This window comes from Amia ocellicauda, chromosome 9 (genome assembly GCF_036373705.1).
Source record: "Amia ocellicauda isolate fAmiCal2 chromosome 9, fAmiCal2.hap1, whole genome shotgun sequence".
NCBI lineage: Eukaryota > Metazoa > Chordata > Actinopteri > Amiiformes > Amiidae > Amia > Amia ocellicauda.
Genome location: NC_089858.1, coordinates 11461514 through 11583470, shown reverse-complemented (window position 1 = coordinate 11583470; position 121957 = coordinate 11461514). Strand labels below are relative to the sequence as shown.

Below are 121957 nucleotides of genomic sequence, written 5' to 3'. Positions count from 1 at the left end.
AAACTTTCCTGTCTGCCTCTGAGTCGGAGGACATCCTATATCCTACATATATATTTCCATATGGTTTGAATTATTTATTTAGATGGCTATAATAAAACGAAAGTTAAACAACATGCAGTTTCGTAGAAAATAACTAAAACAATATTACTTTGTATCGGGCTGTAGATGTTATATTTACGTGGCCTATCTGTGATAACGTCAAGGTGTGCAGCCCAACAAACTGTCCAGCACCGAAAAAAAAAGAAAACTTTTCATCAATGAAATGTCATTCAAGCAAAAATAACTGTCCAAGTCCCGCCTTTAACCCGCCCTACAACTACCAATCCGCTCTTTGTGGTTGGTTTGTTTCCGTGTAAATCGGACAGTTATCGTCTCTAATTGGACTAACAGTACATCAATGAACTGTCATTCTCGCCCCAGCTCCTCCCTGAAGCACAACGTGTTTCAGTACTCTCCAAGTCCCGCCTTGAACCCGCCCTACAACTACCACGCTTTTCTGAATTGGTGTATTCCCATGTCAATCAGACCATTCTCGTCTACCATTGGACCAACCGAACATCAATCAAACAGTGCGACGCTTTCCATTGGGCTCTTACGCTTACGCCCTTTCACTTCCGCTGTCAAGGTAAACCAGTGAGAGCTGCAGATGGAACCAAGAGGAAGTGGGGTTTCATGGAGTTTATTAATATATGTGCTAACAGGACAACTGTTACAGTAGTACAATAAACCATTGTAATTTGGGGATATGCTGAGCTGATACCGCGTCTCCCAGCTTTCTCCCTTCATCGGATAAGGCATGCATTACGGTATGTGAAAAAATGTTATTATAAGCTGCTATCCCAATGCCATCTTGGGCAAGGCCTACATAATGATATGGCTAGCTATACTTCACACACAGTAGCAAAAGCCGAAGTAAATATTTATACTTGTGTATCTATCTATCTATCTATCTATCTATCTATCTATAAATATATTTGTGTTTATTTAATTGGGATGAAGGCAGAACCAGACCCCGATCACACATCAGAGGAGATCGATGTATCTTTTTTTTCCTTTTCTTCCGAGGATCAGCTGATGCATTTGGAGGTGTTATTATTCATCAACTTTAATTCAATTGCAACGCCGTCTCGCATTGCACAGGAGTTGTGAGTTACATATATAACTGACCTGTAAAAGAAAACAAACAAAACCCCACGCACATTCATTGCTATGTCATGTCCCATTTGCCCAACTCGCTGCAGTCTATCAGAGCACATACTTCATCATAGTTTTTTTCGGTGCTGCAATATTTCCACCGCAGTGTTTTACTTGTAAACACGATCATGTTACACATGCAAACAGGCTCATTGTAAAACTCGTTTGTAACCGATGCATTGGTGCGTGTTGCTCTGTAGTTGGATAGTAGTAGGCAGTTCATCATAAACATGTTTACGGAAGTGCAGGGGTGCATTACCTACTGTAGGTTGTCAGTAGATCGATACTAGTACCCTCCACCCCCACAAAAAGACTAACAACTAGGAATCAGTTTCTACTGGGTCATCGACTAATAACATACAGAACCTGATGACGTAGAGGTCAAAGTGCATGTTTACTTGGAATCCAATCACGTGGATTACCCATAGGCTTTTTGACAGTCCTTGCAGCATACACATGATGACTGCACTTTTGAAATCTCCCCTCTATACTTATATACCAGAACTACGGCAGTGTCACATTTTGTTAACATACAATGGAAATAAGTCATGGGAGAGATGCTAAGCCCATCTGTGTGTTTTAGATCCTGCCATTTCCGTCTGATCATTTTCAGAGGAGCCCTGTTTGGGATGATTTCACTAATTACAGGAAGGAGTGGGGGTGGAGTCTGTGCAATTGACCACTTTAAACTTATTCTGTGTTTTTTTACCTTTGCAGTTAACCTTTTACTGTTAGGCTGTGCCTCATATACACTCACCTAAAGGATTATTAGGAACACCATACTAATACTGTGTTTGACCCCCTTTCGCCTTCAGAACTGCCTTAATTCTACGTGGCATTGATTCAACAAGGTGCTGAAAGCATTCTTTAGAAATGTTGGCCCATATTGATAGGATAGCATCTTGCAGTTGATGGAGATTTGTGGGATGCACATCCAGGGCACGAAGCTCCCGTTCCACCACATCCCAAAGATGCTCTATTGGGTTGAGATCTGGTGACTGTGGGGGCCAGTTTAGTACAGTGAACTCATTGTCATGTTCAAGAAACCAATTTGAAATGATTCGACCTTTGTAACATGGTGCATTATCCTGCTGGAAGTAGCCATCAGAGGATGGGTACATGGTGGTCATAAAGGGATGGACATGGTCAGAAACAATGCTCAGGTAGGCCGTGGAATTTAAACAATGCCCAATTGGCACTAAGGGGCCTAAAGTGTGCCAAGAAAACATCCCCCACACCATTACACCACCACCACCAGCCTGCACAGTGGTAACAAGGCATGATGGATCCATGTTCTCATTCTGTTTACGCCAAATTCTGACTCTACCATCTGAATGTCTCAACAGAAATCGAGACTCATCAGACCAGGCAACATTTTTCCAGTCTTCAACTGTCCAATTTTGGTGAGCTTGTGGACCACACCCCTAAATGCATTGAAGCAACTGTCATGTGATTGGTTGGTTAGATAATTGCATTAATGAGAAATTGAACAGGTGTTCCTAATAATCCTTTAGGTGAGTGTACATTTCCTTCACTTTCATAGGAGGTCTGTGTTATTTAATTGATTTACTTATTTTATTAGTTTCTTACCCTCCCCCTCTCTATTGGAAGATTACTAGTAACAACTGCTGTATTGTGGGTATTCTATATTGTGGTGGAGCAGCACTTCCTTTATGCCAACACAGGCAGTGCTCAAAGAAATCGGAAACCTGCAAGTCTAAAGCATTGATTACCCCACCTAATAATATAAATGCAAGTCAGTTAGGGGGCTAAGCCTGCATAATGAGTAAGAGGTACATGTGCTGGACAGATATTTGGTGATGGTGATTAAACAAAGGAATCAACAATGGATTCAGATTAACTGTGCCTCAGTTTAACTTCTTAAAGTTTACAGACATACATCTTGTTTCAGATTCTTCCAGGACACCTTGTCGAGTAAAGTCTGGGGAAAGTTGCATTGTGGGTCCTCGTGCTGTGTCTAGAGAATGGATTGTTCCAGTTCTCCGCATTTCCATCACTTAGGCTACCATTAGTGGTTGACAACATATGTTTCATCCTAAAGCTAAACATAATAATAATCAACCTTTGTACAAGAATCCCAAAATGTACTTATTTTCCTATTGTATTTCAAATGAATGGCAGACTTAAAAATGGCCTCTAGTGTTATGACGTGCATACAAATGTGGCATTTAATTCCTACAATGCACTTGTAATGCATATTTTAAATAAATTGTTCTCTTCATTATGCTACACACCTTCCCAGTACATACAATCACAGAGAATGCAAAAGTATTTTCTGCAGGCATGTTACACTTTTTGAAATGACCAGAATACTGTTTGGGCATCACACAACTGTGCCTGTTTAAATGTGTGCATTTACTGCACTGTAACAGACAGAATATGGCTCTTAAATGACAAATTAGGAAAGAATGCATAATTGTGCACCACAGTTAAAAAAATGTTTTGCTCTTTGTTCATTCTGAGTCAGTGTGGAGAGAGAGAGAGCTGTAGGCCTATATTTGATGGATCAGATGGATTGGTATACAAACATTATAAACTACATCAAAGGACTTGCATTTCCCTGTGGCATAATAGTATTTAAGAATAAAGTGTAATCTGCTTTAAAAGTGTTAAAACTATGTTATTGTAATGTTTAAAAAGATTCTTCAATTGTTTAGAATGCATTCAGTTTTTCCTTCTGGAAGTGTTTTTCTTAAGAATAAGGTATTTGTTTTTAATTATTTTCCGTATGCTTTGTAGTAGCAGCTTTAATCAACTGCATCAAAACTGCTTCTAAATCTCCTTGCAATAGCTTATTTTACCAGGGTCACCATGTTTATAACTCCTGTTGCCTATATGCCAGTAGAAAAAAAAACTTGATAAAACCTCAGACACATTTTGGAAAGGGGAAGGAGAGATGGGGCTTGTCTGTCTCTCTCAGAGCCTGTGGTTACAGATGCAGTATTGAAAGGAAATTGTTCTAAGCTTGGTAATTATGACAGTGATTAAGTGGCTTACTCGACAGGTTCATCTTTAATTTGGAATCAAACCTAAACATCATGCCAATATAGGATACGAACAAAAACCCTTTGTTGTCTGAGGCGTTCAGTCTCTTTTAAGTGCGTCTCTTTAGTTAGCCAGCTTTGAATCTGTTTGGAAAGAGTGTGGTGCACAGGGTAAAAAAGCGTGTGATTTGAAATGAAATCCCGCTTCTATGAAGGAATCAAACGGCGGCGCTGAAAGTTTTCCTTTTTTCCCCACATCACTACTAATAAAATGAAGTCTTTTGAAGGCAGCTCCGACTGTCAAGCACATCCATACTATACTGGAATGTAAAAAGACAACACTTTGTCATCTGTTTAAATTGATATTGTACTTTTCGCAGTGACAGCTGAAAAGACCCACAGGTGCCGTATAAAGCAGTGACTGTGTTGTCATATTTCATTTAGGCATCCCTCTGCAAAGCCATAATTACCTAATTAGCTTGTTAATTAGAAGATTAGCATTTCTCTATACTGATAGAATGCTTTGCGCCGCCGTGATGGTTTTGAATCTATGTTTTTAAGTTATGAAGTTTCAAGTGCGTTTTCTTAATACCTCTCTCCCGAGACAGCTCCCTCAGGGGGGTAGGCTGATGTGGTAAATTTAGCAACAGAAAAACATGCAATCAGATGCTGTTCTTCCCTTCCCTCTTTACAAGTAGACTTTAATGTGCTCAGATTGGACGTATCATCTGGTTGTCAGTGTGAAGGGTTTCTCCAGGACAGTCCAGCCCCCCCCAAACCATCACCAGATCATTCACTTTGGAATCTACATGTGTGCGTAAAACCTTCGCACGGACGCACACCCTTCCTTTTAAATATATGGGTGCTTGAATGTGAGAGTGTCAAGCGCAGTGTGAAAGCAGAGCAGAATTCAAAGTTAACGATGAAAGTGTTGGTTCATCTGAAAAAAAATGCCCAATCTCTGAGGGTTGCTGTCCCGGCTGCAGCTGGAAAAGCCTGGGCTATGGGAGCCTGTTTATCATGCTTTCCGTGTCGACATAAGGGCGCTCTCTCGTGCAGCCGGCACGGGGTCACTGTCGGCCGTCCTGCACTCCGATGACCTGCCTCTTGTGGTAGTGTATTAACAGAGGCTGTCGTCGCCGGCCTGGGACGGAGCGCTGCGGGGCCATGGTGAGAGCACTGCAGGCCAGAAACAATTCAGTGTTTTGACGCCCAGGAGCCGGCTGGCTGTTTTATGAGGCACATCCAGTGTTTATTTCCTCCCTGCTGCGCTGAGGGGCCTCTTAACTGTAATGCTGCTATCCGAGGAGGAGGGCAACAGGACCAGGTCAATGTTGTTTTGTTTGTATCGGCTATCGGATTGGGCTGTGTTCACAGAAATGAGGCCCAAGTTAGTTTTGCTACCCTTAATGAAAATAGAGATGATGACGATTTATTATTTAAAAACAGTAATAATCTTTGTCCATTAGCTGCAGTTATTTCTTTGTTTTTTGGATTTTGAATGGATTTTATCACTCTCTCCTCTGAGCCATCTTTTATCCTGGCTTGCTATAATACTGTTTAGTATCAATAGAGACGTTTTCTTCCGAGTATCAATAGGGATGTCTTTGCTCTGGCCTGGTGTTGTCGTTGCCTGTTTGTGAGCCAGAGTATCTCCTGTTACTGATTAAGGCAAGAGGAAATGAGCTGTAGCGTCACCGACTTACTAACCAGGTTACAACCAATATGTTTTATTTATTTATTTGTTTATTTATTTTCTGTGTGGTCTGTCATCATTAAGTCTTAATAGTACATGGCATGAAGGATGAGATGTGACATGCTTATATTCCATCTGGCACGTAGGCCTATTTCTGTCTGTATTCAAGTGTACAGTGGTGCTAAGTCACATGGTAGATTGGACGTGATCTGTAGCCACTGTAAATTGTATATGTTGCGCAGGGAAGAAGAACAAAACCTCACACTTTCTATTGACATAATCGTTGACTAGTTTTTTTTCCATTAATATCTTCCACCTTAACATTAAAGAGATTGAGGCACTTCATTTTTTATGCATTTAATTATTATGTACATTGTGTAGTTGCACGGCAAGCCAAGGAGGTTTTGGCCAAGATTTAAGGTAACTTGACCCAGGATTTGTCATTTTAAGGGGACCCCAACCGATAGTCCAAATGGAGGGCTTTAGTGCCTCAGAGACATGTTTGGGTATGGTTTGGCACTATACTACTATATTGTAGGTAAAAAAAAAAATAATAATAATAATAATAAAACGCATCTGCTGTTACATGTTGTTAACTCCCTCGGTAGTCGTTAACTCATTTCAAGTACAATAATAGTGTGGGAGGTAAATTAACAAACCATTAACAATGTTATAAACACACAATTAGCATGTCGACATTTATATGACACATTGATGGGGCAGCAATAATTTTTGATTGGGAGTTTGCAGACCTTTTTAGAGCCCTTCAGGCTGACGTGCTGTTTGAACAGGTCCTGAGTGGAGAGGCCCGGCGTAACGGCAACACACCAGGGTGATTTAATGGGGCATTGGAGATGAGTTATCCCCCTGGACTGGGGGTTAAAGGAAGGGGGACTGTGATGGTTTAAAGCCCTTCCCTGTTTAGCCAATCTGACTGCTGTGGAGCACGAGAGGCCTACCGACATGCATTGGAAAATAAAAATAGAGCTACTTGTAGCAGTCATGTAAATAAGACGTCACAGATGATATTTGCCAAATCTGTGGTGCAAATCTAAATAGATACCACATGTTTAGTATTGCATGGTTATCATTTTCAAATGCAGCTGAACTGATTTTCCACAAGAACACGCTGAGCAAACAACGGGCAAGTAGCAATGATTTTGTGGTCCCGAAGAAAGCGGAAAACAAACAAAATCACTTACAGCTGCTTGCAGTGCATTGTGGGACGTGCAAGGGTGTTTGACGATTTCCGCTTTCTTCCCTGTTGGCTTAACAGGTGGGCACACATGGTACAACATGGAGAAGAGAAAATAATCCAGAAGAGAAGAAGAAGAGGCAGAGCACGACGCAGAAGAAGTAGCAGCTGATCGCTAGAGATAGAGAGTGTGGAGAGAGTGTGGAGAGAGTGTGGAGAGAGTGTGGAGAGAGTGTGGAGAGAGTGTGAGAGAGAGCGAGAGAGAGAGTGAGGTGGAGAGAGAGTGAGAGAATGGCTTACTTGGATAACCCTGCCATCATCCTGGCACACATTCGTCAATCCCACGTGACCAGTGATGACACTGGTATGTGCGAGATGGTGCTGATTGACCATGACGTGGACCTGGAGAAGTGCCAGCTGGCTGCCGTGCCCGGGAGTGGCAGTGGGGCGGCCATGCAGGGTGACAGTGGGGGGGAGAGTCAGGGCTGTGACCTCTCTCAGTCCGTCGACATTACCTCAAGCTGGGACTTCGGGATCCGGAGACGATCAAACACAGGTAAGGTCTCAGTGGCTTTCTAGTGTGTGGTTGAGTGCTCAAAATCATCGAATCTGGGAAAAGGACCTGCAAGAAACATAGTCTGATTATTAAAAAAAAAAATGAATAAATACATAAATGAATGAAAACAATCCTTGTCAGTGTTGTACAGAGCCCTGGTAAAGTATATGGACACTGGGCACCTGTGGTATTGTCCAATGTTCCCCCAGCCCTCACACCCATCTGTGATATCTTCAACCCGCTTCCTACCTGGTGTTGGCCAGTTTCCAGAGACAGCTGTCCTGGTATCTGTTTGGTTTTGTGCTTGGTGTTGTGTCAAGTTGGCACCTTTGAACATGGCAGGGCTCTGTATTAACACTGAGAACACATTTTTTATTTAATTATTTTTTATACGTTTCTGCTTTTGGGAGTCCAGTTTGTTTTTGTTGTTGTGGTGACCGGAAAAGCATTAGTCGGTAGATAAAAATCAAGGGTGCTTTAGGTTGATTAAACAAATGGATTGCTGCGTTGCAGTGCACTTGTTCTGTGTTTTTGTTATATGAACAATACGAATCAAGTTAACTCTTTCACTCATAGAAACAGCCGTTCTGGGATTGACTTTGTGAGCTGTAAATATTGTCAGAGAAAAATCCTATTCAAAACATTCCTGTGTTGGAATTAAAAGAAGAACCTGAAAGGGCCTAATATGGATCACTCTCAATAAAGCTAATGAAAACTGGGGGAACGAGGATGTTATTTATTACTAAAATGCTGCCCTTTTAAGTGTTATTATATATTTTAATTACATATGATTATATTGTTATAATAATAATAATTATTATTATTATAATTACATTATAATTATATTATGTTTTTAATGCTGAAATCTGGAATAAATCTGTAATCTGGAATAAACTGTGAGATATCATGCAACCTCAAGGATTCATAGACTGGTGAGAAAGTTAGTGGAAGCCCTTTGACTTCCTGCTTTGGTGTCTTTATGAGTGGAAGGGGATGTGTGCTTGCTAAACTGCTCTTCACGAGGCATTGCAGTAGTACAGGTTGTTTTCCAGTCAGGTCCACTTTATAGTTTATAAATGTATTTTATGAATTGTTTCTCCCCCAACATGCACACATGCACCCATTGTCACAGACACACAGACGGTCAGGCCCTCTACACCTTTCCATTACCTGTTTGGACCTGAGTGTGTCAAAAATCCTGCACAGTGTAATGCACTTCAGTGGGCTGGGTTTTGAGAATAAAAAAAAAAAAAGGGGGAGAACCATAGGTAAGAAAAATAATTAAATAAATATTTGGTTTCCAAGGGATGGCTGTAGGAATTTCCTCCTTAGTAGGTGCGCTTCTGTCTGGGATGAGGTTGGTGGACTTAAATTTCTTCTTCCTCCTCTTCTTATTGAAGAAATACAGCAAACACAAGGAAACTGTCTAAGAAATACAAAAAGTGATTGTCTCTCCAGGATGTCAAGACAGAGGCCAAAGATCAGCCAATAAGCATGAGGGGAAGGTGACAGGTACGCTGCCATTGTACACCATGATGAATCACACAAAACACGTCTTCCCAGGAACCCAGCTCACACAGATCCTTCTAGACTGCATTTCTGTTTATCCTCTGGTCGCTGATCTAACCTTACTTTAAATGGAATTGCCCCCAAGAATTGTGTATAATGTGTTTGATGCCAGGCCCTCTACTGTGTGTAGGATAAAACATAGAGCTCTGTCATTTTGTTTTACTAAGCTTCAACTGAAAGACGTAGATTAGGGTCTTTGAAGGACAATCTCTAGAGGTTTACCTTAACAAAGCTTTTAATTACAAAGAGCATGTTTATGTAACACTCGTTAGTTGCCTGTTTCCTCTCTAATTTCGGGGACATGAAAAAGCCTCCATCTTGTTTTACAGCAGTGTGAACCATTTCTGTTTTTTGAGCTGCAGGCTTTTCACAAGCCAGTGCTGGATATTACAAGCTTGTTACCTGATTGTGAAGAAACAGACCAATGAAGATAAATTAATATTAAATGTTTTTTTCCCTCCTTCATCTGTGCAATTTGTTCCAAGAGCCTACAGCTTGTATAAAGAATAATAATACCAATTGGAATAAGGTCATTTATTTTTCTCTAATGCACTACTTTTAATAATTTTAAGCTAAATGCTGTGTTAGTTTGTCAAAGTCACGATATAGGTCTGTGCTTGGACCCTCAAAGTTACCTGGCATTCAGAAGTGATTTTTCAAATAATAGCTAGAGTTTCTTTTCATACCTACAGTTTGAAATTAGCATGAATTTATCAAAAGGGGGCAAAGAAAAAGATAATTAGAACAAAGTGCAAACTCTCTATTGGTACAGACTGCACAGATGATTGCAAAAAATAATTATGTGACATACTACCTTTAAGGACTGACCCAACAGCAATCTGAAACTATATTTTAGTATCTCTATTTAATAATTTAATTGCATTATAAAAACTGTCAAATTGACAGCTACTAAAGGAATAACAATTACTTAGCGTAACAATTAAGTGAAGTTCAGAATCTTTATCCTGTCAGATGGAAATCTGTATTTTAGGCCTTCAGACAACCTGATTAAATCCTTCAGTGTCGTCTAAACCTTTTTACAAAAAATGACCAGTTACCTGAAGGGTATGCTTTGACCAGGTTAGCAGTAAGAATGGAGAGATTCATTCCTGGAGACTCCAGGACAATTCTGGAAAGTGGACAATCCCACTGTGCGCACACATCCTGAAAATGAAATCCTGAAAATGTCTGTACGGGGACATTGCTAAACTACAGTTTCCTGATGTTTTACCCCCCAAATAAATGTTTTTTTTTTTGTTTTTTTTAGATTCTCTTAAATAAAAGTCTCACATGTCTGTTGCACGAATTATATATCATGCAGAGGTCACTGCAGTTTACAGCTAAATCACTGGAGCCAGTGCAACCTCCACTCAGGTGCTGGGGAATGGTCCTATTGACATAATGCCAGATATGACACAATAATTCAGCAAACAGCGATGGTCATTTGATAAATAGTACCATAAATTGTTGACAAAACCATTTGTGATGTATTATGTTACTCACAGGTTGTACTACTTATCAAGTCAAGTAATCTCGCAGTGGTATCCATTAATCAGGTGGCTGTGGGCCCCTGCTTTTAGGCTGGCATAAAATACCTGGTTAATAGAAATGCAGGATGTGAAAGAACTTGGCTCGCCCTGGGTCAGAGTGCACTGTGTGGTGTAAAGGAAGCTCAAACGTGAGCAGGAGTAAATCATCACTGGGATTGCAGGTTTTCTACAACTATGTACGTGTCTGTTGTACCAGTATGAGTCCTCTGACTGACGGAGGCCCTGTTTGAAGCCCACAGCAGGGCTCGGTATGTGTTGGGCAACGTTTTGTGTCAATGTTGTCTATGGATCCTTATGGCATTGTCTCGGGCCAGAAAGTGCAGGACAGGAAAACCTTAAACTTTACACTTGAAATTGAGGAGTTTTCAGAAACCCTTTCAAGTCTTCAGTTTATAATTTCAGCTTCTGGATTCTGTTTGGAAGTCTGGTGCTGTTTTAATGACTGTATTTATCTGCATTCTAACCAAGTTCTCTCACAGCATCAAAACTTACTCGAGTTTCACTTTTTCTCGCCTGGATGTTCAATGGTGACTTTCTACACATTAGTGCATTCGCTCATTAGAGTGCAACATAGGGATTATAAAAGTAAATGTACTATGTGCGTTTTATTCCTTCCCCCAATACATGTTTTTATTTTTTTAAATCAAGTAACATTTTGCTTAATTTATGTAATAAATAAATAAGGTAAGCAGTTATTATTTATATTATTATTATTTATAGTGGTTTGTTTCTTTCCAAATTTATGTACTTTCTTTTACCTAATATGGTAAGTTAGTCAGATGCCTCGATGAAAGATTAGTGTCTTCCCCCTTTATTTAAAAGTGTTTATCCCATAACTTGCATTTTTATTTCGGGATGTGAAAATTCATTTGAGTCTCTTGAACATTAGCATTTCTCTGAGACCATTAATAATGATTTATACTTTGAAAATCCTATTCATCACAAAGAGGTTTACATTTTAATATTCTTCCCTGTGTTAATATTGTTTTTATGATATCTTGAAATGGTTTATGATTTTTAATGTCATTTATAAATCATGTTTTTACAAAAAAGATTATATATATATATAAATAAATGGCACAGAGAATGATGTGAACGTAGGGATTTGATTTTCTGTGTACTTTGTTACAGGTCCCAGTATAGTACCCCCTTCACATCTCATTCATTACCAAAAATACAAAGATGAAACTTTGAGTGGACATGAGTATCTGATCATTTAAAGTTATGTAGGCTACTCTGAATGGAGAAAGGGTGAGCAAAATTGGTTGAACTAGAGTATTTGAAAATCTGTATTTAAATTACATTGAAATTAGCCGCCCCTTTGTTGAGAGAAACATTTCAAGACTGTTGTAGATTGATTATTTGTTTTTCATACTATTTTGCTGGTCTTCAAAAACAAAAATAAAAACATTTTGGTGAATGGAAGACAATGAGCTACCTTCAGAGACAGATCTGCTTGGGGAGGTCTGTTTTTTTTTTTCTTCTTTCTTTTTATCTGTGTCACATCTACACAACAGTGATTATGAGACGGGAGGTAATTACAGAATTTCATGTTTCACGTTATATGCTCACTACATATATTTATATGTATATATAAACACAATCTACTGTAACATGTTTTTTAAAAAAAAATGTATGGGTACATTATGTTGTACCTTTTGGAGGTCAGGTGACATTTCAACCTTGATGCTTAAGGGTGTCTGGAATTTCCTTACTGGGATTTATAGCATGTTCAGTTACCTGTTTGAACAAAGAGGACCATCATGCCTGGTGTTTGTTGCTCTGAAGGAACCTGAAGGAGTATGTATGCATGTGTGTATGGGAGGGACTGTCAGGAAAGTGAGTTGATGAGTGTCAAAATCCCCCAGGAACAATTCCCAGCAGAAATCACACTTTACAATATGTTGTTTACAATTATTATCCAGAATGGTAATCCGTACATGACAAACAATGTTAAAAAAATATGTACAGTACATACCTGCAATGTAAAAAGACGTGTTGTGATGTAACCTGATGTCCTTTGTTAAATCCTTTTTTTTCGGTTTACTTTTCTTTGATTTTTAAATTCTTATTTTTATTTCCTTTAAAGCTCAAAGGCTTGAAAGGCTTAGAAAAGAGCGGCAGAACCAGATCAAATGCAAAAACGTTCAGTGGAAAGAAAGGAACTCCTCGCAATCAGGTACACAAATTTGGGTTTTTGTTAATTTGTCTTTACAAAGATAGGAATACATAGACTTTGCTTTCTCGTCACTTCAGTAAGGGACAATATAGATTAGAACCATCAGGACTGTACCTTCATGCCTTTCTATTTATTTATTTATGGTGTGTATTATGTGGTACATTTGGGACAATTTTGCGTTAAAAAAATAAAAAAAAGTTACACCCAGCTTTATATAGCACTCAGTGCCCCATATCCTGACAATCAAACTCCAGCTATGATATAAACAACATTAACTAGGAATTACAGTGACCTTAATACCTGTGTTGGGCTTCAAAGGCATCACTTTTTACGCAAGAGAGGTTTTGAAGTGCTTCAAGGCATGGCATAGTATGACATAATATTTACCCTCCTGTAAAAGGTCTGGGTTTGAATGTCCCTTTCTATATATGTGACCCTTGAGTAACAGATTTTTCAATTTACATATGGAACCTGCATCTGAAAAAGAGGGTTTATTGACACCCCACGAGGTTTTTAATGTTTTTGATTGTTCGGTCTTCCCACGATGCAGCTGAAGACCTGGGCTCGCTGTTTGAGAAGAAGGACTTCAAGGACAAGACGAGGAGTAGTGGGAAGCAGTCGACTCTCTCCCTGCGCCTGGAGCAGTGTCCACAGCAGCTCAACAACCCTTTCAATGAGTACTCCAAGTTTGATGGCAAGGTGGGGAACAGTGTTAAAACCTGACTTTAATGATGCATTTACCTGGCATCTGTCCTGAATATTAAGTTTGCTGCTGCTTCTGCTTTCTTTTATTCTTCTGCTGCTTCTTCAAATAATATTTGTTATGAAGAATGTGATTAGGTGTCCTCTCCCATGCTAATGAGTATCCTGTTAAATAGTATTTGAGTCTTTAAGATTGATTAAAGGGCTTATCCACACAGTAATAAGTCTAACTTCAGGGTATAGTTATTTCAGACTTGAAGAGGAAATGGTTCACCAAATACTTTGCAGTGAATTCTGCCTGCATTAATTACATAAACCCCTTTCTTCTTGTTAAAGGGTATTAAAAATAAAAATAAAATAGTTTGAAGGCAAGTGAATTTTGCTTCCAGCATTCTGAGTCTTAGCCAAAACATCCTATTCTCTCTCTCTCTCTCTCTCTCTCTCTCTCTCTAAAAGCATTGGGAGGAAAAAGAAAAAAGCAGCATAATTCCTTACCTACCGATATCATTATTATAATTTTTTTTATGTGTAGCGAATTAAGGAAAATTGCTGATTTGAGAGCTTTGCAGGTCTCCTGTGAGTGCATCTTTAAAACGCGGTAATTAAGCCCAGCTGTCACTCTCCGGCAGAGAGGCGAGGCAGGCTGCGTGGAGTGGGGCAGGCTGCGTGGAGAGGGGCGGGGGGGGGTGGTGGAGGGTGGTTTGATGTCTCGCTGAGAGAGAGGAGGAAAATCTGGAAAGCTGGCCTTAAAATCCCCGGGCCTTCCCCCCCACACACACACACACGCACACGCACAAACACACACAACAACATTATTTCCACCGTCTCTGTGCACACGAGCACAAAAAGGATAGGGTTTAAATTTAATTTGAATTGTTTTTATAAGCACCTGATTTCTTGCCTATGTGGTTTTTATATATGTATGCAGCCTGACATGCAAAAATAATACAATATTGAGGTCGGGTGCTAAAGTGGGTTGAGGACGTATTAATATACCTCTCTATGCATGGATTGCAGTCACTGGTCGTATTTATTGGTTGGTCTCCACCTATCCACCTACACACACTACTAAAGGCTATGGGACCAATACACAGGTATGACTTACACTCATACCATAGGCTTAGACATGAGCGAATATTCACAGTCTGGTCTCAAGTGTCGCTTAACCTTAATCTATAACAAGAAAAATAAAATAAACAACGAATAAGGAATGTAATGTATATTATTTCCTCCCCCCCAAATTGAAAAACATCATAACGAATCACTTACCAAGCTCTTAAAACGTAGCAGCATGTCTGTATGTTTAGGTGCGGGCAGTTCACACTTACACCACCCTAGTTTTGTCCATTGCTAGTGTAATGATATTTTCAGATTTGGAGGATGTTTTGATAGGGTTTAATGGCTTTTTTCCCCCCCTCTAATGCAAAAGAAAATATGGCAAGATTTATACAGATGACCTTTTCCCTTCATCTGCACTGGGGAAGTAAAAAAAAAAAGAAAGAAAAAAAGTGAATAACTGCCGTGTGCAAACAAAAAGTAATGAGCATTCGGTCTAAATTAAATACAGGCACAGAAAGCTGGAAATGAAATAACACAGGCAGCTGATTGCTCTTGAACTAGTGACCTGACCTCAGAAATGGGATTGCACTGGTTAGGTGGTATTCTCTGTAATTTACCTGCTCTGCGTTAATGTCTATAGGGGGTAGAGGCTCAGTGGCATGGTTGCTTGGGTCACTGCCCTTGTCCACTCTCACCTCTTGGACTTCAGGTTAAAACACACTGCTCGCGTTACAAGGAGGAATAACTTGGGCTGATTCTCATTTTAAGTTCACCTCACAAAGCATCATATGTGTGGTCTGTGGTTATTTGCAGGCACGTTGTAGGGAGCGGGGTCACAGGCTGAAACTTAGCTTTTTGCTTCCCAGATGGGTGGTCAGTCTATCATTACTTACGTCCCAGTTTCCTCAGTTTGTTTTCAGATCCTGTGTGTCGTTTGAGTCCTATTTCATGTTTGGGAGCTTGATTTATACGTTTTTCTGATTAGAGTGCAAATCTCTCTGTAATGTCACAGTCTGCAATGCTGATTTGTGTCATTGGGCAGGATTAAGTCAATAAAGTTCACGCTGAGAATCTTTTCTTGGAAGCATTAGCAGTATTAAATCAAATCATTCTTACACTCCGTGGAATTAAAACAAAGATTTGCCCTGCGAACTGAGCTTCTCGCACTTCTTGTTTTGCTGTGTCGTTGGGGTGGTCACATTCTCGCTGTATTAAAACAAAACTCCTGTAAGGGGGGTCGAAGAGCAACCTTTTTCCTCCTTGATTCCAATTAAAAACTGATTTAATACAGCGAGCATTGAAACGACCACGTTCAGAGCTGCAGTTTTCTCTCATTCACAGCTTCTCGCTTTGGTGGCATGCGAACATGATTTAATCCCACCCTTTGTCTCAGCTTGCCTTGTCAATTGGGATTAGTGATATGGTTCTGCCGAGGCACGTGTTAAAAGCCTGTATCTGGTGTGTAGGGTGAGGCCTTCATCTTAGCCATCTTTTTTCACATCCATTTCTGTGCCACTTTCTAACTGTGGATAAGATTCCTCAGGTTGAATGGCTGCCCGCAGTGGTTTTCAGTAGGCTTCAGTCATTGTCTAGGTAGGTCAACTGCCAACACCTGTGGGTTACTGAGCCCCTCTAGGACTCTCCAGGACTAGCTGCCATTAGCGTGAACTGAAAGTAACAAGCAGAGACTTTCATGAGCTTTGTCACTAAAGTGTAAAATTGAATCGGTCGCTCACCGGTGTCTAAAAGATGCTGAATTGGAGAGAGAGAGAATGGGAATGGGATGGCTCATGCAACACATTCATTCAGTGCTCACTGCCTGCCGGTTTTGAAATGTACAGATGACATGAATTTCTTGGCAGCAGATACAAACTGCATTTCTATTATTTTTCGTTTTTTGATGGTTTAGACACAGTTGTAATAAGGATGCTGTAATAGAATTGTGGTTTTGTAGGGTTTTGGGGTGGGGGGAGGGTAGTGGTGAGGATGAGGGTGGGGGGAATTTATGACTGCTAATTGCTTTGCTGTTAATTTTCATAAGTGTTGAAAGAAGCAGTTCCTTAAATTAAACTTTGTTTTAAAATGTTATCTAGGGAAATATTCAGCCATATCAGACCTGCCGTCAAAATTAATATGAATGCTGTGGCAATTAACGCTTACTGGATAATCGCTTTCAGCAGCATTCTGGGACGCCTTGTCCTTAACTATGCTTCCTGCATATGGCTGCTGTTTAAGACAGTGTAATTACTTGATATGAGGATGAATGTGTTTCAAGCATATGCATCTTTAGAACATCTTTTATGAAAGCCGGAATAATTGAAGTTTTTTTTTTTGTTCTTGTTCCATCTGTGGAATGCCTTTCCGTGCTTCGTTATTGAGGGGCATTGCTCAGAACCTGTGGCAATTCTTTATAACGAGATGTCGTGATTATTATTATTTGCACTCTTTTATCTATTATCTTTAGTATCTAGCTGTTGTTTTAAATGCGTGCAGGGTCGTTACCCTAGATAATAATTGATTATGATGCATAAAAGTTGAAATATATATTTTTCTTATATATATATTTATATATAATATATTTGCATATTAATATATTATGTTTAGTACATTATTATGTATCACTAAAAAGCTTCCCATTAACAATTTTGTATGCTTGTGAATTGAGTTTTCCCGCTTAAGAAGTATTAATCTGGTACTAATTATAATTTTACACTTTTGAGGAAGGCTCCAGTGAAACGTAATACATGTAATATGTTAATGTTTGAAGCATTCCATAGCTCTGTTTTAGATTTCTAAATTGATTTAGATTTCTGTTGGTGGTGAAAGTGTGGTGTTTTGTGATGAAATTTGGAGTCTTAGCCCTGAACTTCTGTCTGTGCAGGGGACAGTTACTCTGTTCATATCAGTGTGGGAAGTATTAGATTGTAAATGAGAGGTTTTGGCTTTAGGGGCTGTCACTGGCATATGGTGTATCCAGATAACAACAGGCCAGAAACAAAGCTACTCGAGTATTAGATGTAGGAGATAAAAGTTTTATGAATTTTCAGATTTGTTAATCATGATGAGAAAAAAATATATATTTCCTTCTTTATGGAATTTATGGTCTTTTTAGGGCAGCTGTTGTTCCCCAGCATCACTCTTGGGGACAAACTGAAAAGCCCAGGCTTTCGCCACATCGTGACTATGTGCTGGGAGGAGAGAGAGGGTCGTGTTATGCCATATGGGAGCCCTCTCAGGAAAGAAATCAACCAAATAAGCGGGAATAGAAACATCCTCCACAGCAATGCAAATCCTCCATGCTATATATATATGTATTTTGTAGGACTTTGCAAAGTGCGATTTAGAGAAAAGAGCATGGTACAAAAATAGTGAGCTGAATAAATGTCACGATGAATTATTCCTCGCTTTCGAAAGAATTTGTTGGAAAGTCCAGAGGTCGCTCGGCTGCACTGCTGTCTGTGATACAGTGTCTTAAAACCTCAGCTGACGCGACCTGACGGCTGAATCTCAGCAAATATTTTTCTTATTTCCACTGAATTCTTTATTTATATCGTAAGGGTCAAATACAAGGCTTTTAACCATGGAAGATAGATACATTTCTGTGTAAATTGAAATACTAAGGTAAAAATAAAATACGTGAAAACCATTTAAATGTATTAATGCATCTGTATTTATATGTATTTCTTTTCTCGGAATCCTCTTCAAGGGTTTAGTATGTTTTTTAGCATACTGGGGAAGTGGCCTCTTTGAATCGGCATAGCAGGGACAATGCTCTGAAAGGTTATGTCTACGGCAAACCATAAGTTCGAAGATGAGATCTTAATGTGGTTTGTCCTGTATGTTTTTAGCTGCAATTCATTTTAATTGTGTGTATGAAGTTAAAAAGTATTAGTGTCAGATAAAGATTCATTGCTGCGGTTTGATTTAAGGCTGGGGTAATAGGAAGCAGGCATGTGTTCTGGCAGATGTTTACATAAGGCTGAGTTGTTTTTGACAGCAGTTAAAAAGTACAGTTGTGGTAATCAAATTGTGGTGCGCCAAGTCAGATACAAGAACCAGATCGAATTAAACTGGATTTAAGATTTATGTAGGTAGCAGCCAGTGATACAAATCTCACCAGCTCATTGTTTTGTTTATATTTTTTTTCTTTCCATTGCATTCACATATAGCAATGCTCTTTTTTCTTTTTTTTATGTTTGTTTTGTTATTTTAATTTTCTCTGAATGTTTTAATTTCCATCCCAGCTAAAGGCTTGTTTTCCTTCTTGGTTACTAAGCATGGTTTCTGAATTAAAAGCATTTAATAATCTGATTTATCTAATGTAGGTTGTTGTTTCATTTAGAAGGCTCAATTCTGCCTTATGCAATCATATGTGACTAGTATCATGTTTTTGGCCACTTACCATTTTTTAACTGACCGATTCTTTGAAAACGTTTCTGGACAGGAAAAAACGACAGTACTGTGGATTGACAGTAAGGTCCTTTAATTTTTATACCTTTTATGAGTTGTATGTTTTAAAGCTATGTAAACAATATTATTTAAATTGTGGTCTGTATTTTTCATGTCATCAGATCTCTTTTTTGGTAGGCTCAATATGCTGCTTTGTGTGTCAAACTCTTTCTTTCTTTCTTTCTTTCTTTCTTTCTGTGTTTCTCTCTAGTAAATGCACATGAAAATATTCCTCTGGGCATTTACATTTTCGTTCTGCATACTGTAGATGTATCAAAGATTGTTGCAAACTGTTCTGCTTACCCCAGGTGCAAATCCGTGACTGCCCCTTTATTACAGAGGCTGTCCCTGTGGGTATGTAATCGACGCTGGTTACCTTTAAAATCTTCTCTGTGAAGTGACTGGTGTATTTTTACCACTGAAGCACGGTGGAACAACAACCCAGGATTTAATCCTCAACCTGCTGTTATATAGATTAAAAACCACTATGCAGGCCACAGTGAATCAATACCCTTTTTCATCCTAAAATGTTATATTTCCGTATTGAATGCTATCCTTTCCTTGTAAAAGATGTGATTCCTAAGACCTTGATATTTGACAGTATTAAACATTTTGTTCCTCTTTCCTATCCTAAAATAGAATGTTTTCTGTTAATTTAAAAAGGCTTTTGCCATGCAAACACAAGAGCAGATGGAAAGAGGCTTTGCTGCTCTCCTTTTATTAAATGTCTTTCTTTATTTGTTTATTTTAAATGTATCAATATTATCTGGTGGTTTCAGGCCCTATAGCTTGGCTCCCAAGCTGTGGTGTAAATGAAAGGACTCTGGGTATTTCAGGAAGAGATGAAAATAATTCAGGTTTGGCCTGGTTCCTTTGACAATGAGGTGATTGTAAAAAGTTGATTTTGCTCAAGGTGGTGGGGGGCTAGGGGGGAATATCATTAAGAATTTTTCTGCGTGATTGCGGTTCTAAAAAGCGGATGACTGATAACAGAGGCACATCTGACATGCTGTTCAATTGTTTAAAAATAATGCTCATCATATCCAATTTTGATATGGGGAGAGAAATGGTCGTGGGATATAAATGTGATCTTCAAAGGCAGGTTTCTTTAGAAGGAGAAACGGATATTATCTGTGCGAAAGGAGACAGCATAAATAGGTCTGTTGACCATGAATAATTTTTGTCAATTTTGCTACTCCTGCATATCCTTCATTAAGCGTTCAGCATTAAATTAAACTAGAACCAGTTTCCAATAGTAATTAACTTGAGTATATCGGGAGGCCATTATTCACATTAAAGTAACCTTTTAATAGCTCAGCCTTTAACTCCACTGCAGGTAATGACTTTAAAGAGCGCTTATTAAAAGAGAAATGGTAATGAGCTTTAATAAAGCAGAACAACTTTGAAATTAAGAACCATTTTCTATGGAAAAGGATGTAGGGGTCTGACTCTTGCTATTCCATTAATGGGCCTAATAATTCTTTATCAAGTCTCTTATGTGTACATGAAGTTAACATTAACAGTGATTGAGAACAGATAATTGTGAAAGGAAAATGAATTTTGCCACGTTCGGAGCCACATAGAGAGAAGGGGAGAGAGAGAGGGAGGGAGAGAATTTCTTTACAAAGAACTCCACTAAATACACTAACAGAGGAATTTAATAACATGAATCGAGTGACCTACAGCACCAAAGTATATTATTTGAATTTTCAGAAAATCACAGACAGTCGTGCTGAATAGCTATAATAAAGAAAACCGTTGGCAGACAGCTTGCTTGCAGCACACAAGTACTGCTTTGTGTATTTAGGAAAGCTTAAGAGAAGTGAAAATGAAATGAAATGAAAACACAAGAGCCGTGGCCAGAAGTGTAGCATCACCCTTAGTATTATCTGGAAAGGCAATATAAAGCTTTGGCTTTGATGTAGGTCAGGTCTGAGACAATTGTATGTAATATTTTGCCCTTTATTCTGCTGTCCTTTAGTACTATATCTATACATCTTTTTTATTTTTTTTGCCTTTGTTAAGTGTTACTTTAGCATAAGAATTATATTTATTCATATTCTTTGAAACGTCTTTTAGATCTCCCCAATTTAGCAATACATATACAATTAAACTACTTGTCTGTGGTGCACTAAAATAACAATTTGTTTTTGCCGAACAGCTGCTACTACATGGTTCTGCTCGTGTTAATTAGAAAAAATGAAAAAAGCCAGATAAAATCAATTCTACAATGTGACGCTGAAACTAAAATTGTTGGGTTTCGACATCTAAATGCATCAGAAAAAATACCTTATCTTTGTTAATTTCAGACGTTCGTTTCTTCAGCTAATGCAAACAATGAACATATTGTTTTGTATTTTTAATCTTGAATAAAGCTGTCTGCCAAATTATTATGATTATTATAATAAATAATCATAATATTGTGTGAGCTAGAATGATACGTTAAGTACTGTAAATGTCTTGCAGCATCTAACAAAATATTTGTCATTTTGGATCACTTTTTTCAGCTCAGACTTGCACAGAAGCGGCAAAGTTTATGACATCGGCACCAGAAAACCAAAGTAAAACTATTCAGTTAAACCTTTTGAGTGGATTAAATCTGTTCACCCACACTTGTATTTAAATGACGGCTTTTCTAGCATCCACAGTGATACAAGGCGAGCGTCAAGGTTTCCCCTTCAAATGCTTAATAAAAACCTAAATGAGCTTTTCTGTGCGGTAGTTTAAATTAGGTCTCCCAGGCTTTCATAATTCCACAGACATTTCCATGATGGGCAATTACAGTGCATGGCCCTTTGCTAGTACGTAACCTGTTATTCTAAACGTGTTGTCTAGTCGACAGGTATACCAACTTGTCTGCCTTAAAACTTCCACATTGTACTGTTATTTTTATTTATTTTCTCCCCCATGTTTTTGCGTGACGATTGACAGTGGGACTTCTAAACGGTTTGGAACAATTCTAACTTGAGAGAGCGAGAGATATATATATATCCCGTACACGCATACACACGGCTTGTTGTCTTGGGCCTCTAATTTGGCTGTCCTTTGGCGGTGTATGCACTTAAGGAAACTTGTAATTTTCCCGAAGGAGCTGACAGTGACAGAATTAAAGATGAAGGTACCCCCCGAAAAGCCAGTTCATTACAAATTAACAGTGGTCCTAGCAAAACAGTGGGCCAAGGCGTGTCAAGTAGCTCTATGGATAAAGAAACCCGGCATTTCAAACTGTCACTTCCAGGAGCTGAAGCCGCTCTTGGAACAAATTAATCACATATTGTCAGTGCAAAAGTTGCATCAAATTAACACATCGGGCTCTAGCGTGTCCATCTGATGGAGAATTTACCTGCTTATTACAGCAAGCAGCCAGCACTCTCTTTAATGCACAGATGCAATTAAGCTGCTTGGGGAAGTGCAATGTTATAAATGTCTTTGCATGCTTTCGTAAGTTTTTTTTTTTTTTTTTTTTTTTTTTCTCCTTCTCTCCCCTCTTTGCAATTCTATTTATTGTGCATCAATTTGTGTGGGTCTGTCTTTGTCTGTCTGCCTTGCTATCTTTCAGGCTTTGGACCGGTGTTTATAAATGTTTTGAATGTTTACTAGCTTCCTATATGATAATTATGAAGGATTGAAACCCTACCATAATTAATCCCTTAACTTTCATTTCATTATTTTTTTTTTGTGGTAAAGCAATACTGTTTTATTTTGTATTGCAAGATTTTTTACAATTGTGCTCATGCCTTCATGGCTGTTATTATTGGGATAGGGAGACATTTGCCAGTGTGGCAAAAAAAAAAAAAAATGAAATAAATGTTCCAGAACAATCTTTGGTTGGATGATTGGGAAAATCTGCAATATGTAATACAGCAACTGCATGGCATACCTTGAAAGATGTTTTTTAATATGGTGTTGATCTTAAAATGTCAATGTAAAGCACCTTGGTGGCCTGTTTTATAGAGCTGTTTGCCTAAGGAATGTTGAGCAATCCAGCTGTTTTCAGACATTTAGTTTTGAATGGTGAATTTAACAAGTGGCCTTCAGCATCTGGAAAATGTGTGTAGATGCGCAAGGACATGTATGGTTACTGTGCTTACCGTTACTGTCAGGAAATAAAGCCAGGAAATGTATGTTCTGGGAAAGATTATTATAATGAAGATCACACTGCAGAGTATTCAAAAGAAGCACCCCATACCAGTTTGAAAAGTGCATAAATATTCTGTGAGCTTCAATGGCTTTGAGCCAAGTTGTGACCGTGCAAGAAAATCAAACTGCTGCGTTTGCAAAATGAGCTCCTGAAAGCTTTGTTGTTGTTGTTGTTGTTGTTGTTGTTGTTGTTGTTGTCGTCCTCGTCATTATCTTTTCTGGGAATTGTGGTCTTGGAAAGCCGATTAAACATTCAGTGTGCTTTGAAGATTCCTGTGGCAATTAATGAAAAAGCTCTCTTTTCACAATGTGTGGAATGTAAACAAAACCGTAATATTGTAAAAGCTTGGTTTGGAGAGGCTTTCTCTCTGAAATGCAGTATACGATGCCGGACCGGACTTCAAAGGCCCCTTCTATTGATGCCATAGTCCGTTTTGTAGGTTCTTTCACTGTTCTGGGTTTCATACCTGTGGGTCTTATGTTTGTGTTGACTGTTGTCCACAGTGGTCGCAACACTTTAACAAAACCTTAGGCAAGACAGCAGTGCTCTTATTGTGTGAGGAATCGCCTAGCAGCCAAGGGGGTGTTGATTTTTGGAGAGTTCCACACCTCTCTCTCTCTGTGCAGGACAGGGCACTGGAGACCAATGCTAGCCAGCTCTATGAATGGCTCTTGCTTGTTTGAGACACTGAAAGAAGACTCGAGGGCCTCTGGGTTCCTGTGGCCTAGGGAATGAACGCTGCCCGCAGCCTTTAATGTAAAACCCCTCATGTTAAGTTTTGCCTCTAAAGTTTTCCTTGAGTTAAAGGCTAGTTTTCACAGAGAATATATGACTGTTTAAGGTATTTTAATATTTAAGGTGTTTTATGCAACCAGCCGCTTGGGTAATGTAACTTCAAGCTACACACTGTGTTCTTAGTAGGATGCCTAGATCATGTTTTATTTCAACACAGTCATGACGGCTGCTAGGGAGGCGAGGACTATTTTGTTCTCAGGCCCTGAAATAAATCATGCAAATGGGGGCAAATATAGGGGAAGGAATAGAGAGAGCACAAACATGCGACGGCTCCGTGAATTTTTGACATGTCAGTCAGATTGTTTCGTGAGGATGTTCCCAATCCCTATTTTTTTATATATATATGATGAGTTTCATTCACTATTCTTCTTTTTTTCTTTCTTTCTTTTTCTTTCTTTCTTTTTTCTTTTTCTTTCCTTCCTTCCTTCCTTCCCCCCCAATTCTCCGCATTTGCCTCCTTTGTTGGGAGGGGGGGGAGACGAAGCGAGAGATAGAGAATAATTAAATCGAACATCTTCTCGGAGCAGCTGGAGTTGAATTCCAGCTGACACCAGCACCTTTGCATGCCGCTGCCTGCCTGGGGGCGACGGCACACCCCCCCCCACCACCACCCCTGGCCACCGACCGGTTAGTGCCGAAGAGGTGATCGGCTTCTCCCTGCTTCGGCAAACTGCCTCCCCTGTCCTCCATGCGCCTCAGACGGAGGTAGCCGAGCCCCGCGATCGCGTTTGCAGACTAATTAAGGGGATGATTTGTGAAACGCCGGCTATTTATTTAATTAATCACCAACACAAAGCCATAAAACCCATCATTTCAAAAATTCTTGTTAGTTTGCCATGTGCTTAATAGATTATGGCACATTAAAGAAGTGACATGGTGATGTATTTTAAAATATTGCGCCTGAAAGCTGGCAAACTTCCCGATTTTTCTTTTCTTTTTTTTTTTTCCTTTTTTTTTTTTAGGCCTGTCACTCTGTTCGTAGGGGTATCGTCAACAGTAATACAGAACTACACACGATCCCTAGTGTTTATCCTAGCTTTTATATTTTATTTTAACTATGTTCTCATTTGAGGGGTAAATATACAAATCAAAATACATTGACATGCAATATCTATATGGTATGTGTATATATATATGACAATAGAGATCTACCATATTATCATTCTCGGCAGTGTGCCCTTCTTAAAACATTTGCCTGAAATATCTAAAAACTAAATGTACTTCCACAGCATTGGAAATGAGGAACAATGGGTTTTTAATTATTATTATTATTATTATTATTATTATTATTATTGTATTTTTATGTAAAATTAAAAGGTACTTGCAGTTTGTTCTATCAAAAGGCAACATTCAGTGAAAATCGGACAGTTTTACACTACATAATTTACAATTAAGTTAATAGAAGTATGCATTAAAAACACATTACAAGGCTGAATTGGCAAAGAAATTCCCTGTGTATGCTTTTTGCACTTAAGTGTAATCATTGGCACTTTAATGCCTTATGATTTGATCCCAGTGTTTTTGTAAGGGAGGTGGGTCAACGAAGGCTGAAACATAACAATCATTCTCTTAACAAAAAAAAAAAAGTGCATGTGTGTATATATATATATATGTATATGTGTGTGTGTATGTATATATATATATATATATATATATATATATATATTATATATATTTGTGACTGAGTGTGAAACCTTAGCCAGTGCAATTTGGTTTCTTGGCGATCAAGATTAATTTAGCATTGGGAGTGATGAATGGGATGCCTTGCATTGCCTAGATGCATCAGTGTCACTCTGGTTACTTCTAAGATATTTTTCATGTAAGTTAAACGTTTCGAAGATTAAGTGCAGTATTAGTCATTGTTTTTGGAAAAGGCCTTTGCGCTAATTTACAGAGAAGCGACTGTCTCGGAGGTAGGACTTTCATTAGCCCTGGCACCACAGAGAAGCAATAAAACCTCGTTGCGATGGATACAAAATGCTAAATATGCCTTTTCCTATAATACATGCTTACAATATTTTAGTTATTGTTCTGCAAAATCAGTATTGTATTAGAACCTCTTCAACCAGGCATGCAGAGAGGTTTAATTTGTGTTTTTGAAATACTAAAACTACAATGTTGTTAGCTGCTCTTCTTTCCCTAAAGTATGTTCTGATGCAGCCTAGTAATATGACATGAATGATGCTCTTTTATTTTGGTGGGCTTAATAGATAAGTGTTTGGAATATACTGTGTGCTAATATAAATGTACATCTCTTTAAAAAAAAAAAAAGCTATTTATTTGTAAATTTAAGAATGCATTAAGTTTGTATAGCTTCTAGCGATGTAGTTTGTGTAGTGTATGGTGCAGGAGATATTACCTGTTCTGCTATAATAGAGGAGTATTATTATTCCCACAGAAATGATAAAAAAAAAAAAAAAAAAAAATGCCAGGAGCTAGCATTGAAAGTAGGCTAACTCTGCATGCTGGCAAACTGTGAGCTTCTGAGTTAAAATACGCCTTTTTTATATAAATAAATAAGTACACTCACTCTCCCTCCCCTCTTAAGAAAATAAAATAAAGAAATGCAAAGATATCAAATCAAACATGTTTGAATTACCCACAAAGTTTTAAAGCTTTTCTTCTTCATTCATCCCCCTGATGAGTTACATACTGTACCTGTACATCTGAGTAGACACCTGTCCCTTCTTAAGAGGGATACCACTGATTTTAATGTAGGAAGTTACGGTTTCTCTGTCTTGGGACAAACAAACCATAAAACCAAAACCACACCCACAACCACAACGCAAGAGAAAAGAAACCCAGGCTGCTGTGCTGCTACAGTAGTAGTTAGTGGACCTGTGTTTTAGCCGAGCACTTCCCATAACTCACTTCTTTGCGCGCCGGTTCATTTTCAAACAATTTAGTTTGTCTGTGACATTTGAAAATCCCAGTAATGTGGGCTCATTTATGCGCTTTGTTTTTGTTGTTGTTTGTTTGTTTTGTGGCTGGGGTTATTGATTTCACCCCCTTTTTTTATTTGTTGTCGTTGGAGCTTTCATCTTGTTTCTTTTCTCCCATCTACTTTGCTGCCAGTGTTACACAGTCTACAGTGCTGGCGGATTAGGTTGTTGTTGCCTCCCTGCATTACAGAGTAAATAAATTCTCGGCTCTGGAGGTCTGGCATTGTCTTGCAGGCTGTATAATTAAGCGGTACATTAGAAGGAGGGTTGGAATAAAACATGAGTATGTAAATGCAGCCTGGAGCTGATGTTGTAGTGATTATTACAATGCAGATAAAGCATTTCTCATAACTGCCTGTGTCTACTGGAGCCTCCAAAAACATCTGGACCTTTTAATTGAAAAATAGCATGGTGCTCTGCAGTGGTGGTGCTCACGCTAAGTGAAGTCAACAATTAAGACAAAAATATAATTGATAAAATTGCATTACTTTATTATTTGCGTTCCAGTCAGATGAAATGTTGTATGCAACATTATTCACGGGCCGAAGGAAATGGCCAGCCGTCCTTGGTTACCCAGTGTTATTAAAAAAAAAAACAATAAATACATCATTTAAAAAATTACTGCTTTCAAAGAGAGGCACGACGTACGCATAAATAACTATTATGTGCTAGAGCTATCTCAAATTGCCCTTTGTTTTGGGTTTTAAATGCATTCAATATATATTTCTGGGTGGTTCAACGCCACTTTTTCTTTTGTGCTCGTGTAGTTGTGGCTGCAGTGGTGGCACCGCTTTCAGAGGGAGGGAAAAATGTTAATTTGGTGTAATTTAGCTGGTCTGATATTATTTACAGTCGCGTATGGTGTTAAATATTTTATATGAAGAGACGGATGAAATTTTGATATGGCGCCTGAAGGTGGTGGAAGGTGGTGTTTGCTGTGGAAGCAATACCTTCAGCCCACAGAGAGTGAATGCAGGGGAAAGGCTCACTGCTCATTACTGAGTATAGTGAACACTAAGCTGTACTAAAGATTTAATCAATGGTCATTTCAAGTACAAAAAACTTTTCCCTCTTTTTCTTAATAATCATCATCATAGTAATTATTATTTATTATTATTATCATCATCATCAGTTGTAAATGGTATTTTATCACACCTTACAGGAAAGTATTATACTTTTATATTAAACGTTAATAATGGAATGGCCTAATCGGCAAATAACTACATGACCTTTCATTTATATCCAACAAATGGAATAATAAGGCAAAATTAAAAGATGTTCATAAATATAGATGAAAGTTTTTGTTTAGTTTTTTTTAACCAGAAAGCTATCTAGTTAGTGGATTTCCAATTAAACGGGCGTACAGAAAAAACATCTGTTGTGAAGGAAAAGCATTTTGCATTACAGCCATTACTCCTGAGCTCGTGCCCTATAGGTATTCATTCATACTTACCGACTAGTTCCCTGGTTTGGTCGACCACGAATTCAGTAGTTCGTCTGCGGTTGTAGCGCGAGGTTGAGTAATGTTATGGGAGCAATGTCACTAATGATCAAGGCTTAATGATCGTATGACGGGAGGCAAGGCAATAGATCGTCATGTGGGAAGTTAAAGAGGTGTTGTAATGATCTGCAAACAGACACAGCCACAGGGTTCTAATTCTCTTAGTTTTCCAGCGCCATTAACAGCCCTTTGCAGCGGGAGCCTGCGCTCACAGTTTCATATTATTTTAATGTTGATACACACAGTCAACACATGGATGAGCCTTATTGTATGTATATTTCATTGTGTTACCTCTTAAGTTAAGGGTTCAGCAGTGTAAGCCTCAGGGAACGTTATTTCGCAGGCATGCATCCACCAGAGAAAGGATCAAGTGATAATCGTTTGGCTGTATGGCAGTGTTTTAGCAACGCGTGTCCTATATACCGGCATCCCCAGTGACCACGCTTCTGTAGCACTCAGCAATCGGATGACCTCTATTTTTTAGATGCTCTGTCAAACTTCTTTTTTGGGGGGGACTTTTCCTTTTTCAGTTTTCTCTTTGTAAGCTTATGTTTGTCTCCTGGCCCCACAGGCATCTGTTTTCTGTGTACAAAGGTGATGTTGAAAATTGGTGTGGTGAGGTGCATTTTGTATTTTATTCAGTTTCCAACATTAGAGTGACGAGGCTTTGAACCAGTTAATTTGTGGCTTTGCTTTAATTACATCATTAAACCAGTCCTATCAGTTGTGTCCATCCATCAACTGGCCAAGTGGGCTACAGGCCAACAGAAAGTACCTGTGAAATGTTGTGTAGAGCTTATGGTGTCACTTCATGTGGTTCATCCCTGGTTTACTTTTTATGTGACCTGGGACTTGTAAGTAGAAAAGCCTTATCAGGATGTAAGGGGTGAAAAAAACATCACAGACACAGATGCGACTAACGGAGTTGAAGTGACCTGCGGTGTTATTTAATGCTGCGTTTTCAGAACCATGCTATTTGCTATAAGTTATAATTACATGCCACCTTGTTCTTTACAACTGAGGATCTCTCGCAAGCACTTAAGGGCACTACTTGAGCCGAATCAATAACCAAGCACCGAAGCATCGCGATGGAGTGGGGCTGCCATTTGGTGCCAACACATCGTGCAGCATCTCACCCATCAAAAGCATGCACCTGAAAGGGGAACAGCAAGGGGTGGCTCCTGGGTGGTGTCTTAAGTGTTTTTGCCTACCCTTGATTACGTAGGCCCTGAATTTCTATGGTGTGTAATAGTTTTCTTTAGTAACTCAAAAGGCCTTCTCTCTTGGCACGGATTCAGCCCGATAGATAATGATATTACCCTCTGTGATTTACAGCTATGTTTCCTGTCTCGGCTGCCAAGGGAACCTTCGCACCCCATCAGTGTATTTAATTGTGCCTGGACTGGGTTCAAGATCCCCAATATTATTTTATTTTATTTAAGGAAAAATTGAAAAAAGAAAAGAAAAAAGGAGAGTAAAAAAAAGCTTGAAGCACTTTCGTAATTTAAGAGAGTGTTAATGACTCAATGGTAACCTTTCTCAGAAATACATCAACCAGTAATGGAGAAGAGGATCCCTTTTCCAATAGGCTTCATTAAAAACTTTCTATTAAAACTATACATGACGCCATGTACTGCGGAAATTAATAGAGTTTGAGAATGTGTAATTCATCCTTATGGTGTTAAAATCCTCCTGGAACATTTTAACTGCATTGATTTTATTGTATAAATATGATTTAATAAGACAGGGGTCCTTAAAAGTGCGTCTGAACAATAAAAATGCTCCGCTGAAATCAATTGGCACTGATGTTGCATCATTAGTATAGAATTTGGCATTAACATTATAGATCACCTCACAATCTGAATTATTTATGTACTGAATCGGCTCTTGATGTGTCTGCTTTACATTAAAGGGGGGCAAAAACAAACCCATTTAGCTTTTCACCTCTTTTTTTGTGTGTGTGTGACACAAGGAATAACAAGACTGTATTCTCCAGTCTGCGTTTTTTTATTCTTTGTAGAAATAGGTTTACTCTCTTTACAGTCACTTTGCTGCAGGAGTTGCTAAGTGCTCTACCCGTTGTTTCCAGCAGCGCCGTGCCAGTGTTGGCCTATGGCAGTGATGCTCATTCCTGTTCCCGGAGAGTCACAGCCCTGCAGGTTTTAGATGCAGCTAGAAAACAAGTAGGCCTGTCAATAATGAATTAAATTAATTCTGGACTGAAAAACAAAAACAACCTTTGCCTCTCGAGGACCCAGAGTGGATATCTGTATTTTAAGATACAGATTCATTAATTCGGCTAATCTGGCAGTTGCATCTGCCCGTGTAGATAGGCAAAGCTCCCTCTGAAAGCTTACCTGTGCTTTACGAAGCTAAATGATTCATTTAATGCAACTATTAAAAATGAAAAGATAGAGAAAGCTGGGTGAGATTACTTCTAGAGCAAGCAGAAGAAATTAGGAGGACACAATTGACACCACCTTATTTATTTCTTCTATTTAATGTTCTGTTTAGTCTTATTTTGTTTCTCGGGCATCTACCAAGGAAGCCGTGATCCAGGATTGTGCCAGGCGTCAATGCCAAAGACCCAGTGTACACTTCTTAATTAGCAGGTCCTCTTCAATGCTGTGACAAGGTACCTGTCACAGTCATGACAGAGTACTGGAAACGCTTTTGTTTTGTGAGCGCTTGGTTGCCGAGCAGAACTTTTGTTTTAGATGCGATTCCATGCTTGTTTAACAAATTTACCTTCATGTCCAGTGCTAACAAATTGGGCTTTCAGAGCAGTAATGTGTTTCACTGAAGTTTATCAGGGAGCTAGTTAGCATTGAAGAGATTTCCTTCAGAAATGTTGCAGCAGAAACGTTAGTACCATAGCCACATATTTCATTCTTCCTCACTTGTTTATAATGTCTGTCTAGCTGGTATAATTTTTATTTCTGTTGTGACAAGGTAATGAGCACCTCTCTCTTACTCCCCAGAAATACAGTAGGTGGTTCATAAACACAGTTGGCCCTGTTTGCATGCTTGTGGGCCGTGTTTCTAAGAAACGTGCTAATCAGCTGCACTCACTGTACATACATGGTAATTATGGTAAAAGTCGCGAACCCGTGCTTTTTCCGACGACGACATAGATAATATTTTGAGCGAGATTCTGCACTTATTGCAGCAAAACATGGATGAATTGACAACACCTTAGAAAGGTAGCAATTATGTATTGCAAGTGGCTCTCTACACATTCACAGCATAAAATAAGGAACTCACACTCACTTCAGTATGTCATCTAGCTCAGTTCAGTATGTTGATGTGGGAGGCACAGCTTCTGAAATTGCTCCCCTTCTAGAAAATGTAATACTAATATTTTGGCAAAATGCAGTAATTAGGGATATTTGGATGCCATACAATTTGTAATGCATTTGATAAGACTAGTTCCTGTTGATTTGAGCAATGCATTGGATTTGAATAGAGCTACAGAAGAAAGATGGTGCACATTTTGGATTTGAAAAAAAGCAGAAGTAAACCTAATTTTGTAACACACCCTGTTGGACTACTTTCCCTATAGCCCAATCTAGCCGACCTTAGATTATTGCTAATCCAGCATCAACTGAACCAGGCCAATCCTATATTTAAATGGAGAAGTTAATTTATAGGCCCTTATAACCTATATTGGATTCCCAAAAGTGGTATTATCTGCATTGGGGATTTCTTTATTTAGATGTCCCATGCTATCGCAGAGCTCACGATACAGCTGCTTCAATAGGCATTGTCATGCTTATTCAAAGCAGTGCATTACATTAAAGTGGTAAAGTGGAGCTATCAGATGAGATGAAAAACTATAATCAAAATGTTAAGACTGACCAATACAGAGATAGGAACTGCTACAGACTTCCAGACAACATCTATAAGGCTATACAAGGAGTAAAAATATCCTGAAAAAATTCTTATGTGCTCCTTCTTGTTTAAAATGTTTCATATGTGGTGACAGCGATACAGAAGAATCAGAAGTACAATAATCGTTTCGATGACAGGGAATCGATTCAATGAAACAGATAGCTTCCGAATGCCTTCAGAAGGCCAACCCTACTACAGAGTTTGTGTCTGTAAACCACCTCTCACTACCCTCGATCTATTGGTGCAAGGCTGCTCTCCAGGTTCATAACAAAATGGGGAAGGTGTTGATTCCAATGAAATCCATTTTCCCTTACTCACTCTTTCTATTCTGATCATCCTGTCCCGTTCTCCGTTTGTTTGCAGGGCCATGTAGGTACAACAGCAACCAAAAAAATTGAAGTCTACCTCTCGATGCAGTCTGCGCAGGAGAAGCTGCACCCTATGACCGTGGTGACCATGGCCAACGCCAGAGTGCACGACCTCATCGGCCTCATCTGCTGGCAATACACCGGCGAGGGCCGGGAGCCCAAGCTCAAGTAAGGCCCTGAACTGCTCTTTGTTCTGCCTGTTCCCTACTCTCTTCTCTTTCCCTCCCTCTCCCTCTCTTAAGCCTATAATACATTTTAGCAATTTCAGAATGACCCCCCCAAAACCCCCCAAAAAAGGGCTTATGCTTGCATGCTTAACACAGAAGTTATGGTAAAACAGTCAATGAAACATACAAGCAAGAAAGTATCATAAACATGTATTTGTTTATTAATTCAATGACAAAAGATAAGTGCATTTGTCATGATTTCAGTTGACTGGGGGTCGAGAGAGAAAATAAAAGGATTGTTTGTGAACCTGTGTTAAGAGTGATTCGTTTCCGTGTTGATGGGTGGCTGGTCTGGCCTGTCCCCGGTCACAGGTGTCTGGGGCGTCAGTGAGGATTTCCTCCTAGCCCCCAGCGCTCGGCCACAGGGCCGCCCCTGCGCCCTGCGCTGCTCTCCCAGGGTCCTGGCTGGTGCGGGAGGCCAAATGGCAAATGGTTGAGTCGAAGTGTGGTCCCTTTGTCATAAATCACAGGGAGCTGCAGAATGGGCTTCTCCTCAAAACCCTGCTGCTGGCGGAACCCATTGCCATCCATCACAAACGAAAAGGAGAAAAAAAAAAATACCCCCAATAATCTGTATGTATGTATTAATTTCTTTCTGCTCTGCCACACATCCCCCCATATTTTTGCCAACCTGTACCTTTATTCTTCCCGTGTATCTTCAAGTAGCTCTTATTGTGGGAGAGCTGACATTCATCACTCACTCTCTCTGCTTCTGCACTACTTTTAAAACCTGCTACCTTGGATTTCCTATCACACTTATTGTGACTTGCCATTATTATTATTAATATTATGACTATTATAATTGTTATTATTATTTAGACGAACAGCTCATTAACAGCATGCTCTCAATTCATGTACCCCCTCTTTTTAACATTGTCATTAATCTCCGGTTTCCTTCTGAACCATCCTGCACAACAATTGTTTGTTGTTTTTTGTTTTTCATCAGCACTTCCTTCAGCTTGTTGTCTGGCGCTAACACAAACCCATCACTGCACTGTAGTAGTGGCAGGGACAGCAGACGAGAGGCGGAAACTGTAATTAGAGCAGTATGATTTTGGAAAATTGAGATTTATTTTGAAGCTGGATCAAAAAAATAAATAAAGGGAAATAAAAGAAAAAACAAACAAAACATATTGTACACCCTTCCCCGCCTCCCCAAATGTTTTGAGGCAGGACATGAAGTGCATAGCAATGAAGAGAGTGTGTCTGTTCCCTGGAGGGCCATCTCAAGTGGGGGATAGTTGGTGCTCACTATAAATGAGGTAACCTTTATCCTGCACCTAAAACGACTGCTGTTTTTCATTTCCCCCATAGAGAGCTGACGGGCATGGCTGAAATAGAACTGATGAATAAGAGAATGAAAGACTGGGAGGATTGCAATGTCCCCCCACCCCTATACACACACACAAACAAATAACTGCTCCGCAGCTCCACATCCCAAAAAATAAAATCGACTAAATCTGTAGCACACTTGCGGTGCTTGGCCTTCACTTCACAGAATCCCGAGGTTGGAATAACAGGCTGCAAACTTATTGGCAGGTGGCTAAATAAGTAGCGCCTCGCACAGCTGCCTGGTGTAAATGCTGAAAAAGACAGGATATGTCGTCCAGCCCTCACACAATGAATCCGGTCATATAATACTGGGAGAACAGAATGGAGCTCCTGTGCGCGATGGCATGTGTGATTATGAACCTGTAGATTGGTTCAGGTTAAACTGCTCTTATGTACATTCTCCCAGTTCACTACTTAAAGACTGAAAGATTTGCCGCTACATTAATTGTACTTGAAGAGGCAATATGTGGATCTCCGAAGACTGGGCCTTAGTAGTACTATAATAGCAAGAGCACAGCACTGCACAGCTACACACACTCACTTCCCTGTCCATCATCTGTTTCTCATTGCAGAGTTTCACTCCAGGTAGAGTGGGACATGGGGAACATCTGCTTTCAGTTCACTTCATGTAAATCTGACAGGTCCATGTGGCTGATATTAATGTTCTTTACAGAAGTCCCAGCCACAAATTTTGAGTCAGGGTGGGGTTGTGGTGGTGGTGGTTGTTTAGGGGGGGTGGTGGATTTGCAGGATGGCCGGGTTGGTTTTTCTAACCCCCTGTGAAAAAACTTTAATTTGGCATGCTCGAAGGTTCAAAGTGAAAGGAGATCAGCACGTTGAACTACAGCCAACGAGTAATGGAAGCTGAGCAAAATCTACATCCCTGTTGTTAATAATGCCGTGGCACAAGGAACGCATACCAGTTGTATGAGTGTAAAGGAGGTGACAAAGGTTATCTTAATGTAATTGGCCACCCTGAGCACTCTCGCACAGTATTAAACCTGCCTCCTGATGCGCACAGGAGAGGAAATGGACTTTGCGGTTGTTACCTTCTCTCAAAATGCAAATGTGGAGGGGGAAAGAAAGTTAGGAAAGGCCTACAGAGATATGAATCAAATATGAATGTGCAAAGACTGGAGAGAAAAACAAAAAAAACACCCACACACAACCATTGCATTGGACAGGAAATGTACTATGTGAATCTGTGTACGTAGATGAATTGAATGGAGTCTGAGCGCATGCCAAAGCAAGCTTTCACCAGTTCAGAGCCAGACAGGGACGCGGACCATGGGCTACTGCTCCACGCTACAGCTGCTCTTCCGCCCTGCTTTCTGAGCGCGTGTAGAAGACGAGGGGCACTTTTCTTGGCACTGAGCTCAGCGATCGCTCTCTGGGGAAGGTGTGCGTGTGTACGAGGGGGATCCGGGGGGGGGGGGGGAATTGATGCACCTTCTTCCCTGCCAATATCATGGCATGGCTGGCTGCTCTGATTCAGGCATTAGCGGGACGTGGCTGGAGGGAGCCTGTAGCCCTGCCAGCCCCTGTCTCCCTGCAGGGGTGGACGTGGAGGACTGCTGCCGGAGTAGGTGCTGTTGTTCTTGGCCAGCCTCTCTCCGTCAGAGGGCTATACGGCCGTGGCTCTATGAATCAGCTGGTGAGCAGGACGGCGGCTCGCGGCTCCCCGCTCCCAACAGCTAGTTTTAAAATCCTGCGATAAATCAGCAGGTGACGCAAGGAGAAATCATGTGTAGATTTATCGTCAGTGAGCCTTGTAAACAAATATTGAAATAAGCCCTAATGCACATGGAGCAATAAGCTTTTAAAAGTGTTTTTGTGCAGTTTGTCATTCTTTTTTTTTTTTTTTTAAGGTTGAGGATTTTTCTTTGGCTGGTCAGGAGAGTGAGTAATAAAAAATGTTTTAATAGACAAAACAGAAGGTCATAAAAATGTTTTTTTCTTCCCTTAAATTAAATGACGTTTAAAATGTCTGTGTGTACATTTATAAAGCTGAAAGTGTTATTTAGAGAGCAAGGCTATAAGGGCAGGTGAATACAATATTATTGAAAGTGTATAGGAAGGCTTGGTTATATTTGTGTCTGGAAACGTAAAAGATGTGTTTGCTGCTAATTGTTATCTATTTTTTAAAATGTCTTATGTCTTACACGTATTGAGCATGAGTAGCACCTTTAGTGGCACTACAAATTTGAAGAAATTTATAGTGACAAATGCGATGAGATGAATTCCCTTTATGCCACTGTTTCAGTAAATTTACAGTTTACATTAATATTAATGCATCATTATTACCTGCTTCATTTAATAAATAACTACAGTTGTGACAGTCTCTGTATAGATTACCTGGATTGAACGCTTAAAAAAACCCAAAATGAAAACAAAAAAAAGTCCTATTAAAAAAGGTTTGTGAATTAATTGGGAAAATTGCAAATCAGGTAGTCAGCCAAATAATTCATTGTCACATCCAATCAATAAACTTTGTAAATCAACTCACTTAATTTATAAATGATCTATACAGATCAAACGACCAATTAAACAATTAGCATACATTTCGCAATTAATTAATTTAACCATTAATCATGTAATTAAAGTTCAAAATTTAAACCACTGAGTTTGGAAACAATCTGACACATTAGCATTTAGGCAATACGTCATGCGGTGGAAGCACAGGGTGACGCTGGTAGATTTACTATGCTAAAAAGCTATGCAATTAGCCGAGAGGATCTGGGGTCTAGGGTTGAACACATGCTCTTGGTTTCCAGTTTTTTAAAGGAGAGAATAAGGAGCTCTGGGAAGGCAATGAATTGCGTTGCCAGGTACATGGTTCGACTTTTGGTGAAGACCTCCGAAAGGACTCCGTACTTATGTCTGCATGCTGCAAAGAACTTGGTTCCCGGTTGAAACTCCCAAGCAGAAAGTGTTTGCGAAGCATTTTAAGTGTGTGTGTGAATTTAGAATTTTGTTATAACTTTTTACTTTTAGAATTAAAGTATGCTGACACTTTACACTGCCTTGGGTGTTCGAGGGTTATGTTAAAGACCAAAAAGGCAATTAAAACATGTCAAAGGAGAAAATGCATTTTTGTTTTATACTTGGATTACTATATAATGGGTCTCTCTCCCAATAGCTGGGTATCAGAGGTAACTGTAGCTTTGGAAGCTGTATCACTTATACAGTATTGGCAGGGGGTGAGAGCAAGGGGGTGGCACTAACACACCCACCCCTGGATTGAAATATAATGCATTTAACGTGTTGGAATGACATAGAAATTAAAAATACAACCAAGTATCAACTAGACTATACAGCAGCTGAGAAATATACCCATACATTGAATTATACATGAAAGCACAGGTGTGAACAGGTAGTGGATTAAGCTTCTGTATTGGAAACAGGTTAGGGATTAGGGCTACAGCCTACCAGATGGTCTCAGACAAAACTACACTGATGTGTGTAGCCGAGCCAGAATTCCTGTAGCACTGGAAACACACTTAAAAGAACCACCTCTTCTCTCACACCAAGGGCAAGAGCAGCCAACAACCGGATCTAAAGGGAGCTGATGTTTTGTTTTCTTTTTTGTTGTTCATTTTTTATTTCTTTTTATTACTTCTTTTTGTTCCCCTCCAAGTTTCCCCAGACACAAACCGGTTCTGTGAAGCACAACAGTACAGCTTAATGAGCATTTTTTGTTTTGTGTTTTTTGCTTTGTTTGTTTTAAGTTTTAATTACAGGCATAAAGTGCTCTGTTTTTCCTGTTGTATTTACTTCATCATTCAAGATGGTTTTCCTCTCTCATTCATGCGCTTGGAGACAGGGTGGGAAGGCAGCCAGGGGATACTGTTGGCAGATAAAAAAAAAACGTGGGAGGCTGATTGTCTCCACCCCCATCCCCCCTTTTTTCTCTCCCAGTTTTAATTTATTTCCTTTTTGTATTCCACCAAACCACCACAAGGATGGAAAAGAAAAGGCCATTGCCCCTTAGCTACTGGGAGTGCCAGGGAAAGCAGCTAAGTTGTGGGAGTGTTAATTAATTAGGGAGAACCTTGAGATGGTGCGTTTTTTGTTCTTTTTTAGTTGGTGCTGACCGCAGCCCCTGGTGCCGCTTGCCCAATCAGTCTGGCCCTCCTTGGTAGGAGGTGGCGGCTGTCCACTCTCCAGGAACACAGAAGCACTGACCACTGGGGCAGACTTTCCCCTCTGTCCACCTGTCTCTACTCCTCCTCTCATGTTCCTCTCTCTCTTTCTCTCTCTCTCGCCTCGCAGTGAAAATGTCAACGCGTACTGCCTTCACATCGCCGAGGATGACGGTGAGGTTGATACGGACTTTCCGCCTCTCGACTCCAACGAACCCATTCACAAGTTTGGCTTCAGCACCCTGGCACTGGTGGAGAAGTACTCCTCGCCCGGGCTGGCAGCAAAACAGTCCCTCTTTGTGCGAATGTAAGTGCCCCCAGGCAACCAGTTTATTTATTTATTTATTTATTTATTTAGTCGTTTGTTTGTCTTTTTATTTTTTAACCGCAAGGCTCTTAAAGTGCCAAGGCAGCTAAACGCCTTGACGTAAAACAAACAAACAAACAAACAAAAATCACATGCAATATTTCTGCAAGGACAATGCAAGAGAGAGCTTGCTGTTTATTCCCCCTTGAGCTATTGTAACAGCTTATTGCTTGTTCAATTGGAGGGAGTTCTGAAGCTGGGGAAAACTAGTTAAGAAAAATAAAATTCTGCTTAGTGTGACACACACATGCAGATTTAAAATGCTAATAAATAACCTCAAGTGATAGCAGAAATGGCTTTGAGTCAGTGAGTGGTCTTTGTGACTAAATTAGGCCATACATTTTGGCATCAGCTTTGAATTTAAAATTTGGTCCACAGCCTCTAAAAAGCATTATCTTATTGACAGGCTGGTGCGGTGAACAGAAGATATACTGGGCACTTACAGCCCAGCTGAGCAAAAGCAGATTGCTTTACAATGCTAACTTTTTTTTGTTCCAGTGGTAGAATAGTCCTATTCATGAAGAAGTCCCTCGCCACAAATGCACAGAAATCTTAGTCAGTTTAAACTAGGGCAGTGTGCGCCCATGTCTGCACATGGTCAACTCATGCTGTATAATTCAAAGGTGTCGGGGCTTTTTTTTAGTATTGTTGAAGGAAATGATTATTATTTATATTGAATTGAATTTCCATTCATGGGAAGAAAGTAAAAACTTTTGATTAATTACTGAAACTCAGAAACAGGGGAGGTGGAGTTGTATAAATGTTATTCATTTACTTACTTATTTGATCTTTCTCAACTTTCTCACTTTTTTTTTGGTGTTAAGTTCCAGCCAGTGACAGGGATAACTCTTCACCCCTCCCAGAGTTTAGCCATCAAATAGCTGCTTCTTCAGCTGTCCCCAGCAGCTCCTTGTGAATTAAGAGTATCAGTCTCGGAAGCCTTTTTATTGCATGCCGCTCATTTATTATAAGCATTTTAATGAAAAGTTTATAAAGCCATTAAAAACAGTGGCTTCTAGTACAGAGATCTGGATGTAATTACAAAAGGGGTTATTTTTTTTCCACCTTTTGTCTCAAGTGCTGAAATGTTTTTTTAGAGATGGTGTATGGGAATGTATATTGCATGTCTCTTTGTAACTACCACTATTGCAATATAAATATTAATATGATGTTGATTTTTTTTTTTTTTTTTTTTTCCGCTCTACTACCCAAGTTCACAAAATTAGGCATCTGATTCTGGGTCAGCAAAAAAAGATTTTCCCGCATATTGTTCATTATAATTGTACATGAACTGCTCATAATGCCAAAAGACACAAGTGGGCTAATTCACTCTATAGCTTGGAAACCCCAAAACAAAACAAATCTGTCCAGAAAAATTGTTCCAACAAAATAAAAATGGAGGAAATTACTTAATGCAGTAGTAAAGAATTTATTCTAATTATCGTACACTAATTATACATATTCATAATTCTGCTGAAGTGAAAATTGAATTGCAAGTTGAGTAGGTTATTTTGGCCGGCTGAAACTGTAACTTGCTTTGCAGCTGCGAAAGATAAATGTTTGTCATTGCTATTACACGTTGCCAGAAACCTGCCATTTTTACAGATGGTTCCACTCTGTACTTCATGTCCATAGTTCCCTGCAGGTTTATTTTCAGGTTTTCATATAGATGCCGAGTTTCAGCGTGGGTATCAGCAGCGGCGACGATAAGAGAAAAGTGCGAGCTCACAGTAGCTGGTAGGGAGCGTGTTCGTTAATGAGACGCGTTTATTATATGTCCGGTGTGGTGAAATGTTTTCTTTTCTTTTCATTAAGATAAGAAGCTGTTGTTTTAATTGGGGTGCTGGCCTGTTTTGTTGGATACAACCAGGCCTGCTTTGGCCTTTTGAGACAAGGATATGAAAAGCAGTGTTTGGGGCTCTGGTGTTGCTGGACTCTAGCTCCAGATGATTAGATCTTCATTGAAAGCAGATGATTTACACGCCTGCATCACGCGAGCTGGATTTCTACCTGACACTGACGGAGGAGTTCAAAGACATTTGAAGCAGGCCCTACTAACCCCATGGCGAAGAGGGGAGGGCTCTGTAGAGAGAGTCTTGCTTTCATCTGAATAACAAACTGAGAGCAATCGCTCTGGTCCGGTAGCACAAAAAATGACAAGAGATGTTGTGGCTCTTCTTTTAAATTTAATAAGAGTTACTTCGTACCTCTAGAGACAATGTAAGTGAATGCAATTGCAAACCAATAAACAGAAATAGTGGCAGATGACAGCAGGGCCTGACTTTCAATCAGACTAACTGCGCTGTTGAAGAGTTTTAGCTTGAGAAATTTAAAAAGCGAATATTTTCACATTTCTGTGCTCACAATGACAAACTGTCTTTGAAATGCTACTTGTAAACCCTCTAAACTTTATTTTACAAATGAGAATTAATAAGGAGTTGGAAGCTTTTATTATGATTGTTGTTGTTGTAATCACAGTGTAAGCGAGACACAATGTTTTGGGTAATTCAGCATACTTTCACTTCTTGTGCAATTAAAACAATATAAAGAGGAAATTATTAAAAGCCCAGGAATGCAGATGAGCAAATCATGATTAATATATGTATCTATGTATCCATCTATCTATCTATACACATACATACATACATACATACATACATACATACATATATATATATATATATATATATATATATATATATATATACACACACACACACACACACACACACACACACACACACACACACACAGACATAGAAATGAGAAATGTGTCTGTCATTAGCTGCTACTGCAAGAAAGGAAATCTTGGGCAGTTTTCCCTCCATAAACATTCATCACTTCAGCAGAGATTATTAAAATCCAGATGTCTGTCATAAGCAAATATATATGTATATATGTTGGATTACAGTTTAAATTTCAAAAATCTGACTTGGTTTCCTTTTTGGCAAAAGAACCTGTCTGAAAATGAGTGTCTTTTTTTATTTTTCTCTCTCCTGCTTTTTATACAGGAATCTTGATTTTTATTTAAGACTTTAAACAGTGACAAAAGCAGAACTATCAAGGATAATAGATAAGTATAGATGAACAGTGTCAGGTAAAGTGCTGTGAAAGACATTTAATGTATTTTATATCTGTGTTTCTGAAGTGTCCAGGAATGCTTGAATCACTCAGTGTCAAACAAATACTGCGTAATGAGAGTAGCCTCCTCACATCTTAAGACACATACGTCTTCCTGCTGTCACTCAGGATAACACAAAGGAAAATGCTTTCAAGTCTTTTAAACTACTCCTGCTATGATATTAATGCACTTTAAATCTTGAATCGGCTGTGCAGGATTATTGCATTTCATTTCTGTTTGGGGGGGCGCTGAGAATCGCTGGTGTTATTGGATCATTTTCAAATGTTCAAAAGACAAAATAATTATCTGAAGGATCTGCATTTCTTTTTCTAACCTGCCTTGATTGTTATCATAATAGGAAACGGCTGAGCAAAGCCAAAGAAGTTAGAGCTAACAGTTCTATCATAATTCCTATTCTTTGACGTTTCCTTCTGAGCATCTGGCTCCAAGGAAATTTGATACCAATTTTTGAGTGGCTGGGCACCCCACAAATAGTGTAATTGAAATGCTTGGTTTCTTCATGGCAAATCTTTTGGCATGCTTTCTGGTGGTAAAAACTGAAAAAGCCTGTCTGATCTGCAGTGCCATGTTTTTTTTTTTATTATTATTTTAATCCCCCCCTGTTTCTCTCCATACTCTGCTCATTCTTCTCCTGTTTACTGAAACCATTTCCAGATCCACCAGTGCGGTGGGCTGCACTGACAGCTGAGAGTCTGGTCTGGGAGTCCGTTTTTCCGCAGGACATGTTCTGAGGAAAAGCTGTTTGGGAAACTTTGCACAGCGTAGCCTATGCCAATGCAAACTGTTAGCCACTTGAGTTTGTGAGCAATGCCCAGCAGCAGCGGGTAGATCCAACTCGTGGCATGTTTTCTGATGCCTATAGCTACGTGCGAGCCTCCTTTCGGTTGTCACAACTGGTAAACAATTGACTTTGAGCAGGGAGAGAGATCTAATTATCCCCCACCTGTGCCCAGCTGCAAAGGGAGGGTCGAGATGAAGCCATTAGCTGTCTTTCCACTGGCACCACCAAGAGTTCAGATACATCTGTGTCTTATTTTCTTTTCTGGCACAATCAGTCGAGCGAGCTAAGCAGGCATGACCGAATTTGGCAAGTTCCAAGGACTTTGGCAAAGTTACACAAGGAGAAGGCTGAGAGACGGGGCGAGGGAAAGAGAAAGAAAGGAAGAGAGAAAGAGAAGGAGAGAGAAGGGTCGTGTTTGTTTCTCCATGTCCATTACTTTAGGAGGTGTTACTGGGGTAACGTTTGCATCTCAATAGAAAATGGTTGGACAGAGCACTGGGAAGATTGAGAAAAATAACGGAAGGGGGTGGGGGGAAAAAAACAAACCAAACAGTGCTGAAATATTTTAGCGTTTGTCACAATACATCAAAACAGATTGTGCCGCTCATGAAAATGCTGTTCGTCAGACAGCGACTGATGCCGGGGCTGCTGCACCAGGAGAAGCTCCAGTCCCACAGCATATTTTTCGTAATTAGAAACCAGGATCATTTTTACTTTGCCGTGGCAGCTCACAGCGTATCAGGAAATGCACTTTGCAGCAGTCCAACTGTTAAGGATCCTGTCAAGTGTTTCCTGCTTGATCTGAATCTACAAAAGCCTTCTCGACAAAAGCGCGAAGGGTGCACTGCACCAGTCTGAACGCAGCGAGCATGAGTGGAAAATAAAGAAATAAATATGTTAACGCCAAGCTGAGTGAAAATGTAACATTTTCCACCCAAATCCCATTAACGCTACCTAAAGGGAAAAGGATGATATATGTACTTTCCCCTAAGAGTACCTCAGCAAATTCTCTTTTTAATTAGATGAACCCAGAAGACGTAATTAAATTAAGATTTTTAAAAATCACTTTGAATTTTAGCAGTAAAGTGTCAGCTACGATGTTGTTATTATTACTATTAATAATAATAAGGATAACATTCAAAAGTCCAAATGCTAAATAAAGCTGTATATATTTGACTAGATCTTAAAGTAATACATGTATAATACTGACCACTCTTGGTGTGTAATAACACATAGAAAGCCCCACACAGCCTCCATTCAGCAGTTTCAGTTTTGATTAAGGTGGAGGCCACTTGATGACTGTGCAGTCTGTCACTCATTCTGTAACAATGACCAGATATGAACTGGGGCTTTTTTTATTTTTTGTTTGTAAATGACATTGGCCCTCAGTCCACCTGTTCAAGTGCTGGTTCATTAAATCCTCCATAAAAGCCCCTTGGTGAATTCTCCCAATTCCAAAGACGACGTAGCCGAGGACGAGAACACTAAAGGTTAAATGGTGTCCTGGACTGCCATTGTTAATTTGCTCAAGGCATATCTTGTATTGTATATAGATATTTCAACATATTTGGTCTGTCTTTTTCAAGTGCATTGTGTATATTTGTGTTTTTGTGTCTGGGTGAGTTGAAAATCACGGTGGGTTTTATTGGGTGTGTGGGGTAGGATCTTGTTATTTATTTATATCTATCTATTTATCTATCTCTTTATAAAAAAGAAATATATATATGTATAGGTAGATATTTATATATAGATATGGATATATAGATATAGGTATAGATACATACATGCATTTATACATAGGCATGCATTTAGATTGTTTCTGTTTATTTATTTATAAATTTTTTACCTTGAGCGTTTGTTTTCTTTTTACTCCCTTGAACCTTGCCACCCTGTCTCTGACACTCCGGCTGTAAAGCAAGATGGAGAGGCAGGCTGGCTCAGAATGATCACTATCATTAACATTCACGGGGGGTTCACTTATCATTCCTGACTGCAGGGACATGGCAGCCATTATGAGACGTCCGCAGGTGTAGCACGATGATACATATTGCATTGTGCCACAATGGATTTATGTATTCGGTAACAAAAGAAAAGTCTAATGAAAAAATACAGAAGGCAATCCTTTATTCCTGCTTCTTCTCAAATCTCCCAGTAATGCCCGGCAATGAGAAGTGCCAGGGAATTCCTTTACTTGCTGTTACCTTGTCACTCAGGTGCCTTTTATGGAGAAGCACATTAACAGCACTGGGTCTTACTGCTGTCCCTGCCTGATTTTCCTCTCAAAGCTTTTTGAACTGTGTCGAGAGCAGGGACTTACACACCTGAACTTCCCAGACACCTTAAGCTGTAGAAGGGCAGCTTAGTATAAGGCACAGCCAGGGATGTAGCTTATTCTTGCATATTGTTTGGTGGAGCTATGTGAAAGAAAGAAAAAAACGAATATTAGCACGGTGTTTCCTTGGGGGAGTTAATCGGCACCCCGAGTGAAGCAATGAACTGGTGAAGGACTGCACGCTCCCAGAAGTGCTGTCGATTTAAGCATCAAGTTTGCAGGAAGAAATGACAGAAACCGACTCCCTGGCAAAGAAAGGCGAGGAAACTCTGCACTCACTGGTGTTATTTCTGGTATTTGTTGTTCTAAATGAAATGCAAAACTCATTCTCACTCAAATAGTCTTTTTCCCTGGATTTGCTTGACGAATAATACATAGGGAATCTCAGTACAGTGCGTCCCTAGCAAACATTTTAACCCCTCCTAGTAAACTGTAATCAGAATACGTGAAAAACTACCCCAAGTGTACAATCCTTTCCCATCACCTAAGAATGTATTTTTGCATTCGTAAAACAGTCTATATGTACATATAATATCACAATTGTTTAAATATTGTGTGTATCATTCTTACCATTCCATGTAGGACTTTGTTTTTATTCTGATTACCCAACCCAACCCAACCCTCATGGTCTGAAGGCACTCCAGAAACTCAAGCCTTAAACTTATTTGATTCAACGGTCACAGCAAACAATAGCTTCCATTATAAATACAATCCCTGTGAAACCATTACAAAACGTAGTTTATTTTATTTACTTACTTACCCATTTCAACATTAACCAACAATTTGAAACACTAGTAACCTAATTCTCTAAACAAGCTATGGAATTCGTGTTGCTCCTTCGTGGCCTGCTGTATAAATAGACTCTGTAATGGGCTGGAGTGAGGAGTCATCATTTATCTCCACTCACGAGCAGAGACTGGGATCAGGTCTTTCCTCTTTTGCTAATGATGCTCTTGTTTTGTTACGTTTTTAGTTTAAGGTTTGCAGAATTCCAGGCTAATGGGCCCGATTTATCAAGGGCTTTGTGCCACAGTCCAGTTTGCACTTTAATGCGGGAGGGAAAGACAGAGATGAAACGGGGTTGGGCAGGAAAGGAGAGGCAAATGGTTTATTTTAAAAATGGGAAGGTGTATGGAAAAAGATATCCTGATGTCAATCCCCAGAGAGACATTCTCTGATTGACGGTTCACCTGGATCATTGAGTATTCCTCCAGCGTTCAGTTCTGTTGCTCTACAGCCTTTTTGAAATTACAGTTGGATGAAGAAAAAACAAAACAACAACAATAAAACGGCGCAAGCAAGAAGGAATATGAAATCAAACCATTCGGAACAGTACTCATGCACCAACAGGGCTCCGTGAATGTAGTGACCTACAGATCCGACCTTTAGACAGTTAATTATTTAGTCATGAAACTTGTCGCCCCTTGATGGCAAATGTTGTGCTGCCCGGTTTGTGATTGAGGTCTTTTGCGTGGCCGGAGCAGGAATCTGAACTGCTATAGAGTGGACATCTGTATGCATTGGCTGTTCAGTCCAATTGTATTTTGTATTTTTCTTTTCTTTTATAAAAATTAATTCTCCGTTGACATTTTGATTCTCTACCAGCGGCTACTCAGTAAGCAGGAGGGGTAAGCGCCTTACTGCTAGTCATCTGAAATGCAGTGCGTAGGAAATGCAGAGGGAGCAAGCAGCCTTATTCATGTTAAATATTTTTTGCGGGCGGAGGCATCTTCCAGAGCAATTTGGGCAGTCTGATTTATCTGGAGTGGGATTCTCCACTTTTCCATTTTTAAAAATGTATTTTGTTTGCACTAGAATGCCCAGCAACTAATAATAATCAGTTTTTGCGATAATTTATATTAAAGAGCTTTGTGAAGCTCTTTTTAATTATGATTGCTAATCGGGTTTGAAGAGTCTGCCTGTGCCAGAGAGGACTGGCACTCAGCAACGAGTTTGTGCAAACAGTGCTGGGGAAAAAAATCAAAATAACAAAATAAATTGCAACCCAAGGCCCCTGGTTATGCCACGCCAGTGTGCGGCAGATTACATTTTGGCCCACAACCAAAAATCCTGCATTTTAACCACTGATTCTCCCGTTTGCCTTAGGAGGTACTCCGGCTGGCGGGTCTCATTGTGCTTTGCCATCCTGCTACAGCACTTAAAACACATTTTAGCTGAGGAAAACAGCTGGCAGTTTGGCTCCGGATACAATCTTGAACAGGCAAAGCCAATCCGGATGAGGGGAAATAAAAAGGATAACAAAAAGTTTTTGATTTAATAATAGCAGTATGTATGTATGTATGTTACCTATCTGTCTACCTATGTATCTGCCTGTCTATCTATCTCTATGCCAGTTGGTCTATATATCTATCTATCTTTCTGTCTAGTTATCCTGGAAAAAAGTGTAACTCTAGCTTTTAAGCTGAATTTGCTCTTGTGCAAGCTTTATGAAGCTGTTTTGCCTTCATCTATTCATTCATTTTATGTATGTATGTATGTATGTGTGTATTTATTTATTTATTTAAAATTGACAGCATATGTTTTTGGTGTAGTTCTCTGTAGACAGAGATGTATTTTAGCTTTCAGGATTAAAGAAGCAGAAAAGACATCTGGCAGTAGCACACAAGTGTGGTGGAGTACGTTGGAGGCAATCACTGTTTTCTGTGTGATTAAAGTGAATAGAAGAATATATAAGGAATTAAATAATAAATGGCAGTGTGGAGCAGTAAGCTGGACGAATGGAGAAAATGCTCATAACATTGATAAAAGTCCAGAAAGCATGCACACGGTGTTCTCATGAGAGAGCACAATCTACCTCTTTAAACAGGGTTTTCTCTTGCAGAAAGTCGAAGATGATTTTTAGCTTCCATGTATAGTGTGCTTAGTTTTATTTATTTTTCAGATTGGTCAGATTCTACCACTGCTTATAAAGGTCATCCTTCTTTGGGAAAACCGGTTTCAGTACACTGACGACCACACCGGAAACGCTGTTCTCACAGCCATGTGTTTTAGTTGCCCAGCAAGATTTTCCAGTAAGGTTATGCATAAATGTGTTTACAACATGTTGAAGGTTACTTCTCTATTACATTTTCTTCTCTTCTGTTCAGTTTCCATTATGCATTTGATCAAAAAGCTGCTTAGATTATGCCGCATAGATTATTATACCACTTAATAAACCATTAATCAAAAAAAAAAAAAAACACAATGAAAGGGGAATTCATGATTTATTTTTCACTGGATCTCCTTACTGTTATTTGTAACTGGTAACCTAGCCCGATGTTTTAAAAGAATTTTAATTTAAAGTAGTGCAATCTTTTATTTATCTCTTTTAGTATCTTTAGAGCTTTCTAGAAGAACCCTGGTTTCTTCTCCTTTTTTTCATCTCCTCTTAGGGTTTTTGTAGCAGAATAAACTTTCAAACACCATTCTGGGCCCTGTTCCAGCTCCTCAGGTAAAGAATGGCCTATGTGCAGCTGCCATTGCCTGACACAGGAGCCAGTGAAGCTACTTTGACAGGCCTTGGGCAGTTACTTGCTAAGAAGGAATTGACCAAGTTAAAATGGACTCCCTGGCTGACTAGCAGGGTGAATTTAGGCTACTTGGCTGTGAAGTGAAAGCTGAAGTGAAAGCTGGCACTGCTGGCGTCAAAAGTGCTCGGGCAGCGCAGTGGTCAGACCCACAAATGAAACTGTACAATAGGGGCAGCGATAGGAATCCCTCCAGCAAAGGAAGTTTTATTTTGTTTTTGTGGCGCTTGCTTAGCCTTTTCCAGGAGAGCAGTGTATGTGAGCATACATTAATATTTCAGTTTCTGTCTTTTGCTCTCTAGAATAAAGCAAATTCATTTGGTGAGTGTGTGTTTAATGTGTCTTTGTTAATGGATCTCAAGCACAGTTGCTTTCGGTCAAACTCCGGTTCTGTTTAAATAATGTCTAAATTAAATGTCAGTGTGGAAGAAAGATCTCTTCGAAATACGCCTTTGTGAGGAGTGAGCTGGGGACTGACATTGTGGGAGAAGGCAGAGTCTTGACTGAGCACTGATAAATACAGCACATCATCAGAGGGATGAACGTGACAGAGAGACAGAGAGGGGCAGAGCGCGGCGATGCCACCGTGCCGATTGGCCTCGGTCTTTGTTGCAGTTTGACATCACCGCGACTCGGGAGCCCCTTCTGATCCTTCTGTTTTTCAATCTCATGCTTCACACACACTGCCTCTCCATCATTGCTTCTTATTTACCCGGCAAATCCCCCGTCGCAGCTCAGGTCTGAGTGGGCTCTACCTGCCTGCCTCTTCCCAGATCTGTGCAACGTGGTCAATGAGAAATCCCTCGGCCACCCCTCGGCAGTTTGCCATTCTGGGTGGAATCAGTGGGCTGCAGATTTGTGGCTTGGTTTTGACCTGGTTTTAATCAACAATGCATATGCAATGTTTTTAATTCTTATTTTGTATATTTGGGGGAAACTAGCATATTTTGGCTTAACTCACCTGACCAAAATGTGGACAGTATTGTCACAAGATGCCACAGTTTTGCCATGTGAGCAGTATAGTTTGTAAAAGCCTTTACTGGGACAGATTTTACATCTTTCATCATGGTAGACTTCTGTTTCTGTTTTTTCTTTGACAGAAAATATTCCTGCATTCTTCAAATCCACATATACAAAAAGCCTTTGTGAATACAATCTACAAACACTTATTAAATAAATCATACTCTAAACAGCCTTCTAGCTGCTCCAAATGAGCAACGAGAGTGCGGCTGAATGGGAACCATACGGATCTTTCCTTACATCTGACATCCAGAGGAATGCTAACCCAAGCCTCTGAGATAACAAATAGTGTCTGGCTGGCCCTGACTCAAAAGATGGTCCAGTTTAATCTTTGAATTTACTCTTGAATATGATGGGTTTTGAATGGTGTTTTGTAGTGTGATTTCTATAGACTGAATATATATTTATATATTTTCTCAGCAATGCTGCCCATGGCTTCTCCCTGATTCCTGTGGACAGTTTGAAAGTGACCATGAAGGAAATCCTGCAGAAAGCGCTTAAGAAGAGGAAAGGATCACAGAAGGGATCAGGTGAGCAATTGTTCTTGTACTATTTTTCTACTCTTAGCAGAAACTTACAGGAATGGGGGGCCTTGCCCAAGCCTATCCTGGGCTGCAGTGGTGGGGGTGCAATGTTCCAGCAAGAACATTGTACGAGAGCAGTGAGAAGAACCCGGATGTTTAAAGTTTAATTCCCTTCATTTCGGCCAGATATGTATTATTAATACTGAAACATGGTCTCCATCAAACATATCTCCTCCATATGGTTTTTGAGTGCAGTGCATCGTTTTTCTTTTGTAAAGATTATTGCCCATTACTAAATCCCACTTTAGGAACCTACATAGAAGGAATTATAATCTGCAAGGATATACAGTGATCTTTTCCTGTCTCTTTTGCTCTACATTTACACTTGCAAATTAATGAATGTAGTGACTTTTAAAGTTAATGCAGAGCCTGAGCCATTAACAAAGATCACAATTCAAAGGTAGATTTATCCAAACCAGACCAAGTGAAGTTTAAGGAGAGCCATGGTGGCCTTTAAGAGGCAGTATCTAGTGTACAGTTTGTCACAATTTCATTACCTGTAAGATGATAAAAAGCTGAAGTTTTAATAAAAATTCGAGCAGATAACAGTAGAGGACACTGAGGAGCTGTCTCTGTTCCAAACTCAAGATAAGGGGGTTTTAAAGAGAAGAAGGGCAAAATGAACTGGAAAGACATTATATGTGACAATATGTGTGTCTGTTCCTTTACATATTTACATACACACAAACAATGAAATCAGAAAAAAAAGTGCATTGAAAGTATGATTAAGAAAAAAAGAAATATATAGTGATAATAATAATAATAATAATAATAATAATAATAATAATAAAACAGGAGAAACCAGTATGCAGCGATGAAGCCCTGCAAGCATCTCCCAGCAATTTGGCCAGCTGCCAAAAAACATTGCTCACCCTCAGCTGTGGCGGCACGGTCCAGATGTGCCAACGGCACGTTTTGGATTTTGCCAGCTGACTGCACCGTTTGATAACCCGCTCTCTGGATGCCCATCACCGGCCGCAGAGATAGAATTAAATGATGATGATCTTCCCACAAGTTGGGAGAGGAAACAACGCATATAAATCTTGATTTCATCTCAGCGTGAGAAGTCTTTATCCATCATCACTCTTAATGAACAAGTCATTAGCTGCGATGAATGGCGCTCTGGGTTCCCTTTCACCACTGCTGCTTTTGTTCGCTTTTTAGGGGCGACTTTTACGCCCTTTCTGGGGGTCAAATTCATTTCCCCAGATGTGGGGGTAACCTCTTTATTCCTTAGGTCATTCTGTGACTGTGCTCGTGTCCTATGCAGGCACAGAAAAAACATCCTCCTGTTTTTGTTGTCTGTTTTTTCTCCTTTGCTTGATTGTCAGTTTTTCCCTGAAGCTTTATAAACCTTGTCATCTAGAAACCCATGTTAACAGACTCAGTGCCCGCCTATTAAGATAATTTTTATGTGTATAGTCTCCCACTTGCTTCAAGATTGTAATGTAAATAGAAGCTGTTTTTTTTTTCTCTCTCTCTCCATATAGTGCTTAGAACTATTGTACACAGAAGAAGTGGTGTATTGTTTCCATATATTTAAAAAAATCCACTTGAAGATAATTGGTTTTCATAGTCAAAGCCATCCTGTCATGATATTTTAGCTTTCACAGAGTAGTTATTATGGGTTTGGTATTCTGCTCCTTAAGAAAATGTTTGTTTGCAATCAGTGCAAAACCCAACTTTCATGTTTCATAGACTGAGCTACTGGATAAAGTACATTTCTGTTCTATGGAACATGCAGATGCAAATGCCCATGTTTGTTTATTTATGTATTTATTTATTTAGTACATTATCAATGACATTATAGTTTTCAGACACTTTGCACTAGGGGGAGGGGGGGTAATTCAGGGCATCTTAAAATCTGAACAATTTTACACAGTCTGCGTGCAAAGAAGGCATTTGTTTTTTTTGCTGAAAGACACACACACACACACACACACACACACACACACACACACACACACACACAAAGACCTAGAGCTTCTATTTTAAAACATAAACCTCTTCTTGAGTGTCTTTTATTATGAATCTTGGTTTAACTAAAAGCTTCTTAAAGAATTTAATAGCATGTATACCCCCAGGCTACCAAATGCAGATTCTCATCCACCTGCATAAAATTTGAATGAAACAGTTGCAAGACCCTTTCTGCTCTGTGAATTGATGCATGCCGAATGCATTGCACAAGCTGATTTCTTCAGAAAGTCTTCAAAAACTAATGTAAAGTATAACTTACTCTCAGTAAGGGTATGTATATGTATGTGTGTTTGTATATAAAATCAGAAGAGCAGACTAGTAGTCATATTGTAGTTTGTTAGTCACAGCTGACATGTGTTTGTTGATTGCTGAAGGCATCGCGACTTTGTCTGGAATACCTTCTTCAGGTTATTTACTTCATCCTGTTCATAAAAAAAAATACCTCTAACGGTTTAGTTCAGGTGTTACTGTATGTTAATATTTATGCAGTCCCTCGGGTATTTACAAAGGTCTAGCTTGTGAATATTCTGTGACACAATCAAGCTGTGTGACAGCAGCACACTCATGAAAACGACTCCTGAAGTCATTGCTATCTCATTTTGGTAGCTAGTGAACAACAGCTAAATTCCAATGGGCTATTGGAAATTCATGAAGCGACTGCGTAAACAATCGAATCCTTTCAACAAAGAACAGTATATGTGCATTCTGAGTAGTTTTGACATTTTCCATCTTTTAAAATTTAATTTCCATCAGCAAATATCCTGTGTTTGCAATATTTGAACATTAATAAATATAATTAAATCAAACTCAATAAGGTTGGCGCTTTAAACAAAAGTGCATGTCACACAAAAGCTTTCAGAGCATCCAGGGACTCAATGTGGAAAAAATGTAAAATGGATAGCATTTCGAAAAAAAAAAGAAAAGAAAACAAATCTACTTACTCCAAAGCATTTGGTAAAACATTTCTTGCCAATTAAAACAAATGAAAATGTGAATATGAGCAACAACTAAAAAATAAATTACTTTGTGCTTCAAAAGGAGTATAAATGGAAAGTAAACGGGGATTGTTTCGGCTCCTCCCGGTGACCAGGGGTGTGGTTTTCCCCTGGCTCTTGTGCGGTAGTTGTCCCTTTGTTTATGTGCAGAAAGGACAAACACCCATTACCGCACGTGTCAACTTCATAAACAATGGCGGCTCCACTGCGGACATCAGTGGGGGGTTAATAGAAGCACTGCATCACTGTTGGCTGCACGGCCAGCGCGCAGCACTTGAAAGAAACTCACCTGAGCGGAAGAGAGAAAGATGGAGAGGGACTTATACTCAAGAGTCTCTCTTCTCTGGGAAGACAAAACCGACTCGGGGGGTTGGGCAAAATTCATCAAGGCCGGTAATGAAGAGGGGTTGGTTGTCTGACCACAACTCTTACAGGGGGGCAAAAAAACGAACAAACTGGAAAATAGTACACATTTGTACCAGTAATATAGTTCACAATTATATTCTGTTCATTAAAGAAGTGCAAATACTCCAGTGAACATCACGTCAGTGTATTCAGGTACAGTGGGGAGGAGACATCATCTGCCACAACTTCTTAGTCCCTTTCCACAGGGGGAATCATCCTTTTTGGTGGAAATCTGTTACAATCGTGACAGACGCACACCCCGAATACAAGCATCTGTCTCATAAAGTTTTCATGGTGCCCCATATTAGTACCGGGCTGAAGAATGTTTAACTGGACTAAATACCCACAGAGGTGCATCCCGGAAGATTATGTATGTATGTATGTATTTATTTATTTATTTTATTTTAATTCCCTGACTTTCTCAGTATTTATTCAGTGGAGGCTTTTTTATTTTCTAGTTTTTTTTTAAATACCTGAGTTCGAGGCCTAGAAATTATTAAACACAGTAACATTTGGGTTGACTTCGAGATCCTGGCACAGACCAATTCCATGGTTTAGGTGAAGCGAACAGATATATGTGCCAATGACTGGTCTCTCCCCATCTCTTATCTAGCATCATCAGATCCCCGCACTTTTTTTTTTTTTTTTTTTCAGGGAATTAAAAAAAAAAAAAAAAGAGACCGCAATCCTATTTACGGTATTCATTCTATAAAATGATTCCAATGTCAGTCTCTCGTGACCAGTAATGTGATATCGCCCGAGGCAGTGTTTTCAATTACTTGAACACACAAGAGCGGCTGTGCTGCTCTCTCTGTGGAAAGAGTTGGAGGATGACTTGGGAGATGGTATGCTCTCTATGAAGGCACACACGCACACACGCACACACGCACGCACGCACACACACACACACACACACACACACACACACACACACACACACACACACACACAAGAACTGATTGCAATGTTGTGTATTTCAATTTTGTGTTTTTAATTATTGATTTTATTCTTCCAGTATACGTGCCTTCTTTGTAATAAAAAATTATATTCTATGTTTCTTAAGACTCATTCACCGGGCTAAAAATATAGAGCTGCTATAAAAACCTGTTTTATTCACATTAAAATTAAACGCACTTTGGCTGAGCATATAAAATAAATAATAAACACTACAAATAAATTAATAAATTATAGGTTATGAAGGTAGTTATCTAATGCTGTTACCTTCTTCACGTCACTTAGCATGCAGAGTGAAGCCTTGGTATGGAATCTTATTTTGGTGGGGTGCAGAAAAATGTACAAAATAAAGTTGGCCATCCCTGAGGTGTTTTATTTTTTCTGCGCATCTGTGTTTCACCTTCACTTGTTTTCCTGGACTCACCACTGACCTTCCCTGTTAAAGTGGAGAGCCAAAGTCAGCCCCTTTCTTGAGTCACGCCTCATGCCAGGGAATGTTAAATGTGTCTTTGGGGAATTCCCTGGCTTCGGGAACACAGCTGGGAATAACTTTCTGGCCAGGTCACCTTTCTGTGTAGAAGGAGAAAAGCAATTTTACAAAAACACGACAGATAATATGATCTGTAAAAGGAGTTGGCCAATCCTATATAATTTGATTTTATCGGGAACAGTAGAGCATTCGCTTTCCCTTACTTGCGTATATATATTCGCACCCGCTGGACCTTCGAAGTCCAATCAAGGCGGTCTGTCAGAGGTCAGCGTTTGACCTTTTGCACCTTCCTTTACCAGTGGCGAGACTGTGACAAGTCGCCTGTGTTTACAGCCAATCAGATGCAAAGGTTTGGAACCACTGTAAAACCTCTTATTTACTGCAGTCTAATCTCCATTAAATCCTCACAGTGGTACAGTGGGTGACCTTGTCTGCACTGCACCTCAGACGTACGTTTACCCAATGACTGCGTTGTGGAGCCATGTTGCTGGTACTTCGTTGTGTCTCAGATATAAAGAGGCATAGAGATCATCCACAGTGCTTCCTGCTTCTTCTATGTATATATTGTGTGGCTTTGTGAAATATGCCGCTGAGTTTCTATTATGGGTCTTTCTTAGTAACCATAAAACTGTTGCCTCTAATCCCAGACTTGAGAATGCTGGGGAAAATGGATACAAAAGATGGTGTTAGTGAAGACTGGGGATGTCCAACCACTGTGGCCATTTCAGAAGTACATCTTGGCAAGACTTTTCAATGCTTACTATTTGGAATTTCCATGATTGGTCCCCTAATTTAATTTGAATTCCACTTAATTTTACTTTTTCTAATGGTTTCCAGTTCCTAAAAGTGGCAGATTAAAAAACTGATCCCAATACTGAAAGCCATTGAAAAGGTCTAGATAAGCAAACTATTAGTTTAGATAATTGGGTAACAGGGAGGTGAATGACAAAGGAAAACTAGAAGGCAATGGCACTGGTCTACATTGTTTTTCATCTGAGCTTGTCTGGGCTGAAGAAGATTGTGTATTCATCACCCTGAAATATAGTTACGGACACTGAAACCCTGGGCCTGGAGTTGAACACAATATTGTCTGTGGAAAGTATGTAGCAGTACTGTGACTGTTTAACAGAAAATCAGAGAGCAGGGTGCAAAATAATAAAGAAAGATAGAAGAAAAAAAAAAAAAGACATACACACAGAGACATACTCACACACGGTATCTTATTTTTATGGTCCTAGCAGCCGGTGGAAGTGCGATCAATACTGTCTCTTGCATTACACGGCAGGCAAGATTACATCTTTGCTGGTGGAAAAAACACAGTCCTGACTGGTAAACAGCCAACCGCTCACAAAAGGCTGGGTCTCCAAGGCCTGAAGAGATGGCCCTTAAAAGTTCTGGAGGAGGCCTTCCTGGCTCTGGTTTAGCCGGGCTACTGTCCTGTTGAGCAGTACGCCTTCTCCGCGTTGCACACAATCACCTTGATTTGAAGTCAGGGTCCATGGCTAGCCAGAAATAAACACAGAGATTAAAAACTAACAGGAAACTTGATTCACTGAGCTGGCTTAACTGCTTTAACTGGACCTTTCAGAGTAGGCAAAGAATTAAATGCATTAAGACTTCAGACAACCTTTTGAAATGCAATTATAGAAAAGGATAACAACAAAGAAGAACGCAAAGATGATAGTTGCGATCATTTTGTTGCACCTATTCCGAGACGTGAGCTTAATTTTCCACAACCAGTCAGGATTCGAGAACTTGCAGGTTTGGGTGGTTGGGTGCTTTTTTTTTTTTGTAAAGAATGATGATGACTAATACCGTTGATTTAAATGAAAACAGCTGTGCTGGAATAACATTAGGGCCCCCTTCATGCTGTCAAGATTTCATTTTTTTTTCCCTTTTAAATTGTGTGTGTGTTTGTGTTTAAGTTGTGTGAAGTTTCGGTAGAAAATGGTTTCAGGAATCGTCTGCAAATCTCACTTGAGCGGATTAGCTGGAGCCTAGAGGAAGCCAGAAAGTAACTGAAACCATTTCCCAGTAACAAAATTGCTTAGATATGACAGGGTCTATGACATCAATATTATTTTAAAGCTCTTTCCCTCCCCCACTTTTTTCTCTGTATCTGCCACTCTCTCCCGCTACGCCTCTGTGGTGCAAGTGTTAGAAATTATCTAATTTGACTTAATCTTCATAATTGATCATTTAACTAAAGAAAATAAATACTGGTTTTATTTAATCTTCTGTGTAGCAGCCCGTTCTCTGTGTGTGAGTGTGTGTGAATAGTTCTTTTAAAATCGCATATGTAGCCCAGAGGCGGCTGACGAATGTTTCAGCGCCATTGAGAGCGGTGATTATGGGAGGTGATGTTGCCGGTTGCAGAAGATCCCCTTTATGTTTTCAAACCTGTCTCTTTAGCACAGATTTTAGATGAGAGTTGGCTGGCTTGCACCATAAAAGTAGATGAATATATTCCCAGAGGAATAAGAAAGGTTAGCCACGGGGGCTCCGACTAAGGTAATGGAAGGCAAAAACTATTTTAAATCCTTTGTACTGCCATTCGCAATCGCTGTAAAAGTACCAGAGCGATAACCATTGTTTATAGATTGCTGTCATTTCGTTTCTTTTTTTCCTTTTTCTTTTCCGTTTTCTTCTTTCGCCAGAGCGGTGGTCGTTATTGGAATTGCTGCTCTTCCAGTCTAAAAGTGCTGTTGGTAATAATGATGATGGCAAAATGATAATTCTTAAAATAACAGAGGGTTCAGTCTACAAGTCAGCCATAAAATAATAGTGTTTACAGAAAGCAGGATGTTAACCCCCGAACAGTGAGAATACTGATGTGTATCTTTGTTTTCAATCTCTTATTACAAACACTCAGCTTAAGACCAATCTCTTCTGGTCTCTTCCTGTAAGCCACAGAGTTTGCATTTTAAAGTCAATTGTCAAGTTCTGTGGTTAAGCTCTGGAATGTGGGAGCATCTTAAAATTGAGTGAAAGCTGAGGGTATATTTCTTCCCAAATAATTGTTGCTTTTTGCAATGCAGAGCAGCAGCAGCAGTTTAAATACAAGCTTTGGGCAAAAGTAATGTCAGGCATTTACACTAAATAAATAAAGTGATCAGTAGATGAACAGCTACATCAAATCTTCCCCAAAATGTGTAGTTGTTTGTTTGTGTTCAGTTGTTTTTGTGTTTCTTTTTTGTTGAAGACTGCTTGACTGTGAAGACTGACTTTTCAGGAATCTGTACACAAGGGGGGATAAGGAATTATCTGTTTCATTTGTAAAACAAGTTGCTTCATCAACATGCAAAGCAAGCAGATATTTTAGGTGTGTTTTCACTAGGGGCCTTTTATGGATTCCCCCAGTGCACTTATGCGTTTTTGACAGCTTTGTCTGTAAACAGGTGTCTCCTAATTCTGCTCCATGCCTCCCTGGTTTTGCGGCTGTAGAGAGAAGCCTGCCTCGCCTCTCTCTTTCTCTGCATCTCTCTGTGGCTGAAACACTGGCAGATGTCGCTGTGTTTTCCCCATTCTGTCTGGCGTATCATCTGCTGCACAGCTTAAGGCTTTCCTGTTGGAATATGCAAGTCAGACGCGACTGGGAGGAAGAGAGAGAGAGAGAGAGAGAGAGAGTGAGAGTGTTACCTGATTTCATTGTCAAGTCCCACACAGATGTTTGCAGCTGTTGACTTTTTATAAAAATTCTGTAAACACCCTCCTCAGCCCCTCTGCCTTTTTATTGAAGGGAAGGGAGTCTGGAGTATTTACTTACTTTCTGTTAGTTTGATAGCTAGCTTAATATTTTGTTTTGGATGTAGTTTTAGGTTTGTTTCATCTTTAACTTTCTAAAATTGTGCCTGGTTTTTGGTTTTGTTTGGTCACCATGTTTTGTCAGCCTGTCTCCAAACTACATTTAAATTGTGCTGTTCAGCACAGAAACCGATGTTGCCTTATACTGAAATGTGTAACAAACTAAACAAAGAAAATAAAAAAAGGAAAGATAATTTTCTTCAGTGGCAAGAGTTGGAACTTATGAAATACAAACTCAAATAGAAAGCTGATTTTCAGATATTATATTATTTTCCGTTTTCCATTTGCAAACAGTTAATACATGTGGGTCCACACCAGTGCTGAGATCACACTGCAACTCCCCCCCCCCAACCCCCCCAAGGCTGCCAGACCCCATTCCCTCTGAAGGCCCAGACCCTGTCACTCTGCCGTGAGGTGAAATTGGTTTGAACCGCAGTGGTTTTACTGCACTGGTCTAGGTGTCAAAAAACCCGTGACATCCCTGGAATAGCTGTCACTCTGGATTTAGAGCCGGCGCTGAGCAGATGAGTTCTTAACCTCTAGGCTGGACTTGGACTTTCAGGAGGATGCAGGGCTGAGGCCTGTCAGCATTGCCTCTCGCAGAGCTGCAGAAACTGCATGGCGACTGGCTTTTTTATTATTATTATTATTATGATGATTAGTATTATGAATATCATTATTGTAACATGATTGTTATTTACTTCTTCACTGTGTTCTGTGTAAAAGAGGGAGCACTAGACTGATCCACAGAGTCCTGTCCTCATCAGCCCCCTGCTTCTGAAATACCCAAAGATGGATCCCTGCCTGAGATGGATGGACTTGGACGTAGATGGTCAGAGTTCTGAATATCCTTGCTACAAATGAACAAAGAAACAAACAAAACAAAACCATTCCTTTCATAACCTGAAACGAACCCTATTTTTCCCTACCTAAAACCTTTTAATCTCCTCGTCCCTTTTTCTTTTTTCTTTCTCTCTATCGAAGAGTAAAATTATAACAGATGTGGGAAGCCATAGAGTGGCAGGTACATTGTTTCCTTCCTGTCAAAATATTTATTCCTGATCTTTTTGTTATGTGTAATGGAGGCCTATGAGACTAGGCAATCCCATCTGTTTGTTTACCCGGTGTAAACACAAACGGCAATTTTTTTACCATTCTTTCTTTTTTAAAAGCCATTTAAAAAAAAAAAAAAGAAGGCAGTAGTATGCGAGGATGCTTCTGAAATCAGTGGTTGGCATCCTAGGTCAAGAAGGGTTACAGCATCTACTAGTTACATCCAATGGTTTCCACCTCAAATCTCAGTTACTTCACTGATCCAAGTTCTTGCTAAATTGAACCATTGTAATGTTGTTTGTAGGTTGTAAGCAGCTGGTGAGCTAAAGAGACCAACACAACCTGCAGTACCTGTGGCCTTGCATTACATGAAAGTCATTTTAGCCTCAGAGGGGTCCCATTCCTTTTCCTTATCAACTGAATCCACCCCCCACGGGAGAGTCCATTTAAAGAATCCAGTCATTTCCGGTTTGAAAATATTGACAAACCATTGTGCACAAAATTTGTTGCCTTGCATCTTAAAATTGGAGTAATAGTGGACAAACTGTGGCATCCCTTGGCGTACAGACGGGAGGTGCAAAGGTAGCAATTTCAAAACTACCTCTAACTCCCTCTGTAATAAATTAAATTAGTTTGGGTGTATGTCTGTATATATATCATAATAGTCTTCTATACATTCATTTGTGTAAAATAACAACAGTTAGAGTTAGGCTACTTCCTACTATAGATAAAGTCCACTTCATACGAAAGAGAGAGGGATGATGCATTGAGATTTCATCACAGAGCAATGTTCCCATGACTGCCCAGTTTCAGATCTGAGGCATTATAGGCTATAATGATATACCTTTGAAATCCATATTGATATCTTTCTGATCAAGGAAAAAAAGAAAAGAGAATAAAGAACAGAAAAACCTAATCGCACAAAATTGCATTCCGCAGCACTTGGTTTCTTGGCGGTGGCTATCCTAACTTAGTTGATCTCAGGTGATCGCTTCAATTTAGTTACGTTTTTTATCCATTAAGTGAGAGCTGAATGATGGTGATTTGGTTGAGGCCCAGTGTCTGTAGAAAATTGGGTCGTTGATAAAAACCCTGTTATCAAAGGGGGCTACTTTCTCATTTACATTTAGATGAGTATTGATTATTTATTTACTCAGTGGAGTGGGATTCTTTTCCAATCTTATCTCTCTCGTCTGCGCTTGTCACCTGAAAAAAAGAGATAGAGTTCTTGACACCGCACTAAGATAACAGCATTTTGTAGAACAGATAAAACTTAGAATGGTGCTTTTTTTTTCTCTCCCTCTTCCTCTTGGTTTTGACAGAAAGAGAAAGTTTTCAAAATTAAAACTGATGGCTTGTGTGTTGAAAAGCTCCTGCAAAAAGGCTCTCAATTTGCCCTGGTAACAAGGAAAATTGGCTGTCCAGTAATGGTCAGAGGCCTAGTGGAGAGCAGATTTGTCTAAATTGTCTAAATTGTATTGGAAATGGTCTATTTTTATCATTTAATGAAAGTGACTTTCTGTGAGTACCCTGTAATAAACAGCAGTAGATAATGTTTTCATAGCACTGGGTCTGTATCCTAGGGAGGCCTAAGGCTTGCTTTGCAAAAATTGCATGATATTTCTTGATGAGTCTTGATAAGTGTCTTCGTACACCTATGCATTATCTGCAAATGATATGGTGGAGACAAAGAGGAAAATGTAACCATTCTGGACATTTTACTTTAAGACCAGGTGAAAGCAAATGCATTACTGCAAAAAATATAATAATTTATGTGTGTGTGTGTGTGTGTGTGTGTGTGTGTGTGTGTGTGTGAAAACTAGAAAAATGTATGAATCTGTGACTAAATGCTTTCTCAATATTTTGGAAGAAATAGTTTTTTTTTTTTTTTTTTTTTTTTCAGTTAGGAAATCCTCTTCAGGCTGTTTGACTTGGGTATTATATTGAACAAAATTGCCCTTTTTAAAAAATAATCCATAACAGAAGGTGGTTCTTAGTTCAGGTTTGTGTAGGGTCATGGTTGTGGAAGGAAGGGGTTCCACTTGGTATGGACCTTCACTGACTGGTCAGGTGTGCTTCCTGTCTACTGGGCCTGACACTCCGGCCACAGAGGATGGGTGTGTTGTGATGAAATTAATCTTTATTTCCCTACTGTCTCTTTAGCAAAATGTTGGGTATTTATATGAAAACAAAAAGGTCATGTGTCTTCATCACCTCACCCACAAATGTCAGTGGGAACAAAGTGCAATCAGAAGACAAAATTCTTGGGTTTTGAAGCTTGATCATTACCTTACTTTTTTTTTTTTTTTTTTCCTCTCCTCCTCCCTTTGGACCAGAATAAATTCACCCAAGTTGTTCAGCACAATAACAATAATTACTGTAATTTGATGCCAGATCTGTCTGAATACTGCTTGATAGCTTAATAGCACTGCCCCCCCCCCTACCCTCCTCTGTCTCTCCCTCTCTCACATCCCTGGTTTTAATTTTCTCTTCTGTGGGCAGAATGAAAAATCAGAGCGAGAGAAGGGAGCTGTAGTGTAGACCCTGTGCTCATACTTCAGAGAAAAGAGAAGCTGTCAATCATCCTTCAGGTGCTCTTAAAAAAACATAATAATAATCCTGAATTAACAATGAGGAAAAAAAATATATTAAAAAAAAAATATATATATATATATATATGAATGTGTAAATAAATAGAGCAACTTGGGAGCTTTTCCCATGGTGCACAGTGATGCGTTTATGTGTTAAGAAAAGTGTGCAAACTCTGAGAACTGCAAATAAGGCTGGGGGCCTGTAGGGTGGAAAATGTGCGGTGGACTGGGCCCTCGTGGTAAAAGAGCCCCCCCCAGGTAGACCCTGCCACTTCTCCTCAGGTCTTTGATGGAGAAGAGGGCATCTCCAGAGGTAGCCCCTGTTAGTTTTGCTTTTCTTATGAGGAGATAGGGGAAACCAGTCTCCCGTAGTGTATTCTGACACCCCCCATTCTACCTCCCTGCCCCCCCCCCCACTTTCTGCAATGGTCTCGACTTCTACCCTTTATTTTTTGATTGTGATTATTTAAAATTCCAGTGTTCAGCTCTGTCAAATTGCTGTAAATCCTTATCCCTTGCCAGGTTTATTTGTTGGCACTGAGGCCCTGTATTTCATATTTCATTTCATATTTTGATTCAAGCAAAAAACTTTTGTTCAGCCCTTGTTACATATTCCCACTTCTTCAGTTGTCACAGCTATCATTCTGTTTTGGTCCTCAGGCAGGCAAATTACAATGACAATTTCAATACATACTTTGAATGCCCCCCCCTTCAGTTGCCTGCCATGACATGCTTTATAATGCATTTATAGGCATATTATTACATACATTACCAGGTATTTATTACATGAGCTCAGCAATGTAGAATGCAATTTTCAGCAAAGTGCTGGCTGCTATTATTCAACTTTAAATATTTTGCCAATATCTGTATTTCATTCCCATTGCTCAAACCTGATCAAACGTGTTTTTATTTGGTCTTTGCACAAACCTGGCTGCTTTCAGACAGTTACTCAGAACCTCTGCGACCTTGTGGTTTTAAAATGCTTACGTGCTTCTCTTGGGATATCCAGCAGAAAAAAGAAAAAAAAAACGAAAGCAAAGTATGCGTGTTCCCAGCACATCATACAGCCAAGATCACCAGGAATAGCCTCGGCAATGACAGTGAAAACCCCACCGTACGCTCAGAAGGTGACTTACGTCTCCGCTCAAGAACAGGATCCCATTTTTCTTTGTTAGCCAGTCAGTCATTAGCCTAGTTACACATCTGGATCCCCACAGCCATTTAAAGGGCAAGGACTGTTCCTTCAAAAGCGGTAATTAGCCCAACTGGAAAGGAACATCTTGGTTTTCGATCTCCCCTAATGCACTGGGACAAGGTCTTTTGAAATGCAAACTTGACAAGGAGACATGGGGAGCAATCCCAGCCCCTTTGCATCTCTTCTGCAGTTGTAATTTCTACTTTCTGTTCCGCTCCTCTGATCATTGTGCACAAGACTTCTCAATAAGAAACTGGCTGCATCACTGCCAAACCCCTTCGAGAAGGTGGGACTGATCAGACGGCACACAAACATATTTAAGTTGTTTTAGCCGTTAAGGTTAGATTGTTGGGAGTCTTTGACTTCGTGGTGCCTTCATTTCTTAATCCTTATCCTAAAGATGCCGTTTCATAAATTGCCCTCAAGCATTTGCCAGGCACTAGGCTACACTGTCTGCAAGACATGAACCTATTTATAGGTCTTTTGATGCCATAGGAGGGTATATAATTTGCAATGCGAAAGCTTGTTGCAGATATTCCACATCCAGGGAGGATTTTTTGTTTTTAAAGGATGATGCTTTTAAACTGGCAAATGCACACGCAATCTCTGAGGTCAAATCCTCAACCGAGCAATGCTGTGTTCCCATGGAGCCTTCGAGACTGAAGAATGTAAAGGTCATTTTCTGTGTTTGTGAATTAGTTACACTGTTTGCTCTCTGATACAGTATATTTGCACGGGATATAGAAAATCTGCTTCTGAGGCTTCCATGTTTTTAAGTAGCAATTTTACTCCCCCAACCCCCACCTCCCCTTCCAGTATTCATGTTTAGACTCATGTGCCCTGCACCAAGGTCTCCCCTATGCATGTCATGACTTTGAAGGCTCCCCTTAACACAGTATCCATTAAAATGTTGTAATTTTGTGTTGCTTGAATTTCACCAGTTTTACACAGATTAAAATGCATTAACCCATGTATAGGAATCACCCTGGGGGTCGATAGCATTTTCCTTCCTTCCCTGCGTAGAGGTCGTGTACTTTTGCAGACTCCTGTGACATTTTGGAAAACTATTTGCAAAAGGGTAAACATTGCCCAAAGTCTTTGCCCTACTTAAAGTGACAACTTTATTATTATTATTTTTTCATGTTCATTTTTTTGTGCTTGTGTTTTTTCTTCCCATATGAGTATGGAGTGCGCAGAAAAAAAAAGCTGTGTCTTCCCCTATAAAGTGCCTTTAATGGTCTGTCTTGGAATGGCAAAATTCAGATGTGTGTGCACTGCTGGCTGCAATGATGTCTACAGTCTGCACTATCATTTCAACATAATATGTATTGATTTATAAGGACAGTTTGGATTAAATTATATATCCAGAAATAATGCAATGTTCCTAGACCTGGTCTCCAGAGTTCTTTGCTAATTCAGTCTCTTGGGGTCACTGCTACTTCAATAAAAACATTGTTGCTTATGGCACACAGCAAAACCAAGCAAATTACATCTGTTTTCCTGTATAGTGTTGCATTCTTCCAGTTGATTTTATTTATTTAAAAAGAAAAAAAAAATCACACGGAAACTGGTGTATTTTTTGGTTTGTTTGGTTTTCGTCATATTTCCCATTTACAACCAATCATCGGTCCAGTTTTGTAGTACCATTCCAAAAATTGAAATAATTACTGCAGAATGATCTCAGAGGTCTGTCAGCTTGTCTAATCAAAATATAGAAGCAAAGCCGAGTGCATTTTTTATGTATTTTCTGCAACAATTCATATCTTTTCAGGGTTTAAATAGCAGTCAACAGTTAAAAACATTTGCAAACCTCTGAATGTCAGACCTTCTTGTTTATAAGTTTAGGCACCCCACACTCACCCCAACTGCCACACTCTTATCAACAGTACTGTTGTGATCCAAGTAGCACCCTCTTTACAGATCTGCACTAATATACATTGTATTTTAAACCTGTGCACATGAAGGGTTGACATTAAAATAAGTGAGAACACATCTGTGTGTTAAATAAAAAGTGTAAAAGCATTGTAGATATTAAAATACATGACCAGTATCCCAAGCCAATAGTTTTACTAGCCTTGGTTAAGGTTAATGTGACATTTATTTTAAATTGGTTTGTTACTATTTGTATATATGGATATCTATCTATTCTATGAAACTGTAACTTTGAAAATATAGGCTACCTGGAAGCATGTTTGTTTGTTTTTTATTTTTATTTTTTACTTGTAAAAAGTACTGGGGACCTATTCTTGTGTACTCTCTTGGCAATTGCTCAGAGGCACGTTTTATTTTATGCTTTCCTTAAGTAATAATAATGTCTTTCCTCATCCGGTGTACTTTGATAGATCTGTGACAAACACGACCCCAGTTAGGAACTGAAGCATGGCAGAATAAAGAAAAATAAAATAAACTAATTTCTTAAATCTAGCAGAGCTTTTTTTCTTTTTCTTTTTATTTTCCCATTCCCCCATTTATTTCTTTATTTCTTTATTTATTTTTGTTCTCCTTCTTCAGAGATATAATTATGTCTGGATTCTTTCAGAGCCAGAGAGGTCGCTGAAAATGTTTCCCATTTCCATTGAGATGAGTACAGCCTTTTAAAACGTAGTGAATCTAATTGGGCTTCCAGTTACAGGCCTCTAATACGAGCTCTGGCTTGACCTTGACATGCACAAAGGGGAGCTCAATAGAATCCAGGAACATTCATAAACGGCTGAATCTTGCCTTTTGTTATGTTTGATCAAAAAGAGCAGTCAGACAGGGTAGGCTTGTGTGCGGAAAAGTGCTACGCTGACTCTCCTGTTGCCCTTGGTCATGATGAGAGTACAACGAGCCCAGAGCCCAGCACAGCTTTCTGCTTTCAGAAAGACTTCAATTCAAGCATTTTGTTTCTTCTTCTTTCCTTTGCATCTTCAAGTGTGTTCCTTAATAACCTTTGCTCATGAGCTTTTTTCCTCTTTTGTTGTTGTATTGTTTTGCCTGCTCCTCTTATGGATAGTTTGGGTACTAATGGCTTCTTTTGCACAGGTTTAGCTATTCAGTCACCAGTAGGGGAGTTTTTGTTGATGGGGCACCATATTGGTTGCCTAAATGGAACGTTTCTTAAATTTGATGAAGGGAACAATGTCTAGCTCATTCTTTGCATGGCATGGATTTAGACTTTAATACTGTCAGTATTCAAGGTATTGGGAAGAGGGTCATTTGGAGCTTCTGACTGCACTCTGATGTCGACAATCCCTCTAGAAAAATTGGCCCAGCTACTTCCATGGGCTATATTGAGCCCTCCAATCTCTGGCCCAGATGAAGCACTTAACAAACAAGTATACATTTACATACCAGTTAGGTATGGCTAAACTCTGATCGTGACTCTGCATTAAATTCTCATTAGCTCTAATTAAATCAGAGGTGTCTCATGGAAGAAAACAAAATATCAATTAACGTGATTAGTGGTAAAAAAATAAATGCTTAAATGTTAATCAATTTCAAAATAGTTCAATAGCTCTGTGCTGTCGTTTGTTTAGCAGACTTGCAGCTTCTATGAGGTTATGTTTGATAGTGTTTTCTTAGTTGCTGCTGTTTTTCCAATATGTGGACCTTCGGTGTAACAACACTACTGAAAAAATACTTTCAAGCGTTGTCGGTCTTCGTTTCTGTTCTTTTCCTTTATTCTGCTCAATTACTGGCATATATGGCCAGCACAGGGACATATTAGTGCTTAAGTAAAACATTACCAAATTAATGAAGCACGGCGAAATTAGTGTTTTTACAAGCTGTGCATGGCTAATACTCACTTAAACTGTGTGCTAAAACCAAAACCACAAGAAAAATCTTGAAATGTATTAAGTGTTTCAAGAAGTTTCCAAATCTGGGAAAGGACTCGGGCAAAAGTTCCAGGAATTGAAGCGAGATCCAGCTGTTTTCCCCCCCTCACAATCCAGATGTTTTGCGGGATTGTAGAAGTCACCCAGAGTGTCTGGTTTGTGCACTCAGCACAGGAGGGGGGAGTAGGTTAGGGCTCTTCCGAGTCCCCAGGCTCACTGTCACGCTGTGTCTGTTTCAGGTCCGCAGTATCGCCTGGAGAAGCAGAGCGAGCCCAACGTGGCCGTGGATTTAGAATGTAGCCTGGAGAGTCAAAGCACTTTAGAGTTCTGCCTGGTCAGAGAAAACAGTAAGTATTGGCAGAAGGGTATGCAAAATAAAAGCAGCATTTACACACATCTATGTATGTATTTATTTAAGCTGTGTGTTTCTTAATTATTGAATTAACTGCAGCAGAAAAAAGCCAGATTCCCAACCTGAGTCCCTATGACCCACGTGTCGTCTTAGCCATTGTTCCAGCCAGGTTCTCTGTTACTTCAATTAACCTTTAGTAAGCAAATAGATTGGTAATCAGGCCTTTTTAATCCTTTTTCAGTTCTGAAACTGTACCAATCTATAACTGACTTTATTTTGGGCAATGTTATAGAAGTTGGAACTATTATTATTATTATTTGTATTATTATGATTTCTCTGACCCCTTTTTTGAAGCTTATGCAAGTTCAGCAAGGAGCTGTAAAATATATCATTTCTTTCCTTCTTTTTTTAATCCTTTCAAGGCTCCCGAGGTGAGGAGAGCTCCGAGGAGGACCCCCCCATTGACATCACCACAGTGCAGGACATGCTCAGTAGCCACCACTACAAGTCCTTCAAGATCAGCATGATCCACAAGCTTCGTTTCACCACCGATGTGCAGCTAGGTAAATATCCTGTGTAAATGAGCCATTAAACAGCCTTGCCGTGTTTTCCTTGGCAAGTAGTTGCATTGACATTAAAATGTGGAAACAGATTTTAGATTTTAAACAAACTTTTTTATATACATTTACATACATGTATATATATTTAACTCATCACTTTTGTTATTAAAATAATTAAATATTACCTATTTTGTAAGACTGGGAAGTATTAGTTTTTGTTTCCTGTTGAGTGTTTTTTGATTTGTACTTTATTTATTTATTTTTACTTAAGCCATATTTCATTTTCAATTAATCACTTACTGTTTATGTCAGTTTTAAGTTTTTGAAGCATACTACTGAGGCCATGTCATAAACAAAAAACAACAGCAACGTTTAGGGCTGTCGAGGATTCAGTCTGCAGGGCATGTCTGGGTCAGTAGGTATATTCCTGAAAATCACTACAGTCTGCCTGTTCACACCAACTTGTCAGATAAACACAGCGTTTCAAGTCTGCGCTGGGAAAGTGAAATCAGGGCTGATTTGACAGTGTCAGCTCAGGGAAGAGGTGAGGTTTATGTCAGTGGGCTTATAGAAAATGCCCAAAAGAGTTTGTAATATGAGGCTGAAAGTATAAATAAATATATGGATGAAGATTTGTATTATTATTATAATCAGCAATGTTTGAATACACTAGTGTGTGCTTGGAGCATCACCTGTGATAATTGAGTCTGTGCTGAGTATTAGCTGTCGTTTCTAAAGGGGGCATTTCCACATGATGGAGATAGACTCTGACACCGTCTTCCAATGGCAGTAGAGTTGGAAAGCCGGTCATCAGATGTCAGTGGCCACAGATGACAGTGAGTGAGCTATGCCCGAGATACCTCCCGTAAATCAATGATGTGAAGAAAACCAAAAAAAAAGGGAGATAATATTAAGTTTGTTTGACAAACCTTTGAGCAGTCCTGTCTCCTTACGGATAGTTACCCCTGACTGCCCAGAGGGGAGTCTTGTGAGCTCAAGGTCTCTTTTTTTTTTTTTTTTTTTGGCTTAGCCTGAGTTTTTGAAGTTGTCCTACTTGCAGTAACATTGGACGGCTGCAGCTGCCTGAGGAGATGAAAACAAATCTCCTGTGCTTTGAATCCGAAAGGAAAGATAGATGGAGAGAGAGGGAGAAAACAAATATATATATCAATACAACAAAATAACAATGTTTGGGGGAATGACGAGCAGCACATTCACCTTAGACACCAGAGCCCACTGCCAATCTTGTAATGTGAGGCGTTTCAGAAGCAGGGATGTCACTCTCCCTTATTTTAACTATGTATGAGCCCTTGTCTCTGAAATGAACACAGATGATAAAAGTTGAAAACTGTCTCAACCTATTTGGATGAAGGGGCTCAGTCTCTGTATCCATTTCTCATGTGTAGGAATGTTTGACTGTTCTGAACTGTCTCATTGAAGGAGGATTTATATCGCGGCAAACGGAGGTTGGCCAGTGTTAGGCAGTGTGTTCTGGTGCTTGACAGTTTGTGTGATAGTTCGCTTCCAGTGAAGTTTGACTCAGTGTATCTGGAAGCTGTCAGAAGTGAAAGCTTGAAAAGGTCATGACAGATCAGTAAAGATAAATGGTGAATTGGGAGGACAGCTGTTAGGGGAAAGCAAATGGTTCAACATGTTCGAGAGTAGAAGGGCTGACCCCTTGTCCTGAGATACTGGGGCTGTGCTGCGTCCTTAAAAAAAGAAAAAGAAAAAAGAAAACAACGCCCAGTAAGGTTTTACAGATGAATTAAGGAGTTTCCCAGTCCCTCTCTGAGACTCCCTTTTCATAACAGGGCAGCCCAACAGCTCTCCATTCAGAAAACGAGTGTAATATCCTAATTGAAGCAAATTGTAAAAAATGGCAGTGGAATTAATACAATTCTGCTGTTTAATAAAGCTTGTTAACTGCGTTGCGGAAAATAAATGTGAGGAATTAACGTTATGCTTATTGGAAACGTGTCGTTTCTTATTAAAGGGGGAACAGCTCACTCACTCCTGCTTTTTGCCGCCGACCGAGCAGAAGAGAAACCGCTAATAGCTTCTGAAAGCAGAAATCGAACACTAACACAGTGCTGTTCATAAGAGGAGGCTATATGCTCTCTTCATTCGGTATTATAATAAAGACGTGATGCAGGACGATCTCTTTCTGGAGAGCATGTGGTCAGAGATATTAACATGCAGTGTTTCAGTTTAGTTTGTTCTATTGTATATTGTTTTAACTGAGACTGGATACTGGAACAGAAACAGAATTGACATGATAATTCACTAATAACTTCTCAGACAGTGCTGGTCCTGTATTCTACAGTATCTGGACTTGGGCCATGAGTTCAGTCCCAGGTGGGGGACACTGCTGTTGTCAAAGGTACTCTACCTACACTGCTCCAGTAAAAACCCAGCTGGATAACTGGGTAATTGTATGAACAAATAATGTGATATATTGTAACAGTTGTAAGGTGCCCTGGATAACGGCATATGCTAAGACATGTAATGATAATAATGTGTAGAAGTCAGACAATAGAGAAAATCAGATTTCAAAAAGTCTGAAATAGAATTTAACCTACTTATAAGAGTTAGCTCCTCCTCTCTTTTGAGTATGAATTATGATCTCAGGCCTTCACAGCCTCACTGTCTTACTTTTCAAAGGGCTAGTGATGTGTGCTTAAGCTATAGAGTTATTTCTGCCTCTATTTCTGCTAATTAACTTTGTCACAATATTAGGCAATTTTAAAAGAGGCAGTTGATAATTCCAGTAAACGTGAAATGCCCATTTCCCTTTCTGCCTCTGGACAGTCCCCGGTGGAACTTGTGGTTTTGTTTCATCAAGAGCTGGTTTGTTTTACCTCTCTCTGGCTGAAGACAGATAAGAAGTAGAGATGTATGTCAGCTGTTTTGAGTGACACCTCTCAAGTTTGCCAGGCACGGGACTGATTTTTGTCAGAATGTGTCTCTCTGATGGACACTATCGGAAGGCCTGCTCCTTTGAGAGGCAATTGATGTGTTGCAAAAAAAAAGAGTAGAGTAGATCAATTCTTCTGTGCGTGTGGGATTACAAAGCACAGCAAGCACATGCAGATTCCTAGAATATGTATAAACAGACACTTCACTAGAACATTACAGGGGAAATTTACTCATCCACATTTTTGGTAACGTAATATATATATGAGTCCATAAATACCATACAAGTGTCCAGGTTTTCATGCAGATTTAGGCAGGCTTAAGAATAATCAAATACACATAAACACATTTAAATATATATAATATATAAATGTACATGAATGTCCAATAAACACAGTATTTTAAATTTAAATTTTCATAGTCATTTCTGACAGCAAAAGGTGCAATGATAAAGTAAGATCAGTTTCCAGTGCTTTTTTATTACTTTGTGTGCAGTTTGTTAGTGATTTGCGGTGTTGTTTTTTACAGTTATTTACTGGACACAATAATAAAAGAATCAGCTTAATTGATGTGGTTTTTTGTTGTTGTTGTTTTTTTCAAAGCACAACATTAAATATCCTTTCTTTATTGTCGCGTGTAACGGGCCTCGGGGTTAAGTGTAGCGTCAAGCAAGTTTTCAGAACACGCCCCATAATTTAGACCAAGCAGTAACACCTACTATGTATTTAAGTGCGCTATATCAACGGGCTGTGCAGTGACGAGCATTTGCAGGGATAATGTCAGAGCATTTTATTCGATTTTAGGGTCAAAAATATTTCCACTGTCAACAAGCAGACAGGGAGGAAGAAGTCAAAATTCAACCTTTATTTTTTGGCAGAAATAATCTAAAAGACTAGCAATGATAACTACGGCCAAAGATGACTAGTCTGAGGTTGTAGGCACTAAAGATTAATAGCAAGACACTTTCCAAAGCAGGCAACTTTATGTTTTAGTTGTGCAATTCTAATTCAGTGTCTAGGAAAAGAGTCAGACAGTCTTTTCCTTGCACCTTATTAGGCAAACAGTAAAACTTTATGTCCGATTTTGATTAAAACATCTCAACAAGCCCCCATTATTTAAAGACTAAGGGTTTTAGAATATAAATTAAATAAGCTGGCATGTTTTTCCTTTAAAAACAAAATGTGTTCATTTGTTTTCCATTTAATCTCTGGGAATGGAAATGTTACAGCATGTCCTTTAGAGTTAATATGTAAAATGATTGCTCCATGTGCTATTTAAAACATAAAATGTTAAGATAAATTGAAATAAGCACTCAGTGCAGTGAAAGTATATTACAGACCAGAATAATCTGACTTGCCTTTGGTCATTTAGATTTTACCTTTGCTTTTTAATCATGGCTTAGAACTAGCAGTGAACATAAACATATATATTTTGACTACATTAAATCAAACTTAATTATTTTGTTTCTTAGTTTGTTTTTAAATCTTTTTTATGTGTATACACATTCTCCATTGTTCATATTTTGGTTTACACTGTAATATTTTGAAGTGTAGCCATATATGTCGCAGAACATTAAAAAGGCACAAAATGATTCATGTTGAATATCGTCATATCCATTTACACATCTATTTAAGTGCAGAGCAGGACTGATGCTGTTCTTTAACTGTTGTCAGATTTTTTTTTTTTTTTTTTACAGTTTACAACCCTGACAGACGCTCCTGTACTCAGTACCTCATCAATGCTTCTGCACTAATATATGACTGAGCTATGATTTATGTCACATCTTCAAAATTAAGCTGCATAAATCATTCTTATTTATTCGCCAGGTGATAAAGATGCTGTCAAATAATGTCATTTGAGCATAATTTTAATAGAGGAAACGAAAATTGTTATCAGGAAAATGCAGGCCAAGTTCATCAATTAAAGCAAATTTTGCTCAAAGTACTTTACTAGGAAACTGTCCTCCAGCAATAGATTTTCAGAGTTACTGAACAAAGTAATGGTTTCGCATCAACAGTGGCTTTTCAAATATTGACCCACCTTAAAAAAAAAAAAAAGTTGGACACACAAAATGCTAATACAGATCCACTGGACCCGGCATGGGCAACTCCAGACCTCAGTAACCTCAAGAACACAACAGATCTCAATAAATCACACAATAGGAGTAATATTATAGATACCAGGTAGGTAATCCAGGTCTTGGAGTGCCACAGAAACGTCTGTTTTTTGTCTTCCCCACAATCCTTAATTAATTAATTGATTAGGTGCTAGGCTTAATTTGTCACCATTTGTGGCAGGTATTTAGTAATTGATGACTGAAAGACACAGTGAAAACCTGCAGGATTGTGGCACTCCGGGACCCCAGGTTGCCTACCCCAGCTCTAGATAATAATAGCCTTTGTCCGTGCCTGTGTTAGTGTTTTGACCTGGTTTTGTCTGTTGTGTTGTGTTGTGTTGTGGAGGCTGGTTTGGAGTTCGTATTGCCTGCCACGGTTTCTTCCAGTTACAACTACAGTGACTCAGCTTCAACGCTTTATATGGAAGGTGACATGACCAGCACTGTGCTGGTCTCTCTCTTGTTTGTGCGTAGATATGGGGTTTTGCTTGGACTTACTGCAGCATTGATGCAACATGTAAGTTGAGGTCACAAATGTGGTTTTATTTGCCCTTATAGCATAGATTTAAAAAAACTATGAAGGATCTCGGTCTCTGTCTTGCTCTGGGGGTGCTTCAGTTCATCTCAGATCCTACTTGTTTTATTGTATGTATAGAAATATATATATACTGGCAAGGCATTCCTATTCTGTGAATTTTTTTGCTTGAAACGTCAGAAGGGTTTTTTGTTGACGTCCCAGTACCTTTTTGAAGAGACCGTGCTCTCTCGCTGCAGGAAATTGGTAGTGACATGCCCAGCTCTGGCTGTGGGCTCAGTGATGTGGAGATGCTCGCATGTTGTCTCAGTGTAGCACTTTACCCAGGAGTTTGTCTGTGAAATGGACATCTCCAATCGAACTGGCACAGTCGCAAACGCTCCGCTCCTTCAGACTGTCACAATGCTTAATTGAATTCCAGCCCCAGCCACCCAGCCAGACACTGACAGTAATGGCATCATCAGCAATCCAAATGTCACAGATTTGATGTCATCTAGATCACTTTTAATATTTGGTTATAGCCTTGCTCTCCCCTGTCACAATGCAGGAAAATTGTCTCATATAATTAATAAATTAGTAAATAAAGAAATAAGAGTTTTAAGCTGCTTGCTTTTCCAACAAATGTACCTGTTTTCCTGTAAACAGAATCAGGCACTTGTGCACAAGTTAGTGACTAATCTGCAGATCATACACATGCCAGCTGGATTAAAGCTTGTGTGTGTGTGTGTGTAGCCTAGTAAATGGTATAATCACATATCCATATATAAATATATGTTCATTTAATGTAAATACTGTTAAACCTTTACAAATCTGTAGGCAAGAAAGCTCCAGATGATGGCAGCTTCTGCTGGTAAATACATTTATTTGTTTTATGTTTGGTAGCAGAAATGTGTTGCATTAGGACTACGTCCAGTTTACACCAAGTTTACTGTCTCTTCTCCACTCAGTGCCTTCAGTGTCTACTTATTCTTGCAACAAACGGAGTGAAGTGGGGCATGAAATGACGTGTTCCCTCCTCAAGCTGGGAGCTTTGTGAAGGATGAAAGTGTTTCACCTGAGTCACAGTGGAACTGGAAATCGGGTTATATATAGCATTTTGCAGAGAAGTAATAGAAGTGTAATCAGTATTTTTTCACCATTTAAAATAGAACTAATTTTAGGTTTAAATTACTTTGAGCCTGTGCTTAAGATTGCACAGAAGTTTGCAAAGTGTATTAAACTGACATGCAAATTAATCCATCTAAATCTTTGAGCCCTAACAAATGCCGTGGAACCCTAAATGAAAACCTGAGCCGATACAGATCCACTGAATCCATTGAACCATTGTACTGCATAGACAAAGCAGGGGTGCTAGTAGTTTGAAAATGGCTGCAGACTTAACTTACCTTGAAGAGTCCCTGAAGATGGCAGAAAAATGGGGGGGTGGAGATGGAGAGAGAGATGAAAGCGTTAAAAATCTTCACCATCCTTGGAGCGAGCGCCAAGGAAAAAGAATGAGGTTCGAGGAATGTTGTAAAGATAAAAAGAGGAGAAAAAAATAGGGGGAGAGTGAGAGAGAATAGAAGTTGAATATATATTTCACATGATAAGAGAAAGATGAAGCGGGGGGAAAAAGATTCTATTACAGCTGAGACAGTTACAAAACTGGTGCTGTGTGAAGTAGCCTCTGTTGAAAAGATTGATGCAACGAGGACTGACCTTGGCTTGGAGCAGGAGTCGGTGATGTATGTATGAGCATCTCCCTGCTAAATGGACCCAGATTTGTAGCACTAATATACATGGAAGCCCAGTACCAAACTCAGGATGGCAATAAATCAACAGCCACTTTGGGTGTCATTTCTGGTTTATATTCTACTATTGTTCTATCGCTTTAATTCATGTCACTATCATCTGTTCATCTGGAACAGTTTTATATAATTTTCCAGCGGAGTTACCTGACAAATCCCATCAAATTAACAAGGTACATTAACAATATTGACTGGCTCCCTGGCTTCTGCAGCCATTAGACCATAGAATGAAATTTAGAAGCAGGTCCCCAGTCAAGGGGGCCATGTTAAGACACTTTTTTTTTTTTTTTAAATCCTTCTTTCTTTTACATTGCAGAAATGGATCACTAATCCTTAAAAAAAAAAAAAAATACTGTCAGATTGTATTCCAAGATTTTGTTTTTGAAAAGCTTTGATGTACCTGTTGGGTATTCCTCGTTTCCCGTGCAAGATTATGCCACCTGCAGTTTTGGGCCATGTGGAATTTACTGCAGATCGATGCGCAGTGTGCATTACGCCCTGTACTGTCTCCTTCAGCGCACCCCCCTGTTCCCTGATCTGTCTATAAAGGTGATAGATTTATAATACAGTTTTGTCACTATGATAGGGTGTGCGGCTCAGGGGTGAGGAGGTCATGTTAAAAGCTTTGAGAAAGACTGTGTTTTTACTTTGTTTACTTCCCTTTAGAAGGATGTGTGTCGGAGTCATCCTGAAATAGTGTCCATCTATAAGAGAGAGAGGGGGATTTGAACTTGTTCTTGTATACATATATCTTCATTACCACCTTCAGTTTCGGTTAAGTCCAGAGCTGCATCGGTGCGTCCCTAAAATCATGGATGCACACGCACACATGCACACTTCCAGAGACACGGACCGAAAATAATGCTTATTTATGCACTGGTTGCTGCTACATAGGTCTGTCTTTGTTTTTCCCAAAAGCGTCTGAATCTCTATCCGCACAATTAAAAATGATGACTTGATTGCAGTAGAGCTTTTATTTATTTGTATTATTATTTTTTTTAACTATATAAATATTTGTACAATTGAAAAATGCCAACCCCTTAGACAGTACGGTGATGAGGCAGGGTTAATGGGAAGGGGCCAGTGGTCTCCAGTGTGAGATCTGTCAGGCTCTGTCTGAAACGGCAAGCCCTCCGTCACAATAATAACCCGTCTCTAATGCAGCACCTTCAATAAAGCTCTCACACAGCCACTCATTGGGCTTCACAAACGGCAAATTGGATGGCACAGTTTGAAGCACCATTAATGACAAATTATGGTACAGAAACACCATTAATGACAAAGCTACAATCATTACAATGATACACTAAATTGATTAAACAACTGATTTTACTTGTAATTGACTACAGGGATGTCTTATATACAAATGGTCTCCAAGCGCATCTCATCGCTTCATATTAATGCCAGCTCTGTCTGTGTTTGAGAGGAGAAATGTACATATAGGCTTGTACTATACATTACATATGTATTACATAAACATCATATGCGTCCTGCAAAAAAAATTGTCACTTAGGAGAAAGCAACAGAAGTGCTACATTGATACACACATTTCTTAAAAGATGTCTCCAGACATCTGCTGAAATTATGTCACAATATTTAATAAAAGCGACTACAGTGCCTTTGTGTTCTTCGTAGTGTAGGATTTAATATTCTTATGTGAAGACTAATGATGGAAAGGCTGGTTTCCTTGCAAGGCTTTCAACTTTGTGGGATTCCACTTGTCATTGCCGATGCCTGCCCAAATGGATCTTAGAGGGGAAGGCAGGGGCAGGGGGGTTGGAAACAAGGTTAGTTTTACACTTTGATACATGCTTCCTATTTTAATTCATTCAATTTTGTTAAAGGTGAATAATGCAGCTGGATATGGAATGAAGCAAGTGCTCTCTGCTCTGTCTCTCGCTTGCATTTCATTTCTCTCGTCCCTTTTGACAAAGGGCTAAGGGAAGCCAAGAGTTGGGGCAGGGTTAAAAATTGAGCACGTTCATATTGTAAGATAGTATTATACCTTTATTGATGATGTTTTTCATTCCAGAGCATACTTACAACCTTTTTTTGTGCTTTAATAGAATATAGGCTATCCATTATGATTAAAACTCGGGTCCAGAGAGCTGCGCAGTTTGGCTCCCAGTCTCCAGACGCCATTTCATTACACTGCTGTTCATATTTCTATAAAAAAAGGATTTAATTACTACATGTGATGTGTTACAGCTTTATAATAATATGATGTATATATGGACTATGAATGTGGCTTTCGTAGAATAGCAGTTGTTCCTGAAATGGTAGGGCTCACTCTTGATTATATATCTTAAGTATATGTGAATTAATACATGCATATTTTGTTGCCTGTGAATATCCTCATGGGTGTTGGCATTTACACGGATCTATCCGAGTTTAAATTCTGAGATTTTCTTATTACACCCATGTAATGGTCTTCACTTTGCTGTGCTGGTTACCACTTAAACTGAGAACTTGAAACTTTCTTTCATCAACAATAAGTGACTCGCCAAGCCCCCTTTACCCCAGCTGTGCTATAAATTTCCTCTCTCCCTCATTTCCACTGGCCCAGGCTTTGTGACCCTAACCCCAGATACATTTCCATCCATTGCATGTTTCATAAAAAGATGGATCGGCCCCATACATCCAGGCTACTTGACGTTAGCTCTCAACTCTCCCCAGTCCTGCACTCATAATGTCATGACACCAACACGGCCTCACTTCTCAGGCTAATCACAAATAATCTTAATAAGCTAATGGCTCTTCCTGACTACACTACTTCCCGACTACTAGCCCCTTCTTTTATTGCTGTAAGCCCTCACGTCTCTTAACTTGCAGAGCAAAGACTTCAGTCCAGGGATATGAGAGACCATAACACAAAGAAAAACATTTTCGCAACCTGTCTGAAAGGAGATAAAAGGGCATTGTGTGTATGTGTGTGGGTATTGTTTTTATTTTGAATTATGTGTTTTTGCACTCCACTTGTTTACGTGCAATAAAGTATGTCACACAGTTGACCTAAAATCACTTACACAGCCAACCTGCTCTCTGCCCCATCCACCCCCACCCCCACCACCACCACCTCTGCCTCCCTTCCCCTGTTTCTCAAATGCACAGGTATCTCTGGGGAGAAAGTGGAGATAGACCCTGTAACTAATCAGAAGGCCAGCACCAAATTCTGGATTAGACAGAAACCCATTTCAATCGATTCTGACCTTCTCTGCGCCTGTGACCTTGTGGAAGAGAAGAGTCCAAGTGAGTAACTCTTATTTATTTCCTGTGTTGCGGGGCGGGTGCTTGTGGCAGGGGGCTTGGGCAACAGGGTGGAGAAATTCTGATGATGTGTTCTGATGTATTTTTTAAACACAGATGAAACAGCAATAAAATGCACCTTTTCTGCTGCAAATCGCTTTGTGTCGGAATTGCCTCGATTTTGTCTTTTTGTCCGTTTTGGCTGAAATATCTCTAAAGCTGAAATATGTATGCCAATGCAGACTATATGGTTTGCATTTGTGTCACCTTAATATCCCATCTGAAGCTATATTGTGTGTGTGCCCCCGCGCGCACATATCACATTTAACCTGAAATCATTTTTTGCACCGCCTGTAATAAACCAATGATAAGTCTCTTTTCTTCAAGCGCTGCTTCAATTTTAGTGTAGCATGGAAGTTATTTAATCAGTGTTACAGTCTTCTATTCACAGTATATTACCAATTCCGCCTGTGATCTTTATCAGTGCAGTGATGTATGTATGAAGCAGATGTTCCGGGGGGGGGGGGAGAGAAAAAAAAATCTGAGGCCATGAATGAATGAATTATTAGAAGCCAGGAATGGGAGAAATAGATATGGAATTGTGAGCCCTGTAATATGTTTGGTCTCTGCACCTTATCTCGGCAAACAAAAGTGTACCTTATCTGGGTTGCTTGGGACTGCGTAAACATTGAACAACTTGAGACCTTTTTTCTCTCATGCTTACTCCCTTCTCCACGTCGTAGAGAATGAGTGAGATGTTCAGTAATAAATACCTTAAAAACTAAATAATACTAATGTTTTTAATTAGACATTGTAACACAGAAATGTTACATCGCAATTATATATATAGCCACACACAGACCTCTTGTACAACAGCAACACCTGCTGTTTAAGTCTGTTCTTCAAGCTGCTGTATAAAAGGACATTTGGGAAGATGTATGGTTGTATGTATGTATTTATATATGTATTTATTTATTTGTCCTGATCTCACCTGTTTTTTAATCATTTGAGCTCATTTTCAGTTTTGCCAGCGCCTCATTCGGACAGATGATGCACACATCTGTGAGCTGAAGAGTATTGTGGCATGTCGGATAATAAGGGAGGATGTTGCCATCGCATCAGTATAATGTTATCTTTTCATAACTCCCCGAGCATCTTATATGACGGTGTGACATTTCCATTTTACTTGAGTTTAATCTTGATCTTCTAAATAAAACCCGTAGCCTGCAGGCCTTACCCAGTGTGACCTAGTCCTATTTTAATCAAAGGAAATTAAATAACTGCGCATTACCGCTGCACTGGTTTTGACAGCTGGCATGACAAGTGGATTGGATGGCAAAGTCCCTGAAGAAAGAGAGAGAGAATGCAAGGGGGGAAAAAAATTATCTGCCTTCTTATTTATTATTATTATTTTTTTAATTTTCAAACCGGTTCTTGGGCACAGGAATATGCAACAGCTGACACACATTTCCTAACAATCCAGGAAACAGATTTACACATTTCAGTCTTGCCTGGATTTCCTTTTTTTGTTTGTTTATTTATTTGTCTAATTGTTTTTTTGTGCATTTATCTATCTATATATCAGGTTGGTGGTCTCTACATTTTTTAACTCAGGGGCCCCAATCTTTTGGTACCTGGCAATCACGGTGTTCCCATCGCACGTGGTACACATTGTGTGGTTTTAATCGAGTATGTCATATGTGCCTGTGGGTACACCCATGGATGCATTCGTATGAATATTCATTAAAGAAAATGATTCCTTTTTGTAATAAGGCTCCAAGTTTCTCCAGCTGCATTTGGCTTTTTTTTTTTTTTTTTAAGGAGAATTGGGGAAGGAGGTGTCAGGCGTGCGTGTAAAGCCAAACATTGTGTGTGTGTGTAGTTCAGTTTTAAAGCATGCTGTGTTGTGAAACGGGATGTTTGATGCCCGAGCGTCAGGTCAGGAAATATCCAGGTAACCCTCGGCAGTCGCTTTTTTTTTTTTTTATATATAATATAATAGCATGCGTTGCTCCCTGCAACCCAGATCTCCTCCAAGATCTCATTCCTTTGTTGCACTGGGGCTGAACACTATGTTAACCTAGTAATTGGCATTGGGCCTTCCCCATTATACGGCTTTCTATCGAGCGGTTCTACATGACTAGTTAAAGAAGATGGCATGAAGATTAATGAAGGCGAGCTAATACAGAAGGGGGTACCTTTCTAACACTTCCACTGAGGAGATATTAGAGCTCAACTAGAGCTTGGCCTTTTTTTTTCCCCTCTCTCTTTTTTTCCCTCTCTCCTTTAACCTACGACCTTTGGACCTTCCTTTTTTTGTTGCGAGCTGCCACTGAGGCTTCGGCTTTGATTGATGTCACTACACAAGTCAGTCTTTTCCCTTTGAATTGGGGGGGGGGCGGGTGCTGCACGAAAATAGCTTTTCCAGCACAATTCACGCCGTTTGCTAGTGATAGGAGAGTTGATGGCAGAAATCCTTTTATGTAGTTTTCATTTAAAACCAAAGGTAGCTGACATGTGCTAATTCGGCGGCGGCCTCGCCTCGACTCAGTCGGTGCTTTCTGCCTCTTTTTATGACGGCTTTTATTTAATTAATGCTCGTGGCCCAGACTCTTCTTATTGATCACGTCAGGATGGAAGTTTAGAAAGGAGAGGGGTGGGACAACAAACACAAAACCACAAACACGCAGCACAACAATGCAAAGAAAACAATGGCTTGGCTGGTATGCTCGGGATAATCAGGCGGTGTGCAGTATGACTCTTTAAGACGCCTTGTCTCTTGTCGAAGGAGAAAAAAGTACTCTGACCAGACAGGACATTGCAATATTGTCACACTTAAGATGCTGCAATATTTATAATGTTTAACTTTTAATGCGGTCGAATGAGCACATTTTATGCCTTCATAACTACACATAATGAATATATTATTGAAGAGGAATATATGAGGTTGCCTGATTTGAAAGGTTTTTTTTTTATTTAGTTTTTTCTTTTAAACATGAGTTTTAACCAGTTCTGTTGAAATGCTCTGTGAACAGAGAATAAATACCAATGAATGCAGTGCACTCATTATGCATACACATTAGATTAAGCTGTATAGATTGCAATAGCACATAGCCAAACTATAAACTGGATCAGAGACCCTGTGTATTTTTATGACAGACACGTAGAAAAATAAGGGTTTCTGATTTACCCACCCCTCTCGCATTGGTCCGAGGAGTCGCCATCTGGTTCCAGAGGGAGTCACTGAAGCTCAGCCGAAAGCACATACAAGTGAGAAAGGCACCAGGATAAACAGTACAACCCTTACTAAAACTAGTCTGTCCTGTTCATAACTTTTTACAGACTATTATTTAACATTCAACATCCTGCTTTTTAATTCTAATTCATAACGGGAAGGTGCATAACTGTGTCCAATTCTTTATATATATATATATATATATATATATATATAATGTTTTATTAATTTTGATAAAGTCGGATAAATGATCTGTCTTGCAAGGGTTAATCATCTAATCCCCTCTTGTGCACAGAATGTGTTTCTCCAAAATAGTCCTTAACATTTTTATTTTAAGGGTATATATTTGTTTTATTATTAATGAAACACAACGTTAAAATCACATGCAGGGAAAATGCAACACAAACTTTTTTTTTTCCGTGTTGCCTCTTTTTAATCATAAATGAAATTGTGACACATAAGGGCGCCCAATCATATGGTACATATTGCCTCATCCTTTTAACAAATACGTTTCATAGCCCTATTAAAAGGGGTCTTCATCTGTCCTGTCAAAGGCAGTCTACCGGGGTTTTTTAGTTTAATTACACTATCCAATTAAAAAACTCTTCGCCGCATTTTGATTCGCCTCTCCTTGGGTTTGAGTGGATATGACATTTACAAGGCTCGCCTTTCAAGCAGACAATAGCGTGATTGATGAGGTGCAGACGCTATGAAGGAGGCGATTGCCATGTGGAAGCAGTGCTTAGTGCACTTTGATTTATTTATCATCTGTTTCTAAAACAAGGCTGCCTGGGCCCGCTGCCTTGTGCCGACACCGTGCCGATGGTGGCTGGGAGGTGGGCTGAGGCTTATTTTACATAGAGGGATGCTAAAAGCAACTGGGGGTAGAAGGGTGGAGGAGACGATAAAATAAATAAAATAAAAATGATTCCATGTGCAAGCAAAACTGAGGAGCAGCAGAGCCATCCCATATTAAATTCAACCACCTTGACAGAGGAGATAATACAGAAACAAAACAGCAGCCACTAAACGGAGCAGACACAAACACCCGCCTCTCTTGTAGCTGGGCCTTGTGGGTCATGCCAGGCCTGCTGCAGACAGTCAGAGGGAAGGATGTTATTGTGAAGCAGATTTTTTTGTTAGGATTTGTTTGGTTTTTTCCACCTAAAACAAAGTGATATTCTTACAAATATGAATGAGACTCCATGGTGTTTCTGTGAAGCATTTTGTCAAAAACAGTTTCTCTTTTTTTCAAAACAAAGTTTTATCTGACAATTCTCTTAGGGATGTAGACAATTATTACAAATGTGCCGGACAGGACCTGGGCAAGCAGGGAGTTGGGGATGACCGTTAATGTCCAGTAATGGTCTGCAATTTATCTATAACGAGTCTGTCATGGGGCCATCACCCTGGGTCCTCAAGAGTGCAGAAATCCCCCCACCCACAGATCACAGTCTGACCTTTTGAAGATGCTTGAAAGTTATGCTCAAGATGGGGTTCAAAAACAGGGGCTGGCTGACTGCGCTACATCGGTATCAGTCTGGCCGTTTTGTTTCTTTGTCTTGTTAATTTTTTTTGCGGTCATTCAACGACGGTAGAGAAACATTCAAACAAACTTTTTTATATTTTACCTTTATATGATATTATTATATACAGTGTTGTTTCCCCATGTCAGTCAATTCAAAGAGCTCAACAAAGTGTTGTTACTGTAGGCCCATTAAGCCCTTAGTACTTTGTTTTTATGTATATTTATGTGCATCTTGAAATCCACAAAGTCCGCATTCAAACTGCTTGGCATACCTAACAGTTTATTGATATGTCATGCTTTCCGTTGTTCTCATTTATTATTTACTTCTTTGTCGGTTGTCCTTGGCTGTTCAGGCCAGACAGAAGCAAGCCAACTCTTGGATTCCAACATCAGCTCCCTCATCATATTAACAGAGATAATTAAAACACTTCCAGAAATGACCTGCACTGAGCATGTCTGTAAACAAGTGTTTGTAAGTTTCAGAGTAGCATCCGAGTGCCCCCCCGTGATACGGCATGTCTCGGCAGAGTTTGACCGGTAGAGTGCCTGCACCAGGGCAATGCTACAAGAGTCCCAGCTTGTGCAATATCAGCACCGTGTTTGTGTAAGCGAGTGCTCAGTGACTATCTGGAACAATATAAACACTTAAAAGCTCTTTACTTTTAAAATTTTTAAATGGTTGGGGTTGTCGCTGTCTGCATGAATGAATAGTGGGAAGGAGGAAGAGAAACTTTGAGGGGGGAGGAAACCATATCAAGCAGAAGGGAAAGAGTAAGAAAGTATGCCACCCTCTGGGGCAGTCTGAAGTGAAACCCACCTGAAGTGAAAAGTGATGATTTTATGATTATTATTATGTTACATATATACGTGTATTATCCCCATTTGATGTATTTATTTATTTAAAACGTTGACTCTCTGTATGTTCATTCATGACATTGATTCAAATAATATTTAAGCAAAGTTAGGGATTAAATGGCATAAATTATATTAAAAAAAAAATAACTACATAAACCTCTTACCTTAATGCTGAGCATACAAAGAAGAAATGCAACCTAGCTTCTTATTATTTATTTTTTTAAAGAAGAAGAAACTCTACTGTGCATCCCAAGACGGTTTCAGTTTCATTAATATTTATAAAGAGTCTAATAAGATGTATTTTACTCACTGGATGAATTATAGACTTTCTAAACATAGAGCCACCAGTTCCTCCCCGGCTCTGTCTTTTGAAATTAATTTATTTAGTACGTTTTTGTTTGTTAGTTTTGTGCGATCATGAAATCCATATTCTGAAACACTCAGATAATGGAGTCAATGCGGGTGAATAACATAATTTCTAATTAATAAACATAATAAGGCATTTTAATTCATGTAATCATTGGTAGTGACTAGTACTATTTTGTTCTCTCCAGACTTTCCTTTTGTGTGTGTTTGTAGTTTGTGAACTTTCTCTATAAATATGGAGGACAGTCATGGTGCGCCACAATCCAAAAAATTAGTGTCTCGATATCGAACTGGCTTAGTCTCATGAGTCCTGTGCCAAACACAACTTCATTAATTAACCCAGAGTCTCTCTCTCTCAGCGACATGGCTGCAAACTTTATTAAAGTGCATGGTAACTTTACACTTCACTGGAGACTTCTATTAATTACCAGAAAAGCGTCAAAATCTGCAGGTGCCCCCCCCACCCCTTGCGCTCTTGCTCTCTCTCGCTCTCTCTCTTTCACGTGCTTCACATTAATTTACTTTTGTATTTTGTTTTCCATCAGGAGATGAAATTGTAAGAGACTAATGATTCTTATGGTTTTAGAAGAGCAGTACAATCCATTATTTACATAGTAATATTATAATCTTTATTTCTGGGTGTGTTTGTTTGTGTATGTATGTATGAAATATTGAAATTAATTAAACATCAACCTGGAACGTACAGTAGTTGTCCAATGCCAAGATATCAAAGGTTTAATTGTGGGTATTCTTGCCAATTTAATGCACATGCAAATTCTTCGGCTTTTTATACTGACAGAGAAGATCATATTTTTCTATTATGATGTTATGTTGTGATTATGTTATGTTATGTAGATAGCAAACCCAGATATGTTCAGAAGTGGAATTCTGCAAAACGTTCCGTATAAGGAAAGAAGAAGAAATTCAATTTGAAAACAATAATGTGACAAAAAGTGGACTTCTACGTCCTTTGGCATTAACTAGAGTAGTATGCCCATAATAGAAAATGGTCTTTATAATGGGGGTGTTCGTACAGTAATAGGAGGATACATAAAAGCCTTGTCAGAGCTAATGAAAGAGTGCTCTGTACTCCACATGCTTTTTACCAACATGAGATATCAAGTGGGTTGCACTGACGGGTTTTCATAATTTAAAATTTTATTTTCTTTGTGCCCCTTTTATTTTTTTCAATCCATTTGTCATGCTTCGCCGCATCATCAGAATTGTCTGCAGTTTGGAAATAGTGGGGGGGGGGGTGGGTCGGTACACTGATAGTGGGGGTTTTTCTTTTTCTCTCTCTGTGTTCTTGAGCAATAATGGTAACATCTTGATTGGAACATATTGAAAAGCACAGCTGCATTGAGGCCCAGTGGAGCATGAACACTGAATGTACTACCTGCAAATGCCTAATCAGGATCCATTGATGAACTTCCCCCTCTGGTTTCATTTCTTTTTTTCTTTTCTTTTTTTTTTCATATTCCACAGCTTGCAATTGCTGGGCAAATGATCTGAATCAAGTACGCACTGTACTTAATGCCTTGTGAACTGGACTGGAAGAAAGCACAATGGAGTTCTTTATTCTGAGATCTAAACCGCAGGATGATTTGTGTTGACTTGAGTCTGATTTTCGTACCGTTAGTCAAGGGGTGCATTTACCTTGGAGGGAGAAGTGACAACTGCAACTTCGCCAGTCGAGTTTTCTCATTGAGAGAACAGTTATTATGCAATAACCATTCTTGTCTTTATTTTAAGAAATAGTTCATCCGTCTTTCAGTTATCATCAATAGCCTCTTCATCCAGTACAGGGTCATGGTGTATTGTATTTAATGCTGTATTTTCCTGTCCTAGTTATGGGGATCAGGTTATTTTTGGTAGAAAGTGTGAGTTTTGTTTAAGTAAACAATGCGGTACCAGGTAACCAGGAGTTAATGAGCGAGGTACTGAAAGAGTAGATCTACAACATTGGTTAGTTAACAGACTGCGATTAATTGTCCATCATCAATTAAATACACTGTGATGTACATTGAGGGAAAAAAGTATTTGATCCCCTGCTGATTTTGTATGTTTGCCCACTGACAAAGAAATGATCAGTCTATAATTTTACTGGTAGGTGTATTTTAAAAGTGAGAGACAGAATAACAACAAAAAAATCCAGAAAAACGCATTTCAAAAAAGTTATCAATTGATTTGCATGTTAATGAGGGAAATAAGTATTTGACCCCTTCGACTTAGTACTCGGTGGCAAAACCCTTGTTGGCAATCACAGAGGTCAGACGTTTCTTGTAGTTGGCCACCAGGTTTGCACACATCTCAGGAGGGATTTTGTCCCACTCCTCTTTGCAGATCCTCTCCAAGTCATTAAGGTTACGAGGCTGACGTTTGGCAACTCGAACCTTCAGCTCCCTCCACAGATTTTCTATGGGATTAAGGTCTGGAGACTGGCTAGGCCACTCCAGGACCTTAATGTGCTTCTTCTTGAGCCACTCCTTTGTTGGCTTGGCTGTGTGTTTTGGGTCATTGTCATGCTGGAATACCCATCCACGACCCATTTTCAATGCCCTGGCTGAGGGAAGGAGGTTCTCACCCAAGATTTGACGGTACATGGCCCCGTCCATCGTCCCTTTGATGCGGTGCAGTTGTCCTGTCCTCTTAGCAGGAAATCACCCCCAAAGCATAATGTTTCCACCTCCATGTTTGATGGTGGGGATGGTGTTCTTGGGGTCATTCCTCCTCCTCCAAACACAGCGAGTTGAGTTGATGCCAAAGAGCTCGATTTTGGTCTCATCTGACCACAACAATTTCACCCAGTTCTCCTCTGAATCATTCAGATGTTCATTGGAAAACTTCAGACGGGCCTGTACATGTGCTTTCTTGAGCAGGGGGACCTTGCGGATGCTGCAGGATTTCAGTCCTTCACGGCGTAGTGTGTTACCAATTGTTTTCTTGGTGACTATGGTCCCAGCTGCCTTGAGATCATTAACAAGATCCTCCCGTGTAGTTCTGGGCTGATTCCTCACCGTTCTCATGATCATTGAAACTCCACGAGGTGAGATCTTGCATGGAGCCCCAGACCGAGGGAGACTGACAGTTATTTTGTGTTTCTTCCATTTGCGAATAATCGCACCAACTGTTGTCACCTTCTCACCAAGCTGCTTGGCGATGGTCTTGTAGCCCATTCCAGCCTTGTGTAGGTCTACAATCTTGTCCCTGACATCCTTGGACAGCTCTTTGGTCTTGGCCATGGTGGAGAGTTTGGAATCTGATTGATTGATTGCTTCTGTGGACAGGTGTCTTTTATACAGGTAACGAGCTGAGATTAGGAGCAGTCCCTTTAAGAGAGTGCTCCTAATATCAGCTCGTTACCTGTATAAAAGACACCTGGGAGCCAGAAATCTTGCTGATTGATAGGGGATCAAATACGTATTTCCCTCATTAACATGCAAATCAATTTATAACTTATTTGAAATGCGTTTTTCTGGATTTTTTTGTTGTTATTCTGTCTCTCACTGTTAAAATACACCTACCATTAAAATTATAGACTGATCATTTCTTTGTCAGTGGGCAAACGTACAAAATCAGCAGGGGATCAAATACTTTTTTCCCTCACTGTATAATAGTGATTTTACATTCAAAAGCCAGCAAGCAGACTTCTCTCTCTCTCTCATCTGACCACAGATTCTGGCCACCATTCAGCAGTCGACCAATGTTATACATGGCCTGGATCTATGGTCCTATTTCCTCTTGAAAACTTTGTGCCTTTGTTGTCTGTTTCTGTTGTTAAAAGAGGTTTTTTACGCAAATATTAAAGCGAATTGTGCAAGAAACTATTTTGTATTATATATATTCTGTTCTTGTATTTTCTCAACTGACACGGAAGGTAAATCCTCTGTTGTTTAACTGTTGCTAAGCTGGTGGCTCCTTGCTGGGGCTCCAGCTTTAGCTCTGGGAAATCGCACAGACAGATACTCAACATCTCCCCTGGGGGTTCGTCTGTCCCTTATCTCATGTGGGGTTGTGCAGGTTTCCATAGAAACCAGGTTAACTCTTTAAGAGGCAGGCTATTGTGCCGAGACCTAAGCGCACTGTGCGCCACAGTCTGCCGTGTGTACAACACCTCTGTGCTCAGACTGGGTTAAAGGTTTTAAGGGACACAGTGATGTGTTTTTAAAGGAAAGTGTGACACACCTGTTTGTTAGTGAATTTCTGTGTCCTAATCGATTGCTCTAGCTAGTTTTTAGGGTCTCTTGTTCCTCATCAGTGTTCATTTGGGGGGTATAAACGGTTGACAGCAGGTGATTTCCAGTCGTGTGCAAGTAGGCCTAATAGATGTAGATACGATTGAAAGACCCGGATTGTAGCTCCTTGGTTCTCCTGTAGGGTCACGCTGTGGAGTCTGTGATTGTGATCCACAGCTGTTCGCCATTAATATGGTGCAATAATCTTGCCATCACAGATAGCTTTATCCAGTGTTATACAGTCATTATAATGTTCCTTTCCATGTCTTTGTCACATTGTGAAAGTTCTGCAGCTGTGGTGCGTTATATTTATTGACAGTGTTTGGTTGCTTATACCTTGCTTAATGGCTATGCTTTCACCGCTGAAAATACTTCCAATGCAGTTCTGTTAACAGCTTCCTTGTCTACAATCACATTTGACTAAAGTGTGTATGGATATATATGCATATGCTTTTTTTCTATATTTTTGTTTATGTATTATATATGTTACATTATGTATTTTACTTTAATATCTGTTTTCAAAGTCTTCCAAAGAAGTAGTCCAGACAGGGTTAATAATCATAATATATTGCAATATATTTGGCCTGGGTAAACAAAACAAAATGAGAAAGAAAAAAAACAAAAAACTAAGCCGTACTGTAGCTTTCTAGCATGTGTTGTGCAGACAGCTGTTTCGACATTTTCCACTTTTTTTTGCAGCACAACATCTGGACAGGCTGGTTCCGCCCACGGTTAAATGAAAGGTTACCTCAGAGGCTGTCAATAGACTCCAGATTAAAATGAGAAAAAACTACTATTAAAAAAAATTGCAAAGAAGATTGAAAGTGTTGTGCCAGCTAAGGTCTCTCCGAGTCGCATTTGCATCGTGTGCGATGTTTGGCGTCTGATACGCTACCTGAGCCATCTCTTAACCCTTTAAGCATTTGAAAAGAAGAAATAACTTTGTATACATTCTAGCCTTTTCCATTATAAAGATTAAACTGAAACTGAATTACGTTTGACTCTCATTGTGGAATTGTACGTCTTAAAATCAAAATGTTAGTGTGTTGCTCAATTCCCCAGACACCAGCAAACAATATTTAAATAAAATTAACCCAATACTGTGAAAAAAACGTGCAATTCAATGGACACTATTTTAATAATTTCTTATGTTAATAATGAATTCTCTGAGGCTTCAGCCATCTTGGCCTTCATTAGAGAGTATGGAATAAACTTAAAAAAGTATGTACAAAATTAAAAAACAAACATTAAGTACAGAGAATGGTGTTAAAAAGCACTGTTTAATACTTTTTTTTTCTCAAACATTTAAAACCTGAAGGTAAAGATTGGTGGTTTCTGCTCAAGTTGATTAATTTAGTTGTGTAGTGTGATTCACATGATTATTTTACAGCAAATGGTCCATCGCTGATAAAACTGCAGAGACTGTCTGAAGAAGTCAAACTCCTGTCACTTTCGATTTGATATCTTCATGTGTTTCCCACCGGGTGCTTTTATTTGCTTTGAGGATTATTAGAAATAGTTGTGGGCAGTAAGGGGTTAACAGAAGCTTTTTCACTCTTGAATGCTAAAAAGATGTTTATTATGTCTAATAGGTAAATTCATGTAGGGGTTGTGATGAACAATTACTTTAATAATTGAGCTTTCTATAAAAAGATTGATTGCATAAAAGCTGTTTTCTGTTGAAAATCCATTAGCGGAAACCATTTTTTTTCCCTCTGGTTTGACATATTGTCTTTGTATTAATTTTTATTTCCCAAGATGCATGATTCCATAGTATCATGCGATGTTAGCTGTGCCCCTTTTGCAGCACGAAGAAAAATAAAGAAGAAAAATAAGAGTAACCACTTAATTGCCATAATTGATTATAGCCAACTACAGATCGTAATATATAAAAAAGAAAAAGTCTCCATTTGGGAATTACAAAATTTACATGTACTATGTAGCCCTGGTATTGAGTTCCTGGTTGATTTACATTAGTATGCATTAATATGTTAATTGTGAAGACCGTAAGGAAGTTGATTGAATATGAAGGTGTTCCGTTTCAAGTAGCTGGCCCTTACAGTACGGATATAAGCGCCTGTCAGAGCGCGTGAGAAGAAAAACAAAGGAAGACACCGAAATGAATTCTGCACCATTGTCTCGGCACACTCTTCCCTCTCGCCCGTGTTTTTCATTTGCCGTGTTTCTAAATCAGCCCTGCATTCTGATCTTAATCAGCCACCGCACAACGTGAATACATTAACATACTAATTAGCCTTCAATTAGGAATTTCTCCTACTTTTTTCATTTTTTTTTTCAATGAGACTTTTAAAATAGATTGGACATTAACATCACTAGAGGGTAATTTGTCAAATTCTTTAAAGGTTTTTTAATTATTAGACAATTTCTGGATAGGGAATTTATGTTAATGATTAGTGTATCATAATGGTGTTTAATTAACATATTATGATAAAATGCTGGGGCCTCACTTATATTCTGACCACAAATTTGTAGAAGTAGTCAAAGACGAATGAGTAAGTGGCTGTAGTGAAGTGCGTGCCCCCTTCTGTCTGTTCATTTACAGGAATTTTGTATCTTTGTTTGTTTTACGTTTAGGTCTTTTTTTTCCTGTCAACTGTTTCACAATGCTGTCTCTGCCTCAGCCCCTATCCCAAGTCTGCAAAATCCTAAAACTCTTCCCTAGTCAGTCGGCATTCTCGGGTTTAATTAAAATCAGTGACATAATATAAAACGTGTACTCCTGGGCTCTGCAGCTTGGTAACATTTACAGATTAGGCTCACTTCAATAGAGGACACTTCTGACTTTTTTTTTTTTTTTTCTCACAGTTTCCAAGGAGAACCTTACTGTATGAATTAGTGAAACCTTATTATTAATTGAAAGGTTAGCTATGAGAGTACAGGTGACAAGGAGCTCGTGTGGAGTCATGCGAGTTTGTGTTCCCATTTCCTGCACTGTCTGTCTCGTATCTGTCTAGCTTAATTGGCTACATGCAGTATCTGCATATCTGCCTTTTATTTGGTATCTATCCACTCTGCGTCCATGACATGCAGTGAGACTGGTCTGAGCTTTCACCATATTCCTTTTTGGGGCAGTTTTCATTAAACTGGAACCTCCCAGTCCAAGGTGTGGTCTGGAGGTGCTAAGTTGTGAGAGAGGTGTCTAGAAGTGAAGCGTCAGTTTCTGAGGTTGTCACTGTCACAGTATCGTGGACAGGGCGGTTACTTAAAACACCTTGAGTGCTGAATAATTGACATGTTGCAGATGTTACCTTGCCTTGTGCGTCAACATAATTGTGTTATGAAATATTGTGCATCAACCGTAAACTCAAAAAACACTTATGGCGAAAACTACTGGGAAGATTATCTTGAGTTGTTTTATGGAACTATGATTTATACCTTTCTCTCGAATGAAATGCATTTTTAATCCATTTGACAGTCAGTATGATTTTGTTGAATTTATACATATATTCATGCATTAATTTAAGTTTTTGTGTGTGTGTGTGAAAGAGTGCCGTGTCATTGTCGGACGCGGATAGTTCACCAAGAGATTTGTAGTACACCCTAAAGACTTCAGTCTTCGTTTTTATTTATTTTTTGTGTGTTTTTAGTGTTTTGGTAAAAAGCATCTTTATCCCATGTATTATTTCCTTATTAAGGTATTTAATATTGAGCCTTCAAATCCGCACCATTCCCCTGGTGAAGGAGCTGAAAATTCTACCTCTCAGAATACGTGTGTGTGTGTATTGTACTCTATCGACAGGTGACAGTGATCCCCAATACCTGTGTACAGCGAACAAAGGAAATTGTGGAGTGTGAGCGCTGAAAACGGGCCTGTGTGTCTTTTCTTTAGAATGCGTTGGCTTTGAGAGTCGGCAGGATGATGTGTTTGGGAGCCATTTTGTCTCTTAATTTGCGAACGTTCACAACACACACTTCACTGGCAGTCTGGAGGGAATTCGCTGGAGTTACTGAAGGCTAGTTCAGGAGCGAGACATCCTTTTGCTTTATGCTTATTTAGTTCTGTTCCCCCTGCAACGATGAGCTGAGCTCGTCCCATCATCCTAAACACCCTGAGTTTTCCTGTATTAAAAAGCATCAGCAGTGGCAACTTTTTTTTATTTTATTTTTTTATTTTTTTTGTTCTTTCCCTCAAGCGTCACAAGGGAACTTAACTACCCAGATGATTGATTTTGCATCTCCTGCGTTGTGATGAGTGGGGATTTGAACTTTATTAAAAAGGGTTCAGCTGCCACATAGACGAGGTTTGCCTCGAATCAAGATGACATGGAAAGCCTGTCGCCATCTTGCACGTTCCTTCTGTTGTGCTGAAGGGACACTAATACCACCATCTGTTTCTTCTCCTCCCCAACCTCCGCCGTGACGTTTGAATGTTTTTTTTTTTTTTTTGCCTGTTTGGTTTCTTTTTCAGCACACTAACATTGTCATTCTCTACCTTGTAGGTCATGCAATATTTAAGCTCACATATCTAAGCAATCATGACTACAAACCTCTCTACTTTGAATCAGATGCTGCTACTGTCAACGAAATAGTGCTGAAGGTAAGTGGCCCACCGTACACTGGTGCTTACCGGGAAGGTGCTCAGCTTGGACACTCAAATCCATGTCTTTTCTCACCTTTATTTGTAAATAATTTCATACTTTCTCTTTCCTTTGGTCTTGCACTAGTAAGTAAAGACGGACAGATTTTTTTGATGAAATGACTGTGCTGTCATTAGATTTCCACCAGGTGAATAAGTATCATTTAAGCTTGATTGGTATGCAGCTTAAGCAAGATACAAATGAATCTCGGCTCTGAAGAAAGAGTTGGACATCCGTGCAGTATGGCAGTATGGATTTTCGCCTCATTGCTTGAATACCTTCATTAGAAACTGATCTTTAAACTGGACAGCCAGCACTGATTGATTGGGGTAGGGGGAGGCTTCATACAGTGGAGCTCCTGTTTTTATGATGATATCTTGACAGGCTTATAAGTACTTTTGTTGCCGTTTTTTGTATCTGTTGTACTTTTCGTGATGCCTGTCCGTCACCATGGCAGGGGTTTTCCCCCCAGCGATGCAGTTTTTAATATCTGTACCCCCCCCTCCCCTCTCCTGTGATGGGACGCCCCCCCTTTAGCTTGTATAACTGAGGTGCCGACAGTGTTTCAGCCTGGGGGCGACCCGGCCTTCCTGACTGACACCCAGGCCCGGCCTCCTACAGTGCTACTCCTTATACAACCTGAGGGGGAGTTATTAAATAGAAAATAAGAGCTTGATTGAATGGTACCAGACGTGTGTGGTATGTGTGTGGGGGGGTGGTAGGACCATTCCATAATCTTTTAAAAACCTTGAACACGCTATACAACTCTCACCAACTATCTAAAGTGCGCATAAAATGATCAGAAATCAGTTATTTCTGTGTCATATGCACTATGTTTAGTAGCAGAGGTTCCCAATTAACTTAGGTGATCTTGTTAGTAATAAAACATCCACAACATTGTTTTAAATGTTAAAATTAAAATAACACTGTAAATAATAACTATTAGTACAATTTGTTTTTTTTGTTTCTTTAAATAAAATAACATAAATGCATATCAGTTGGTTTTCTGTATTAATAACCAAGAGGATTACCTAGAGGTTACTGTTTCTATGTTGAACATTAATATCTTATCTTACTACAAGTTCTCCAAAAAAAAAAATCTTCTGTACACATTCCATCTGAAAAGTGGACTCAGGGGGTGAGGTGTCATTAATAATAAAAGCGTTGGGGCTGATTTATTAAAATATTGAGAAGATGTACGGTGACTTTTTTTTTTTTTTTTCTTTCTTTCTCTGACATGGCCTATATAAAGTAATTTATCAAGCCGTTTTGTCGCACACAAGTCAGCCAGTGTAGATCTTTTCTTCAGCGGGTTGAGGCGTAGTGGAACACACACTGTGACAGCAGGGAACGCTACCGTGGAAATCGAGCACTCGGGAGAGGCGTGAAAGCTGGAAAGAAAGGCAACAGAAAGGAAATGGTTTTCCTTAATCCTGTTCTCTGCCCAGGCAAGATCTCTTCTGGATTCTGGTTACACAGCCCCTCTCTGGTGAAGCCCGAGGTTTTATTAGCCATGAAAATATTCACTATATTTTTATGCCTTTAGCTATAAAATGTAATGAAAGAGGAACACCCTACGGTGCATAAAATTGTAAAGGTTTAAGCACTGCCGGGTAGAGCCCAGCTGATACAGGGCCAAAGGGCCGGTTTTATCTTTTGATTCTTACATTAACCTTCCATTAAAAATTATCCATGTTATCATCACCTCAGATTTTAGATAATAAATCCAGGCTTTACGAGCCGTCTTAAAGCAGAATTATTGTTATGTTATAGTTTAAGTAACATATGTTCCAATTTAGTGACATCTACTGGATTTGACTCAACATCAGCGATCGTTTCACATCATCGTCATTTCATGGCATTAAATTCCCCCTGAACAAGACACCCGTGGACTTTGTTGATCAAATATCAATTGGGAGCCCAGGGGGGGTTGAGGAAGCCGGAGCAGCCTGCTTCCATGCGATGAGCAAACGGGTCTCTCTTCTGTCTCTGCAGAGCTATTTAAGAAGAAGTTCAATTGTTTATAACGAGAAATAATACATTAAAAAAAAAAAAAAGGATCCTGATTGTAACGTACATGTTTACATGCATCTGCACTGCCTCTGCTGCCATCCCCGCTTTCATTAATAACACAAGTGCTAACAGCGCTGATAACAGTAATAATGCTGCATTTGTAAATAAGCCCATTTAATGGACGGTGTGCACAGTCACCTGTTTTTGAGATTAAGATCCTTTAACAGCCGGCAATAAACGCCCAGTTATCCTCTCTGGGTTTAGCAAGCCAAGGGGTAAAATAGAGGATGCGCGTATAACACAAATAAATAAAGAAAGAAACGTTTAAATACAGTATCCACTGAGGATTGGGTTTTGTTGTAACAATTGTTTACCAGACTAAGGGCTCAATTTGATCAGTCTCGGCCCTCTGGGAGCAGACCCAGCTGCAGTTTATTAAAGTAGTTTCCAGCGCCAGAATTCCCTTTAGATTGCGTTCAGCACCAGTATGGATATCCTGGGATTTACCACTAAAGATAGGTATGTGATGCAATCCGCGGGGAGTTTCCCCGAGTTTCAGCAGGCTAGGGTAACAGCGGGATCCAGTGGTGGAGGATTGTCTTGTGGTGGAGGATCTCATTTGTATTCCAGAGAAAAGGGACCTGAAACCAGTGAGACTTTGGAAAGTGCCAAATCTTAAGAGAGGATAATAAACATTTATTTCTTTATTTATTTTAAATATAGATGTAAGGAATGGGTTTAACAGAAAAATGTTTTCTGGTTTTAAGAACATATGCCTCTTTTGCTGCGATTAATGATTGTTCTTAAGTTTATACACTACATAATTCCATGCATAAACAGACTATTTAGTTAGTTATTTTATTTAATGAAAATATGCTGGATGGATTGTAGAGTGGTATAAAGAGATGACAAGACACAATAAATGCAACGTAAGATACAGCAGTAGAGCCAACGAGGTGCCTGACTATATAGTGTGCTTAAACCCTGACTGAAAATGAAACAAAGGTGCTTGTCATCTGAATTCACACCACATATCCCATTCACGTCTTCACCACCACCCACAAACACATACAGCCCCCCAGTGAAGCCCTTGTGTTTCCTGTTTGCAGGTGAATTACATCCTGGAGTCCCGGGCGAGCACATCACGGGCGGACTACTTCGCGCAGAAGCAGCGGAAACTGAGCCGGCGGACGAGCTTTAGCTTCCAGAAAGAGAAGAGGTCAGGCCAGCAGTGACGGCCGCCCCTCCCCGTCAGCGCCCGGAGCCGTGCATCAGGCTGAGACGGACAGCCTCCACAGGCAAGAGGCCAGACAGGCAGACTGATAGAGAGCCGGGTCAGCCGAGGTGAAACAGACCCAGAAAACACGGAGCCATCTTGCCAATCGATGAGCTAACACACCTGCCGCCATAGGTGCCGCAGTTACTTCCCATCAAGGGTTTCTACTCTTTAGCCATATCAAGAGCATAGCAGGGGCTTCGAAACGTACGAAAGCAGCATAAGAAGAGCAACTAGGAAAATGCCACAGATGAATATGTAAGGACTCTTCTCTTGAAATTGGAAGGAAAACATGTTTTGTTGTTGTTGTTGTTGTTGTTGTTGTTTTTTTATACAGTTTATCTTCAATCTTGAGGACTTTAAAATAAAAATGAAATAAAATTAAATAAAATGGGAAAAAATCTATTAAGCAAAAGGCCTATGAAGGTGCCAGAAATGGTCGACAAACCTTGTACATCCACTGCCTATAAACCTGTAGATAAATACGTTCCAAACATTAATTTATAGGGCAAGGAGGGAAAAGACTAAATTAATTCTGATTTCTCCCTCTTTTTTTGTTATGATTAAGGTGTAAACTTTATCAGGGTTTGAATGATGTTTAAAGGGAACATCCTTGTGTTTTTATTTGTACATAGAAATTGCATTCAGGGGTTCTTTACATAATATGTCAAACTGCTTTGGCCATAGTACTTCAGTGCCTACAACTGTACAATAGGATACAAACGTGAGAGCTAAACAGATATGTGTTTCAAATACTGTTTCAGTTTGGTTTTTGAAAGCTCCTATCTAGGGAATAAACACAGAACCAAACTCCAAATCTTCGATAAAGCTTCCACCTTAATTGTGTATGAAAAATACTTTTAACAGATTGTTTTGGGTTTTTTGGCTGCTGAAATAAAGCATTTTTACGACCAGAGAAACAAATACCTGTAGTTTTTACTGTGATATACAAATGTTTTCTGCATTGTACCTGTTAACTGTAATATAATGAAAAAGCACTGTCTGTTACACAGATCAATACTGACGTTCATTCAGACTGTCCATTCGTGAGACAGTTAGGGAATGTATAACATTTTTACAGTTTTTTGTTTTTGTTAATGTGATAATGTTATATTAAAAAGAATCTTCCCATTTCCAGTTTGTTTTTCTGATTGGTTTATTGTTTTTGGATAGCCAAGTTGACTTTAAAGGTATGCTTTAAAAACAAACATTGTCTGCCCTGGTATTTTCAACCATTTAAAATCACAGAGAAAGAGGCATAGGTCTGGTGCATTTAGATATTAATTATACTGACAAGCTCGATAGGTTTCTGATGGCAAGTCATGTAAGCAGTAAACAAGCCAAGGTATGATTAAAAAAAAATACATATATTTAGTTTAATCGGGCATGGTTTTTGTGACTCATTTCAGTGTATTCATGGTGGTGTGCAGGCCGTCATTAGCTGCCCTCAATCCTGCAGAAGGTTTTAAACCAGGAAGAAAGCAAAGAAATGAAAAGGGGAAAAAAAACCTTGAAACCAGCGGAAATGAACTCTTCCGTGGACAGCTGCGGCAATAACCTGAATAGATGTTGTCCCCACTGCAATTAAAGCAGCCCTGATTACGGCTGTCTCTCTATCGATTGGAAACTTTCACTTAATAACCACTACCATGGTCTCTTATCTTAACCCCTAGGTTTGGGCTTCAAGGGCTGCCTTGGTGGAGATTTATGCGTAATGCCTTAGTGACTCCAGAGGGAATCTCAGTCATTTCTTTATTCCAAAGTGAGGAGAGGTGTACTGGCTGTTTGTTGCTCTGCATTATTAAAGGGGGCACTTCTCTGGCCACAGGGCAAATTTCCCATAAGGTTGTTTTAGTGAAGGGGTTGAGTGGGTGACAGATACTGATGTGAGGGATATGAAGGAGGGGAAGGCGGGGGGGTACCAGTGTTACAGTATCGATATTCTATCAGCAGTAGTTTAAAAAAAAATATCCAGTGTAAAACCGCACAATGAGCTAGGTAAAGTCTAAAACCTTAATTGTGCAAACAACAGCAGATGACAAATATTGTATTTATTTCCCATTTATTCCATGGGAGGTTGCATTTAAAACCAGTAAACCGACAAAGCAATATATATATATATATATATATGTACCATCATTTGCACATGTGGCACTGTAAAGTATACATTCCTCTCTGAGACACGATCATTGGATTCTGTGTGAGTTTTGCACTGTTTTTTTTGTTTTGGTCTGACCAAAAGTAGGGGGAAAAGTGAGTCTTGTTAAAAAGAATAGCCACAGCGGCATGTAAATGTTCCCTGGGACCGGTCCAAATGCGAGCTGTGCTCCGGCAGCAGCGTTGCCTGTGTAGAGATTCACCCTTCACAGCTCGCGACTCCGAATCACGCACCTGTTTGGTTCTGTGTGCCAGTCTCCCTCACTCTGTCCCTGCTCACTCAGCTGAGCAAAGCACAGGTTGTACCCAGCTTTGCCCTCGGGCGCTGCAATGTGTTCAGACCCCGGCTGGGTGAATTCTGCGGCTCTGTGGCGTGAGCTGCTCCGCTCTCCTGCGCACGCCTGGCCCGCTTGCTCCCTCCATCCTGTGGACAGTGCCCCGTGTCTGCGCTCAATAAGACGTGGATGTGTTTGGTCCTTTTTCTTTTTTGTGGCCTATGAACAAACTCCCGCTCTTCTCTGACGCCTTGTAAAACCCGCACAATCAGAGGAGTAGGATTTGAGGATCTACTGTCCTCTGATCAGTATTTGTTCATTTTTGTCATCTTAAAAACCCAGTGTCAATATCAAATAATCTAAGTTTTTTCAATGTATTTCTTATTGTTATTGTGAACAAATTCAATGTGTTGCTCTAGGATCCTATGTGCTTACAATAACGTTTATCTAGTTTATAACATATATAGTTTTCTGTGAGCAACCCGAGTCATACAATCCTGCAATTTGTGTATTTTCTAAAAGCATGGCAAATGCTGAAAAGGAGCATTTCAGTGCCTGTTGAGCGTGGACAGCCTGTAGGAAACGCACACTCCTCAGAGCCCAGACTGAGCGCCCGGCCCCTTTGCTGCTTCTCAATGCATGATTTCTTAAGGGTTCTTTGGGTGATAACCATGTCAAAGTCCATTATGGCTGATGTTCATAAGCTATGGCACCGAATATAGCAATCTCTTTAGAGATTCTGAGCCAGGCGCTGAGCTGTGGACACTGGCCCTTCCTCCAAAATAATCCTCTTCGCACTGCTTGGTCTTTGGAGAATGCTTTTAAAGTGCTTGGGGATGGGGGGCGTTTTTTCTTTTTCTTCTTTTTTTTAAGTTTTCCTTTTCATAATCAAAATCCCAGGCATAATGTTCTGCTGGAATAAAATAAACTCAAATTTGTAAAGCAGTTCAGCACTTTTTTGCAATGGTCCCCGAATGCTTCAAATTCCAGTAGCGATTACTGTGCACTTACCGCGGTATGTTTTTTGGCAGGCGGAATGACTGGCTTTGGGAAGGGCTTTGTTTTGTAGGTGATGGTGTAGCGCTGTACCATTTAACATAAATCACTGCCGGACAGCCACACTCCAGCTTTAATCCACTTATTATTTCAAACCATACAAGCATTGCACGGTTGCGGACAGATTTTATGGCAAATACAATGAAATGGATGGGGTAATTTCCTTCTTATTGACATGTACAGAATAGGTTATGCCATTTATTTTCTTAATGGATACTAATATATAGAGACATGAGCAACAGACGGAGTTGCAGTGGAAGTTTAGGTTGTGATTTCTTGTTTACTGGTCTCGTTTACTGTTGATTGTAACTAGTTTCCAGTTGTAGTCTTTTAGGGTGACGGCTGCATTTTTCAGAAGGATCAGCAAAAGGGTAAAACAATGAGCATTTACTCCCCGTTGGCTTTGAGCTTCAAACAATGCAACATCTGCGCTCATGTGCTGATACAACCTCCCCAGGGCTGGATAATGTGGGAAGCGGTTATAAGACAACTCCCGACAATGCTCCCACCTCACGCGTCCAGTTTTTACAGGAGCTTCAAGGCAAAATCATTCCCATCACCCCTGTGTCGGCAGCGGGGCTCATTACATGGTGTTTCAACTCAAAATCTGATAACTTATAAACTATTAAAGGTAATGTACCCTTTATAGAGTGCAGTTCAATGTGTTCTGTTCCCTCTCCCCCCGGTACAGTTCAGGGCAAGTTGTGCTCTTGTGAGGATATCAGCAGTGGTGAACAAACTCTTTCACCATTGTCTGTGGTGAAAATCCCTGTTCATTTGTCTTTGTCCGGCTCTCAGTCACTCTTCATTAGTCAGCTGTAGATGTCCTCAGCCTCAGTTGAAGTGAGTCTGTGTTGCTGGCCTCTTAAGGCTTGCCTGACACACTTCCTATTTCTCAGAATGGTTTGATGTATTGACCAGGTAACTTCATGTCTGGTGCAAGAGTGAGCTTCAATGGGCTTTGGAAGTGTCATATTACAGTGCTTGGTGATTCGCACCCTCACCAAACCAACTCCAAAGTTTTTCTTTAAGCATCAAGCTGCTGTATAATATGATGACTGGAGGGAGGTGTGAAGATGGGGTTGTCAACAAGTCAGTAAAACTTTTTGGAAGGTGCCTAAGTGAATCCCATTTTGATCATTCAAAGCCAAACATCATACATATGAAACAATCACCACCATTACTTATTATTCTGGAGCCATAGGAAAGGCTTTTCATTTTTATTTTTTGGTAAACTTGACAAAAACTGTTTACCAGTATGTCCACATGGTGTCTTATTAGGCTTCCAAAGTGCTATGTGTGAAGCTGTGAAGGGGATTCTTAGGATCATGTTTCTAACCCCAGACATTAAGTCTTTAATTATGTGTTTTAAGCTTTTTTAGTGTTATTGTTGATTTTCCTTCCCTTGTTCTTTTTTATTTCAGTTCTATGTGATGTGTCACTCGCCTATGGTTTTTCAATTTGGCTTAGCTGAGGCCAAGATAAAAAATGTAATGACCCCCTCCCCACACACACACATACACACAAGACATGGTGGCCTGTACTACTATCTATTACGTCAAGATTTGATATACTTAAATATATAAAAATGTAAGTATATACATTTTCAGCAACAAACAGAAGAGCAGAACATTGTAATCTGAGGCAGAATGAAACTGGCTCTGAGCGAAGAGTCTACCTGGTAATTAAAATGCAATCCCTGCGTCCCCCCCTCCCCCCCACTCCTCACACACACACACACACTCCCCCACCCCCCTCCCCTGAGCGATCGCAGTGGCGTCACCCGGGACCCTAGAGGTGAGAGGTGCCACCTGCATCGCTGCAACACCTGCGTCCGCTTCCCTTTGCCTTCCTTCATTACACAGGGTATTTATAAAAGCGCTGCCGGCCCCGGACCAGCCAATTCTTCACAGAGCTCGCAAAGCGCCGCTTTATTAGAATTAATGTCGCACTTCAGAGAGTACCAGCAGCGCAGGTTCTATCGGGGTGCCTTGAGAAAGAGTCCCCGGCCCTCGACTGTCACATCGAATAAAGCCGCGAGAGCAAGCTGAGCGTGGATATGAGGCCGGACAGCACATGACAGAACTGTTTTGGGGGGCCAAGGGAAACCAAAGTAATTTTTTACAATAGAGCCTCGTGCTTATCTATCATTATTTATAGATATAGATGAACAGGCTGCCGTGTATATTTATGTTTATATGAAATGATGGCATGCTATTATGTGAGTGTGTATGTGTGTGTATATCCACCCTTTCTGTGCAAGATATGTTGGCATTCGTGCACAACACATGCAAGTGTTCCAAGCAGCTCTTTAAAGCATCTTGCTCCTCTGTTTGCGAAACAGTTTGATATGACAGATTCAAAATGTTGGTGTTGCATGTTTAAAAGGCTTTGTAGGTCTACCTGAAAGGACATAGAGTTCTACATTTTTTTTATGAAAGATCGGACAGCAGATTGACACAAAGCAGGATTAAACGAAGACTTTACTAATCGCCCACTAATGTCAACTTCCAAACCCAACTCTTGATCGTAACTTTCCATTGGGTAGATTGCAGGAGGCCAGTGGTAAATAGAAAGCTTCATTCAAGTTTGGGATTGGTGTTTTGGTCTTTTTGTATTTGGTCTGCAATACAAGGTTCCAGAGCACACTCAATTTTGTTGTTGTTGTTGTTGAAACCTGCGATTTGCAAGCCAGACAGTGGAGAGTTAACTAGTACTGAACCAGGAAGCACGAGGCCAACTTTTTCCCAGCATCCCTGATAGGGTGAAGAAAAGTGGCCTGTGAATGAAGCATTAGCACTGGCACTGCGCGCTGGCTGGCTGGCTGTGGGGCAGCAGGGGACCCGCTCTGCACATTAGCGGGCTGGGCGGCATCACTCATGGCTCCCAATTAAACACAAATAACCAGATAAAAGTTTCTGTCTTCAAATGTGTTTTATGATCTTCTAAGCACCAGGGGATTTTGAAAACATATCAATGCACAGTTCCTCGATTCCAACATTTCCCCAGTTCATTAGTGTTAAAAAAATGGCGAGCATTTTAAAGGCAAATTCTTATTTTTTAGTCTTATTAGCTTCATACAACGTTGTTAAAGGGCACCACAGCTCCCAATTAAAACTCTGACTGCACTGAAGAAAAACAAGTTTCTGTTACTGGAGTGGTTTGTAAAGGCATACTGGAAATCTTTTCTTTTTCAGTGATAAAGTTATGGGAATATTCTTTATATTCCATTCTGTCTATCAAGGCAGTGTACCGTGGTCCAGAATATCTCAAAAAATGCTAAAAATCACAGGGCCCTTCTCAAATCAAAGGGAACATAAAGACAGAGCACATATCACATGAACTCTGGTGCAGTCTGCGATTTTCCAAGGGAAGGCTGTCCCACTACTTCTTGGTGATATAATTGTATCACTTCTGGTGATATAATAAGTAGCACCTTTCATAATAATTTCAGTGACAGTTCACAGTGAAGCCCAAGCTAAACCAACACTGTTACCAATAATGGTACACTGAACAAAAGACTAGCAACTGCCTTTCTCTCTATATTTTTCGTTCTCGCTCTCCTCAGCATTCCTGCGTTGTTCAGAGATCGGCAATGAAAAGAGAATACAGAATGCAGCTTTTTCCTGCTTAGGAAGGTAGGCCGTCTACTGTGTCTTAAATTCAGTTACAGTCCTGTCACTATTCATTCCAAGTGTGCACCTCTGCTTAGCAGTAAAATCTCAACAGGGCATTGTTCATGATAGGAAACAATGAGCATGATTTGTGAACTCTTGCAGTCTTTGTAATTTCATCAGTGTAATGGGATTATATTTCAAATCACCGCTCCTTGTTCATTATGCATTTAAACTCCTTTGACAGAGAAAAACTTAAATAAAATGTGCACGTCAACCCTGGTTGACTTCGCTGGCTCCCGCACTTGATTAGACAAACACTGCACCAGCTCCTGAATGGGGAAAAATAATGTGCTCATTTATTCATTTTTCCGACTAGTCACAATAGATTTTTAACTACCAATGTCTGACCTCCCTTAGGTGCTTCACGCTTAGGGGGTTAATAAGGCTGAACACAGTGGAGTGTGTGAGGAAAGTGCACCGGGTGAGGAGTCGGCCGCAATGAGGGAAAGACGAACAAAATCAAGCGAGAGAGGTCTTTCCTTCTTCTTGAAAGTGAACTGTGCAATTTCACTTAGATTCCAATTCTGGAGTTCTCTCAGGGCTATTAAGTCGAATATCTGAGTAGTACTCTCTTAGTAGATTTCTGCACGTTAAAGACAAAGACTTCAGTTCCACAAGGTGCTGTGGCTACGGAGCGTGTGCAACAAGTGAAGTCCTAATTATTTTATTCAGGGTCAGTTAGCTCTAGCTTTCAGGTTATGTTAGTTCATATATGCATGCAGGTACACTGTACAGGAATCCAAACCGAAACATACCCGTGTTTATGTAGATTCTGTCCTCACTCCCGGTGTTGGAATTTTTTTCTACTTTTACTCTTAATCACTTAGCATGCATTATTGACTGGATTAGGCAAAAATCATGCTGTTTCCAGGTATTTAGCCATTGTGGATGTTAAATTACTGATGAACACTGCAGGGATGTATCTGTCCAAGAGAAGGAGTGAGTATCATTATCCCAGATCAATGATTTTGCAATTGAGCTTTTAAATACCTAAATACACATAATGCAGTAAATGGTACTCTCTTCAGATCATACAATTGAAGACATATACCAAAGATCAAAAGCAGATAGTTAGATTTTATGATAATGATTATAATTATATTATTATAAGTATTATTATTACTTAACTGCTTGACAACACACAGTGTAGGCGCAGAATAGTCTGCCTGAAATAATCTCCTCAAACTTTGTTTCTTGATAGAACACACTTTTTGTTTTGATCACAATCTTTTCCAAGAGTGCTTTTACATAATCGTCCTTTTAATTAACACTGTGATGAGCAATAATAATGAAGTTAAATGCCATTTAAGTCAGAGACAAACACTAAAAAAACAGAAAGTGACATTACATGTCCATATTTTTATTAGCGTTCATTTTATTGATATTTTTATACATTGTATTAACCTCACCATTCATTTGAATAGTCGTGCCTTTTTCTCTTACACAATGTGGGCGAAGGTTTCCAAGAGAAATAATTTCTGAAATGTTTCCCTTTTTAATTTCTGTGTTCCTGTCCTTTAATATTACTGACAAATGCAAATTAATCTATGTATGCAGTATATTTATACACACAACTTTGGGCGATCGTTCTGCATCGCTCAGGGAAAAGTCAAGGATTTCAGAATTATGCTTGCCCTTATCAAGTCTGATCGCAATGCTCCAATCACAGTCAGTGGTGTTTTTTATTCCAGCTTTATTGTTTATTCTAATATTTAAAATATCACTAAACTATCCTTCTTCCATTTACATATGTATGCCTATATAAGACCTTGTTGTTTAATGTCTCATACTGAAAACACTTTATAATATAGAATGTTTAACTACAATGTAATTACATTGTAACAACAGTATATTTACAAAGTAAATTATATGTAGTTATAGGTAAAATACTAGTATCGAACATGTCATAACACCACAGTCTTCCCTTGGTAAGTAAATGTAAGCCTGTGATGCAATAGCATGTTTGATACTGGTATTTTATTCATAATTACACATGTCTTGGAATTTACTTTTTGACTAAAAATTTCACAAAAACTTTATTTTCCAGCTGTGGTTTCAATTTATGACAACTAATTGTTTGTTTGGTAGTTATGTGAATTATGTTTGCGTAGAGAAGCTTTTGTACATTTTTGTATTGTGAATTACATTTGAGTGCATTTAACTTTAATGTGTTGATTCTACAGGAATATGATATGATTTATATAAAAGTAATGGATTGATCTAGAGATGATTTTAAAACAATGCAATATTTCTTTTTCCATAGCTGTACAACATTACGCGTCTGAATTCTTCTGTTTTCTTTGTTTATTTCACAGATCTAGCATCAATCTAACATTAATGTCTTGCAAATGAGGCATCAGGTAAATTATATTTTCCATTTTCGTGAGTTCCATCAATAGTCCCTCGACAGTGTTGGCTGATAACATCCCTACTAGTTCCAATACAATACAATATAATATATTATTTCTTATGGAAATCGAGTGAAGAGCAGCTTTTACAGTCAGAATTCTTGAGAGATATTTCAGGTGTGAACAATAACCCTCAGTTCAGTTTTGGCCCTAGCAGGACTTCATTTTGGGGAAACATCAGGCAGTAGATTTGCCAGGGTGTCAGCAACCAGTTAAAAAGCAGAAATTAAACTAAATTAAACAATCACAAAGGATATTAAATACATTTAGCTGGAAAGCAAATATAGGTAAAAAAGACTGCAATAAATATGATGAAATAAAAAATGTATCTATTATTATTATTATTATTATTATTATTATTATTATTATTATGCATAATAATTATGTTTAATTTTATAATATATATTTTTTATTTTACCTGTTTCCAAGCTAAATGTAATATATGGGACCATACCATCTTTGTCAGTTGTAATTCTTTTCTTTTTTTAACTGAGCTGTTAAGACTTGGGTTTTCAGACCCACCAAGTTCTGAGTTCAGATCCCTCGGTCTCCGCAGTGCCAGCGCTGCTCCAGTAGCTGCTGGGGCCATTAGATTGCTTCGCTTCTTAACTGCTTCTGAATCAGAATTAGTCCTGGGCAGTCATGCATGTGCTGGAACTAAGAATCAATGCACAAAAGCTTACAAATAGACTACTGTTCATTAGGGACAGGAATATCCTAATTTAGTGTATTGTGTTCCAGAAGCCCGGTGTCTTTTCTTTTTTTTCCTTTGAGGTCCATGTCACTTCATCTATTTCCATTTTCATTCCCTGTTGGTTGTCTATATTAGGATAAGCTTCGCCGACAGCCGGGCGTTTTTGGGTGTGTGTGCATGTGTGTGTGTGTGTGTGTATGATATTTTTTTCTTGCTGCATGTGACTTGATATGAAGGAGGTATTCTGTTGAAATAGACGGTGAAATGAATGTAATAGTATACTTAGATAAATAATAAGAAATAAACTTAGATATTACATAGAAATCCTGGTAATGTGCATGTACATTAATTTAAAGGGGGGTGGATGGGGGGTGCATGTTGTGTTGGTGCCCTCTCTCCTCCTGGCACTGGTACTGATAGCCTGTGTCCCCTCTACTGCACAACAACCACACCAACCCCCCTTCAGACACAATAACCTGGTAACACTATGGCCTCTGATAGCTATTAATCACATTCACGACAAAGCAGTCCTACTTAAAGAGAGAGAGAGAGAGAGAGAGAGAGAGAGAGAGAGAGAGAGAGAAACAAAAGCCTGTTTAGGTAAGGGTCGATCGAGGCACTCTGGTCAGTCTGTTCTGCAGCTGCCAACACCGTCTTGGGTGTGTTTGGAGAGCAGGGCATGGGACCTTAACTGATCAGATCACAGATACAGATCAGTCACCCTGTGACATCCATTGCTCTGACTCAGGGGCTCTGTAGTTTGGCAGACATTTATTATTATTATTATGATTTTTATATGATAATTATTATTGTTGTCGTCGTTTTTAACGTTGTCGTCGTCTTTGTCTCTGTCTACTGCGTCTTCTCCCTGTTCTTGCTCAGAGCTCTAGTCGGTGGCCACTTGGGATAGCAGAAAATTACAGACTACCTGGTAATTAGCAAAGTTCGGAGCAAACAGAATCCGTGCCATAGGAGCACCTCGCTACCAGCAGTCTTCTCTTAGCAACTAATTAAGTCCGCCTCTGAGGTTTTAGACAGCGGCGGTGGTAGATGCTGCAACAGCAGAATTGAAGAGAGAGGGAGAGAGAGGGAGAGAGAGAGAGAGAGAGAGGGAGAGAGAGAGAAAAGAATAAAAATGACACCGCGGTTCCCGGGGGGTTATTATTGTTTCACACTTGAATGGGTTTTTCAAATAGAAATAACAGTGGTGGTCACCATTATGCACAATCCCAAATAGCACAGCTCTCTCTGTTCTTAATATTCTTTAATTATTATAATGTCATTATCCATATCCGGCAATGTAGCATGACAATGGAGCGCCGGGGCCCACTGGGTATTAAGAGCAGGTTTGTAGTCTGCAGACTGCAGAATTGAATCGCATTTTAAAGTGGGTATTATTAGTGTTGTTATTATTATCATTACGGGTGAATTTTTGGGGGGCTGTATTATGATACAGTTGAAGTTGCAATTGAAGCCCCTGGTTGTTTTTATAGTTGTTGTTATTATTATTATTATTACTGGTATGGTTATTTATTATTATTATTACGGATGTATTGAAGTATTTTTATATTCCTTAATTGTATTCACAACTCCTGGGTTTTAGTAAACCTGCTTAGGGGAATGCTGCAGATGTGTTTTTAACTGGTCTAGATAATCAGAGTTGCTCTCCAACCCAGGACATCATTCAGGCCTGCAGTGCATTGGAGCGATCGACTATTGCATGACAGTGAAATAGGTGTTTTCCACGATTTTAGATTGCATCGCAGGTTGTTTTTCATCTGTAAATAACATCAAGTACATTTGTAAATAATGATGACTTAATTCTGGGTGTGATATATATATATATATATATATATATATATATATATATATATATATATATATATATACACTCACCTAAAGGATTATTAGGAACACCTGTTCAATTTCTCATTAATGCAATTATCTAACCAACCAATCACATGGCAGTTGCTTCAATGCATTTAGGGGTGTGGTCCTGGTCAAGACAATCTCCTGAACTCCAAACTGAATGTCTGAATGGGAAAGAAAGGTGATTTAAGCAATTTTGAGCGTGGCATGGTTGTTGGTGCCAGACGGGCCGGTCTGAGTATTTCACAATCTGCTCAGTTACTGGGATTTTCATGCACAACCATTTCTAGGGTTTACAAAGAATGGTGTGAAAAGGGAAAAACATCCAGTATGCGGCAGTCCTGTGGGCGAAAATGCCTTGTTGATGCTAGAGGTCAGAGGAGAATGGGCCGACTGATTCAAGCTGATAGAAGAGCAACTTTGACTGAAATAACCACTCGTTACAACCGAGGTATGCAGCAAAGCATTTGTGAAGCCACAACACGTACAACCTTGAGGCGGATGGGCTACAACAACAGAAGACCCCACCGGGTACCACTCATCTCCACTACAAATAGGAAAAAGAGGCTACAATTTGCACAAGCTCACCAAAATTGGACAGTTGAAGACTGGAAAAATGTTGCCTGGTCTGATGAGTCTCGATTTCTGTTGAGACATTCAGATGGTAGAGTCAGAATTTGGCGTAAACAGAATGAGAACATGGATCCATCATGCCTTGTTACCACTGTGCAGGCTGGTGGTGGTGGTGTAATGGTGTGGGGGATGTTTTCTTGGCACACTTTAGGCCCCTTAGTGCCAATTGGGCATCGTTTAAATGCCACGGCCTACCTGAGCATTGTTTCTGACCATGTCCATCCCTTTATGACCACCATGTACCCATCCTCTGATGGCTACTTCCAGCAGGATAATGCACCATGTCACAAAGGTCGAATCATTTCAAATTGGTTTCTTGAACATGACAATGAGTTCACTGTACTAAACTGGCCCCCACAGTCACCAGATCTCAACCCAATAGAGCATCTTTGGGATGTGGTGGAACGGGAGCTTCGTGCCCTGGATGTGCATCCCACAAATCTCCATCAACTGCAAGATGCTATCCTATCAATATGGGCCAACATTTCTAAAGAATGCTTTCAGCACCTTGTTGAATCAATTCCACGTAGAATTAAGGCAGTTCTGAAGGTGAAAGGGGGTCAAACACAGTATTAGTATGGTGTTCCTAATAATCCTTTAGGTGAGTGTATATATATATGTATGTATTTTGTTTGTTTGTTTTGTTGGTAGGATGGAAATGAGATGAAGTAAAAGACTCTTGCCTCTGTGACTATGAATGGCAAAGTTTTGTTTCTTTGTGTTCTTTTAACTCTGTGCTGTATAGGGGAAAGCCACTGGCTCACATTGGTTGATGCTACATGTTTAGAATACAAGAGCAGCCATAATTTAGACCTTGTAAGTTATGACAACCACTATTCTTGTTTGTGTGTACCAGTGTAATATTTCCCTCAAACGTTGTGTGTAAAATCAGGGGAAGATTTTCAGTCCACCCAAAACCAGAAGACAGACAGTGTTCAGTACACCCCATGGACTTAATTGTGGATTCTGAACATGACTTGGATAGAAAACCTGATCCCCCACAAATGCAAGTGATGCCACCAGAAGGCCAGTTCATCAAATTCTAGACTGTCAACATCCTGACTGTATCCCATCAAGGCAGGTAATCTTGTTTTATCCAGGGTGTTACATTACATGCACTTGTATGTAAGTCTGTTTAAGTATGTCATATACAATATTATATATTAGAATCAGTCTTAGGCCAGCGAGAAAGTGGACTTTCTAATGTTTTTTCTAATGTGGCATATGCTGACAAATAGATGCGGAGAATTAGGCAGATATTTCGAACGAGCAAATGTTCACCTAAATTCACCCGGTGCAAAGCACTTTAGATGAATTAATTAAACTTCTAAAATAAAACCCTGTCTCCTTGCTGGGCTCCTTCATTTCCAAGTGGCTGTTAGGTTCTGATGCAAAGGAATTTATGAGAGATGCTGAGGCTGGGTAGGTAGTCATTATTTTTTCGCAATTAGGAAACCTGAAGTCCTTGATAACGAGCTAAAAATGCCACATAATTAGAAATACACCAGCAAACACCATTATTGTCAGGAGAACACAACAGTATAATGAAGCAATTATAAATGAGCGGCTGTGTGGTTGTCATTAATTTAAGCTTTTAAGGATCACAAGATAAGGCACGGTTAAATGTTAGAGTGAGAGCGAGAAATGCTGAAGTTATAAACAAGCGGAGCCGCTTGAGGTTACCTCTGCTCTGAGATAACTCAGTGAACCCCTACACACCCTGAGTGCTTCCCAGAGAGAGACATCCAGGCAGTAGGTTAGGGGATGAACTGAGCCATTTATTCTGAAGGAGCCATCAGTGTTGTAGTCCCCGATCTGGGTCAATTGTAAGTTCAATGCGTTTATTGACTCCAGAGTCTCTGGAAGTTTAAACCACACTTTGCCATTTCTTTCAGCTACAGCTGTCTACCGGCAGGAATGCAACGTACACCGTATGACCATAAGTATTGGGCCAAAGACAGTACTAAAAACTAAAAAGACAGTTGTGTGCAATGTATTTAACAGGGTGTGAGCACAATCCTTGGCTTTTATGACAGCTACAATCCTTTTGATAGATTGCCAGTGGAATACACTGCCAGTTCCCCCAGCAGTGCAGTTTCTTTGTGCAGAGGGGGAGCAAATTGGTCTTGTGGGAATGTTCTGATTTGCTGTTCCAGTTCATCCCAGAGATGTTCTGAGCAAGCAGTGAGATTTATTTCTTTGCTATTCTTCTTGATCCATTCCCAGCTTTTGAAAGTGGTGTACTGGTCAGTATATGGGTCCAGAAAAAAATGACTACATTATTGACTAAAATCTCAGTAAACAGTAAAGATACCCTTCACCGAAACTATCCTCTGCATTTGCACAAAACCTTGTGTGAAATCCAATATCAACTGAGGGAGGCTTGGTCCTTTGGGTTTGTAATATAATAATAGTGTAATATAGGGCTAGACCAAATCAAAACTTTGACCTACCAGCGAATTACAAGGTTGTACCCTAGCCCGTTTTTATTTATAAACAGTAGAAAGTGGCTAGTAACAATAAATTCAACTATGATAGGGTACAGATTTGTACTTTGTGATTCATTGGTAGGTCAAAGTTTTGATTTGGTCATAGTGTAAATATTTATAGGTCTAATCAAGCTATTTAATCTAATATTGTGTCAGTTTTATAGAACAAAACAAACCATACAATAATAATAATTCATAATTTGGTTCAGAGGTTGCAAATTACTATTTTATCAATAGTAGGAGGGGGATAGATTTTGGACATGAATGTAAATGTGTTTTTTCTGCTGTGCATTTTTATTAAGGCTGTATGACTTAATTTCTCAGTTCTAAAAATGTAATATTTTATGCTATTTTGCTGGAGTAAACTTCGCACTGATGAAAAACATCAGTGAGTTATACTCTGCTTTTAAGACAAACCTCTTATTATTATTTTCTCTAAACTCAGCTGAAAATGTACACAGATATGATCTTTCTTTGAAATAGATAGGAAGTTCTACTTAAATCTATGCAATTAAAAACAAGTTGCATTTCATTAAAAGAGTATGTGCTTTTTCCCAATGCAAAGTATGTTAGAGATGTGCAGACTTAACTTTTATTAATGAGTTTTTCCTTTGATTTTGCCCACACACTCAAATTGCCCATGACACAGAGTATTCCCAGGTTTCCCTGCGGTACTTGAAGAGTTCCTTCTCCTTGGTTATTTGCTTGCTCTGAGGCATCAAACAACAAACGTGTGAACAAAGAAGAAAGAAAGAAAAGAAGCGTCCCCTTCTTGTATATGCAGGGAATTAAACTCCAAAGTAATTGTCCTCTTCGGTTAGAAATATTCACCATCTTATTAATAGGGAGAAAAAGCACGACTGAGCCCCACTACATCATAATTGTCTGGAGAATGCAGCTGTATAGCAAAGCAATTAGAACCAAGAAGCTGTGAGTTTGCCATTATTTTAGCATTTAATGACCATGCAATAAGGCAGAGCTTGATGTTGAAATGAGGGCTGAAACACTAAAATTATGCATAATCAGGCAGATCTCAAGGCTTCCCCCCCTCTCCCTCTCTTTTCTTTCTTGAATAAATTTACATGGAAATGCTTATTTCTCTAATTTGGAAAAAAGGAATTAGAATAGACATTTGCGAATCTTTCCACATAATACATCAACAGAATGTATTTATTTTGTAATATTAGATAGATAGATAGATAGATAGATAGATAGATAGATAGATAGATAGATAGATAGATAGATAGATAGATAGTACCACTGTATATAATAGTAATGGAAAATATGGAGTATGTCAATAATAATAAGACATATTAATATTATATTTAGAGTTATACTTATGCAAGGTGAACAGACTCCTTTACCAGTTCCAAGAATCTCAACTACCTCAGGAGGTGACCCAGAAATGCATTCAGTTCACAGAAATCGTAGAAGAATTCGTACCTGTAAAATGTTTCCCATCCCTGTTGAGTTAATCTTTCTCTTGGCTTCCACTGCACATGGCTGAACCACTAATGATATTAAAGATATATAATGACCACTGAGGTTAACACAAAATGTATGTTGTGCCTGTACTCTGTTGCAACAGTTTAAAGGACTTAATTTCAAGCTTTATATATTAAGTTCCGCTTAATTACAGGTCAATCTCTTTGCTGAAAATGTAATGCAAAATATTATTTAAAAGCAACCGTCAATGAGAAAATTCACTGTTTGTTCCTTGCATGTAGTGTGTGAATACACCATGAAGGAGTCTCTCAAATTCATGGGGTTGTCCAGGCTGCTGCTGGAATCGGGTAGAATTTTCAAACAACACAGGAAAATATGTGAAAATTACGGCTGTTGTAAGTAAGCTCCAAGGTTGCATAGATGGCTGTGGACAGACAGATAGATAGACAAATAGATGGATGGATAGATAGATGGTTAGATAGACAGAGTGATCTCACAATTTAACATTTGGGGATACTACGTGTTATACAAACTATAAGGATGTGCAGCCACTATACCTTGTCCTATCAGATGATGTGGATTTGGGTATGACGTTATTAATAAGACCCTGTACTTTTAGTGTTCCAGGTCTCAGCAGTGGCAGTTAACTATAACTTGTCAAGGCTGCTTCAGCTGTGCAATATGTACCTCATGTATCTCCTGTCACCAGGCATAATTCCTTCTCTCTGGCATACTGCTGATTTGTGCATAAGTGATGTGAGCAATCCAGCAGAGTTAGGAGTTGGAGTTTTTTACCGCTGAAAGATGTTCATCATTCTTGATCTGGGTCTGTCAGGACCTAGTGTTTTAGTGCCTCCCGCGATTAGGCAGAATTGACAGGCCAAGAAAGCGGCGAATAGCAGAAACGTGTGAAATTAACAGGGGGGGAAGTGAAGTGAAGTGTGGCAGTCATTTAATCTGCAATTTATCAGCTTACACCACGTCATGTAGCGTTCGGGATATTGCATTCGGGAAGGAAGCTCCCTCTGCCTCCTAATGCCTGATGACAGTAAGGAGGGAGGAGGAGGAATCTCTTTTTTATTATTATTATTATTTTTGAAACCTTCAATAAATATATTATATTGGATGCTCTGCCACGGGTGAGCGCCTCTGCTTCGCGACAGCGTGACTGACTGACTGACTGGCACTTGCACTGCTGCATGGCTGTACACAGGGAAATCGTTCACGTCTCCACCCGGGGCTGCGTCACAGCTTGTCGCAAGGGGAAATAAACAGCGTGTTACATTTTTATTGCTGTTGTACAGGGAGCCCAGGAAATCATAACAACGCCTTTTAACAGCGGTTTACCTCCACACCCTCAGTGCACGTACTCATTTTCACATGCAGAGGTCCTAAGCTCAGGACAGTTTTAGATGACAGTCTATTTGGCCCTGTTAATCAGGGTCTCCGAATTGTGCAATTCAGTCGGACTCTAGGATCCTTCAAGAAACAGCTGGATGAGATCTTGTGGTCAATTATCTTCTATCAACCATAGAATGTCTCTACTGACTTCCTCTCATCTGTAACCTATCGTAAATTATTCTGTTTCTGTATCAGCTTTGACTGCACCCCTCTTTCCTCCTTATAAGGGATGAAAAGAAAAAACAGACTGGAATATTTTTACAAGATATTGACCTTATGATCTCCCCAGTCCCTGAGTTAAATTAACAGGAGAAGATTTGATTTTCTTTTTAATGAGCCAAAAAACTCCTTGATGAATTCAACCCCCTGTGTTACTCTAGTACCTAGTTTGCTGTATAAATAAAATCCTATTTTACTTCTTCTTAGGAAAACTAAAAAGGAAGATAAATGTGCTTTGTAGAATGAATAACAATGTGGTTAATGTGTACTTAAAATACAATAAAAAGATCCCTCAGAAAAATTCACTGGAGGATTTGTATTATTATTTAATATTAAGAGAGTCAGTTGTGGTTATTCCATTAAGCACAGAGTCATGCTATAAATATTTCTGCAGTTGGTAAAATGCCAGTCCTGCCAACCCGTTCAGGGAAGCTTTTCTCAAATGCCACCCAACCCACTCCAACTCCGCATCAGGAATACGTTCCACAACAGAGCGGAAATAGTTTCTCGTGTCTGGATTCAAAACAGCGTCCAACTTCCCAAATGCCATTGAGTTTACCCTAGGCACTCGCAGACAATGCCTAAATGAACTAATCCCCTTGTACAGTGTTGTCATTCAGATTATCTATTCATGAACTGACTCAAAGGCAAATGTCTAGTGGTGTGTTATAAAGGCCAAATTCAAGTTTTTATTAAAAGAGCACTAAACCGCGATGACAAAATGGTTACATTTTTCTCATAATTTTGTAAATGCCCTTTCTCACGCACACAAACGGCCAAAACAAACAAGCAGAGCAGAAGGAAAAAATAAAGGATGACACTGTAGAGAGAGAACACATTTAGGGGCAAAACTACACCCAGTGGTCTATGAAGATGCAAAGAATGGACTTAAACCAGACTGGACATTGCATGGCGTATCAAATTATTGATTTGCGATTGCTGTCAAGAGATAAATGTAAGGATGTTTTCCTCTCTGAAAGTATTTGTTTATTATGTGGCCAACTGGAAATAACTCTGCACCATGGTGGACTATTTCCAACCCCAGCACTGGGCCCTAGTTCTTCTCCGGTGTCTCAAAGTACTCAAGGTATTCAAAGTCAATGCAACTCAAGGCAGTGTTTGCTTTCATAACTCAGACAGGGTTAGGATTCCAGCCCCAAACCTTCTGATGCTATTTTTCAGTGTGCAGCTGCTTAACAGGGAAGACGTGAACGCATATCATACCTGCAGGGTTAAACAAACAAACAAAACAACTTCAAAACAAGAAGAAGATTGGGATTTTGAAAAAACTATGGAAAAAGAAAGACACATCCGCTAAGGTACTTCTTTTTAGTTATGCTTCTCACTGTGCTGTTCCTGTTTATTGCATCTTGATTCAAGGAAAGTTCCTTGATCATCAATGTATACGTTTTTTCTATAATTATGCACATTCCAGTCATATATAGTAGAGCAATTAAAATGTAATGAAAGAAACAACAACATTTCTGTCTGATTTCATAAATAATCAAGACTGTTATCATGCTTGAATTTTTGAGCAGTGTACAATAGTAGGGTTGATGAAAATAACAATTGCAGTGAAACGTTCCTGCAATTGGTGATTTGAATCAGAAATGAATTCCACAAGTGTCCATCATCCCAATATTTGTTTTCTCACTCCCTCAGTATACAGTGACTGCTTGAACTCTCTCTTCCCCCTACTGTACTGCATCGTATGGTACTGTAGCGCTGCAGTCATAAAACACACTGTCTTTCCCGCTCTGAAGAAAGCCCCATCTGCTCACTTCAGCCTTTATTCCCTCCTGGATGTCTTGTAACCTGAATACCAGACGGCTGTCCTGGGGCCTTGCGGATCCTTTGCAGTGCTTGGCTTCTCACTGAACCTTACACTGGGGCAGCGTAGTCGTAAATTTTAAATGAATTGCGCACCGTGTGATGGAGAGAGAAGCAAGGGGATTTCACGAGTTTGAAGAGTGTCTTTCATTATAAAAGTTTACCCGTCTTACATCTGCATGCTTCTGCTTTATTTTGTGCTACTTTTTATTTTCATTTCTTTTTTTCCCGCACCCTGCTTTACCATAAGAAGTAATTGCATCCATGTGCATAGACTAGACTTTTGTAAATTAGGATGCATTCAAATTGGTCTCAATTCAGTGTCATTGGTGCCCCAGTTATGTGATATTAATTCAAATCCGTACAAGTAGTACATTTGGCTCACGTGGTGTTGTTTTTGTCGTCTTTTCGAATGGCAGGTTAATATTAGGCCATGGATGTCTTCTAGGACATCTTCTCAAATGTGAAATCAATGCTCCTTTCTGAAATGTGATTTTCATTCTTCTGAGATGAAAACCTAACATGACATTTTTGGTTCGCTGAATATCAGTGTGGAAACAGCTCGCTTCCAGATCAGGCATTTCACCAAGCCGACTTCCCTGGATTCTGGAAACTAATACCTCTCTCTCGAAATGGTTGCCAGCAAGGTGGACAAACACAGGTCTCTTTCACCTGTGGCTTGTATGCCCCCCAGCAATTCAGATGCTGTGCTGCGGTGAGATACACATAATAAGACACTTAATAAATCTGATTTCTTTGTTCAATTCTGCTTGAGTGGAGGCACACAAACCCAATACTAATACCTGATGTCAACACGGGTAAATATCAGAATTATAAGTGCTTACTTTGTGCATTCCCATCCGATCATTTCCAGTTTAAAGGAGACAGGAGGACAGAGATGTGTAATAAAGGAGCAGCGCTGTTCTGTTTGTGTTGTCAAGTTTAAGTTCATCCTAAACTTCTCCTTTGAAAGGGAATTTTACTGAACTCTTCTCTGGTCATTGTGTCCTTAGGGCATGAGGTGATAGTGATGGAAAATATTAAACAGGTTGAAGATGAACCAGGGCGCATGACTGGCTCAGAGGAAATCAATGCAAGAAAAAAAAAATCTTTCATAATGCTGTTTGCTTCATTGTCATGAGTTCTGACACCCTTGTCGCCATAGGGATCCATGTTTTACATGATGGTTGTCTGCGCACGAGTGTGGATGTACTGCATGTAGACACAATTCTGGGTATGGCATGAATGTACGAGCAAGAATTGCAAACACCTGATGGGAGATGGTGATGAAGATTGGCTTGAGGGTGTAATTGCACAAGCCTTTAGGGAAGCCACTGTATGCATTTCTCCGTACAAATTGAGTATTGAGAAACAAATTGAGGCTTGCAAACCAACGACTGCGGACAGTTTCAATAAAATGTATCTGTTACCACTATAAAATCTTCTTAGATTCAAGTCCAATACAGGGAGTCATCTGACTCCATTGTGGTCCTCAAACAACCAAGACTAAGGGCACTAAAAGTCAGCCGTTTCGTGTTTTCATTATATATCGCTGTGGGTTTTCAACATTTCTCCACCAATTACCCTATCAGTGAAGCTAGTGCTCTCCAGAGAAATGTTACAGATACTGTTGTTCACTCAGCATCGGGGGTGTTATTCATATAGAAGTTCACATGTGCAGTTCTTCATGCAATATATATATATATATTTCAACACCATCAGCCAATATCGATCCACTACTTGATGAAGGCCTCCCCAAGATGTTTCCCCTTGATTCTATCTAGATCTATCTATCTAAATATTTGTAATGCATGTGCAGACTGTAAGTCGCCCTGCATAAGGGGTGTCTGCCAATAAATAAATAAATAAATACATACATACATACATACATAAATAAATACATACATACTATCCGTAATTTACAGAATCAAAATCAAATACGAATATTCAAGGCCACTTTGTTTCTTGCAGTGAATGTTTACAGAAGTGCTTTCTCTGCATGTGGCGTGTAGACATTACTATACTGAGAACTTATTATACCTGGCTGAACTGTGGAAGAGAAAATAAATCTCATCTATATCTGGATCTAGTTACAGCATATTTGCCAGGCAGTAATTAAACCGGAGATGGACAGTAAGATCCATAGGTATGATCTTGACAGGAGTTTTTCACAGGCGGTGCAGAGGAGGATACATACAAAAGGAGGGAAAGTACAAATGGGGACCTTTGTGTTCTGTCTGCAAAGATGGTGTGAATTTCTGGAGAGAAGCAAGTGGAAAAGAAAAGATACCAACGAAGCCACGTGACACCAGCTTCACACCAACTCTTCTGTGTGCATGTAAATTATATATATATATATATATATATATATATATATGTACTGTTGGGTATATACATTATGTCTGAATGTATTGTACATTACACACTCTACTCTAAATCAGCTTTTAAACATGGATCACACTGCTGCAATCACAGCCAGCCTCCCGTTGCAGAGTTCGCCAGTAACCTGTGGAATAGCAGTACGCTCCAAGCTTATGAAATCATTGCAGGACTATGGAGCAGCAGTGTGGAGGGAGCTGTATTTTATTAATGTCTCTTATCACCCCTGGCAGAACCATTTTGTTTCCACTGAGTTTTCATTTGAACAACTACCAGATGCTCAGGGCTGTTTCATTTAGGTTTTAATATGTGTATTCTGTGCTTTGTTCATTTTGTTTTCCTCTTTAATTTCATATACTTCAGAATGCCAGATTTTTTTCTTTCTTTCTGTTCTTTCTTATTAAAGGGGAGAAGGGAATTTGCATATCACTAGTGTTGTTGTTATTATTAGCAGTATTAATATTAGTAGTAATAAAAATAGTAGTAGTGTTAGAATTCATGGTAATAGTTACAGCAATTGTAATCAACCGAATGTCTGCATCATGTCAAGTGTGAGTCATCATGCTCAGTCAAATAACATTCCCTTCTAGCCAGTCAGCTGTCAATCATTGCCGAGCTTCCCACAGCACCATCACACAGTGTCAAAGTAGTTTTCAAGTGTGGGTTGCCTCTACCCTCTGCCGGACAACATTTATGCCATCAAGTAAAATGTTTTAAGGGATGTGTGTATTAAGAGAATATGCAATTGTTATAAACGTTTTTAAAGCAATTGTAATTGATATCCATATTAAAATACATGTGCCAGGCAGTTTCATTACATTTTAAGTTTAGTCTTTAGTGTCCTGATAATGTATAAGACTTTTGTAAATACACTTGTTACAAGAATAAAGATCATATTGAACCTCCATGGCGCCCTTGAGGGGAACCCTTTTCAACACATTTAAAGTGTGCTGCACACCTGGAAGAGGCCTGTGACCTGGTTTGAAGGATGGTGTGCCCGAGTGCGGGATATATGTGTATATATATTTATTAATGAAGGTATTTATTGTGTCTGTCTCTCCACTAATTTGAATGCACTGCTCAGTGACGGTAATATGCATTAATTTGTAAATAGCTTTGGCTGGGTCGGTCGCTGCAGAGTGCAACGCTAATGGTGAACTGCGTAAATTGATGGTGACGCACACCTTTCATTATTGCTATTAGATTAGGTGGCGCCGATGGATGGATACACTTGTTGCTATATAACCTAAAAGCATCACCGCGGTTTGCATGCATTTGGGTTTGAGAGCAAATGCAGGTCTTATATGTCACGGTAGACACTGCATGCTGAGTTGCTCTTTGCCATGAATTAATTAATTAATTGGAAGGACATCTTTCAAGTTGGTTTTACTTGTGAAGGCCTTTCTGGAAATGAAATGTTGCCTTTGCGGCAGCTGTTAGTGCATGTTGTGAGCGCTGTTGGGGATGCAAGCTGAAGAGCTAAATTGTGAAATATCCAGGGCTTAATTGGCGTAGGTAGAACCTGCTGTTTTATTTTATTATTATTTTAAAAAATAAACCAAACGTTTTATTTTAATTATATCCGTTTGATGCCATACAATGAAAGTGCACAGGAATGTAAGTTATTATTTAGTATCTTCCCTGGACAACGTCGTAAAATTATTTTATTTAGTATTAATGTTATTATTATTATAAATATATAACTTTAAGGGGAACTTGAAATACTATTTAAAATGCAATAAACTTAATGTACATAAACATATAAGCAATACAACTTTAAATATACTGAAATATGTATTTTATAAATTGTACTCTATTATTATTATTATTATTAGAAAACTAGGGTGTCTCGTAAAAATCAGCCTCCCAAGTGCTGGGTATAGACTTCAGTTTAGCTTCCTAAACAGTGATACTACTGCAGTCTGTGTCAAAGGCTTACTTTTAAGGATTTCAGAGACCGTTTGCATCCTTTACTCTAATAATTAAACCTAAAGGATTAATATGAAAACAGACATCCCTTCTTTGTGTATTGACTTTACTCCCTTTTATAACAAATGTAAAAACGGGGCTGTTCAATGGGGTGCATAGAGCACGGTTTAACTAATCTCGTTTTGCACATATTTTATTCAGTACAACTTTGCAAGATGGTTCAAGTCACTACACAACTAGAATATCTCCAATAAGACATTCACGTTTTAATTTTTTGTTAGTTTTTTACGTTTTTGGGGCTAATGTAGTATAACATAAAACAATTGTTTTGTTATTTTCGACATTGGTTATG

General features: G+C 39.4%; 1 protein-coding gene across 2 annotated transcripts; it reads left to right on the top strand.

Moving 5' to 3' along the window:
- Window positions 1-634: 634 nt before the first annotated feature.
- On the top strand, window positions 635-98280 carry mapkap1 (MAPK associated protein 1). Of its 2 annotated transcripts, XM_066713143.1 has the most exons (13): window positions 635-806; window positions 7172-7646; window positions 9105-9158; window positions 12855-12944; window positions 13495-13643; window positions 32788-32960; window positions 38624-38800; window positions 50083-50192; window positions 67768-67875; window positions 68303-68443; window positions 78903-79040; window positions 93717-93814; window positions 96977-98280. In XM_066713143.1, the coding sequence occupies exons 2-13, from the start codon at window positions 7382-7384 to the stop codon at window positions 97100-97102; spliced, it is 1629 nt and encodes a 542-aa protein (XP_066569240.1). In that variant the 5' UTR covers window positions 635-806; window positions 7172-7381; the 3' UTR covers window positions 97103-98280. The 2 variants fall into 2 exon arrangements, with proteins under 2 accessions (XP_066569240.1, XP_066569241.1); XM_066713144.1 differs by lacking the exon at window positions 9105-9158.
- Window positions 98281-121957: the final 23677 nt, after the last annotated feature.

Excerpts from the sequence above, each read along its gene's own strand:
- mapkap1 (XM_066713143.1), top strand. The coding sequence starts at position 7,382 with ATGGCTTACTTGGATAACCCTGCCATCATCCTGGCACACATTCGTCAA. Across the intron at positions 68,444-78,902 it reads CACCACCGATGTGCAGCTAG|GTATCTCTGGGGAGAAAGTG; the intron begins GTAAATATCCTG and ends TCAAATGCACAG. Across the intron at positions 79,041-93,716 it reads TGTGGAAGAGAAGAGTCCAA|GTCATGCAATATTTAAGCTC; the intron begins GTGAGTAACTCT and ends TCTACCTTGTAG.